Source organism: Amblyomma mixtum, chromosome 2 (genome assembly GCF_055824585.1).
Source record: "Amblyomma mixtum isolate Tamu chromosome 2, ASM5582458v1, whole genome shotgun sequence".
In the NCBI taxonomy this organism is placed as follows: domain Eukaryota; kingdom Metazoa; phylum Arthropoda; class Arachnida; order Ixodida; family Ixodidae; genus Amblyomma; species Amblyomma mixtum.
In genome coordinates, this window is record NC_143013.1 from 266,725,416 (window position 1) to 266,869,594 (window position 144,179).

The 144,179-nt window shown below is 48.5% G+C and overlaps 1 protein-coding gene across 3 annotated transcripts; it reads right to left on the bottom strand.

The window, feature by feature from the left end:
• Positions 1-1,699: 1,699 nt before the first annotated feature.
• Positions 1,700-111,324, bottom strand: LOC149363894 (uncharacterized). 3 transcript variants are annotated; one of them, XR_016289129.1, is made up of 7 exons: positions 110,674-111,324; positions 70,768-71,035; positions 25,648-25,794; positions 16,990-17,066; positions 8,503-8,717; positions 4,399-7,659; positions 1,700-4,352 (listed from the first exon to the last, which is right to left on the bottom strand). XR_016289129.1 is itself a non-coding variant. In XM_089573872.1 (6 exons), exons 1-6 carry the CDS (start codon positions 111,057-111,059, stop codon positions 6,749-6,751), a joined length of 2,001 nt encoding a protein of 666 aa, XP_089429998.1. In that variant the 5' UTR covers positions 111,060-111,324; the 3' UTR covers positions 1,700-6,748. The 3 variants fall into 3 exon arrangements, 2 of the variants coding, with proteins under 2 accessions (XP_089429998.1, XP_089429997.1); XM_089573872.1 differs by having other exon boundaries at positions 1,700-7,659; positions 8,503-8,714; XM_089573871.1 differs by having other exon boundaries at positions 1,700-7,659.
• Positions 111,325-144,179: the final 32,855 nt, after the last annotated feature.

The following is a 144,179-nucleotide window of genomic DNA, read 5'->3' on the forward strand; positions in this document are numbered from 1 at the left end:
AGCACTACAAAAAAGGGGTAGGATTTTAACGTACTTCAACAAAGTAGACATGCGAAAACATGTGTGTAGCGTGGTTGGCTCATGGTTTTGCTTTGCTTGGTAGGCGGCACACCTAGCAGCGATATTAGTTCGATAGTAATATTAGTTCATGAACACGACGATGTGCAACGCACAGCGCGAGAGAGTGTTGTTTAACGCGATACGTAATCGGCTGCGACAGTAGCGAAAAAGTCAAATTCTTTGTAAATGCTCGTTTCCTGCAGCAAAATTAATCTAAAATGAATTCTGGGCGAAACAACAGGTTCAACGTTGCGGTCTTGCATGCGCGTTTTCCAAAGGCTATGAAGTCCAATCAGAAGAATCATAGTCAGATTGGGAAACATGTAGGAATTTAGGAGAAAATATTCCTATAGCGTCCTCTGCAACACATCCCAAAACAAAATCGCGCCTTTGCCGGATTGGTTTCCTCTCCTGATGCGTTGTATATCCTTGCGGATCTTTTAGTTTTGTTGTGTTTTCTATCATGTTTGTGCCACGTAGTGCATACCTAGGTGCTCTGTGAATAGTTCTTTTTTGTGTATATACACACTCATATATATATGTATATATATCCTTTCTGTACATAACCATGTAGAATAAATACCATGAAAGAAAAAAAAATGCAGCAGTAGCATAGTGCTTTCGTGCATTGGCCAGCAAAGCTAATCTGTTTGCGCCGCCACGGGTTCGAATCCCAGTCGCAGCAATATTTTGGCAATGGTTTGGCCAAGGTTGCCCCCAAAGTCAAGCTTCACCCAAACTCGGTGAGCCGGTTAGACACCGTGATGTAGTGATTTCGCAATGGTATTATTTGTGAAATAATGACGCAATTAAAGCTGAATCTAACTCGGGTAGCCAGCTCTGTCCCTATTTTACGTGCTTTAACATCAACGCATGCGAGCAGTGTAAAAAGGGTGTTCCAGCTACCCGGTGCTCTTGGACATACACCCCACAGCAATGACCCTTCCGCCACCAACCATGCAAGAAATTACCTCGCGTCCTCGCGGAAAAAATAAAAATCCAGGTTATGTTCCTGCTTTTGAGCCCCTTAGTCTTCCTCGGCCACTTCGTGTTCTTCCCAGCTTCTTTGGGCATCAAGGGTGGCCGCTTCCCCTGCCTACTTAACCGTGCATTGTATTGATAAGCCGTACGCAGCTAAAAGGAGCTGCTCGCTATCTCAACCTCGGCAAGCAAGCTCTGCCTGGAGCACGGTTCCACGGGTTAGTCTTCAAAATACAGCCGGAACAACGTTCCGGACACATGTATGCGGCACGCTGTCCTATTTAACAATTTTTAAAGCCAAGTGAAACATTGTTCCACATATTTTCAGATTCATGTATGCGGAACAGGGTTCCACTTATTTCCATGAAATTTTTAAAAGGTTCCACTTAATTTTCAGTTACCACCTGGGACCAATATGGAACCAGATTTAGTGTAGTGTACATCAAGTCATGACGATCTTTATAGTAACCCAGGTGAGCTCTCCATCCAGGATATACGCAGGTGAGCGGAATAAACAAGGTACAGATGCCACGGCCGTAACCTCGGTAGATGCGTATTGCGCACTATACGAAACATGCACTGCAAGATACAAAGAAGTCCCGGCTCCCAGAGGGAACACACAGGAAAATAGAAAGTAAAACACAGGTCCAAGCTTCGTTTTTTTCATGACAGTTGTAGTTCGCTTTATTGTTCTCACACACTCTGCAACCGTTCAGAAGATTCGTCCATCTTTCGTCTCTCTCTTTTGAGAACAATAGTGTGTGCGTATATGCAGGTGGATTTATGTACAGCGATGCCATCCTGTGGAGGCGCGCGTGTGGAAACAATGGTTTCACTTTGCAGCACGGACTCACACTCGCAGAAGACTCACGCTCATCACGCAGCCACATAAAACGCACATGTTACATGCGTGTAAACATGCGTACACAAAAGAAAACCGACCACACGAACAAGGTTAAGTCAGGAAACCTTCTTTGGTAAGACACATAGATGCGTTGAACGCTACACCCGGTATATTGTACACCACGCCCTATACCATGTACGTAGAGTGTACTGCACACAACTGTCCATCCATCGGGCAACTCATTAGCGAACATCGTACTCGTTTTTATTTTTTTGTTCGATGCTTATTTGCCGTTAAAAATCGACTCATGCCGCGAGATCGCTTAAGACGATTCCCGCGGCCCTGTCGCGGCATAGCTTGCGTTGAGAGTAACGTATATATAGCACAAGAAAAATATTATCCAGCAAGTCTATGAACGAGTTCAATGCGAGCATAGTTGGCACTACAGCATACCATTTCTGTGACGCAGGTTGCATGAACACTGAAAATTCGCCCTGCTTTGTTTATTAATTTCCCGTGCGTCTTTCTCGCAATGCTTTTTCGTTGCAAGTTGATGTCGTAAAAGAAAAAAAAAGTTTGCGTCGCTAGTTCGAATTTAAAGCTTCCCGATGACCAGGCCTACACGGATCCGAAAGCGAGACAACGCGAGAACATAAAAACCCTTAAAACTAAAAGGCAATTCAGTAACTGAGATTTCAAGAGCCCGAATAAAATTAAACCACTGCTACTGTCACCGGACGACTGACAGAACGAAATCGAGATAGTGCAATACCTCGCTAGTTCGCTGTCTAATACCAGTATCACACGGGCAGTTTAAATAAGCAGTCGAATCGAGGGCTGTCAGAAATATGAGTCGAACTTGAAGGAGTTCTGCCGCCGCTACACTGCAAACTCAGTTGCCATTCACAGGTTCCACAATATTACACCAAGCACTTTACACACTACCGTCGCTATCTGCTTCGTTGCATTATGCGATATCGAATATCCGCCAGATAAATTATGCGGCTCTTCTCAGAACTGAAAGCAGTCGTCATACCGACTATTTTGGCAGATATTGATAGGTCTCCGCAAAAGCAATATGTGAGCAACGCGAATTTAGTCTTCGTGCCCCTACCAGCGTGCATCTGGTGAAATAAAACGATTTGATTTCATCTGAAACTCTACTACACAAGGGCAGAAACCATAAGTATCCGCAAGTTAAAGGAGTATAGAGACCAAATTATTGCTGGTGTGTTTTGCTCTTTAAAATGATGCTTTAGACATTGGTATACATGAATTTCCCCGTGGTGTTCTTCTACGGCCGCTAAATAATGATAATTGTATTTCTCATAGTTATGTTTTCGGTTTCGGTTCCAACAATCAAGTGATGGTTGCGACGTGTAAGTTGTGTTTAGGTGACGTGAGGCATGAAAATAACTAATATAATCGCTCGCACATAGTTTTCATCCCCTGTAATACTTAAGCCAGCCGTCTCCAATAGTTGGAATGACAACCAACCACGTATATCATCTATTATATCCCAGTTATAAGCCACCTTACACGTGACAACCATTGGTCGGTTGATGAAACCGAAACCGAGACAGCTGGAGGGAAGAAATTCAACTTTAAATTATTTAGTGGTTGCATGCGAATACCACCTGGTGATTCATCTATTCTAATATTTTAGGCGTCATTATAGAGACGAAAACATGCAACTAAAATGAGATGTTGCAGTCCTTTAACTCTGAGAACACTTAACCAGGTCTGGCCGCATTTTGTTCGGAGAAATAAATATTCAGTAGCATCGCCTTGCGCTAAGTTTCTAGCGCACTCAACAGCAATTCCTGGGACTGTGTTGAAGAGCTTAACGAAAATAAAAAAAAAGTAGAAGAGGTCAAGCGGCGAATATTAAGCGCATTAGGCACGGGTCACTTGCTTACTTTGCTGCGCAGGCTTCTGTTACGGATTCAAATGAGATTCTCAGAAGCTCCGCACAGTCAGTGCGTCCGCAACGTGATTGGCCCCGCCCATGCCGCGCGAAACGTCAGCATTCATATTGCAATGTTTCAAGTTCTCTGTATACATATTTATATATTTATATACTATACATATATATTTATGTACATCCAGAATGTGCTACACAGCGTCCTTTCAACGTTCCTTCTTCAATTCTCTGAGGACACTGCCTACCGGAGAGGAGGAGCCGCAGCAAAAGAGAAGAGGCAGTTATTTAAAAAAAAAAAACTATTTTCAAGCCCGAGCTTGCTTCTTCTAACCAACAGAGTGCCTCAACAGCCCACACCACTGACCTATGCCATTTTGGGTCAGACGCCATGCGACGCCCAGAAATAATTATTCAAGTAGGCAACATTTTTGACTATCTTGGCCCAGAGGCAGTCTTACATACTACTATGAAGTCTTATATTTAAAAAAGAAATTTAGAAGGTTCAACTCCATATATGCAATCCTTATGAGCCAATATGGCGTCCTCCAACGAAACCCTGCTTGTCGTCACCCTCACCGACAGCGTGTACCTCCAACGAAACCCTGCTTGTCGTCACCCTCACCGACAGCGTGTACAGAAGGTAAAAACATTCCTTTCGGCGTGCGCACATAGATGGACAAGACGTAAGCAGTTTTCTCTACCAGGCTTACCAAAGAGCGCATGTACGGTTTAAATTTACTTTCCCGAATGCCCTTTCACTGTACTTTAACGTGCGGGATTCTGCGTGCAAATTTAGACAAAGTAAGGCAATTTTAAGGCGACATCTTGACTGGGTGAGTAAATAGAGCCAGAAATCAATGAAATTGAGAGCAGCTAATGAAAGTGTCGGTTTCACGAATTCAAAATGTGTTTGGTTTCAACCAAACCAAAATTTGTTTATGCAGAATGTGTTTACTCGTCTGCAGCAGCGACAATGAAGGCGTCGCGACGAATAATGATTATTTCACGCCAGATGCACATGTAGAACTACATCCACGCAATGCTATATCATCTAAAAATCTAATTATTTCAATTGTGAGATTTTGCTGCAGGCACAGTCGTACTACACCATAAGGGATACGTTAAGGACCTCCACACGATTGCCTTTGCTGGACTTCATACGCACGTACATCCATGAACGCTCCCATGAATGCACATATATGATCACGGCTGCATCCCCAGCGGCACAGCTGATGGGACCGATATTGGAAATGTGTTGGCAAAGGCCGGTGCTACAAAAGACCAGAGTGATACCATGGATTTCCAATATTGGGCCAATTACATGCGCTGATTGGGCTGCCACCGTTTCCACGCGCTTGTGCTTCAAGCCGAAAGATGGCGCTACATAGGCGGAAAGTTGCTGCGTATACGAGTGTGATCGCACACAAACGCGCATGCGCAATTTGTATAGAGGTCATGGTTCTCGGCCGAAACTTGAATTTAGGTCATTTCTGCGTCCAGAGCAGATTTAATCGACATCTGGTTAAACCTGATTTTTACCGTAAAAATGCATCAAGGAAATGTAGAGCTCACCAGCGCAGACAACTTTCTTCTGCTGCTACATGCACGCTTAAAATAAAGATTGGACGTAGCAGCCAATGCTGGCCGCATACAAAGTGAGAGGTTTTTCAATATTCACGACATCAGGCGAAGTCGCTGTCTTCTCGAATCTGCGATGACATGAAGGGTGATGCATGGTAGTGGTGCGGCCTATAATCGGGTTACACAGCTAAATCATTCAACAATTTTCTTATGCGCCGCCAGACGAATTAACCAGAAGGACATGCCAGACTTGTAGCCTGTCCGCTCTTTGTCCAGGTTTTATCTAAAATTATCTGTGCTCTCTCGGTAACGTGGTGTTGGTAACTTGCCATCTGAAGCCCAACACGCAAAAAGAAACGAATACAGCCTCTACGCAGGCCGAACATGTAAACCTGTATTTGCACAAAAATACGCGGACTTGTGAATAGGACCCGTTGAGGCAGGTCACTAAACGCTGCCATGTCCCTCCAGCGTTATTTCAAGGGTTACATGTACATACGTTCCCGTCGCTGCGCAGCTGAGAAGCGTTGGGCGAATCCCAGAGCGACCTGAGACGGCGCTATACAGGCGGCGCACAAGCACTGCGCCAGATCAACTGAATTAGCACACACATCACGCTACATCGTCCACACGGCATCAGCAGTGCACATGTCGTCGGCACGGGCGGTAAAGTTTGACCAGCAAAGCTTTGTGGTCCGTCGACGCAGAGGGAGTGAGCTGTCACACACAAACGCAGGCACGCACACACACACGCACACGGACGCACTGAGAGACCCGTAGCCGGGCACATATATAAGCAACTCTGCATCACTGGTGTTCCATGGCACTGCAGAAGCTTGGGTGCAGCTCTGGTTTAACCTTATAAAATGCTTTTCATATTCGAGCAGCCGTACAACCACGTCTCCTGGTGTTCATATGGGAGCCATATTACAAGTAATGCCGAAGAAGAACAGTTTTCGCGCCAAAGGTAGAGGCGGAGAAAGCACAGGTATCTTACAGGAGTGACGACTACGGTTGAGTATGGCTGGAACTAGCCCTAACTAAAGTATAATTGCAGGAAAAAAGTCGTTAAAGCTGCGCTCGATTCTAATAAAATTGACAGAACGACCTTCAGAAAGGCGAAAACAGTTGCAACGAAAGCCACACGCAAAAAGAAAACGGGGGCGAAGTGCCCCATGCCTAAGAAGAGCGGGAACATGTACCAGGACGCAGTCTACAGCGAGTGGCAAATGGCGCCTATGCGCCACCACCTCATCCAGAGGATCGTCTCAGAGCTGCAGCCAACACAGTGCCTCACGATGCCAGTGACACGGAGCGATGAAGTACATAGCACACCTAAACACATTGCACGTCCACTACTAGCAGCCAGCTTTGCTGTCCTGAGCCGCCGCCATGGCAGCCGCTGCAGCAGCGGCCATCGAGTCTCTGCGTCGCTGCTCGAGTCCGTTCACAATGTTCTCGATGCTCCTCAGGTCACTTGACGTCGACCGCGACTGGAGCGGCGACGAACCCCGTTTTCTCGCCGAGGCCAACGTAGACGTCGTCGAGGACGCCGCCAACGAGACACCTACACCAACACCACTACCGGCGAAGCCGGCGCTCCTGGAACTCTCCGCGGACGAATTGCAGCCGCCGTCGTCCGAGTTGACGGGAGTGCTGGGCTTGCTGGAGCTGCCGCTGCCGCCCGGGACGGCGGACGTCGCCCCGTAGTCCGGAATGAGCGGCGGCGGCGTCGTGGAGGGAGTCTGTCGCGGGAAGGCCGTCTCCAGCGGAGACCTGGGCGCCGCGGGCGGCGAGCCGTCTTCTTCGAGGAAGCCCGCACCGGGACGGAACCGGAAGGAGGACTGCGGCGTCCCCGACGGGCTCCCGGCTCCACTGGGTATGGGGTACGGAGAGAAGCGGTGCTGCTTCAACCTGGACGCCATCTCGGAGTAGCCGGCCGGGTTGAGCAGAGGGTGGTTGGCCGCCATGAGGAACGAGAGCGCCGCCGGCGTGGTGGCCGCCGAGGGGTGGAGGCCTCCGGAGGCGGCTGCTGCTGCAGCCGCCGCTGCCGCTGCGGCCGCTCCGGGGAAGAACAGCTGCGGTAACGCCAGCCCCGGTGGGTACAGCGAGGGCGGGTAGAAGTACGGCAGCAGCGGCGAAGGCTGCGGCAGTGGCCCAGAGGTCATGCCGGGGGACAGTTTGCTCCCGCCGATTCGGTCCTGCAGGTCGGCCGCCGAGCCGGTGCTGAGCGGGGAGCGACGGTCCGAGCGGTCGTCGCGCCGGTCATCTGCGCCAGAAGGTGACGGTGGTGTCGGTGAAAGCCCGCTCAACCACCTGTCTGTGTGTGTCCACAAGTAACCCGAAACATAAGCTAAAATAAATATAAAATCAGTACAATTTGTTTTGTCCCATATGGCTATTACTGAAAGTCTGCGCAGAAACGTGTGTCCTGATAAGGCCTCCTATTCTCAATTCATGTCCGCCGCAGGACTATTATGTGCAAGCAAGGGATCAACTTTCATGGATCATGTCTTATTTTCAGGCAGAGATCCACAAATCCCTTGTTCCCCATCGGCCGCCACGGTGGCTCAGTGGCTATGGTGCTCGGCTGCTGTCCCGAAAGACGCGGGTTCGATCCCGGCCGCGGCGGCTGAATTTCTTTGGAGGAGAAATTCGAGGCCCATGTACTGTGCGATGTCAGTGCACGTTAAAGAACCCCAGGTGGTCGAAATTTCCGGAGCCCTCCACTACGGCGTCTCTCAGAGCCTTAGTCGCTTTGGGACGTTAAACCCCCTAAACCAACCAACCTTGTTCCCCATGTGTGACTGCTTTCCTAATTATATGTTTTTCACCTCTTCTCAGTGCCCTTTGTTTTTCTTTCCCCTTTCCTTTTCCTCATTCCGCTGTCTTGTCTTTGTAGCAGCAAAAAAAAAAAAAAAAAGCAGGTACAACTCTTCTCCCACTTGCAAACCTCCTCTGTGCTGGGCTTAGTAAAAGTTTACTTTTTTTTTCATCAAAAGGGACAGTCTAACGAAATGGGGGAAAAAAAAAGACTAAGCCCAGATGTGAGGAGACTAATACAAGAACTGTGTGCTACTTTGCACGTATGCATGAGGCGGCAGCTTCTTACCGGCGTCGCGTCCGGGACTTCCCCCAAGCACACCGTCCGGCCTGAGGTCCGACGCCTCGCCCACGTCTAGCTTGTCGTCCTCGTCGCTAGAGTCCTCCTGTCCGGAGACCAGCGCCGTATGGTGGAGGTTGGTGGCCGACAGGCGGCTGAGGGAGGAACCCTGGGATCCCCCGTGCAGTGACGAAGGCGCCTGCTGAAGCAGCATCGCCTGTCTCCTGTGACGAAGACGCACCGGGAACACACCCTCCTGAGAATACGCACTTCTCACAGCAAATCGCGCAACAGTCCGGAGTACAAACGAGAGGTAACAGCTGGAGGGAACTCATTAGATAGGACTAGCTTTGTTTCCGGCATCGGTGGTACGGATGTGGCGGAAAATGTGGACACTGCACAATACCCTAACTTCCAACTGTACGTCGCATACGGCGGCCACGATTCACCCCGATGTACAGGGTCAATCCCACTGCTCCGCATGGCCACGCACCTGCGGAATGCCATTGCTTCTAACCCGTTCATGAATCAATACAGAGCGGCGCATGAGAAGAAGGACCTCGACGTGGTGCTTAGTGTCATCGGCCCCTTTGCACGGGTTTGCCAACGGCTTGGTCGCAATAGTGCTCCGCGTGTGGCCAGTCCCGCGGAGCCGTGTTCCCTCTAAGTGTGATTGACCCTGTACATGACACCACACCCGACGGCATACACCGGCAGTGGTTCCAGGTGGAACTAAATATAAACGACCAGCGAAGATAATACAGGTAACACTGTCCCTTTTAGTACGCTGAGGGCGAGAGGGCGTGCATTTTTCATATAAATGTGCCCTACAGAAAGATAAACTTAAAAAAGCAACAGCAGTCGCTAACACTGGCCCACGGTCCGCAGCGTCCTGTATTACTCCGCTAGCCAATCGGAATAGCACACGAAATCAGCTTTTTAATGTTTGATCGTATTAGACATGCCAGGTATCAAAATTCTAGAGCTTATGCTTTTTTTCTTGTGATAATCTTCTCGCTTAGGTAATAAGAAAAGCTTCAACAACAGACTACTTTTTCGTCGTGGAGGAATTCTGAGTGGTTGTTCTGAATGCGGGCTGAGCTTCACTGCAGACTTCCAGGCGTATCCGACTACAGAGGAAATGTTGACATCTTTAGAGGTATTCGGCAGCAGATACAGTCATTACAGCTAGAAACACGGCACAAATAAGCGTCAGAATGGGGAACAAAGCTAACGCTTTGGTAAGGCTCATGCATACATGGAAACAAGACAACAACGAAGACAACAACGATATGGAGAAAAAAAGTACGTTTATGTATAGTTGGCCAGCACTGTCGAAAGAGCGGGAGCTTCAGCAGTGACGCCGAACACTAATAACAACCATCAGATGTGTACAAGTAAATGCGGACGCAGATATGCCCCACACGTAACAAACATACAGCGCTCCAAAAACCTAGTTTGCAGTCAAGAGTCGCAGTTATCACTGCACTTGCGTCCAAGTTGAACGAGTGTGCGGTGTATACTTTCATGCGGGCCCTTCGCAGCTGTCGGCAAAACGGCGGTCGAAGCGACACTTAGGGACGCATCGTTGCGTGAATACTAATTAGGCCTCTTCCGCCATGCGGATCATGCTGTGCACGTGGGAAGACATGCATTTCGTCGCGACTGGACTGCGGTAACGTGTACGCTCACAAATGCAAATAGAGAAGTTAGACTACAAGACCAGGAGGTCAGCGGGGACCGTTGCGAAAGGGGGGCTGGAAGGGGGAGGGAGGAGATGTGTTCATTGTAAGATCGGACCAAAAAGCATCATAATCATCACCAGCCTGACTACGCCCACTGCAGGGTAAAGGCCTCTCACATGTCTCCCCGATTAACCCGGTCCTTTGCCAGCTGCGGCTACCGTGTCCTCACAAACTTCTTAATCTCACCCGCCCACCTAACTTTCTGCCGTCCCCTGCTATGTACGCTTGCCTTCTCTTGGAATCAACTCCGTTACCCTTGAGGACCAGAGCTTATCCTGCCATCGCATTGCATGCCCTGCCGAAGCCTATTTCTTCCTCTTAATTTCGACAGTGGAAGATGGTTTGGTTTGGTTTATGGAGTTTAACGTCCCAAAGCGACACAGGCTATGAGGGGCGCCGTAGTGGAGGGCTCCGGAAATTTCGACCACCTGGGGTTCTTTAACGTGGACAGTGGAAGAAAGAATAGAGAGTGGAAGAAATAATAGAGTGGATCCAGAGGTGGATAGCTGTTTGAACTTGCTGGCATAAAGCATATATTGATGAAAGCACCAGCAAAGCCAAAGGGCAGGAAGGCAGAAAGCCCTGCGTTTTTCTCTTGCTGTCTGTGTTTTACCCCTCGTACAGCGTTGTCACTACTATAATATGTAAAGAAAGTAAGAGAAACAGAAAAGTTCAATATAGCGGTAGCTTTAGATGTCGCCAGACAGGCCGTTCGCCATGCAATAGGTATAGGCTCTGTAACCACGTTATGATGGGTCGATAAGGACAAAGATACGTCGACCGCTGAAGTGCAAACGCATTCAAAATCAAAAGAAATAATTAAAGTGGAGAATGGTGGTGGCTTGAAGGCAGTGACAGTGGTATCGATTGAAGCGTCCGGAGAGACACAGTACAGCCTTATTTAGAGCTTGCTTTTCGCGCATGGACGCTGGTTCACAAAATTGCCACCACTGCGAAATGGGGCTCTTCAGCTGACCCATGTAGAGACACCAGAAAAAGGCCCTTGTACAGGACAGTGGGAAAAAGTGAGGTATAGTTTAGAAAGTGTACGATTACAAGTTCGACAAAACGAGACTTGACCAGTCTTCAACACCAGCGCAATCTGTTTGCTTAGAAAACCTTTGTTTACAGTATGCGAGAAGCACGCAAGCTGTGCAAAATATTCCCCTACACGTCTGCCCCGTGCACACTACATATATACGAGTGACCGTAAATTGAAAGACCCATCCATACTCATGCTGCTGCCCTCACACTCAGATAGTTTCTGGGTTGCGAGTTTTATCGTCGTAATTGTTTTTATCCAAGGCTTTGCATAGGAGAAGGCAGTGACTGCATCCTCGAAAGTTGGCTCTCGACCACTTCAAAGCAGAAAACGAGAACAGAGGAGCGGCAGAAGGACGAAAGAATCAAAGCGACAGACAACAAATTCAGCACAACGTGTCATGAACGCGTCGCACTAAATGGATCTTCAATGCATGTTGAATCGCGCAACTCGAGGTTCTCTAAAGAGCTGGTTGATTTGCGTGCGGTTCTTTCGGAAGATGCGATGCGTCCTGGGCTTGTTACACGCCGACAAAAGAGCCACACTCAACCCTCCGCGTAGCGCAGGATATATAATACTCATTTCCACGGGAACGCCCTCGTTAATGGTTATATGCCCCTTTGAGTCATGAACCACGTACGTAGACACAAGGCAGCTCAGCGACGACAAGCTATAAGCGAGCGAGAGAGCGAGCGTCCGTTTTATAGCTGCGCGGGCCGGCGCCCGAAAGGGGCCACCGGCGTAGCTGCCGCTTGCTCTGGACGTGACACACACGGGCCCGCCGCTCCGAAACCAGACCGCTTATTAATAGAACCACGCATTACCGCGGCGAGAAACCGGCACGGGCTTCGAGGGAGACGAAAAGGAAGAAGTTAGGGGGCGTATGCGAGCGCGCAACGCATGCCGGCGGCCGACAACACGCGTGTGTATGCGCGCCGCCTACGCGCTGATGGCTTGAACGACGTGATGACGGCTCGAAGCACGAGGCGAGGAGGAGAAGGGCGAAGAAGAAGAATGAAGAAAAAAAAAGAAGACAGGAAGCGAGAAATAGCGAAGAGGAAAGGGGATGGACAAAAAGAGCTAGGCGCCACGCTTAACTCGGGCTCACGCAGGGCCCATCAATTCTGGCACTGCTTGATGTATGGTCCGGCCGAGCGAGCGCGCCTAATCGTCGTATAAAAGGGTTAGGGGAAGCCGCGCGCTTCCGCGTCTGACCGAGCGGTTATGAGGAGTTACAGGGAGTGCGTGTACGAAAGCAAAGCACTGTGTATAGAAATGCCCGTGTCTCGAATAGAAGCGCTGTGCCTGGTGGACTCTGGTCCGCTGAACTTCGTTCCGTTCTTATGCAGTACTTCATATCATCACAGAAAGAAAGAAAGAAGGAAAGAAAGGAAATAAAGAAAGGAAGAAGGAATGATAGGAAGCAAGAGAGAAAGAAAGAAAGGAAGAAGGGAGGAAGAAAGAGAGAGCGAGAGAAAGAAAGAAAGAAAGAAAGAAAGAAAGAAAGAAAGAAAGAAAGAAAGAAAGAAAGAAAGAAAGAAAGAAAGAAAGAAAGAAAGAAAGAAAGAAAGAAAGAAAGAAAGAAAGAAAGGAAGAAAGAAGCTCTATGAGGATCAACGTGAGTACTTGGATGAAGTCAACTCTCAGAGAAGGGCACGAGGGCTTTCAGCCAGGTGTCAATAGTCCTTCGTACTCGAAAATACAGCGAGTTCTAGACAGACTTCAGTAGCTTAGAACAGTTGGCAAAACAAGTACAGTAAATCGCACGTTTCAGGGGACCCCGCGCGTGCGGTGAAACGGAGATCCCCGCGCCGACGGCGCGACGATATAATGCGTGCTCGTGCATAATGTATACCACAGGCATGCAGAGCGTCGCGACGAATGAGGCAATCCGTGCACGTCGGCGTCGTTAGGGGGCGCCGCGCGCGCGGAGACGGACGGGCGAACGCGGGGGCGTGATTAACGGCGTGGTTTAAGCGCCCCGTGACCTTAGTTTGGTGCGCGCCAAAGCGACGCCGAACGACGGGCAAACACCGCGTATGGAAACGAAAAAAGAAACCGACGAATACCAAACGCGTACTCGGTGAAAGAAGAACGATGACCCAGAGCCGAACTTTAGGCGGAGCGAGGCGTGATTTCAATAATGTTCGCCGCTCACAGAACGCCCTAGAGATGTGCTCGGTATGCACTATACAGTGAGGCGCGGAGGAGTGCGCGGTGGGGGGCCATATGTACACCTACGCGTATACGTTAACAGCTCGTAATGAATACGTGAGAATCGTGGCAACGAAGTACGGCGGCGCTGCCGGCTAATTAACGACGCGCCGTCCTTTTCGCTAATGGGCGCGGTCGACACGTATACGTCAGCGCCCTCTCGCACTCCACTCTGGCACCGGCGACGGGAATTCTCGTCAGCCGATCGCATATTCACTAGCCCAGGGAACAGGAGCAAGCTCGCGGATTGTGCAGCTGTGCGCACATACACATATACACATATAGATGGCGCCATCGTGTATCTATGTGCAGTGTGACGCGATTTGAAAGTTATCGCATTCTTTTCGGTTGAAAGGTACCAAGAATTTTTTCTTAAATTGACCGTTGGTCTTTGTCCACAACAAACATGACAGTGAAAGACAGAGGAAACCTTCGGCTATCCAAGGCCATCTAGTCGTCACAGCGCTCTTGCAAAAAAATAAACCCTGTTAGAGCATATTAATCCGAGTGAGTTAAGCCTAAGTGATCACCTTCTAATCACCTTAGGCTATGTACAGATTCGGTCAAAAGTTCCCAGGCCACAGGGTTTGCTTTTGAGCAATATAGTTAGGTAGTTACGACACCCCTGAAGCTCAAGATATCTGCAGAGAGTTGCAAACATATCATTCTAGCCCCGCGGTGTACCCCGTGTCTGTGGACTGAACTGCACACGAACCCGCCACGGTGGCTTAGTGGTTGTGGTGCTCGGCTGCTGACCCGAAAGACGCGGGTTCGATCCCGGCCGCGGCGGTCGAATTTCGATGGAGGCGAAATTCTAGAGGCCCGTGTACTGTGCGATGTCAGCGCACGGTAAAGAACCCCAGGTGGTCGAAATTTCCGGAGCCCTTCACTACGGCGTCCCTCATAGCCTGAGTCGCTTTGGGTCGTTAAACCCCAATAAACCAAACCAAACATTCACTACGGCGTCTCTCATAGCCTGAGTCGCTTCGGGACGTTAAACCCCATAAACCAAACCAAACTGCACACGACGCAACTTTCACGCTCTTTCTCTATTTCTCTCTCTCTCTCTCTCTGTCCCCGCGTCGCGTTTAACACAAGATGGCGCTTGCGGTACTATCGCTTCAGGCGCCTCCATAATTACACTATGCATGGCTACCACGACAAAAAAAAAAAAAAGCCTTCAAATACTGAGGATATCACTTTCCGCAAGCCCGATAAATCCTTGGCTGCATCATTACCTTAGTTGGCAGCTGCAGGAGACGGAAAACTGCAGGGCGAGTGACGCGCGGGCGGGGTTAAAGCATCTCCCAGCGAGCACACGTCAAAAACGTCGCATACACAGCGCGGCCAGCGCGTTCCACAGTTCGGCACTGATCGAGTCGGGACAGCAAGCAGGAAGAGATAAGCGAGACACGCGGCCACGACAGCCGAAAAAACAGAGCGAAAGCGTCAACCTATGCCCGCTGGGCTTTCTATAAAATTGTGGAATCTAATGTGACGTGCGGGCACGTTGCTCGGCATGCTGTATATGTACACACACAAGCGCATCAAGGCAGTCCGTATCAGTCAGTCACGGGTCACGAACTTCGACAATACGATGCATTCGCTATTGCTTTGGCCACGACCGCGGCTTGCGGCAAAGCTGCAGCGGTGGATGTCGCGCAAATGGCAGCCGGAGAAGTCTGCGGGCCATTTCTTTACGTGACTTTTCGCTCCAATGATAAACTGCGAGCTTGGGCGTAGAGCGATAATTGCCGGTATATGAGCACTTGGGAAGCGTGGCTCCATTCGAACCGTCGTCGTCGTTAGGGCGGCTTTCATTTCACAGATGTTCCTGATGACGATGAGGCCCGGTGCCCTGGAGCACTTCGCGAAAGGGTGGGAAGGGTGGACAGGAGGTACAGCAAAGGAAGAGAATGAAGAAAAACGCTTACGCAAAAAAAAAAAAATAAACTGGCGTATAGCAACGGTAGTCGTCGTTTAGGCGAACGCAGCAAAGTGATGACATTATGTGGAACTGCGGCGTTGGGCCATCGTTTTACCGGGAGTCCATTTCTTCGCTTACTCTTGACACCATTCTTGATGCTATTGTAAATGCGATGCTACAAACACAGACGGTTTACTGAAGCTGTAAGGGAAATATATTATTTCGCACATGACGAAATATCCTCTTTTACGGAGCTTTCGGTACTATAAATAGAGGAGGTTATTTAAAGCATAATCTAACGCAAGACTTGACAGCACGAAAATTTTTTGAAGAGCAGTTTCTTATATCTATATCTGGCGATAAGGTGGAGTGTGTCATAAGTACTGTATTTTTTCTACTTAATTAAAGGACACAGTTCTAAATACGTGCAATGTATCCTGGCCAGCAGGTTATAGAAGAAAAGCTTCGCGCCAGCTTCGCTCAGATACAGCACACAGGAAGCGTAGAACAAGTAGTAATCTAGATCTGTGGAGAGGCAATATAAAATCGCGACGGCAGCACTGAAAGCTAACTAGTTTGCCGCCACATGTGCCAAAGTACCAGTCACGTTAGAGCACCACGAAATGCTCAAACTCAGTATCCTGGTAATACAACAGTGATCGCAGTAGGCAGACGCGCTGTACAGCAATTCAGAATCACGCTTAGCCGTTGTTACCCTTTGAACTCAAGTATCAATAGGTGCTTCATAGATGTATAAATCTTCAAAGTGGCCACCGTTAATGATTTACTCTGTGCTTCAAGGAGAAGCAGATTTTGATTTATTTGATTTGATTTATTGGGGTTTAACGTCCCAAAGCGACTCAGGCTATGAGGGACGCCGTAGTGAAGGGCTCCGGAAATTTCGACCACCTGGGGTTCTTTAACGTGCACTGACATCGCACAGTACACGGGCCTCTAGAATTTCGCCATCCAAATTCAGCCGCCGCGGCCGGGACCGAACCCGCGTCTTTCGGGACAGCAGCCGAGCGCCGTGACCACTGAGCCACCGCGGCTCAAGAAGAAGCAGAAGACAAAAACTTTTTCCATAGTTGAGGTACAATGAAGACCCTGTCCCGAAGTTTTCGCTCTAGATGTAGTTGATATCGTTGTTTTATCTGCTCGCATAACATTAGCTAAGTTCTTTTAAAATTGTGGAGCAAGCCGCATAGGATAAATTAGGTTACTGTTGTGGTCAGCAGGCAGGCTCCGAGGCATTATTTTATATTTGTTTCAAATACTTACTACTTCTACCTAGACAAGTTATACAAGTCAGTGTGTCTGGCGGAATCAACTTTTCCATTGAATCTAGTACAAAAGTCGTATTCTCAAAGCAACACCCGTCGAAGCAAGTAACGCTTAGAAATGCGTGCTTTTGATGTAGAACTGCCCAAAGCCTAATGACGTCACACATCATACACTGAGTACGTGCCCGGAAAGGCAGATCCCGGGCACTGAAACCGCATGGCATCCCGAAAGTTTCCAGCACAAATTCCCAACACATGATCGGAAGGCCGCAAGGCCCCACTCACTTCTTTTCACGCTTGCCAGCTCCCGTGTCTCGGAATCCTTTGGCGAACGGGTTGTTGTCGATCTTCAGCTGGGTTATCTGCGCACAGGAAAGAAGGCCCGCAAGGTGACGCAATGTTCGTAGGTGAGGTAATGCGTTCGGGCTGAACGGTTTATCAATGTGCATGCGTTACCGAGTGTGATTCCGATCTCAAATGCAAGAGTAAACAATGCATGCTGTCCATCAGCTCCCTCTCAACTTCGTTTAGTTGGTTGAGAGTTCGTAACCTGTTGATGCCTGCAGACAAGTGTCGCGGCCGTATCAGATGATGCAAGCACTTGATCAGCTATTGAAAGGAGGCGGCAATCAATCCATCTTTCCATTGAAGGCTGACTGGGAAGTCTTAATTACCACCTATAACACAGACCTCTCCTCGCAAGCTGCAGCTGTTACAATAAATGATCAAGACCCGAACGGAGTGGAAGAGGCGACCACACGTACGTTATCAGCGGGGCAAAAAGAAGCAGTGCACGTTGACAGGGACGCGTCCATTTAACACATTCGCCGTACCGAAGTGCGTAAGAGTGGCATTTTGACACGTATTCTGAAACAGCACCCAAACACGGCGCTTCCACGGTCACTTAGATGAACTCACAATCATCCAAAATAAATTCTTACTTCTCCTCATTACACGTCAAAATTCACAGATTTATTTTGATTAACGTTAATATCAGGAACTCCAGATTATTCCATGTTGCACGCTGATTTCGTCCTGCCTCTTAACTACTGACGACGCCAAGGGGAGGTGAGGGTTGCCGCCCCAAAAGTTTTGCAGGGCAAGAAACAACTGTCACGAGAGCTTCGTTCAGACATTAATGGGAAGGATGTTTCATGATACTGCTGCCCACACAGGACCCCTTCAATGGGGGCCGCATCTAGTTCATTCACTTAATTTTTTTATGCAGAGTAGCGCTACAGAGGCATCATGCTTACCCAATACTTAACCCCCCCCCCCCCCCCCCCCATCCCGACCCTTCTATTCCACCGCGCCGTCTCACCGCGAATGTCCTGGCGCTGACCCTGCTCTTAACATCGCTGTCGTTCCCTACACATCCCCTGCACCCTATATTGTGTACGCTCTCAATGCACGTGCACTTTGCCGGTAATTCCCCCGCTTTGTTGTCGCATCATGCAGCTTGCCCACTGTGCCAGCCCAAATCTGCATTCCTTCCTTAATGCGCTTTTCGATCTTGGAAAGCGCTAGCTTTTCAAAGTTCTCCTCGGGAATACAGTTCACACCACACGGCTGCATTCTAACTCTCACACCCTCAAGGGTACCACAAATGTGGCGCACCAGCGACGGTGCTCAGTCTGGGAGCCACATATCACGATCGCACATCTCTGAGCACCCTTCAAGCAAGCAGCCAGCAGCTTCCACATAACAAAGGCCAAAAAGACGCGAGAGCGCGAACGATCGCGCGAGATACGTGGGCCAAAGACGGCACCGAAAAAGTGCGCGTCGCCGGGTGCGTTTCTCGCGACAGTTTCCTCCTGGAAGGCGAACGCTCCCGCTCCTGCTTGAGGTGTCGTGTCGGGCGCCATATCGCGTGACGCAGCCGGGTCATTTGGCGCGGCGCCTGAACCCGAGGCTAATGACGGAACAAGAGCGCGCGGCTAGGCCCTTCTTTTTCTCCGCACGACGCAGTTGTATATTTGTGCCTCTCCACTGAGAGGCACTTCGGGAGCATGTTGCACAAGGACGTCGCCCTTGCCAGAGCATGATGGAACTTGAGGCATACATCACCCCCCCCCCCCCCCCCCCCCCCCATCCACTTCCCGTAGCTTCCTGTCCGTTGCTGACAATGAAGACAGCGTGGACGTGTGCGGACAGCTTGCTTTCTTCCGTACTAAGGCGTTGTTTACGAACAAGGAGCGGAAGCACTGCGATATTGGTCGGTCCGCGTGTCATGCAAACGCACAATTTTGAGACGCCAATTTTAAATTTTCCGCACGGATGCTCCACAGGAGCACTGCGCATGACTACGTGAGAGACGTCACCGCTACGGCCCGTATTTAACTTCGCTACTGCCGCGATCCTCCACTACAGAAAGTAGTTCCTAAGGGACTTTGCCGTACTCTGCTCGTTCACAGCCATCTGGTTATAAAACATTGTACTCGTGAAATGCTGTCAGCGAGATCGGTATACTGCACGCGGCAACCGTTGTACACACATTCATATATTAGCCCTTCCGCAGCAGGACCGCATTAAACTCTAAATATGACAGCAAGATCCATCATCCCAAACACGTACCCTGAAAACTATGCACTATGATGGCCGATGCGATCCATCACCCCGTCGCGGCACGGCGGCAGCTATTGGAGTGAGGTATAGTATACAATACGTTACGCTGACGATAATCGTACGCCACGGTGTGATCTATCAATCTAACTGTAGATCGTGGGTAACTGCAAAAATGCGCTTCAGAGTTGACTCGGAACTCGCGACCTATAGGGTGCAACAGCCCCCACGCAACAGTGTTCGTGCAACGTGCTCACTTCCACTCCCTGTTGTACTCTCCAGAACAACGCCCCGAAGCAGCCTCCTGTATACTCGTGCATATATCTCTCTGAAGCCCCTGTCCGCGGATGCCGTGCTTGCAGTTACAGGCATGGCGCTCCCCCCCTCCCCATACGCATGCAGCAGCTTCCGAGGGCCCTAATCGCAGGCCATGTTTGTTGGCCCTGCGCCGGTAATGAACGCGCTCGGCGGAAGCGCCCGCGCTGACGGAGGACGTCACGTCAACGTCTTCTCCTCCTGGAGGACGCAGATGCGCCCCCCCCCCCCCCTTCCCCCCTTCTCCCTTCCTGGGAATGGAGTTGTTTCCCCGCTCCGCCATCATCTTCCTCGACCTCCTAGTTTGGACACGCCCCTGTGGCCTTCTTCAGTCCTTCTGTCTTTTTTTGCTCTGTTTTAGCTCGACTTCTTCTATTCCATCCTCTGGCTTTCTCAGCACTTCCGTCATGCTCCCTCGTTGAGCGCGAAGCAGGTGTGAAGGCTAAGTCGGTGCTCGCACGCGATGCAACACGATGGCTTGGAGTTGCGGCAGCCGACGTCTTCAGAATCCTTGCACTATTAGAGGCTGGGAAGTATATACCAAACGCACTCGTCCGCTGTAAAAGCTTTGCACAAACGTGTTCAAGGATTTGAACTAGAGATTGGAGTAATGTTATAGAAACTTGATTTTTAACTCTTATTTCGCAATGGAGAGTCGCGAGAATTATATCTTCAGAGCTGAGCGAAACACCTGCGGTTTCGTGGCATTTTAGAAACTAATCGAACTGCAGCGGAAGTCCAAATCCCGAATGCGTCCGGCGACCCTGCGCGAGATGCATTACTTAGTCATTAGTCGAAACACTGCGTGAAAATAAATTAAACAATCTTAGGTCAGCTGCTATTCCGACTCATTACCGGTAGAAGGGGCACCAGACATGGTAGACGCCGTTACGTTTGGTGGGCGAAGTCGGTAGGAATTCTTGATGGGGGCTAGTTAACAAAATCAAGGCACAAAGATGACAATAGACAAAAGTGCACGAACATAATAAAAACTAAAGGCGTTAGGCGGCATATTTTTAAAATCTAAAGCACGTGTGAAAAAGTCTGCTTCAAGATCACGGGTGAAAACAGCGGACAGAACGTGCTAATAAAGCTGGGGAATTATAGAGACATTACACTCCACTGCGACCTTGTGCTACCCAAAGAGAAGTTACGCGATGGAACGGGCAGTTTCTTACTTTTCTTTTTTCATGTCAACCTGTCATCCCCAACAAGGTCTCTCGGCCGGGGTAAAAAACAAAATCATTCCGTGTGCCTTTCTATAAACGCCTTCAGCGGAGGCGAACTTTATTGGACGTCCGTGGCTGTGACATTCGACCCTCGTTCTATACCGACAGCGAATGAGCCTGCAAAAAATGTGCTGTTAATCTTCGAGCGAACATCCCCCTTCGGGGATGCCGGTTTCTGATGCGCAGTACACGCATTAAAGCGGGGACCACACACGAACTATACTTTTACGAGCGTCATGTTCGCTTTCGAAACAGAGCGGAGGAGGAAAAAAAGAAGCAGAAACTAAGAAAAACAAAAAGGCGAGAAACCACCAACGACGCCTTCCATCGCCAAGCACCCTCGCGGTAAGCCAAGTACAACGTTGCGGCGACCCTTCGACACTACGCGGAGAAAATTATTCATGCGAGGCCAGTAGGTCGATCGTCATCGCGTCATAAAACACGGCGTCGACGATGGCTGAGTGTTCAGTGGTCCGCATCGGTGCTGACGGCGCGAGCCGTATACGGGCGTGCGGTACAGTGTGCGTACAAGCGAGGGAAACTCGTCAACGGCCGGCGACATGGACACGTCCGTGTCACTCGAGGTCCAATATCCCCGCTGCCTATAGGCGGACGCTGCATATTGCATGCACACGCGGTGCACTCATTAGCCGAAGCGCATACAAGGCAACGGTGATATCAAGAGCAACACATACTCTGCATTCAACCAATGATTTGAATCCGTTGAGTGTGACCAAGCGGCATACTTTTCAGCCTTTAGTAAACAGTTTTTTTTTTCTCGACCAATGATCGCCATCTGATGCTTGTATGTTCGTTGCATACAAATAACAAAAAAAAAACAACTAGTTTTCGTGTTTCAGCTTCGTGCGTCCTTGCATATCGCTTCTGAATGCATACACACCTATTGTCCAAAGCGTTGAATCGCCTAGTGGACCACTTACGGCGAACTTGATTACGCAGGTTCTTGAGTGGTGAGCACTAGGATATTTGTCAGCCCTAGCGAAGTTGCACCTCATAAACCCGCGCTCATATCCGACTCCTCAGTGCCCGACGTGCCCTGCCAGAGGCACGGCCGAACATCTCCTGTGGAGCTGCGCTACCTTTGACGCAGTACGGGAAAGAGCACTCAAGTCCCTGGGCGGGCTTCGACCTGGAACCCTGCAGGAATGGGTCGATCCGCCATCGCACATCGGGCCATCAGACGCACTCCGGCTCTGGCGAACTTTTCTTTCCTACTTCAAGGAAGATGAAGGGCCAGGCCATCACTTCGCGGAGCCGACCTCGGGACGACACTACCTCGAGGAAGAAGTGGACACCGGTCCCCAACCCGCACTCCGACCTTCACCCCCACCCCATCCTCACCCCCACCCTTAACCACTCCCCCACCCCAACCTCCATGAAGCACCTTAGTTCTGCCGCAAGGTATCGGCCTACTAAATGCAGAAATAAAGACGTTAAAAAAAAAAAACAAGGATTTAGAGCTTTATGAATGCTGCAAGTGCTGCACGCTACAGGATCTAATAGCAAAATATGGAGCCTGCATGAATACATTTGATCAAAGGTGTACGTCCAGCAGTTAAGAAAAAAAAAATTGTAGGAGCTAAGCTTCCCGGCTCTTAGCGCAATAATAAGCGAAAGCTGTTATATGGCTTTGGTTTAACCTTTTATCCCTGCATTTGACCATGAAATCTACGTCGTCAGCCGGAAGAGAAGGCCGCGCGCAGCGCTAAGTCGAACCATCGAAATCTGATCTGGCCACCCGTCGTCTCACATCTTCTATTTCTCTTCTCTCTCGCACTTTACCTCTTCCTCCAGTTTTCTAGACGCGGAGAGAGGGACTTGTCTTTGACCACTTCGCCACCTGATACGGTTCGCAAGTGGCGGCCACTGAACGAATTCAAATGAATTAAATTTTTTCACCGAAACTAATTGAATTCACTAATTATTCAAAGATCTTACGGCTAACACTGCAGATTGCACGGTACATTGCACGGCTATATAGCTGAACGAAAGTTATAACAACCTTTTCTGTAAAAAAAAAAAAAAAAAAAAATCTCTGAACAATTACTGTAGAGGCATGCGGGAGAAAAGACAGACAGATCGTGAACAGAAAGAAAGTCTGGGTTAAAAATTTTGCGGAGATGTTTCGTCGTGGGCCTTATTCTCTAAATGTTACTAAGAATATATAGCCGCTAGACCCACTAAGCCAAAGCGATGCGTCTTCCGACCAGCGAGCAGGTGGAAATTCGACTATTGATCGACTGATCGATTACTCGGTTGGTTGAATAACTGATTGATTAATTGATTGATTCGCGGCGAAGACAAGTGGCAAAGGATCCCCCCCCCCCCCCCCCTCCCTGGGCGTGATTGCGGAACGCCTTTTCGGGTCAACGGAGCAGTATTCCAGAGTACAAATAGCCCTGTCGCACTTAAATCGTAAAGTGGAAATGCATCGCAACAAATGCACGCGACTTCCTTGTCGGAGACAGTCAACCCCGGCACGCGCCGCAGATACAGAGACCGAAAAGCAATCCCCCGCTTTTATGTGCGGAACGAGTAAGAACACAGAAAAGAAAAACAACACAACATCAACACGAAAAGCGAGCACAAACGCACAACTCGGGCAGGCTTCTCGACCGAAAACGTCATTTTCGTCATTTTTCACCTTTTCGCGGCGCTGTGCTGTGGGCGCAATACCGACGATCTGTGCCGGCGTATAGAAAAAAACGAAATCAAGTTTACTGACTTTTCTTTGTACCCATTTCCAAGCTTTACCTCAACTTTCTTTTATATTGCCTTTTTATGACACGACGGCTGCGCTTTCGAGTTTAGGGATCAATTCGTTATCCGGTAAATGTGCTTGGACGGCAACTAATTTCACGAAGCTGTGCAACATACGCCAAAAGAAGAGGATTTACAGCGGACGAAACTGGGCCTCACAGTTGGCGAACTAACCGAAGGCATAATATGCACTCGGTAACTAAAACCCCATTACGCTTTTCAGTTTTTTTTTTTTAATGAACCGCAAAAGAAACAAAAATCCAGAACTCATTACCGCTCATAGGTCTCGTCAAAGCAGACGGCAACGAAATGAAGGAGCGTGTTATGCTTTCACGCTTTAAATTTTCTGCCCCCCCCCCCCCCCCCCCCCCACACACACACATTAATTTTGCGTCACTATATGTACTTGCGCAGTGGCTTCTTATTACACCGCAACGAGCCTGCATTTTTTCCTTTCATTTTTGTTCTTTCCATTTGAACAGCGTCAGCTTTCTCGCCGACGTTCACGCACGCACGCCCGTCAAACGAACTGCAATGATTTACGCTGCTTGAAGCAACTATGCACATCTAGCCGAGAAAAGTGATTTACCTCCCATATTCGACTGACGTGTGGAACTGACTGCTGTAATTGCAGCTACGGTGCGACGTTGAGGACACTGCAGCTTTTTGACGTCTCTGCTCTTCTGTTTTATTACGCAAGTGGGATGCTGCGACCTGGATTTTGCTTTGTAGGAGGTGTCTATTCTGGCAGTACAATTTTCGCCCCTAATGGAATAGAGCTCATTAAAACGCGAGAGAAAGTTATGATTAAGGAAACTGCGCTGCTTGGGTGGTGGGATACCCGGTGACACGGCCAGTGTGGATCTGTACCTTAATAAAGGGCAACATCGGCAGGAATTTGAGCAGAGCGTTGCTCGGACGTTTTATAGCCAACGGTAGTGCAATCCAATTTGAGTGGCAGTGCCTGACAAGCCCCCATATTTCTCTTCAACTGAATATACTTGGAATATTTATTGGACACTTGTTCTAAGGATTGTTTTCTAAGCCCTACGCAGTAAATTTTATGCCGGATAGCCGACGCGTCCTCTCACATTGCCAGGGTGCTTAATTAAAAATGGAGCAAGGGAATCCAAGTGAAAGAGGTTCGAATGATATCTGGATCATTGTCATGCACGAGGGCATTACAACATTCTGGTGCCAAGATTTGCTCCAGAACCTGTGTACGTCTAGCCAAACATGCCTGCAATCACAACAGGACGCTGATAAAAACGAGACGGTTCGTGGCATCATGAGAGACGTGACCTATATCGCGATACAATCTACGCAATTGTTTGTTGGGCAGAAGATGAACGTCGATGTTTTTAGTCACGGCGTACTACGCCAGCTCCCATGAAGAAAGTTCTTCACGCAGCTGGTGCATTGAAATAATAATATTAATAACAAATTACCTTCGCTTGGAGAGGGATACCAAGCACTACAGGTAATTGACCCAATATTGAAAATGGATGGCTTCATTCCGGTCCTTTGTAGGACCGGTTTTTTGCCAATACGCTTCCAATACTGGGTCAATTACCTCTGCTGCTTGGAACAAGGCATGCGAATATAAGGGGGCATGAGTGCAACCCCTACAAAAAAAAAGCTTGACAGTCTATAGAGTGTCTATAGACTTTTATCTATAAAGTCTATAGACTATCTATAGATAATTCCTAGAGAACAGTCTATAGGCAATACAAATGCTATAGACAGTCTAAAGACAATCGACAGATTTGTGGCCGTACACTTTTAGTAGACTTTTGTCTATAGACAGCCTATAGACTATGAATAGACAAAAAGCAATATCTATAGGAAGTCCACTGAGTAAACAAGAAATCTATAGACTGTCTATAGACCATTTTTATAAGGGAATCACCCTCCTCCGCCCAATTACTAAAGCTAATATGCAAAGCAACTTCACACAGAGCATAATCTTGAACGCTATCTCGCCAAGAAGCTTTCAGTTGCGCTTTCAGGGCCCCTTTAACGTTTTCGACATAGGTGCACGTCAAGGAGCACGTACCTTCTCGTTCTGATAGGCGGTGACGGCGATGAACTCAGTCTCCTTGAAGACGTACGTCCTGAACGTGCTGTAGGGCAGCTTGAGGATGTCGTTGGCCCTCACCAGGTGGAACCGAGGCTGGTACTTGTGCATCGAGTTCAGGATGGTCTGCAGCAAAAACGGTGCAAAATTAGCCACCCGCACTCTCAGCGTATGAAGTCAAGCGCTTATGAAGTAATTAAGCACTCTGCTCTATCAGGCGTGAAGCACGTTTGTTTGCAACGTTATCGTGAATTTCAGTCCTGAGTGATTCTTGTGCGTTATCTGGCCACAAATCAACGGCGAATGCCCCTCCCTTATGAAAATGATCTATAGACGGTCTATAGACTTTTTATAGACTCTATTGCCTTCCTATAAATCTTTACTTTTGTCTAATCATAGTGTATACAATGCCTGTGGAAAAAAGTCTACTAAAAGTGTATGGCCATAAATATACAGATTGTCTATAGAATGTCTATAGAGTTTGTATTGCCTATAGACCAGTCCGTACGATTGTTTTATAAAATGTCTATAGGCTTTATAGATTCACCCGCCGCGACCGGGATCGAACCCGCGTCTTTCGGGCCAGCAGCCGAGTGGTTATGGCGCTCGGCTGCTGGCCCGAAAGACGCGGGTTCGATCCCGGCCGCGGCGGCTGAATTTCCATGGAGGCGAAATTCTAGAGGCCCGTGTACTGTGCGATGTCAGTGCGCATTAAAGAACCTCAGGTGGTCGAAATTTCCGGAGCCCTTCACTACGGCGTTCCTCACAGCCTGAGTCGCTTTGGGATGTTAAACCCTAATAAACCAAACCAAACCAGAAAAAGTCTATGGACAGTCTACAGACTGTCTAAAGAAATTTTTGTAAGGCCTGTATCTTTTTGACAAAGTCCTAGAGGTGATGTGGTAATAGAACTTCAGTTGCTGCTGTCGTATGCAGCTGTTTCAACATCCAATATCACCTGGAAAAATTGACATCTATAAGCCGGCAGGCAGTCCCCAAAGCCGAACGGGAAACCTGGAGGCCGTCCAGCGGGATAGAGGTGCATCATTTCCTGTTGTCTGCGAGTGCATCGAACAGTTCGACGCCTATTATACGTCCCGGCAAGTTTCGACATAACCTGCGCTCGCGTATGCAGGCGCTTTCGTAGACGTTGTCAGTCCCCGTGACGCCGCGAGTGACAGCCTAGCTGATTTGCAGCGGTGCCGCCGTATAGACCTCTTCACTGTTTGCAGCTTGACTGACAGCGCTTGCGTGTTGGACTGTGCTGCGCATGCGCAGTAGATGCCTGTATGAAATCCGCCAATCAGAACACTGCTGGCACAGCTCAGTGGAAATATGGCTGCGCCCGAAAAAGGCGAACGTGAAAAGGTCTGTAGCATCGCTCGCAAAGGGCGCACATACAGACTGCTTCTGCATGTTCGCATCCCAATGTGAGCCAGAACAGCGCTGTGAATGGCGTCTGTTTAATATAGGTGCCTGATGCTGAAACGAACAGACTGTTCTTGCGCCTTCTGAAATAAGAAGTGTTTCCATCCCGGAGATAGGATGACAGTGGTAATGCTGATACGGCGATTATGTTTCAACATCCAATGTCACAAACGATTAGATCTCCCAGTCAAAACCACAACAGAAAATTTTCTGTTACAAGTTTTCTGTAATGAACTTGTCGTAACAACAGAAATTTGTACAAGCAACGGCGTACGGGTACGGAGATGTTGAGTTTTACAGGATGAAGAGTACGAGACAATGATGGTAATAAAAGAAAACTACAAAACTTCACCAACCAGAGAGAGAGAGAGAGATTATTCAGGAAAGACAAGAGCAAATACTACTTCGTATAGGCTTTTCTCCTTATGTCTTGCTCTATAGGCGGACATGTCATCACGTTGACGAAGCAGCTAAGAGATCTCCCGCACTACAGGCGTACCCGTTAGGGCTGGAGCTTGCCAGAGGCAAAATGAGCGCTTCAACTTGAAGAACGTAAAAAAATAAATTTCTATAAAACTTGTTCACGTATCACATTACCAACGAATCAAGAGAAAGGGGAACAGTCTGAACAAACAATGAGACACTTCCATGCTGTGCAGGGTCTTAGGTGCAGGGCACATAACACAATTGATCACAGTCTAGAGAGGAAGACACTGTCAGCTTAGACTGATCCGAAACTTTATATTTTCGTCTTAACATTCCTTCACATCTTCAAGTTCAAGCTTCTTCAGCTGCCTGGACAACAAGACACAACGTCCATGGCAAAATTTGGAGAAAATAGTAATCTATTCAAGTACTACAAAACTCAAAAGCTTAATGACAAATGCCCTTCAAGGGAGACCCTCCAGTCAGTGGTATCGACCCATTTTCATGACGCCGTGGTTAATCCATTAGCCCCTTGTCGCACTAGTGTGAGAGTAGATTAACTACGGATTGACTAGAGCAATAGCGATTAACTACGGAGTAACTAGCATGACAGAGAATCAATCACTGAATAAGCGTGACGTCATGAAAATGTGTCGAAGCCATTGTCTGGAGAACCTCCTTTGAATGTCATTTGCCGCTTCGTTCTTGAGTTGTATCAGACTATAATTAACATTTATCGGCGCACTCGACAGGATCACCACGTGCAGCGCACGAAAAAACACGACACACGCAGTAGAGAGGGCTCATCGCAACAGTTCGCAAAGCCACAGAAGGAAAGAAAGACAGAGGTGTCAGCACGCCTCGGAGAAGTTCAGAGTAAATTTGCCACAAGAAAAGTAAATGTGTTAATCGGATACAGGAACACGATACAATCAGACGCCAGATCTGTATAAAAAAGTAATCACGTGTCTGCTGCATACGTGTGTTTTCGTTACCGTTGTCGCTGCGGCATGAAATACACCAGAGGGATTTAACATAGTGGAGAGATATTAGCGTACACGTATACCGGATTAAGGTATGCTGGCTACGCACGCGCCCCACATCCCGTGCCCACGCGCCCCGCTTCGTCCCGTGTCAAAATGCGTACGAAGCAGGCGTACTTTAATCGGGGATCGTCTTAGATGTGCTAAACCTCTCCAATAAGATGCACCCCACCATGGAAGAGTTAAGACTTGGGAGGAAAACCTACTCTTCATATTTACTAACACTCACATTGAGCACGAAAAGAGGACGTTGCGAACTCGCCAGCCTCCTTTCTCTTGTCTCTTGATTTGATACACACTGCCCTGAATTCGTTTCGAAAGTGAAACACAGAACAAACGTCGAGAATTCCTAGCTATTCTCACGTGTGGCAGTTCCTCGAAGGGACGATATGCATACAGTTCAAAGAATGCTGACACGTGTATAATACGTGCTTAACGAGCAAACGAAGGCGGCTGCAGCCAAACGCCGAGTTACAGGTGCACTTCCAATCTCCGCGTCTCTAAGCGGGAATAAACGAAAGTTTCAAGCCATGCCTGACGAGCGCACCCTCTCGAAACACCTGAACGTGTCTGTTTCAACCGCAGCACGGACGAGAGGAACAGCCATCATATAGTGCTCGGAGGCTGTTTCGTATCCTCACGACAAGCGAAGCGCCGCTGCTGAAAGCCAAAGGGCAGTGAAGAATTGGGGCGGGGGAGCAGGAGGGGTTAGGGTGGGGGGGGGTCGGAAAGGAGAGCGAGCCGCGCAGAGCCCCGCAGCCTCGTTGGAGCCGCGTGGCACATCCGCGCACGGCCGGAGGAGCCCTGGCCGGCAGCGCCGGACGTGACTATAACGACACCGCAGAGGTCCCCGGACCCGAACCTCGGCTCGCACGCTTAACCGCACGGACACGGAGGGCGCCTGTATCGCTGACTCCCTGCAGCGTCCGAGTATACTACATCTTGTACGCACTGCGCCGCGCCGCCGGCGTATAATGGCTGCGCGCCGTTTTTCGAGCCCGACTTCTAGCGTTCCGCGTGTTAGTACTGCGACGCGAGAGCGCTATAATAGGACCAATTTAGGACCGGGCACACATCCAGCGGTTCCGGACCGCCCGGGGAGTTCTCGGACACCGAGCCTTGGATCTCTCTGTCTCTTTGGGAGTGCGTGAGCAGTTCGAGGAGTTCCTGTTAGGACTCACCCTGTTAGACCAGTGTTTCTCGCTTGCTGACCAGCTGAAGCTTGAAGCAGGTGCATGCACAGGAGTCACTTAAGCTTGCGTTAGCTGCAGTTGGATTGCACCTTAGACGGCGAGCATAGTCGGCCAGCAGCGATCCCTTCGCCATACAACACATCGCTACGATGGCGAGACATATATGGTATTCGGAAGGGTGACGGATCGGGCTAGTTGGTGCATATGCGTCATTTTCGGAAGCGCTGCTATCCACAGGAACGCAGAGGGAGATAAGACAAGGACAAGCGCTCGTCCTAGTCTTGCTGTCTCTTGTTCGTGTTGCTTGCAGCGCTTCCGAAAATGACGTGACATTCGGTTGCGCTCAAGTTACTGCTTTGGTCGACATAGCATTATAGCCGAACACTTACAGCATCCCTAAGGCTCGAAAAGTCGGGAGGAGTGAGACTGGAACTTCGGTGGTGCCGTAACTGCCCATCTGCAAGGCTCAAACCGAGGACTGTCACGAAGACTGTATACATTAATAAAAATATTGGTAACGAGTGATGCCGGTGGGCGGTTCAGTGCCCCTTTTTTGACGTATAGCTGGCTCCCTCTGGTTACATACACGATTTTAGTTTCGATAGATGGGCGCCGCCATGTTCGTATTTGATGGCAGACCCTAGCGCCGCCTACTGTTAGCGCCATGTTTGTGGTCGTTAATTTGCAGTCCTTGAAGTGCCGACGGAGTAGCGTGTAAACTATGGCGGTGTCATGAGCTCGCTATATTCTTGTGTACCAGGCCAAGAATTTGAATTTTTGTGTGGGAGATTACGCCGCGTCCATCCGCGTGAGTTCCATGGCGTTAGCGGCCGCAGCACTACCAGCCGGGAACAGGCGATCGGCATCGACGGAACGGGCGACCAGCAGTGGTGAGTGCCATGCTCGCAGTTCGCGAGCGCCGTTTTTTCACAAGTTGTCTATGGGTTAAACCTGACGCTGTGCTGAATGTGCCGAAAAAAAAAAAACTGAACATTCGCGCGACAACAGAGAGCTATGTGACCGAAACAATCCATAAGTGATCGCTGCAATCTTTCGAGTTTGCGGCCATACGCCAGTGAAATTCGTTCCCCGATAAATCTGAAGCAGTTTATTGAGAACAATATGTTTTCTACCCTATCTGTTTTAGCCTGCACTGATAGTTCCACGAATACCTCAGTTTTTGCAATCACACGGACTGAGAAGTTGGCATGCCAAGGGATTGTTATTATCGCTTAAGGAGGCCAAATTTCCGCGTTGGTGTTGCGATTACTAATTCTGGTTGGGGAGGGGGCAATCCTCAAGTCACGTTTGCTGTATATGTCCGCCAAGGTTGCGTGTATTTTTCCTGAGTGAAGTTAATAACAGCGCAACGGATGTGGTTTCACTTGAGATAAATATATTCCAACGTATGGATAGAATTTTTCGTCCCGTGCATGTCGTGTGTTATTTCTTTCGCTGCGTCGCATGATTCTTTTTTTCCCGTTCAGCAGCAGGGTAAAAAAAAAATTCATGTCGCCGCTTCCATTCATGCCGTGCTATAAAAATTTGCTAACATTTCTTTCACGATGGGCACGATGAGACAAGTGGGCTGACGACAAAAAATTGTGGCTACCCGGCCCGCTGGCGTAGTGGCTACGGCTGTCAGCTGCTGAACCCAGGGACGTGGGATCGGATCTCGGCCGCGGCGGCCGCATCTAAGATGGAGCGGAATCAGAAAGCGCCCGTGTGCTTTGCGATAACAGTGCACGTTAATAAACCCAGGATATCCGAAATTAATTTTGAACGCTCGATCCCTCAGGGCCCCTCATATTTCATCCGGAGATTTGGAATGTCAGCCCTATACATCTCGAGGTTGTGGTCAAATTTTAAACTGCTCCTCGCATTCTTTTCGATTAAATAAAACCACTTTGGTCGAAGTATTCAGAAGCCTGTGGACTTCTAAAATTTTCCACATAGCCAATGGATAGACCACCTACAATTCTTCGCTCGTTCCCGAGATTAATCATAGGCAGTAGCTTTCCTTCTCCTTGCATTCCATCCACGAAGTGACCCGCCGTGGTGGCTCACTGGATAGCGCGGTCGACGACCGAGCCCGAGCACGCGGGTTCAACCCCAGCGGCGGCTGCCGCGTTTCGATGGAGTCGAAATAATACGTTCCCGTGTACTGTGCGATTTCAGTGCACGCTAAAGAACGCCCGGTGGTATAAACTAATACGTAGGCCTCCACAACGGCGCCCTTCATATCACAAGAGTCGGACGCTAAACCCCATCCGCGAGATGTGATTGATCACACGCGTGAATTTGTTGCTGTCACTGTTATTATGTTCACCCACAACGTCCACAGCCGATGTAAGTCGAGGTCGACGGGAAAGCCGCGCTCGAGAATATATCGTAGTCACACTCAGACCTTGCCACGGCATGCTGCAATCATATTGGTGGCAGACTTTTTTTTTTTCCTTTACGTTCACAATTGCGTAAAACACGCTGCGAGGCAAGTTGGCGCATAGATTTTAAGAAGGAACAGAAAATAAGTTTAACAAGGCTTCAAGCAACTGGTATTCTGAACAGAAGCAAAGACAGAATTGCGCTTGAATCGATAGAGGCGCACCATATTACAAAAAGTGGAAGTGGCTGTATTAACCCCATCGCTGATAATAAATGAAAATGAAAGTGTCTGCTTAGATCTGTTTTATAAATTGCTGACTCACATGTATACATTCCTCTGCGTTTTTCGCGCTTTACTCGCGCGTGCTCATATACTTGTTTCTTCCTTTCCCCTCGCCCCACCCTCACTTCATGGCTACATAATCAGCTGCTTCTGGAATCAATAGAGTTGGAAGTAGCGCATGTCCCGTCGCACCTTCTTCTCTGTGCTTTTGTTTTGTTGCGCTTCACCTTCTACAATTTGACCATTGCCGCACATCCTGATAACGCAGTGCTGTTCAGTTGACGAAATTTTTCTTACGCGATAGCGTTAGGGGGAGCTCGTGTCGTATAGAAAATCCGGCGTCGTCGTCGGCGTCGTTGACCGCGAGCGAAACATCCCCAGAGAAGCAGCCTAGGTGGCAGGAGGGCCACATAGGTCACGTGACCTTGTGACGTCATCGCAGCCTGCGTACCGGATTGTGAGCAGAATGCCCACCGTGGCAGGTGGCTGTTAATGCTCGCGAGAGGTTGAAGAGCAACCTGGTTCGTGCAAGTCTCACCGGTGGCAGCACCTGCCATCGCAAGGCAGTGACGTATCGCTTAATAACCACTGCACTACTGCGCCAGGAGCGATATGACGACTACCAGGGATCTATGTAGTTGACCTTTAGGTCACGTGAGAAACTAAAAACTGCAATGTAAACGCTGATATGTATACCGTTAACTCACTACAGCCCTTAAACAAGCCTGCTCCATGAGCTAGAATTAGAAGAAACGCCTTATCAGCAGTCATATTGCTGTTTTTTTTTTTCGTGTCTAACCTGACCCACAGCTATCGGTCGGTTGATGAAACCGAATACGAAACAATGTCAGGAACAAATTCAGTTATAAGTTATTTAGCGGTCGTAGGTGAACACCACGGGGTGCTCCGTGTATACCAATGTCTAACGCATCGTTTGAAAGCAGAAAACACGCAAGCAAAAATTTGGTGTCGATAGTAATTTAATAATTAATAACCGGCATACCGCCTCGTTTCGATTTTTAAATGCGATCCGAAACTTATAACACGAGCGTAAGAGGTTATATCTCTAACCAGATGGTACGGCGTTGTTAACAAACAAATAATCACCGAGACACTCAAGAAAGCACACACCGGAGATAGCAGTGTGGTACTATCTGAAATATCTATTACTGCAAGCGCTTTCTTTTTTTCTGCTATGCCACTGCAACCAATTACCATAAATGACACGCCATGGGGTCTGGTGATTAACTACAACACCGCTGTGCGGATAGTCGCCGAACCACTTTTCAGCGATATAAGCCCGCATCAGCCGTTGTGGAGTTAGCTCAAGCCGTATGGAATAAAATGGGCATAAATTTATCCAGGCGGCGTAGTAATTAAAGCCGTGCGCTCACAGACACCTGTATAAGTTGAATCGATTTTTATCGATTCAACTTCCTGCCCATCCAACATCGCTTCGCATGCATGATATAGGCCAACTGAACTGCGAACTGGGAAATCCAAACGCTGACGCGAAAATAAAGAAAAACTGATAACTGAAATGGAAACTGGGCTCATTATTACTTTCGAAGAACGGTCAACGCACTTTTGAAGCGCTAATCACTCCCAATTAATGACCCTGATCTAAGATAACCTCATTCTGCTTTTCGCGTTTCAACTCTGTCGTTTTGAAGCGTTTCATTGAAACCCGATAGTATAAGTACGGGTTTGCTTCACGGTGCCCCGCTGGGACGGTTCGCATGAGCGCGAGACCGCGCGTGTTGGTTATTTTCACGCCCTAGAGGGGGCGCCTCAATTCGTCCAATGCGGCGGTGTTACAGAGGACTGCTCCCGGTGGCAGGCTCTGGCAGTATATCTGCAACTTGTAATACTTCCACTACTACATAGAGACTTCCCGTTCCCATGCTCTGTCGCCAGAAGACTCACGCAGTAATACTGACAGGCTCTTTTATATCGCTACAGTGCATACATCCTGGCAAAAGCCTTCCAGACATACACTTTTAGAGCGCAACACTGACAACAGAGTCTCAATGTGCCGGCCAACCACTCAGGAAACGACGTGGCTCCGTGCGCACTAATCCTTCGTTGACTAGTTCGCGGCGGCGCCGCAGCGTGGCGTCGATTTCGTAAAATCGCTACTACGACAAACCAAGCCTGCATCGACTGTATTTCAACAGAGGTAAAATGAAAAAGCGCTACAGTGCGGGACTTCGATTCGTTTAGCACCGGGTGTGATGGATACATGAATATGGGTCCTAGCGCTCACCCAGTGACCCATGAACGCAGGAATCAATTCTCAATTAAGCTTCGGAATCAACCCTTTCAAGCCTACCGCCTCGAATTACTCTCAAGACTTTTATGTAGGACAGCAAAGGGAAAAAAGAGCACTTCACAGGACGTCTACAAGTGAGTAAGGCGAATGTATTTTAACGTTAGTTGGCGCGGGAAAATAGAATAATTATTATCCTTTCGTGTTGCAACGGCGCGTTGCAGTGATGTCATGCGTGACGCCATTTGGCGTTGACCATTCAGCGTGGCTGCCTGCGGTGCTGTCGCCAACGCCGACAGCAACGCCTCAAAACGAATAGCTATAGTAGCTATAGTAACAGATGTCTGTGAATCTGCTAACGCGCTGCAAATAACGGTGACGGAAACGCAATTCCTTAACATGGAACTGTCGAGAAGTTAACTTTCGGCTCCACGTATGATAACAGCGGCAATCAAATTAGTCTCTAGTGGAAACGTGGCGATACCAGACAGAAGGAGAAAAAAAAATGACAAAGAAAATATAAAGAAGGAAGGAGAAAATAAAGAGAAAAATAAATTCACCCCCCAACCCACTCCTCCCTTTCCTGAAAAAAAAGAAGAGAAATGCCCCGAAGTATCCCAACAAAACTTTTGAAATTTAAATCCCGAATTTCTATACCTGTAGTAAACCAAGGTACTCTGCTAATGCAAATGCTTCCGTACAGCCTATTTGCACCTGCAGTCGGCGTCAAACTTATGTGAAGCACTGTAGTTGCGCGCTTCTCTGCGACCAAAGCGGCACCTTGCCGTCGCTGAGAGGTCTAAGAGGAAAGTCTTGGGAGAAAACAGACCCACGACAGAGCTACAAGTCCTGTAGGCCTGATTATGTACACCTGCAATCCATCGGCTGCTGTTCCAACTTCACTTTCTATTGTTTTCTGAGCCCTGCTCGTGTTTTCTATATACAAGCATGAAACGACTGTACTAGCCAACTCACTTAAAATCGACTCCCCCCACCACGCTCTTTGGAACGCTTCAACAAAAAGGGACACTCAAGCTCAAAGCATGACGCACACAGCGTTAACGAGTTAATGCCCATATACGCAGAAGTGGTCATTCTCAACTTTACATTCGTATGTCCTGCAGCGGTTAAGAGATGCGCCATGCACTGCCCTGCGATGGCAGATGCTGCCACCGGTGGGTCTTCTGCGACCCAAGTTTCTCTTCCCGAGCAACAACTCGCGCGATCAAACGTTAAATTAACTGCCACCTGTCAGGACGATTAGTTTGCTGACAGTCCGGTGGGTGGGTTGTGAAGACCCCACAAGGTCACGCGACCTAGGTAGCCCGCCTAGGTTGCTTCTCCGGGGGTGTCTGCCTGGGCCACCCTATACGCCACCCTATTTATCACTCACAATGTCGACAACAACACCGACAACAACATCGACAACAAAATCGACAACAACATCGACAACAACATCGACAACAACATCGACAACAACATCGACAACAACATCGACAACAACGTCGACAACAACGTGGACAACAACGCCGACGACAACGCCGACGACAACGCCGACAACAGCGCAGACAACAACGCAGACAACAACGCAGACAACAACGCAGACAACAACGCAGACAACAACGCCGACAACAACGCCGACAACAACGCAGACGACAACGCAGACGACAACGCAGACGACAACGCCGAAGACGTCAGCGACGACGCCGGATTTTCTGCAAAACGGGAACCTTAACGCTCTCGCGTTAAAACGAGCTTCGGCTTATACCCGCGTAAATACGGTACAGTCCAGCTGGGATTGGCTTCTTCCGCACTAAAACAGCGGTGGTCGGCCGCAGTAGCTCCAGCAGCACAGGCCACCAGCCAGCGGCGGCGGCAAGATATGCGCAACGCAGCCAGTGTGACCGCCAACATCAGCTCCGCGCATCCGCCGCCCGGAAACGTTAAGAAAGAGCCCCCCGGCACCCATGGGAGCGAGCGACCGCCAGAGTGTTAATGCGGCGTCGCTTGGCCACGAGGGCTGCACACTGTGGTCGTCCGGCAGGCTGATATGAATACCGGAAGACGCTTCCCGCTGCGAACGGCTTTGGGAAGTGTCGCCGCATCGCTGCCGAGACAAGTTTGTGTATGCACGCGGGGATTAAGGTCGGAGTCGTCTGACGTCTTTTTTATCGCGCAAATAAAGTCTAAGAGAGACTGCATTGTCACCTAACGATGAGCTCCGATTCTCTTCGACTATCTGGAAGGCTTTTAGTTAATCTCCTCTAATGTGTGCGAATTTGTCGCTGTTTTTTATCGCTGCCGAATAAGAGCTCGGCGGGCCGCCGTAAGCGCTGCAGGGTCCGTGGGAAACCATATGTAGTGACTACCGGTGTTCAGTAATCTACACTGGCTGCTTGAAGTGTTCGGCAGCAGATGCAAATGGAAGGTTCGGACACGTCGGCGCCTTGCATGACCTAGGTTCGAAATGACCAGTGCTTGTGTACACGATGGCAAAACGACATTTCCCGTTTTGCACGAAGGTATCGTTTCAGTGGTATCGCGCCACGAGGGAGAAAACAGATGGCGCTGTGACCCATGTACAGGTGCCCGCAGGTGTTTTCGTGACACGGAAGAGACGGAAAAACTTTAACCCCTCGCGGCCTGAAGTGCTCGGCGTGGTACTAATTGGTGGCGTGTGGTGAAGAATACGTAGTGAAAAACACGTAGTTCAGAAGACGTAGCTCAAATTCTGGCTGCATGTTCCGACCGCCGAGCAGTTTTATGCATGTACGGAGTTTCCGCCTTCCGAAATAATTTTAGGCGCTACCATACGTTGTCTTTGGCATCTGAAAGCGGTGTTCGAATTTCAGACGGGTAACTCAGTGTTATGCTCGTGCGGTCTGAGTTCTCACTGAATCGATCATAAATGAGCACTCATCTGCTTGAGGACCTAACTTGGCATGAGAGCGAAGTCTCTAGCCTTAAATTAAAAAAAAAAAGAGCTCCTCGACTTTTCTAACTTTTAAGTATAAATAATAGGGCACCATAGTTAGGATTGGTTGGGATCCAACGGCACCGCAAACTTCTGAAACCTTTTCTCTCCGGATCGTGTGTGCATTTCTGAAGTCACGTGTGGAACGGTTGTATGCGAAAGGGAATTGACAGCGGAGGCGTCAGTAGCCCCACGAATACGAATCTTGTGTTTTTATTCCCTCTTCTTGAGTGTGAAAGACGGATTGGAGGATTTAACAGCTCGCATTTAGGAACATCTTGCGTACATCATAAACATTTGCGCCAAGGGACCACCAGTTTACTCGCTTACACTTCAAAAGGGAGCACAAACAGCATTAGCAATAGCACCACTATCGAAACGCGATTCGACGCAATGAATTAAGCGCTGTGAGGTCATTATTAACCACTGTAAGACGTCTTAATAATTTAAAGAAGCAACTGTAATCGCTTTATTGCCACTAATTTTCATTTTCTCAGTCCTAGCGCCGCTTAAGAAATATATGCTTGTGTGTGGCACTGACAGACATAAGTGGTCCCTCACGCCAAACAATGTAGGCGCAAGTTTAGAACGTCCCATCCATGTCCCAATTTCCGTCCCATAGAAGTATCATCTGACCCTCACACAAACTCATTATATTCGAAGAGCATGCCCTAGACCCGAACGGACACGTGCCCGCCTTTGTACGCGCTCTTCTTCCTATGACCGAGGCACCATTATTTTCCGCACCGCGCATACTGATCGCCTTAGGCGCGAAAGGCTGCACCGTGCTACAGCGCAACCGTACGCCATCGGACTCGGGGGCTCCTTAACCTTCCACTTGGAAGCATCGCTTAGCGACCCGCCGTGAGAGATACGACAGGCGATGAGCAGGAGCCAAACACCGCGCGACCGACGAACGACGTCGCGAGCAAGGTGAAGAAGAAGAGAAAACAGGAAGGAACGACGGAAAGCAGAGGAAAAAACCGCGCGACGAAAAAAAAAAAAGGACAGATATATCACTCTCCTCCCCACGCCGACCGACCGACGGTGCTAACGTGTTCATACATAAATATGCTCGCCGAGAAGTCGGCCGCACTCTCTCTCTCTCTCTCACTTTCTTCGCTACGTGTGTGCGTATAACAGGCACGAGCTTGGCATGACGCCCCAACTCGCAGCAGCAGTCATTACACACAGGTCGAGCAGCAGCAGCAGCAGCAGCATCTAGCGGGCGACGAGCTGCTTGCTGCTCGCTCCTCGAGTTAAGTGGAAAGGAGAGGTAAAGGGAATAAACTAAGGAAACGGAGGGTGGAGAAGAACGAGCAAAAAGTGGTCGCCGGAAGAAAGGAGAGAAAAAGAGACCCTGCCGCCGCGGTCGCTCCTTATGTTGCGCGGCTCGTCGGGCAAGTGCGGAGTTCGTCGATTGGCCGCCGATATTGGGCCGCGGCGGATATATATGGATAGTACGGATGGGAGGGGGGGGGGGGGGGGGGGGGGGGTTCTTCGAGAGTTGAACGAGGAGCGAGTGAACGCGACTGCCGCCGAAGGTTAGACCGTTTGCAGCCGCCGGCCGAGATAAAAACGACCGCCACCACCACCTTTCTAAGCCTCTTCCACATCCTTTTCTTCCTTTTGCTTCGGCCAGTTTGCGGCGGCATAGCCGGGACTGGTGTGTTTTCTGCGTGTTTGTGCATGTGTGTCGTTAGCACTGCGGTCCTCGGCGTTTGTGTGTTTACCTGGCTTCCTTCCTTTCGGCTTTCGGGCGGCGAGTAGGCATGCCTCGCTTCTCGCTCTCTCTCCCTCACTCTTTCCTTCTGGTCGCAAGTGCTCAGCACATATATGCATGCGGTGCACGTAGGCAACGCTCTCTCGCGGAGAACGGGGGGATCGGGGGGGGGGGGGGGGGGGGGGGTGAAGAGCTGCCTTTCGGCGCGGAGAGGGGCCACACCGCCATCGGCATCATCCGTGAATCGGCGGCGCGTAGCCAGTCTTATGAGTGCGCTAGGCGCGGGCACTTTAAGGCCTCCGAACGTATAGAGCCAGGGGCAGCGGAAAATGCGACCAAACCAGCTGCTTGCCGCTAAACGCCGCGCTCAGAGCTTTCCAAAGGACCTATATGCTCCGCGGTCCTGGCGCATTTCGTAATGCTTGGTTGGCTGTCCAATGGCCTCTGGATTGGTTACCGGCTTGGATTGCGTTGGCTACTACAGCAGTGTGCAGACAGAGAGCGAGTATGCAGACCGGCGCGCGGATATATATATGCGTATACGTGAGCGTGGTCGGAAATCAATGGACGCGGCAGGATCCTGACGGAGGCGCCGCGAGATGACGTTATCGTGTGGGGATCGCGCATGGAGTTTGTGCTGCTGTCGCGAGCGTTCGGAGAGGAAGGGATGTAGTACACGGCCCAGTGTCCCTCAGCTGTGGCGGCGACGGTGGCGCGCGGGCGTGGTTTTCTACGCAAACAAACCGCGAACGGGTCTCTTCTTGGGCGCGTTTAAGATAAAGAAGGAATAGAAAAACGGCGCGAGTACTAGTTAAGCATAGGCGAAGGATTCTGGTCGGGTGCGCCCTTCCCTGCTCTCTTCCGTTGTTTGCTTTTTTAATCATCAGCGCGAGAGAGAAGTCAGTAGTTCTGTTGAACGAAAGGTAGGCACATAAGACGGCAACCAATATACACGGTAATCGAGTCGTGATTAACTCATATCTATGCGAGACCAAAGTGGTAAAGTGAGACTTTTTATTTCTATTTAAGATCTTCTTCTGCTATTTAAGATTTAAGAAGATCCAGGGAATAGCAGTGGTCGGAGTCACAAGGCCTATTCGTATCGATTGCTGCTAAGCCGTATTCACGCGATTGTTAAATACAACTTGTTAGCTTTTCATGTATATGGTCTTTTTATCACGCCTATAGGCAAAGCTAAGCAGAGAGAGAGAAAAAAAAGAGCTCCACTAACACTTAACATTATTATTCTTGGTGGCTGTGTAGCAGCACTTCTGTGAGAGCAAAGCCGAGCGCGGAATGGGAAATAATGCAAAGCTGTAAGATTTCTCTGAAGGAAGGAGAGGTTGGGGGAGGATGTTGGAGACAGGGGGGGGGGGGGGGGGGGAATGGCTGCTACCGGCATGCGTCAGACGCGAGCGCAGATTTGCAGCACTTTCCCCCAAGAAACTGTTCGGCGACAACGGATCGGCGCGCGTGCCCTCGACTAGCCTATTCTTTCTGGCGACGCCGGAGCGGCATTTCGCCGGTGCTGGCGGCGGTCGCGCTCCGCGGAGCAGGACGGCGAGATACCGGGCGCCGTCGGCGCCTGGTTCCCTTTCACTGGATGACTGGATGGCGTCCCGAAAGCGCACGCACGCTCATCTCTAGGTCGGGGCACCTTCGACAGAGCAGAGGGCGTACCTGCGTACACTCTCAACATTAATACGCCCATAAGGGAGTAAGAAAAGGAGTAAACTGTCCTCTAGTGCACTCCGATAGCGCGCAGATTACTCTCTTTTTCCTCCTTTCACTTTAGAGTGTATATAGGGAGACAGGAGGCGCTGCTTGACTTAAGCTCCCCGTTGCTATCGTTGCTATTCACGCGACGACCAATAGTAGCGCGTGTTGAGGTACGCGCAGAGTTGGGTGGTCTACACTGTCTCCGGAACGTGAATTTCAGGCTTCCACCTGCCAGTATAGGTGTAAGCGGCGAACCGCGTCGTCCACTCGCTCATCGCCAGATGTGAACAGTCTGCTTTGTACATGGCCCTATTATAAAAATTTAAACCATCCGAAATGGCACTGGTTACGAACCCTTTCGCACTCCAAGATGCGCTTACTTCGCACGAACGTAGATAGCTGTATTAAATGTGTTTAATCCTCCATCAAATACGAAACAAAGTAAATGCGCCGACAATATCGGCTTCGAGGTCTGGTGATTGAACGTATGCAAAACCCCCTATTGGTCTCCGTGGTGAGCGGTGATGGCGAAAGACCCTCTGGCTACAAGCGTCGATTACGGCTCTATAAGTACGATGAAGTGCGGGAATCTGCAGTCTTTGGCTACCTGCACAGCCACAATACGTGGCTGCCACCCGAGGTTCTTCGTTAATGTAACAGCTATAGATATAGGCTCTGGGTTCCCGCATACACAACGCGAGCTGCGGAGCAGCGCCTATGAGGGACCCAGGCTTACTTTATATGAGCAGAGAGTTCGCGTTCCCCCTGCTTCTCGACTGCATTTGTCCTTAATTAAACGGATGCAAAAAGGAATAAGTGGCGTGTCGCTTAGTGATGAAGCATGAAATTATATGTTCTGCCAGTGAAAGGACCCTCAGTTTCTAAGCCGGCTGTGCGTAGAAAAAAATGTCAGGTTTAGCTTGTTTAGGCCAAATGCGGCATAGGAACGCTAGCCCTAGTTGTGCTTAGTTGAACTTAATTAATAAGGGTATGATGCGATAGCCTTTATGGAACTATATATGGAACTATATATGGATATTTCCACACATATGGAACTAATCATTCTCTACTTTCATTCATAGATCGCTGGGACTCTTCAGACAACTCCTGGCGCAATAATGCAACGGTTAAGCGATGCTCCACTGGCCTGGAATGGCACGTGTTGCCACTGGTGGCACTTGTGAGACCCAGGTTACTCTACCGTCGCGACATTTCGCGGCTAACCATTAACTAAACAGCCATCTGCCACGGTGGGCAGTTTGCTCAAATCCGATTGGCACATTGTGATGACGTCACAAGGTCACGTGACATAGGTGGGCCACCTGCCACGCAGCTCTTCAAGGTCTCATAGAGACAGGACAGGACAAATCGGCGAGTGGGGCTCTATCGGCTTCTGGGCTCGCTGATAAGTGCGGATTCGGTTGGAACCTGGCATCGCGCTAATGTAATGGTTACGCTCATTTCCGCTGTGGTTATCCTGTTCGTATTTTGCTCCGTAGCCACTCAAGTCTTTAGGCCAGCCCAGTACAGCTCTTACTTGTACGGTCGAGTACTAATGAAAACTTTTTTCCCGTTAGCTTGCGGCAGCATTCACCGCTTGATTCAGCCGGCCTTAGACACACATTCCCATTTGCCCTCAATCCAGTGAAGAGGGAACTGCCGAACGCCATCCGCCGTTTACCGTGGCCCACTAAAATGATTTTACGAAACGGCTGCGACGTCATACGATATTCTAGGCATTCAGCACTAGAATAAATAAGCTTCTAAGCATGATATTCGCCGCGACCCCAAATGAACAGTCCAGTCGAATCGGTGAACGCAAAAAAAAAGAATAATAACAGAAGACAACAGATTGAGAATGGGCGGGGGGGGGGGGGGGGGGGGGGGGCAGAGCGACGACGACCGAGCGAGAGACAGCAGGACCGCTGAAAGGTCCAGACGCAAGCCCGTCGGCGCCCAAGTACGGCCATCCTCCAGTTCGCTATGCCGGGAAAAGGCTTCTGGCAAACTACGTCTAGACGACCGGCAAAAAATAAGAAGTTGGGTCAAAATTTTATGCGCATGCGCGCATCTGATGCGGCCGCAGCGGCGACAACAAAGCAGCGGCTCAAAGGGGCCGCCGCCGACGACGTTACCACTGTGGCCTTTTAAAGCGTCCGACGAAACCCGGTGCTCGGCAGACCTTGCGATGCATACAAGATGTCGCGACGGTGCAGGTGAGGAGCGGGGAGCTTGGGCGTCGCGTCGCGTGTGCGGTGAGTCAGAGGGCCACGATGTTCAGGCGCCCTCCAGGCATTATGCAGCGCGACATAACAAGCAGCTGGCCATTTGTTTTTTTGCTTCGTCACGCTGCCCTGGATTATAAAGTTCGAGCCGAACGCAGTCTCTTTCAGGAACAAGTACACAGCTGTCATTGAGAGCCCTAGGGAGACTCTCAGAAGGACCTTTAGAGCGAAGAAGCGATAACAATAGCTGCGACCCAGTGGTTATGGTATTCGGCTGCTGACCCGAAAGACGCGGGTTCGATCCCGGCCGCTTCGGCCGAATTTCCATGGAGGTGAAATTCAAGAGGCCTATGTACTGTGCGATGTCAGTGCAGGTTAAAGAACCCCAGGTAGTAGAAATTTCCGGAGCCCTTCACTACGGCGTCCCTAATAGCCTGAGTCGCTTTTGGAAGTTAAACCTTCATAAACCATAAACCAACCTTACAAAAATGGTCTATAGACAGTCTATAGTGTTTTATATGCTCTATTGCCTTCCTATAGAAATTTCTTTTTGTCTCTATATTTATAGTCTGTAGACTGTCTATAGAAGTCTACTAAAAGTGTATAGCCATAAATCCATAGATTGTCTATAGATTGTCTAGAGCATTTGTATTGGTTATAGACTTATCTAGGATTTGTCTATAGAGAGTCTATAGACTTTATGCACAAAAGTCTAAGGACAGTCCATAGACTGTCCAAAAACTTTTTCCCAGGGAACGACAGTATAGCGATAGCCGATCATTATATGTACTCTCTCACCTGAAATGCTCGCCTCTCGTGACCGTTTCGTATTAGCCAGGTTATGCGAACTGGCTACAGCAATTGTATTCGCATGTACTACAGCAGATGCGAAGCCACTCGATATATTCTTAGTACTAAGTCCATGCGAATGGCCCGAGGTGCCCGATGAAATATGTTCGTTAGACGGTTGCAGATATTTGACAGTCGCAGCTTATTTTTTCAATATTAATAGCTATTTCCTTTAGTGTGTACTGCGCAGCGTGATGTGGTAATTTTTCATGCGTTTCCTTGTGCCATTTTAAATAGGTTACGTACCTTTGTCTCTGTTTCACTTTTCTTAATACGATGCATCACATGATGTGTAGCTAGCCACCTGTCGGGCATCGCCACTCGAACCTTTATGAGCTACGGCAGCCTCACATACGTATTTGCACATACGAAATAAAGAATTCAATCATTCCCTTGATTGTTTTTTTGTACCTGAGGGGTCCAGAACAGGGCATTAGATAGAAGGAAAGTTTGTTAAGAAAACAGTAAAACCATTATGTGGAGTGGAAATGAAGGAATCTTCCAAAGTTGAAGTTGGGCGTTACAAAAAGTAACCTTTGGTATATAACTCGAAGCATAACATAAAGTAAGCAACAAAATAACATCTAATGAAGCAGATCTGCCACAACAAATATAACGCAGCACTCATCCATCGCAACCACAGTTTCAAGCGCAATGGCGAGTTATGTGTTCAGACATGTTAGTCAGGATTGCATGAAGTCGAACTTCATTATAACGAAATAATGGATATAACGAAGAAATGACAATCCTCACTGGAATCTCGGTCAACACGCACTATAACGAAGTAATCGCTGGGCCCCTTCAACTTCGCTATAACGAGTTTTAACTATTATTATTCCTCGGTTCTCGCCTCGGAAAAAGAAAAGACCAGAGTTGGTTTGAAGTGAACATATATGTCCGTGCTCCTGTATACGGGCGAAGAGACCGAAACAATCGAAGGTGACAAAGAAGCGCGAAAGCTATGTGTATAACGCGCGCGGCGCCAACGCACCCCATATAGAAAGCGCGAATATAATCCCCGTCCGCGAGTGTGTCGCACGGTAGGCGAGGCGTCACTTCCGCGTATAGGCCCTGGAGTTGAAGCCGATCGGCAGAGAGCAGAAAAAAAAAGGCACGGGCGCTCGCATGGGGGCGGAGTACGTTGTTATCGGTTCACGGCGGAGCGAGCAAATGGCGCCTTAATGGGATTTGGCCCGGATTACGGCACCGATCCGAGCGTCGCCGCTGACGACGACAGCTCCGGGCCAGCGGGGTGACGAGGCACGCTATATACAGTTCAAGCAGAGCCAGTCAAGTCTGGCCACCCTCACTCTCGCTCCTCCCTCCTCACACGGCTCCCGCGTCGAGTCGATCCTGGACCGAGAGGATCGCGCCCCATACCTTCTCTCCCCTCGCCCTGTGCCCAGAAGGAATGCAGGCTGCCTGAACGGGATGCCCCAACTACGCCGTTCTTGTATGTGAGGAAGTCGCTCTTCCAATCAGAGGTTGCAGGCCGTAGGAATCGTGGGAGACAAATCGGTACTTTAAGGACTTCTAGAAGGTGAAAAAGACAGCACGTCCCTGGTAGAATAAGTGATCGCTAAAGCTGTACAACATGACATGCTCTTCCAGGGTCATATGGACCAGATAACCAGAGCTGGAATGGTCAACGTGACACCTCACTACGCCAATGCACAGTGATCGAATCCTTCTAAAAGTCCGCTTGATAACTCAGAAACATCAATTCTCTGTAAGCTGTTGCTACTTTATGGGCACAACACAGTCAATCGAAGTAATGTGTTTCGATGGCTTCAGATTTTTCGCGTGGTGGTGGTGATTGCAGTATCTATGTCTTGCCACCTTCAGGTAAACTGTCATACGGCACAACGGATGAAAATGCATGTCATTCATGAACTCAAAGTGGCAGATCCATCGCTACGAGACAGATGATGGAACACGCATGCCAACGCTTAACGCTAATTGAACGACTGTAATAGAGAAAAATTTCCTTTCGCTGGGCTCCACGGCTCTTAACCCTTGTAAAACTGGTCTATAGGCAGTCTATAGACTTCTTATAGACTCCATTGCCTTCCTATAGGTATTTCGATTTGTCTATTCACAGTCTATAGAATCTACAAAAGTCTACTAAAAGTCTATGGCCATAAATCTATAGCTTTTCTATAGACTGTCTTTTGGATTTGTATTCCCTATAGACTATTCTCTAGGATTTGCCCATATACTGTCTGTGGACATTATAGACAAAAGTCTATGGACACTCTATAGACTGTCCAAGGATGTTTTTGTCCGGGTTGCCAGGCAGATTATGCTATAATACGGAGCAAAAAGCGCTATCAGATTTTTCTTATCCATTCGGATCATTGCAGACTCATCTGCATGACAGACAGGTTGGAAGTGACGACGAGCTCAATATGCGTGTGAAAAAGTGCTGTAATGGCTAATGAGCAGCCTCAAAGGTTTTACGAAGCGCATTCACGTCACAGAAACAAAGATGGCTGCAGTAGAGTAATTCAATTTGATCAAATATTCGTTTTGTATTCCCAAAGCACAAAAAGCTCCAATCCTTCTACTCACAAAATTTCAATTACCTAGTGCTTAACATTACCAAGCTGAAGTCGATTGTGCGTTACTCTTTGGCCGACCTTTGTACAAGACTCGAAGCAGCGCGAGGTCCAGTTGAAAAGGGGGCGTTGAGAGCGAAAGATAAATTCTTGTTTTCAGTAAGGACAAGTAGTATTTTATGCTTGTAAGAACGCAGGGTGAGGAAAGTGAATTGCACTTCACTCAAGGAAATAAGTAATTGCATTCTTCGACGACCTGCGGAGGCGGCCATGCGCTATACACTCTAAACACAAATACGCCTATATAGAAGTAAAAAGGGAGTAAACTGACCTCTTGTACGCTCCTTTTTATGAAAAGGAGTGCGTTAGAGGACAGCTTACTATCTATTTACACCTTTCTGCTGAGAGCGTCGGACCCGATACCGAGATGGCCCTGCATGGACCCGGTCATCGCTTTGTCCCTCGCTGCTGCATTCGTGGCTAACTATTAGCCAGCGAATAGTTTTGTCACTTTGACAGCGCCCGCAAACAGCTCGCGCAGCTGCCTACGAAGACTAGCAAGAACCACACTCGCTCTGAAGCAACATAGCGCGCAAGGACTCCGGCGCTGCCAAATAAGCCTATTCCCCTTCACTATAACGGAAACAGCGCTAGACAAAAGACGCGTTGTGATTTAAACGCTGACCTCTGCTATGACGGCCAGACGAACCAACCAGTAAGAGGCTTAGCAAGCTTGACAAACTGAACGTGTGTCAAGCCCTTAAGTCGATGCAAGCGGCGTTAATGTACGGAGTCAACGAGCTCGTTCCTCACTGTCCCCAGCCGGTTCAAGAACTCCGTGTATTTTCGTGCTGCGACATGACGGGACGTTCATGACAGCAGATGCTGCAGTTACAGACCAGCCGGCAGGTGCTTGCTGCGCAGTAGCCATGTGGGGGCGCTCAGATGCCACTGCGCATGCGCGGGACGGTACTTGGCTGGCCCGACTAACGTTTACGCTATAGTAGAGAGATTCAGCATAGCGAATACGTACTAGTGGCACGTATAGATTGCTGGTTGCTTCCTGCACACTCCAAGGGGCAGGGGCAGGGGCAGGGGTAGGGGTAGGGGTGGGGTAGGGGTAGGGGTAAGGGCAGGGGTAGAAGTAGGGGTAAGGGTATGGGTAGGGGCAGGGGTAGGGACGGGCCCAGCTGGGCACTGCGCTTGCGCTTCCGGTCTACGGTATACTTCAGTATACATGTCTGCTAGTACGTCTCAGCTATGCTAAATCTCTCTAATAAGTCTCCGCTACGCTACACCCTGATATTTCGATCTATGGCTTCTCAAACGCCGCTAAATAGCTAACTGCGTTCAATTCCTTCTTCTCGGCTACTAATATACTACGGCAGTATTTGTAAGAGTGAACTTATTTTGAGCTTTATGGCAGAGGTGTCCGTTGTCGTGACATGACGTTTAACCGAAAACCCCGCGTCCGCATGCTGGCTAATCAAGTGGGAAGCACTTGAAGCTGGACCAAGTGATCCGTGGGGTCGGGCTATTGGTTATGCGCCATTCGTTTGGCCACACATTCGAGGTAAGCCATATACGCGTATGTGGCCCATGTAGATGTAGACATTAGAATTTGCATTCCATATGTGCTGGGCTGAGCAGCTGGACTATGTTCTCTACGAGAGCTAGTGGGAGACAAAATTTTGCGTTCTTAAGATTTCTTTAAAATAGCACATGAAGGCTGCGAAAAGAGAAAAACACCCTTCCAGATGAATAAAAATACAATTTTTTTTTTTTTTTTTGGGGGGGGGGGGGGGGGTCCTTATGAATCCAAACCGATTATTCTTTCGGTTAACCTCCTTGCCTTTCCTCTTATTCCTCCTCCTCCTACTACTAACAGTGTTTTCAGGGTCCCAATTATGCCTGCTTTTACCCATTCATGCCCTAAAAATTCGTTATGTAAATAGATCTGCGCATTTTAGGCCTCTTACATGTGTTGATGCTCGCAAAACGAGAGAATGGAAACACGCCTTCATCAGATCCAAGCATACGAAAGATACGGGAAAGCGCAGAGGTGATCTTCTGTGATCTTCTGCGTTAACTCTGCATGCCCGTCTTGAGACGGTTCTAAAGAAAACGTATTTCGTATTTCAGCTCTTTTTAGGTGAGTCCACATGCGATGATTTATGGCATTCAGGTCGCGCCCGCACAGATGCAGATGCAACACCTGAAGGTTATATGAAACCCGCACTGCCACTTTTTCAGAGCGGAAGGCGGCGAAAAGCGAGTAAGGTTTTTTTTTTTTCAAAACATAGCCAAATTATCTGCACACATTCACGTTGTTGTAGCGTTACACACTGTCGACAATAATAAAGGAAGACTGAACCGAGTGCCGAGAAAAATGTAGGAAATCGGTGAGTTTATAGGGCAACAGAATTGTTCTCCTATTCCTATTGTTGTAGCGAACAAAGAGATAAGAAACACGAACAGAAAAGAAAGTGGGCACGAAGCGCTGCTCTCTCTTATTCTCTCATTCCTCTTCTGCACACAGAAGTTCATAACCTGGCCTTGGTCCTGGTCCCGTCTTTTTTCTCTGCCCTCGCAGTCAGTGTGACACTGGAAGATTGTCAGGGCTTATATAAACTCCCGAGATTTCCACTATCTTCTATTATTATCTGCACCTAACAGATTAAAACGCGGCAAGAAGGGATGATTTGCGGGCTTTGTTTTACAAAAGCGTCCTTTGAAATCCTTCCCCGTTTTCCGTCAGACACTCCGAACGAACACCTTTCGCTTTTCTTTTGTAGGTGTTTTAATTCTTCCACAGTCAGAGCCCTCCAGACAAAAGAGTCGCTTCGCCAAAACGATACCGAAACAAGACTCAATCATGCGCAAGGATACAGATCGAGAGAAGCCTTTCTGTACCGCCTTCTTTGGCATCAATCTGCGGATGCCGCGCATGTAGCGTGCGAGGAAAAAGGCATGCCTCCACCTTTCGCGCATACACAATTCTGACCCATCGCATTTCGCCTGCCCGGGGCTCTCAAGCCATCGCCCGAAAAGAACTGACCTTCACAGCCCCAGCATCAAACACCAAAGCTATAGACCTTTGTCATCTGCCTTGACAACGGTCGGATCCAATCAAGTGAAGGTCAGCCACGCAGTGGATCTCAAAAAGTTCAAGCCACGGAAAAAAGCGACACTTTGTCATTATTTGTTCCTCTTCGCTTCGCTTGTTCAGTGAGCTTGCTCGTGTCAGCCGTCACCTTTCTACTGGAGGCACGCCCCTGTAGAATTTATAGAATTCTGTTCAATCACGCGAGAGAAGCGAGGCAGCTTGTTCGCGCACGGGTGTACGCGACAAAAGGTGAACACCGTGTACGACAGTGAGGCTAAGCAAGGCAGGCTGTGCCTGTGGGAGGAGCTTAACGCCACCGCTGCACGCCCGTGAAACACGCATCAGTGGACAGGCAGTGGTGGCCAATCTATGGAGCGCTGCGACAGGCTAGGATTTCCGAGTCTCACTCGACATTGGGGTGGTTACAGATTAAGAGAGAGAGAGACAGATCTTCACAGGCAGCCTTTCTGACGCTACGCCGCGCTCGGCCCAACGTGCTGACGTCAGGTGCCGCGGATCAGGGCACTGGAGCGTTTGATCGGTTTAGCGACGGCGTTGCTCGGTGAAAATGTCGCCGCTGAGCCGGCTGGGAGGCTAGGCGCGAGGAGAGCGGGCGTGACGCACCGGTGGCGACTCTCGGACGTCACGACGACGTCCCGACGACGTCCCGCGTAGCGGAGGTGCGCAGGAGGCAGCCGGTGGAGAAAGGGGTTGGGGCAGAGCTTTTCCTCATCACATGTCGACAGCGACCAGCACTGAAGTACACACACCTGATAACCCAATCGCTTGTGATAATGACACGTAGTAGAGTTGAGTGGTGACGGAAAATCCGGCCAGAGAAAACAAAAAAGGTTACAATCCTTAGAACTCAATTCTTTCGTAGCACATGACAGCGTGGAGTGAAGTGGTACACTGGGTTGGCTGCAGGGTTAAAATTCAAAGCTATGATAGCAGCTCCTCTTGGCGGAAAAGGACTGGGGTTTGTTCTTTCTGCCTTTTTTGTATTGGGCGAGACTTTCAGTGTCAGCATGGATAGCAAACGAGTCTTCCTTAAGAGTTTGTGCTTTGATTGATCAGCACGGTGTGAGCATGCAGCAATGGGAGGCGAGGGTACTTTGACAAGCAAAGTGACGAGCTTTTAACGTTCACAGAGAAACCGTCTCAGATTGAGGTGGAGAATAAAAAAAAAGGGGGGGGGGGGAGTTCTTCGCGGTAACTTAGGACAATCCGCTTTTCTCTCTCTTTTCTCTCGACGGTGGAAGAAGCGGGCACATCCCTTATAATAAATGTTTTAGACAGACTATAGAGTGTCTATAGACTTCTGTCTATAAAGTCTATAGACTGTCTATAGACAAAACCTAGAGAACAGTTTATAGGCGACACAAATGCTATAGACAGTCTATAGACAATCAGTAGATTTATGACCATACAGTTTTAGTAGACTTTTGTTACAATCTGTAGATTTATGACCATACACTTTTAGCAGACTTTTGTTGATAGACAGTCTGTAGACTATGAATAGACAAAAAGCAGTATCTATAGGAAGTCAATAGAGTCAATAAGAAGACTATAGATTGTCTATAGACTATTTTTATAAGAGATGGACCTGTCAAAGTTCAGGAAAGCGAATGCTGGTGTTAATGTGCAACTCATCCCATGTTATCCTACTCGTGACCAGCTGGTCTTCGCACTTCACGCACAAGCGCAAACACAAATACATAAGCGCGCACACACACCCACGCTTGCATAATTCACGCCAAGCATGCACAGGTAATCGGCCCAATATGGATGGCTGCACTCTGGTCCTATCTAGGACAAGTTTTTCTAATACATTTACAATATAGGGTCTGCAACCTGTGCTTCTTGGCACCGGATGCCTGCGTTTGTTGCGTTGCGGTAGCGCCGCTCTTAGAGAAAGAGGGAAATACCGTTTGCATTGATGGCAGGCATGTTGGTGACGGTCGAAAAGCAAGTAAAAATAAACTAGCTTGTTCTGTTTACATCATTTTTTAGCTTGCGTGAGAAACGGCCTATGTCCGAAGATAACAAAGCTCCGAGCTTGTTTCTGCGTATCGGTACAACATCATTAGCTATCGACAATAGCCAAAGCAGCCGCAGGCGTCGGCGTGAACGATACACGTCTGAAACTATACACGCAAGGACTGCAAGCAACAAAACTAGAACCTGACCTCGGAACACGCTGAAAATCAAATCTGAAAAGAACCCTTGCGGAAATTGCTGTAGCCAGTCTATAGACTACCATAGACTTCTGTCTATAGTCTATAGATTTTGTATGGACATAACCAACAGACTAATCTCTAGGCCATACAAATCCTGTAGACGGTCTATAGACAATCGATAGATTCATGGCCATAAACTTTTAGTAGGCTTTTTATATCGAAAGGCTATTAACTATGAACAGACAAAAGGAAAGATTTAATATAAGAAGTCTATAGACCGTCTACAGACCGGTTTTATAAGACAAGAATTCCTTGGTGTGTAGAGCAGGCTAGGTAAAAAAAAAGATCAATCAGTCGTCTCACTTGACTTCCGAATAAGCTAAAAAGTGGAAAGTGCTAGCTAATCCTCGCTAACCCAACACTCAATGCAATGCGTTTACGGATTTTGTCCGCGCGCTATACAAAGCCCCTTATCTTTTTCTCTAACCAGAAATCTATCTAGTAACAGCAATGATCGAAAGTTTCAGCTGACCGATCAGCCACACAAGCTGTCTACACGCGGGCCATTAAAGGCTTGCGACTGTGTCAGCGATAGCGCTGCAAAATCGATCCGCTGCCGGCAGACTCGAGAAAATGAACTAGCCAGATGAAAATATATACTAAGAAAAGACTCCCGAAGTGGAGGAGAGGGGGGAGGGGGTGGAGAGGAGGAGGAGCTATAGAGAACGGACACGGCTCAAATCACACGCGCCGTGCGCGAACTGTTGGAGCGGAGGTTCCAACAAGTCGCGCGCGGGAGCGCGACGGTACAAAGCCGCTTAGGCGAGACGCGTCGAACGGCGCGGAGCTTCCTACGCGGAAGGTATATATACTACACTCCCAACACCGCCGCACGGATCGGATCGACCAGTTCGTTGGTGGCCTGCTCGCGCTGTATAGACCCGGTAAATATATAAAGGTGTTTGTTAGCCCCGAGTGTATACTCTCTCTGCGTCGCCGAGGGTGGAAAGACATTCTGCGGAGCTAATCTCCGAGAAGCGAGGCGCAACTAGTTTTCCGCGTGCTTTATATTTTGGCCGTTTTTCGCCTACTCGTTGCTTCCTGCCTCCCGATACAGTCGGCGCCATACGGGAAGTACACACACACACAACACAGTTTACACTGCACAGGAAAGGTTGTTTTATTCTGGAAAAGCAGGGCGCGCGTGTATGTGTGTGTGCTCATACCCTGTTCGTGCCGCACGAGGACACGTGTGCGCCTGTATACGTGTAGATTCTCTGCGACTAATCTGCACCTAATCGAAGCACTCGGCGTGAACGCCCGTGTTTTTAGATTACGGAGGGGTTTACTCACTTAGCGCGGCCTGAAAGCTAACGTTCCGAGGTAAAGGCCTGCTCTACAGGAACACGGAAAGCGAGGCCGCGGATAACAATGAGGCGAAATATAGCGCCTGCTGTATATATACGGTGGGAGAGGGAATCTGAGCTTCGGTTTTCCCCCTTCAAACCACGAGAACTATCGGCGTGGATGCACGCTAATTAGCATCGAGTATACGCTTCTCTAATGTCGCTCCTAATAAAAACAACAACAACAACAAAAATCTGGCGAAGTTTCCAGGTTCGATAAGTTCCATACGGCGTCACTTACAGCGTTACAGGTGACTGACGTTGATAAAATTGCAGTGTGTACCGGTGCTAACGCAAGAAGAGTGGAGTATTGCAGGAAGAAATTGGCACGTTTTTCATCATTAATTTGGGGCCATCATCAAATCAGTTGTGTTGCCTCGTTCAGGAACTGGCCTCGAGGCCGCAGTCTTGGTTGATATACGCAGCACGAAAAGAGAAGACATCGCTACTCAATGGCTGCAAATCTAAATGCGACCGGACAAAGGAAAGATCACCGCGTAGTACTCATTGCGACCGCTTGGCACATCGCCGTCAAAGAGAGGAAAGACAGCGCTGATACCACCGGTATTATTCATCCGCCGCGGTGGCTGAGTGCATGGTTACGGCGCTCGGCTGCTGGCCCGAAAGACGCGGGTTCGACCCCGGCCGCGGCGGCTGAATTTCTTTGGAGGAGAAATTCTAGAGGCCCGTGTACTGTGCGATGTCAGTGCACGTTAAAGAACCCCAGGTGGTCGAAATTCCCGGAGCCCTCCACTACGGCGTCTCTCATAGCCTTAGTCGCTCTGGGACGTTAAACACCATAAACCAAACCAAACCAAACCAAACCGGTATTATTCATCGCTCGCTGACAGGTAGAAAGACTTAGCCAGGAGCCACTATGCCAATAACAGATATGGCTATTCCGGCTCGGTACGTACACGGAACGCGTCGTGTAGTAAGGCCAAAGTGCGGGTGAACAGCAATACATTTTTGCGCTTGGTTAACTGCACAAACACGCATCCGTATGATCCCCGCGTCTTATTTCGAAGTAGTTATTTCGCGATGAATTAGTTAATCTACTAAACGCCTAGCACCATGAAAGCACTTTCTGACATTGCACACTAGAGAGGGAAGAAGTGAACGACACTAGGCTGAGTCCATAGAACACTTTTTCCTTTCCTGCCGGCGGTTCGCTGCTCTCCGTAGAATTTACTTGGAGATCAGCCTCGCTCGACTCGGGCTTCCTCTATCTATTCCGATTCTCCTATCCTTCGGGCCAAGCGCCAAGGGATATGCCCTGAAACCAGTGTGTGATTTTATTCACGAAAATATAATTTCATCTGGTAGATTCCTCTGCTAGAATGTGAATTCACTAGTTTTTCTTTTCCGTATTTTTTATTTTGTACATATCCTAGCTCTTAGTCGCAAAATTATCAAGATACTCCACTCCTTGTACATGAGTGCGTTTGTATCCGCAATGCACCCTGGCCAATCCCCTGACGCGGGTATGTGCCGTTAAACCTGAGGACATCATCATCATCATCATCAGGCAATCCCCGGCTGTCTGTACCCTACTGGTGCCCAAGGTAAAAATGGTACGAAAGAAATTATACGGAGATTTTTCCTTTGTAATGCCCTTGTCTCTGACCGGTAATATAAATAAATAAATAACATCATCGAGACCACTTCATCGCGACGTGAACAGCGCGCAAGAAACTCGAAGTGCAAAGGGAATTCTTCCCATCCCTTTCTGGGCCTGCCGTCGTGGTGGCTCAGTGGTTATGGTGCTCGGCTGCTGACCCGAAAGACGCGGGTTCGATCCCGGCCGTGGCGGCTGAATTTCGATGAAGGCGAAATTCTAGAGGCCCGTGTGCTGTGCGATGTCAGTGCACGTTAAAGAACCCCAGGTGGTCGAAATTTCCGGAGCCCTTCAATACGGCGTCCCTCATAGCCTAAGTTGCTTCGGGACGCTAAACCGCAATAAACGAAACCAAACCTTTCTGGGCCGTTCACGTCGATCATGAATCACCAACATGCCCGCACGCGCATTTCAGCAAACTGACTGTCTATACATCGACGCAAATGCACACGGCGAGTCAGAAAGCCCCCCTGCCAGCGTATTTCGGTAGCGGGCTCCGTTCCAGCCCACCACATGCGCACAAGGTGCAGCCGAGTGCTCTCCTCAAGCAGACCCGTACGCACGCACGCACGCACGCACGCACGCACGCACGCACGCACGCACGCACACAACGCCTAAGCACGCAAGTGGGGGCTGTCGCCAAACACGGCAGCCCCTGGCGCGCTGCGCGACGCTGGCAAGAAGCGAGTGGGGAGCCCGTTTTCAGGGAATCGATAGGAGAGAAAAAGCAGGAGAGGAGAGGGGTGTCCCCTCTCAGCCGCCACCGCTTCTGCCGCCGTCGAGCGCGGCTGTAAATTGCCCTTGTCTCGCGCTTATCGTTCGCACGAATCTGGTGGATAAGGCGGGTAGTCCTGGCGCCGCCGGCCAAGCGTCTCGGCGAGACTGGCAGTCGCCACCGCGGAGGCCTGGTCTGCGTCCTGCCGGACGGACGGAAGGTAAATGAAAGAAGAACAGATCAAATGAAGGAGGGGGGGGGGGGGAGCTACTGTTGTCGAGAGAGGCAGGTGTACTACAATGTCAAAGGGCACAAAAAACGAATTATGTTATTTCTGCATTCAAGTCGAAAAATGTCTTATGGCTATTGTTCGTCCAGAAGGAAACTGTTCACGAAGGAAGAAAAAGCGTCGTTGTCGCTCACGTCGCTCACACTCACACTCGTAGATACTGTAGCAGAACTAACGGAAAATAGACTACTGTCGTTCCCCGTAATTACGACTGCCGTTAATACGACTTCCGCTAATATGGACATCTCGAATGGAAAATTTCTGTCGTAGAACTAATGGAAAATAGACTACTGTCGTTCCACGTAATTACGACTGCCATTAACACGACTACCGTTAATATGGACATCTCGAATAATGGAAAATTTCTGTCGTAGAACTAACGGAAAATAGACTACTGTCGTTCCCCGTAATTACGACTGCCGTTAATACGACTTCCGCTAATATGGACATCTCGAATGGAAAATTTCTGTCGTAGAACTAATGGAAAATAGACTACTGTCGTTCCACGTAATTACGACTGCCATTAATACGACTACCGTCAATATGGACATCTCGAATAATGGAAAATTTCTGTCGTAGAACTAACGGAAAATAGACTACTGTCGTTCCCCGTAATTACGACTGCCGTTAATACGACTTCCGCTAATATGGACATCTCGAATGGAAAATTTCTGTCATAGAACTAATGGAAAATAGACTACTGTCGTTCCACGTAATTACGACTGCCATTAATACGACTACCGTTAATATGGACATCTCGAATAATGGAAAATTTCTGTCGTAGAACTAACGGAAAATAGACTACTGTCGTTCCCCGTAATTACGACTGCCGTTAATACGACTTCCGCTAATATGGACATCTCGAATGGAAAATTTATGTCGTAGAACTAATGGAAAATAGACTACTGTCGTTCGACGTAATTACGACTGCCGTTAATACGACTTTCGTTAATATGGACATCTCGAATAATGGAAAATTTCTCCGGAGGCCAAATTTTTTTCAATGTATTTACGCCCCGTTAATACGGAAACTCCTTGTCCGGTCAGTGGAGAGGGTGAAAATTTACGGAGCAGATTGGGACCCATGTATTTTTGTCCTGTTAATATGGACAGCGATGAGACAGAATCCCGAGTGTCTCTGCAAAGTGTTCCGCCTCTTGCATTCTGAGTGCAGGAAATCAACGAAAGACAGTGCAGATGTGCAAATGCCTTAGTAATGGCCTTTTGTGTGTACAGTACGTGTGGTTTCATGCTTCACAGTGGTAAGGTGCCCGGTCGATGCACCTTCTACCATCTGCCACATTGCATGAATGGCTGAGAGAGAGAGAGAGAAAAAAAAAAAAACTTTCTGTGCGCTACGTTGAAAGCCGCATTTAGCTGCTGCTAACCGAGTGAGCACAGAGTTTTTGGGATGTAAACAGCCGAATAGTATAGGAAATACTTCATCACACCAAGATGAGCCATCATGCATCTTACGGACCATTAGGCGTGCGAATACCTCCACCGCACGATTTTAAAGATAATGGCGACCCGAATAATGCACCTGGAGCTTCCAAGATGGATGGATGGAAAACTTTATTTCGCAAGCGAGTTTGGACCATCCAAGATCTCAGGGCCACCGCACAGTCCTCACATTACGCGCATGTGTCCAGGCCATGTAGGGCCATGGAACTGGCACCCCGGTTCACACAGCGAAGTTGCGTGTCCGGGTCCTGCGACGCAAGGAGGTCCTCGATCCCATTCTCTGGAGCTTCCAAGATTGCACGGTCTCGACTTCACTGCCCGCCACTATGCAAAAAAGCGGCCCTAAACCATAAAAGTTTCTTTAAATGAATATTTCCTTCAGTTTTTCTCCATGATTCGCTATTACGGACGACTGGCTTAATGGATACTTTCTCTCGGGAACCAAAGTGTCTATATTAACGAGGAACGACTCTTTGTCACTTCTCTGCCGCGGTGGTTAAAATTCCTTCGAGTTGAGCGGAGAAGCTCCTCAGAAATTTTGGAGCTGACTGTCGCAGCGCATGCCCAGTACACGCGGCTGCTTGTTCGTGCTATGCGCGCACGTATACACATGAGCGGTCGTCGCCGTACAGAACAGTGCTACACGTACCCTATGCATGCCCAGCTTGCCGCGTGCTGGCGCCCTCGTCAGTGGCGGTCTCTCGGCGTCGTGTATACCTGTCCTGTCGACATGCAGCCACCGTGCGTGCCGTGGCTGGCGGTCACGAAGACCCAGACGTCGGAGCGCTGACATCTCAATCTGAGCGGCGGAAGCCTCCGACCGCGTGGCATCAACCGAGTCTACCGGCGTGCACTGAGAGGCAGGAGGTACAGTTGAACCTCGTTATAGCGAAGTTTACGGGGCCCGGCGATTACTTCGTTATAGCCGTAGCTTCGTTATAGCGAGTGTTGACCGAGCTTCCAAGGGGAATCGTCATTCATTCGTTATATCCATTATTTGTACAAATACAAATAATACTCTGAACTTCTAAAGCCCATTTAGAGGTACAAAATCACGGCTACGTGCCTGACCTGGCTTGTTTCAAACTGACACGTTCGAGCACACACGGAACTGATACCGTCCGCCACCGCTGCTAGAACCGGGTGGGTTCATATCAATTACGCGTCTACAACATTCGCGCAAAGGTTGTTGATGTTGGTGTGAGGTGTAATTTTTTTTTAATTACTGAAGCCGCCATTACAAACAGGTGTCACGGCGCCTCCTGTAGGGGCGAACATCTGCTGTAACGCATTTATTAAAAAATAAATCACAGCATTCTGTCTTTTAAAAACACTGTTAAGCCGCCGCGGTGGCTCAGTGTTTATGGAGCTCGACTGCTGACTCGAAAGGCGCAAGTTCAGTCCCGTCCGCGGCAGTCGAATTTCGATGGAGGCGAAACGCTAGAGGTCCGTGTACTGTGCGATGTCAGTGCACCAGGTGATCGAAATTTCTAAAGTTCTTCACTCGGCGTCCCTCATAGCCTGAGTCGCTTATGGGACGTTACAACTCCATAAACCATAAAAAAAAACACTGTCTTGCGCCTGTGCAAGCCAAATTATTCGCTGGAAATTAACATACATCGGTATCTGCATACTATGTACTATCACGCTCAATATTAGTTGCAACGCGCGGTCATCGACCGGGGCTCGTTCCGTGGTGTGCCTCCTCCGAACAGTGGCTCGGAATTCTGGGAGAAACTGCTGTTCCAGGAAACAACAGCACCCCCGCTCAGGAAAAAGTTTCTCCCAGAATTCCGAGCGACTGTTTGGAGGAGGCACACCACGGAACGAGCCCCGGTCGATGACCGCGCGTTGCAACTCATATTGAGCGCAATAGTACATGTAACATATATGACCGCACACTATACATTATATAGCATGCAGCATATATTCGTTCTATGCTGCAGAGTCTACGAAAGCACGCACCCTATAAGTTGCGTGCCTGCAAGACGTGCAAGGCTGCTGATCGTTTCGCTGACAGAACAGAATATACGGCAGCGTCTGCGTTATAGAAATTTTTTCATGATCGCGTTCCAGGCGCTCGAGCGCCTGCTTGCACTAACACAACAGCTGTACACAACCCCTTTCCCCCTGAAATCGAGGTTTCCTCACTTCTGGAGCAGGCGAAGGTCGCTCCGTGCATGTGCGTCATTCGGGTGCGAAAGGACGCCGTAACATGTGGAAATACGACTTGTTCCTTGCCAAAGAACACGTATGCATGGTGCTTATCATGACCGTGACTCTCGGTTGCAGCGACGACGGATGGCAAAAGTGGTAATGGCGTCATACGACCCAACGCACATGAAATGCTTGTACGCTCTGCAAGTGCGCTCGTATGTACACCGTGCGGCACTGCGCAACAAATCTGAACGCAATGAAATAAAACACAGATGGAGCGATGTCTTCGGAAGCGGCGCAACGCATGTATTGCAAAAGCCGGCTCCAGCAACACCAAATGTGTCGGCAAAGGCTGGGCCTACAAAGGACTGGAGTGAAACCGTCCATTTCCAATACTGGGCCGTTATCTGTACTGTTTGGGTCGCTATACAGTCACGCGGTTGTCTCAACGAGCTACCTTCGCTAAGCTTACGAAAATCGAAAAAAAAAGAGGGGTGGGGGGAACGTCACGTGCAAGGGACCAAGAGTGCGCGGGTGGCATGCTCAGTGTGTTTGTATAGGATGTCCAGCATGGATGTTCACGGATGTATAGGATGTTCTTTCCCTCCCTCTCTCTTCAAGGCACCGCTTCCGCCTGAGTGCTCTGCCTACTGGCTGGATTAAAGAGATGACGTTTCGGCTACCAGTAGGGCCGACTTTTTCAAAACAAAGTGGTCATCAAAGGGGCTCGTTTATATGGAGGCTAAAGGTCTCCATATCTATGTCGAGACTCGTACCGACGAAGGAAGCCAAAAAGTCGGCTCGCATTATGCGGCAATTCCTCTGACCATTCTTTCCTTCACCTTCTACCATTCAAATAGATGCTGTCGGTGACGTCACGCGAGGTTGTTAGCAAGACTTTGTATGCAAACATCGGCTACCAAACACGGTATTCAAGCCTGGCCTTGCCAGTGGCGAAGAGAGGCAAAAGTAGGGACAAGGTATAGGATGGATACTAACCCCAGGTCTACTCTGCTCAAACAGAGCCCCGTCTCATTGTTGAGTCCTTTTAGTAAAGCAACTTAATTTTCGTATTTACGAGTAACACGACGTTGGGGCGGCGGTTGCGTCATGTTAGAAGAAATGATAGCCCCAGAAAAGTTCATCTCAGAATGCCTGCCCGTCCACTATACCTGCGCGAAAAGAAACCTTCCAGCTCCTGAGCCACTACATGTCCAGTGGTGAGTCTGCATAGATCGAAGACCCTCCGTGGTGGCTTAGTGGTCAGGGCGCTCGGCTACTTAGCCGGAGTACCCGGGTTCGAACCCAACCGCGGCGGCCGCGTTTGTAGGCGAAACGCAAAAGGCGACCGTGTGCTGTGCGATGCCAGTGCACGCTAAAGATCCTCAGGTGGTCGAAATTATTCCGGAGCCCTCCACTACGGCAGCTCTTTCTTCCTTTCTTCTTTAACTCTCTCAACTTTGTCCCTTCCATTACGGCGCGGTTCGGGTGTGCGTCGATATCTGTGAGACAGATACTGCGCCATTTCCTTTCCTTAAAACCAATTTTCAGTTTTCATTTCATAGATCGAAGCCGGTAAGATTGGCCAGAGTTAGCATCGCCCTTCTCAACATCTACCTTCCGTATCTGTCCCTTTTTTCTCTCTTTCCAACTCAGTAAGTAAATGTCCTCGTTTGCCAAGAATGATCCGCTGATAAAGTATTACAACAAGGAGCACGCAAATCAACGGCCCGGCCGGCACATGCGCGACCTACTAAGCGCAACCATGCACTTAGGTGTCATTACGGCAACCTTCGATTACGGCGTGTCCGTGGATTGTCTTCGCCGGCTCACGCGCCCGGATATAAGGAGAGAAGGAGAAAGGAAGAGAGAAAATGGCACACGACGCACCGGACAAAAGAGAGAGAGAGAGAGACTCCGCGTAACTGCTTGGCGGCAACGCAGCAATTACGGGCGCGTCACTGCCACACAAGGCGCAGTGATCCTATCCTCTCCTCCTCTCTTGCTTAGCCTCGGTGCACGCGCATGCGTATACGAATCCTGCAGCCGCGATCCGGGCTGACCGAATCCAACGCTTATATATAGGTGTATACCGCACACACTATCACACCGTGTCCGTAGCAAACGAGGAGCGAAGCGTGTCCAAAACAGGCGATATACATGTATAGAGCTGCGACGCTAAATGCACACGCTCTGTCCATTATGGACTGCTTAAGCAGTGGCTCTTCAGTGGCCACCAGCGCATCAGGAAGTGAGCGGAAAATTAAGAGCACTGCTTCCCCTCTACCCCCCCCCCCCCCCCTCCCCCGGGCCCTCCTCAACCTACTGGCTCTAACTGCTGCCTAGAGAGGTAGCTGGCAGGAAAGAGATGAGAGGGAAGAGACGCCAAGTAGAAAAGCACTGCTGGGAGGGGAGGGGGAGTAGGAGAGGAGGGTAATCACTAAGTGCCGAGGCGTTCCGTAACGCCCGTTTTATGGGGCTGGAATGGTGAGCGCGCGGTTGATCGCATGTGGTGTGGCCTGAGGGAGGATTCCAAGTAACGACCGAGTGCTGTTCGGGAGGCAAGCTGTCTTGCTAACGTTAAGTGCCGAATAAGGCCTGCCTCTGCAGTCTTTCTTTTTGTCTTCCTCGCGCGCTTCGCGCACATTCGCGTGGATTTACAAGCTGGAGTTTGCGTTCAGCAGGAGCCGTCGTCATCGCTGGTATGAGGCGAAAGGAACGGGTATGCGCGCGTGAAGCCTACGTGTACGTCTTCAATACAACGGGGGAGGAGGAGCTAAGGGCCTCTATTCATTGCTGAACTACAGCAGATTATGTATTCAAACACGTAGTCTGTATCGTTCGGCATTTTATATGAAACTCCAGCTTACGATATGTGGTTAACATTAAACGCGCGTACGTTCATAGCGCATCATGCCTGCTGACATTTCGACCAGTCATGAAAATGCATAACCCAGCAATTCTGGACAAAAGCATTTTCCAATGACAAGGAGTTTATGAACGCAATTTTTTTATATATTGGAAGATTTCACAATAACAATATATAACAATATAACAATAACAATATAACAATAACAATATAACAATAACAATAACAATATATCCGCAGATATGCCGACTGCAGGCTTGCATTCTTTTGCTATTCACGTTTTTTCTGTCGTCAAAAACGTTTCCCATTGGTTTTCTGTGGCAGACTTAACTGCTCGATGAGAGCAATGAGAAAAACTTTAAAAAGAAATATTTTCCTACTCATCGGGTGAATAGACCATTACCAACAATATTTCCATAACAGTAAATTACAATATTCCGATATTCAAAACTTTTGTCCAAGAATGCTGGACATGGATGCGTCCAGAGCACTGTTAAAGCTGTGCTTGATATTGAGCCAGTTCTATCTAAATTTCTTTGAACAGTCACCAGACGATAATTCAACCGAAAGTGTTTGAAAACAGCTCTCTTGTGAGATAATAAGTGTTATAAGACAATCTACACAAGTAAGGTTAGTGGCCAAATCGGCATTTAAAAGCCATATGGGCTTGTCAAATACTAGCTATAACTGCAACCGACTGTACGATCTCTTCGTCTATCACTTCTTCCTTCTCTAAGAATGATTACATGTGAGAAAAGACACCACGGGACCTGAATTACATGTGTTCAGTGAATCGAGCTGTTCTCTCATCATTTTCTCAACTACAAACGGTCATCCATGCCCGCTGTGGCGCCACTAAGAACATACGAAGCACATGTTTCTTGTATACCGCCTCAGGGCCGCAATACAAGCGCAGCTTTACGATCGACAGCTACATCGCAACCGCTCAGCGCAACAAAAACTCTACTGCAACACCTAGTCTTACTGCTTGCAAATATATTTAATCTTTCCCGCCAAACAAAGAATCTGCTTGGGAAATCTTCCGAAAGAAAAAAAAATATCTCGGAGATATTTCGCTTTCTCAAATGGCGCGGCGTCTCCCGTAATATGTGCAGTAGACTGACAGTCCAATGAAGAGACGTCCGCTCCGTTATAGCCGGTGCTCGCTAGCGTGTTCTTCTATAACAGCGCCGACTACTCGGCCCGTTTCCACCGCGGGGCCAACGACGCCTTGCTATGCGACCCTACGGAATGGCTTCTCAGGTATTTAAAGCAGGCACTTCGGCGAGGTCGTCGTCACTTGGATCGATTGAGCTGTAAACCTGTCCACGCCGGTGGGCTTGTTTGCACGCCACAGCGGGTGCTTCACTCTGTTTATTACACCGTAAGGGCCGACGCAGCTTCGTATACGTGAAGACGCTCCGACGGCTTCTTGGTATAGCTCGGCCTCTATGCTGCTTCTTTTGACACTGTTTACTTCATTTTTCCACAGCCTTCGCCATTTCGTGATTTCCTTTTAAAGCTTCAGCTGGAAAAGGAGAACAAATTTAAACTTCTTGCCGTGTTCCTCCGCAAAGGAGTCAGAAGGGTGGCTGCACCGTCTGCACCCATGGGCTGAGTCCACCTGAACAACATCCTAAACGGCAAATTTTAGAGAGCCTGTTTTCCGGCCGCGTACAGTCGTGGTCAAAAGTCTTAAGGCCAAAGCGTTCACCTGCAACCAAATGAATAATCCTAGAACGCTCCGTGTAGCATCATTCAAGACACAGGTCAAGCAGGAAGCTTCTCTACATCCAGTAGAAACCTTCTGCTAGCATTGCAAGGTCCTTCTGTCTTTAATAGCGCCGTAATGGCTCTGTTATGCGGCTGAAGCGAAAAGCCTTTGGCCTTACGACTTTTGACCGAGACTGTACATCGCATTGTTCTAGCTCGGTGCTGAACGGCTGCGTTCTCTAATACGACGGATGACAACGACACCGTTTAATCCTTGGTCTGTTTTGTATACAGCTCTCGCCGTAAACAAAAAAGAAAATCCGCCCCGGCGAACGTAACTGTGCTCAAGTCGGCGCCATCTTGGCTCAAGTCAGCGCCACTACCTGAGTCATCGCGCATCGAAGACTGCCTTCTCCAAGACCGCCACCGTGTGCCACGTATACACATACATGGCAGAGAACAGCTAAGCAGGTGCGCAGTTGCTGAACACCGAGGCCGAAAAGCAGGGACAACTCTCGAAAGCCTAAATCTGCTCCTGTAGCTTAAAGGTGCACTGAAGAGGAATCTGAACTTGTCTTTTTAACGCGGGAACTCGATCTACACGTTCCTAGCATTCTTAGAAACTGCGACTTATTGCCCTGTGTGGCCAATTTCCCTAATTAAATCGAATTAACGTCCGGCTCCCGCCCTTTTTTTTTTAATTCTGCCTCGTACGGTGGGCGGAGTCGACCAACGCGTGGAGTGCCTTTCACCCAGTCCCGTGGCGGCTTGCCGCTCTGCCATCGGCGGAGTAATACGTAGTAGTCCGTAGTAGCAAATAGTCCGCGCGTATGTTTATTTCTGCGGGCTTATTTTGCGGCTATATTATCTGCGAATGAAGCTATTTATTCATGGAAACCTAAAAAACAAAATAAAGCGAAAGCAAAGCCTCCACGGAGCTGGCTGAAAGGAACTTCACGCGTTGGTCGACTCCGCCCATCGTACGAGGGAGAATTAAAAAAAAGGGTGGGAGCCGGACGTTAATTCGATTTAATTAGGGAAATCGGCCATACAGGGCAATAATTTGCAGTTTCTAAGAATGCTAGGAACGTGTAGATCGAGTTCCCGCGGCAAAAAGAGATGTTCAGAATCCTCTTCAGTGCACCTTTAAAGGAGTATAGGTACCTAACTTTTGGGTGCATGTTTACTTCTTTGTAATGATGCGTAAGGCATTATTATACATGGATTATCACGCGGTATTCTCCTATGATCGCTAAATAATTTATGATCAAATTTCTTTCGCGTGCCGCTTCGGTTACAGTTTCAACAGCCGAATGGTGACTGTGACGTCAAATATTGGTTGTAGGCCACCTGAGGCATGAAAAACTGCAATACAAGCAGTGCTTTTACATTCGTTGTCATTCCGGCTGTTGACGAAGGCTGGTTCCAGCACTGCAGTGAATTAAAATGATGAAGCAGGGATTATATCGCAGTTTCTTCATGCCTCACGTGACCTATAACCTCTCTCTTACGTCACAGCTATCATTCGCCAGTTGAAAGCGAAACCGAATGTAGACAGGAGGACGAAGCGCTTCGTCCTATTGTGCACCTTCGTGTTTTGTCGCGTTCTCGCGCATTGAGAATTAAAAATTGTCATGAACAGTTTGGTTTGGTTTATTGGGGTTTAACGTCCCGAAGCAACTTAGGCTATGAGGGACGCCGTAATGAAGGGCTCCGGAAATTTCGACCACCTGGGGTTCTGCATTGACATCGCACAGCACACTCATGAATAGCCGTTCCGGGAGTACTATACCTACATACACGGGCGCACGGAAACCAGAACTGCGGCGCGGGACGCGGCGCGTTTGTAAAGTGTTTCGCCTCCGAAGCAGCTCGCGCAAACAAGCCATCCTCGTCCGAGAACGCCGCCGCGTATCTGCGTGTATGTATGTGTACATGCGCCGGGCGGGCGCATAATGCACCGCGAGGACTTCATCTTCGTAGGGGGTCTTTCCCCCCCGTCTTCGCAGCGTGAGCGCAAGCAGTCACCCTCCTTCAAACAGACTCCTTTGTACGAGACAACAACTGCCGGCTTTGAAGCAGCGGGGAGCGAAAGGGCTGGTCCTTGTGCGTGCCACGTGGCCTCTCAGGTATAAACGGCATGTTGGCGCTTCATGGCGCTCCTCGAGGTAAAGAGGCCACCTGATTCCATAAGGCTGTTAAAGAGGCGCACCGCGAACGACCCGAGGAAAGAAAGGCTCGCGCACGCGTTCCACCTTCTTCGCGTCGTAAAACGGTACCCCTGCACGCTTTCCTGCGTATTTAGTATGCGTGGAAACTGCCGGCCAGAGCCAGTCCCTGTCTGGCCAGTCCATCGCTCACGCGCATGCATATGCGTTAACCAGTTTAATTACCGTATAATTATCGAGAGATAAGTAACGAGACGCAGCTCGGCGCCGGCCGAGTCGTTAACTCGACACTCTGCGGCAGAACGTACACGCGCGTACTGCATCACGTGACCAACATCGAGACGCTCGGTGAATTGCGAACGGCGTTTCCGGGGGGACTTTCTTCGAGGCATGCGTGAGACGATTCCAAAGAGGCTGGCCTGACCTGTTCTCGCCTACTGAGTCACGTTTTGAAAATTGCGAGTTAAAGAGGCTTTGCACGTGTCTCTTGTTTCTGAGCCGGCGAGAAAGATGTCTGAAGAGGGTATGTCTTTTAGCACTCTATTTCGTTCTTGCCGTCTTGAAATCACCGGTTTTAGGTGCAAAACGAGCGCATTTACACACCTACATAGGTGAAACAGGAGCGTGCTTAAGCTGATAAAAAATGCGAGGCACGTAATAGACGCGGAGAAAGAACCGTTCGTATCTGCGAGAGAACTGCCCCGTAGATACGCACACATGCATGTAAATTACTAGACTTGAAACGTGCATGCATTTCCATAACTTCTTTGCAGGCGCCCAGCTTGATATTGAGGCGTTTGTCGGAAGAAATTTATGGAGCGGAGCAAGTTCACCGTTCTATAGAGCTTCACTTAGATCGTTTAAAATGCACGCCAGAAGCACAGTCATGATCGATTATCACTTCGCGAATCGAAAATCCGCATCGCTTCTTCTGAAAGAAACGTATGGACTGAACTTATTTTTTAACAGCTGAAATCCCGATCAATTGTTTCGCAACAACATATGGCGACGGTCTAGAACAGTGAATCTCGATTAAGGAGCTGCTACGATATCAGCCGCCGCATATATACGCGCAATATGAAAGAAAACACGTTATAAACTACAATGAAGGACGGTACAAGTATAAGTAAAATCCCTACATTTTTTTTTTTTGCAGTTTGACCGTTTATCTCTGACTCATCATATTTACCACAAGAGTAAAAATTAATTTAATCTTTGGGTAAGAACTCCCTTTCATACCTCATTGCATACCTTTTCATGCCGCATACGAATAAAGTAATCAACGAACCAACAAATCAATTAATCAGTACATCCATACGCACATTAATTAAATAATAAATCAACAAATTAATTGTTTATGCAGCGTCCCTGAAGGGTGAAACTAAGACTTGCGAGTTCGCGGAGTCAAGACACGCCTGGTGGTAAATTTTTTCTTGAACGGCAATGAATGACTGGCTGACTACAGTTGAATCTCGTTATTACGAAATTAAAGGGGCCCGGAAATTACTTCGTTATAGCCGTATCTTCGTTATAGCCCGTGCTGACTGAGCTTCCAAGGGGAATCGTCATTCCTTCGCTATATCCATTATTTCGTTATAACGAGGTTCGACTGTATATGCTTGTTCTGTTCGAGGTAAACGGGAAGTCGTGGCTTTTAGGCGCAGCTGCACATTATGGAGCGATTCCCGCGTGATAGCAGCCGGCAGGGCTTGTGAAGGCGACGGGGACGCAGGTGACCTCTGACCTACCGCGCCGTTCACAGGCACCGCCGCGCGCGCGTGCAAACAGCCACGAGCCTATATACGTGCGCACACGCGCTGAGGAGTTGTGCACCGGCCTGCAGAAGCCTGGAACGCACACAAACAGGCCTGAACGAGAGTGTGGACACTCAAAAGAGGAGTCCGCGGCGCAAAGGCTCGCCGCCTGCAGGTCGACGGAGGAGCCAACAGGGGACCTCCGTGGCTGACGGCAAACATGCTCCTCTCCGAGGAGCATCTGGCGGACAAACACGCTGAACGTTCAGCGCCGTGGGAACAAAAGGGAACGAAAGACGGGCAAAAATTCGTATATTTTTTTGTTGTTTCGCAGCCCCCCCCCCCCCCTCCCCCTTTTTTTCTAGTGTACAAACGGGGATAAGAAATGGTAAATCTCAGGGACGGCGGAAAGCGTGCCGACTTTCGGAAGATTGAACCCGATCCGAAAGAGCTCACGGTTGACTTCGAGAGCATAAGACTGAAGGCACCGGGGTTTTTCTGAGTGCCGTATTCCTTGCTATACCTGCCTCGGATCTGCTCCCGAGGCTTCTAGCGGGCAGCAAGCACAGTGCCAGCTGTAGTGAGTGAGGGAGCTCGAAACACAGAAAGCAAGCAAGCAAGCAAGCGGGAGGCGGAGGATGTCTGTCGTGAGAACGAAGCGAAAACACGCGCGGCAGCCCTTTGCCCGCGGTACCAGAGCTGGAGCTCTCCGTCTCATATTTGTGCGTGAGCTCGTGTGAGTGAGGGTTAGGGGTGGGGGGAGGCGCAGGAGGTGGGCAGAGAGAGGTGGTCGCGGAGGAACCGTCGGAAGGAGGGGGAGATCTCGAGGCGGGCATCGGCGAGATGAAGACGCAAACACGGCTGTTCGCAAGCAGGGTTCCCGCTGGATGAAGAGGCGGGTCTTGCTCGTCTCGGGGCGGGCTCCAGCGGCGTCGCTTTATGCTCTGTTTCGGGCAAACAAAGTGCAGCCTCAATCGACTGTGTGTGTGCGCTTGTGTGTGAGTGTCCGGGGCGGATATGGATGGGGAGGGAGCCATAGAGTATGTGCCGAGCCAGATGAGCATCGGACGCTGCGTCCGGCCGATTCTCAGCCGATCGGCACGGACGCTTTTGAGAAGCAGACCAGTCACCACGGTGGCTCGGAGGTATGGGGCTCGGCTCCCGACCCGAAAGACGCGGGTTCGATCCCGCCCGCCGCGGTCGTATTTCGATAGATGTGCAATGCTAGAGGCCCGTGTACTGCGAGATGTCAGTAAACGTTAAAGAATCCTAGGTGGTCGAAATTATCCGGAGCCCTCCACTGCGGCGTCCCTAATAGCCTGAGTCGCTTTGGGATGTTAAACTCCATTAACCAACTAACTTTAGAGGAGACCACGGGCATATGCTATCAAGCCGAGTTTCGCCACCCAGTGTATAACGCTAGTGCCCTTCCCCCTATTTTTACATACTCCACACTGATTCAGCAGGCAAATGGGTATTTGTGGCCTGAACCATGACGGCACGCATCGAGTGTGCCAGCCAGTACACTGCCGCGCGTGTGTGTTGGATGGTGAGGTGGAGACCATTGCGGAGGCACAGGCAGCTGCGTTGATTAAATTTCTCGCGTTTCGTTACGGTCTCGTCATGTTTCGTCAAGCAATGCAGAAAGTTGGGCGAGTTGGTAATACATGTTGAACTTAGAAAAGCGCAATAAAAAGACAGGGACAAGAAGAAGAAGAAGCACGCAGGACAAGCGTTTGTCCTGCGTGCTTCTTCTTCTTCTTGTCCCTGTCTTTTTATTGCGCTTTTCTAAGTTCAACATGTTTCGTCAAGGTTCTCGAAAACTTTGCGAAATACTTTCAGTGTCGAAAGGTTTCGGTGTGGGGCAATCCGTATGCGGCAGCGAGACAGGGTAACCTTTTTTTTTCCTGCTGCTAAATTTTTTTCACATTCGTTCTTCTTTTGCAGATACTCGTATGCCGGCGCGCAAATCGCGTTCGTGAGGTGCTTGGTGGGGCTGAACTTCGCAGATAAATGCCAGTTAAGATCAGTACAAGAGCGACGTATTTAGTTTAACTGCATGACCTTTGTAGATTTATTGAATGCGACAAAGTTAAAACATCAAGCGTGGACATATCCGTACCCTAATTGGGTTGTTTTTGGTATCACTGTCTTCATTGAAATGCTGTCATATGCCTGTAAGGTATATGACGATTGCTACAGGCTCCTTCAATAGCCATATAGTGGCACTGCCGCTATGGGAAACCAATAAAGAACTGTTTTCAGGCTATGGATGAAAAGGGCTGTTTACTTGACTGAGCACGTGCCTGTACGCAGTATAGAGCTCTCCGAACCAGTGAGGTTTTATTACCTGTACGAGAACATGGCTAGTGATCCTGCATTACTTGGTCGCGTATGCGCTCCGTGAACAATACTATCAGATCGAAACGCAAGCGGCCAACACCACTGCTGGTGCTCATATGAACAACGCAGCTCCGTGCATTCTTTGCTCTTTCATCCAGAGTAACCGATTTCCCACGCCTCCTATCACGAACAGAATGTAAGCCAGCGAGGAGGGAAACAAAAGGGAAACACGAAGTACTCACAAAGCCGTGCTTGTCGGAGATGTTGTTGGTGAGCTTTAGCTTGTGGAAGGAGACCACCTTCTGCATCCACTGCTCCCCAGTGGAGGGAGAATCGGGATGGATGTACATCCGCTTGGGCATCTCCGGGTCCGCCTTCCCGGCGATCATCCACCGACTGTTGTGGAACTTGTAGCGGCAGTCGTCGGCGGCAACGATGTCCATGAGGAGGATGTACTTGGACTTCTTGTCCAAACCAGACACGCGCACCTTGTAGGCGGGGAACATGCGCCTGCGGAAGGGTAAACAGAGGAGGAACTGCAGTTCGAACACTGGACCGTATCAGCGTTGTACAGCGTGTGACAGGACGGCGTCATACGGAACAGATCTCACGAACGACTATATCTGCACCGAGGATATGCGTAGGATGCATCGACATATACTGCAGGCAATCGTAATCATCGTCATTTACTCGCATGGTTCAAAAATAGCTGCATGAAGCTACACTCTATAAAGGAAGTAGTACAAAGGGAGTAAAGTGTATTTTAGCACACTCCCTTTTATAGAAAGGGAGTGTGCTAAAATACAATTATATAAAGAAAGGGAGTGCGTATCAGAGTTCAGCGTATACTTGCAACGATGCATGCAGTTAATACGGCCCGCCCCACATGGACTATAGAGGTCGCCAAAGGGTGATGTAGGTTGATTTTACACGTTTTTCTTGCGCATCGTCTTGATCGTGTCTGATCGCACACGTGATTAGGCGCTCATAAGCAGACTCTCGAGAAGAATCTCCGCACATTACCTTACCCAATGCGAAGACTCTGTCTAATGGCCTAGCAGCCTAAAAGAACGTACGATGCATGGACGACATAGAGGACTTTACCGTCAATTCTGCGTGATATGCAAAACTAGTATTGGCTGCATTCTTCTTTCCAACTGACAGTAGAGATCCCTGCGAGTATGAACATTCACATTGCGACCACGCGGTGTAGATGGGATGAGCAACTTATTTATTTCTTTGCTTGTTCTTAATCTTCCTTCTTTTTTGATAAGAAACTGAATAGTAGTGTATATAGTACTGTAAGCGACGATCGCAAAAATAGTGACTGATACAACTTGAGAAAGTGGTATGGAGGTTCTGGCTAAGCTTGACAAAGATAATAATTTATTTTTTCGCCACTACTGACGAGATTGAGCAATCCAGGAAATGATTCGAGCTCTACTTACAACAAAATCGCGCATATCGACAGCCCTCCAGCGCCTGCCGCGCTGACGACGACATATCACAAATTTAAAACAAAGCATAGCTAACAGAGCACGCGGGGAAGCAAAGCAAATACTCTGCGTGTAAGAAAGCAGTGAGTCAGTGTTTAAAGCTCGATATGTGATCGATGAGTGACTACCGCTCATACGCCGACGTCATTAAATGCTATCTGCAGCATGCATGAGTATACTGAGCGGAGTATGAAGCCAAGTTTTCATCGAAACTTTCTACGCGAAGCTTTTCAAAGAGCATTAAGGGAAGCTAAACATCTTTGACGGCTCGAGTCTGTGTTTCCCACGCCAGATTATTCGATGAGATACATATGCAGCGTGGAGAAAGCTATCGTATATATATATATATATATATATACATGTATATATACGCTGGCCCTCACAGCACGAAAGACGTGACGGAGCAAACGCGTGCCCGTGAAAGCGAACTCGAGAGGCCACCCCGTCGTTCAAGCGCACATATTAACGAGACAGACGGTTCATCAAGCGGCTTGAAGGCCGAATTCAAGCACGCTGCGCGTATACGTGAAGCGCGCGTAGTGAAAACCGGCGACTCATGGCGCCGGCGACCGTGGATCTAACAAGGCCGGATGTGCTCCCGTCAACGGTGGCGGGCCGCCGGTGGAGAAGACAGCAGCCAGTGTTGGCAGATGCTGTCTGCGAGACGGGTCATACGTTTATAGACAAGTGAATCAACGCACGCGTGTGGTACTGCAAATACAGCGAGGAGGAAGGGGGAAGAGCGACTCATTAAAGAGTCGCGCCGAATTAGCCAAAGCAGCACGCAGCCATCATCACGAGCCAATGGAGATCGAGCCACCCACGTAATTGCACGCCGACGCCGCAGCGCACATCAGGCTGAGAACGGGAGCTGTCAGGCGCGTCTTCGAAGAAGATCGGGCTCAGTGACCCCCGTACGGTGCATGCACGTGGAAATTTCGCGAGAGTGCTGTCCAGGGGTTATTGCACGGAGGCAGTCCGAAGACGTGTGCTGAACAGCCACACGACGGACAAAAGCCCTCTGGGGTATCTGTATAAGCTTGTAGAGAAAGAGTGAGATAATTTTGTATTAGAGCCTGTCCTGGTCATTCAGTCTGACAGCCAAATTAACGCTCGTTGTAACCGCAACTATTACTGCAACGACTATATAACTATAACAACAACTACAGCTGCTACTTGTGTTACAAGAGCTTGCATTATTGCCTGCTACAGTTGCTGAGAGCATACGCTGTTCATATTAACTACACAGTGGCGCCTTGCGGCCGTTACGTATGGAAGATTTCTTCGAGTGTGGTGATTTGTATGTCAAAACAACATTGCGAGCGACTTATGGGCACACGGTGTGCTGACTGAGATTACGGGGTATACGGTGGCGGCCTGACAGTCAGCCGCAGACAAGCGGAGAATATACACATATATTCCTGTCCCAATTTACAAAACTCTCAAATTACTATCTCTGACAGCCATCAAACGTTTCTCCCGTCCATAGTATAGTACATAGTCGGATACAATTCAAGACCGCAGCGGCTTTTCCCCGTCAAAGGACCCCATTCCAACCAATGGCGTCGGCCGAGACGGGTCTATCCCGGGACACAGAAGGAGGTGATTATCCCCCTTCATCTGCCACTGCCTGTTTTGTCACACTAGCGGTCCTTTGACGGGGAAAGCCGGGAAAGCATAGCATAGCATAGCATAGCATAGCCTAGCCTAGCCTAGCCTAGCCTAGCCTAGCCTAGCACAGCACAGCACAGCACAGCACAGCACAGCACAGTACAGTACAGTACAGTACTATACTATACTTTACTATACTATAGTATAGTATAGTATAGTATAGTATAGTATAGTATAGTATAGTATAGTATAGTATAGTATAGTATAGTATAGTATAGTATAGTATAGTATACTATAGTATAGTATACTATAGTATAGTATAGTATAGTATAGTATAGTATAGTATAGTATAGTATAGTATAGTATAGTATAGTATAATTCTTCTAGAATCGCATTTGGCAGACGCCTTCTCCAAATCGTATGGTTCAACGAGTACACAATCGGTTTTCCGTACTGTATAAAATGGAAATATAGACAGCCAAGCCATGAACACTGATTCCACGTCGCAACGCATTTCGCGAGCACTTTAATGCCAGTACGTTCAAAACCGGACCGTATGCCTCAGTTGGAGCCACAAGCAATGGTTTGGATCCATCTGATCTCAGAAGCTGTCGTCAACCTCTCTACGACAAAAAGCTATAAGCCAATTCTGTCAGTGCCAAGACATCGATCGCCCGCGCTGCCGTCGTCGTCACCGACGCTCGGAGAGCAAGCCCATGATCTTGACCTCTACTGATTCCGAGGGAGGCCACCCACACGTTGGCGTGTGTGGCACGTTCTCTTCATCGGTCGTGAAAACGTCTGGCTGCAGGTAGTGGAAGCACGAAAAGCACACGTTGCGTGTATCTGTGACTGGGTGGCGTGCGCAGGCTGAACACGTGCAACCACTGCACGGACGCGAAGCCCAGAAAGAATGGATTTGACGTGGGACAGGATTACTTCTTCAGGGACCAACTGCTTTGGTGCAGCCGTTCTTCCCCACAAGAGCAACCATTACTCGATCATCCTCGAAATGAGAATGAAATTAAAAACGATCATCAGTCATAGCTATAGTCTCCCCAAGGACTAACCGTTTCTTGCAAGGAGAAGTGTGATAGTTTGTCCCATTTTACCCTATTTTGTCTCAGTGTAGCGGTATGCTGATCATGGAGCCGATGCCTAGACCATATTCTTTATATAATAGACTTGTGGCCGACAGGAGCGGCAACATTCAGCGTTGCATAATGCACTTATGATTGCCTCACTAATATTGGAAAGCTGCAACCTCAAGTTTCACATTATTTAAAATCTGCTGCCCGCTTGAGATATCCAAAGCTTTGTGAATGTTGCTGCGGCTGGCTGAAAAGTAGCTGGGGTAATCTGAAAAACATACAGTTCGCTTGTGGCACACTGCATGCGAGGCTACCCTGTAGGGTGTGATCATTGCGCAAAGTTGTCGGTGTATTTGATACGTTTTGTAGGTAAGCTTAATCCTTTATAAAAGGGCTCAGATGTCCATATAATATAATGCTTTTTAGCATTTCATGGATGAAATCAGATTGCAAATTGCCATAGCAACCTGCCGACTTTATATGTTCATCGCCCTGAGTTTAGTGCTCAGTTAGTGTCGCCTCTTCTTTTTCTTTTCTCTATTTTGAGCGCCGCCCGGAGTTTGCGCTGATGAGATGTATGAGATGTGCTAGAGTTGGCACTTCTCCCGGTTTTTCGGCCGAGCAGAGCAGGTTGACGTTAATCCCTTTCATGAGCACGAAATTTTCAATTAGTTTTGAACTTGCCTACGTACTTCACATATCACACTCTCAACACTAATACGCCTATACGGGAGTAAAAATGGAATAAGCTGTCCTCTAGCCTACAACCTTTTTAAAAGGGTGCGTGCTAGAGTACACTTTACTCGCTTTTCACACTTTTCTGTTTCGTGTGTATTTCTTGAAATTGATAAAGCTTCATTAAATCTTATTTCATTTCAGAACAGGGGCGAGCAGACGGTAAGTACAGTCAGCAGCCTTTTTAAAGCAGTTGCTATTGTGTACAAATTTATGGAACGTAGGCTTGACAGTGTTTATTTACCCTGACAAATGCCAACATCTGTCTATACGCAGGGTATGTATACAAGCGTGTTGCATAGAGTTTCTTACTATTATCTAGAGGGAAAGCTGGCGGCGCTGCCCTTCAGCCACCATGGACGCTCAAAGCATCATGGGGCGGTGAGCTACTTGTTGCGGAACAGTCGTAGTTTTTCGGGAACACGGAGTGGCACTACAGAGATGTTTCATTCCGAAAACGCTGTTGTGTGTGCGCAGACGACTTTCGCGCGAACTCAGTGTGCAAAAACCATAGTAGTAAAAACGCACAGACACACGACGCCAATAAAAGGTTTCACTTTTCCGAAATGCTATTAAAAAACTTCTTGAAGTATCTAAGCAACAACGTTTTTTTTTAAAACATATTTACTTTTAAAAATGCGCCTGTTAATTACGAAATATTAGTTTTTATAGTGTTCACTACTTGGCCAATAGGAGAGCGAGTCGTCTCTTATTTTGGGCAAACTTTGCACTTAAATGCTTTTCTGCTCGTTTGTTGCAATCATTAGACAAGATATTGAATGCTATGACGTTTGTAGTTATCAAACAGCTTAATCTTTCTATTATTTTTTGGCCAAAAGTTGCAGTTCCGCAACAAGTAGCTCACCGCCCCATGATGCTTTGAGCGCCCATGGTGGCTGAAGTGGTCTCGAGGGGTCGCCATGCAAACTCCCATAGACAGGCTGCCAGCTTTCCCTCTAGGTAATAGTAAGAAACTGTATGGCGTGTTGTGTGTTGTGTGCGGGACTGGATGAATCTGATTGCGGGGACTTTAAAAAAAAAAGAAGCAAAGCCGGGAAAACAAAACCAAAGCGAAAAAGAATACCAGATAAGTGCGGGGACGAGGTTTCGGAGGCGAGACACATCCAGCCAATCTGTCCATCTCCGTGCGTCATCGGCGACAGAAAGGCGATACAGGCGGCCACGTATCGGGATTGCGGCGCCAACACATCAGAGCCGAGACAAGCCGGGGCAAACGTCACGTCGCTAAAAAACACTTAGGTCCAAATGACACGCTGCCGCCTGGCAGCGCGGAGAACGTGAGATCACGGAGCTGTCGGAAATTGCACGGTGCACGAACAAGTGTGCGCGCCTATGGCCGGGGGCGGGTCGAACCGGCGCCGCCGCCGTGCACCGCGCCGCGGCGCTGCGCTCAACGTGACGGCTGTCGCGCGGCTTCGCGAACACGCGCACAGAGATAGCGCTCGCAGAAAAGAACGGCTGGCTGGAAGCGGTGTTGAAAAAGAAAATAAAGACATCAAAAAGGGCAGCAATAGAAACAAACTTCATAAAAGAGAGAGGAAGGAACGAAAGAGGACACACTGGGCAAAAGAGGCGGACAAAAACCAACACACACCCACGCACGCCTCCGTCACTTCCACCCTCGACACGACGTTGATGGCGAAATGCCATAACGAGAAGCAAGAGAGCGAAAGGCGTTCGCGGATCAACGCTTTCTGCAGTGAGGAGCGAGTTTTTTCTTTTCCCTTTACGTTATCGCTTTCAATTCTACTGGGGCAAAAAGCCTCCAACATTCTCTCTTTCCCAATTTATCGCATTTTGCTATCTTTCACTGCATTCCGCGCGCTGTTTGTACGCTGCGATGCTGTTACTTTTTTTTTTTTCTCTCTTCGTGTCGCCTAATTTTCGTCGTGCTCTTTATCGCTGGTCTTTTTGCGAATGACCTGTTTCGGCAAGAGAGCATCACGCGTCACTCTAGAGCGTGCTCTTTCTTTCTTTCTTTCTTTCTTTCTTTCTTTCTTTCTTTCTTTCTTTCTTTCTTTCTTTCTTTCTTTCTTTCTTTCTTTCTTTCTTTCTTTCTTTCTTTCTTTCTTTCTTTCTTTCTTTCTCTCTTTCTTTCTTTCTTTCTTTCTCGATTTGACCGCGCGAGAACCTCTTGTTTTAGCGTGATTGGCAACGCTCTTTCACCCTCCCCCACCCTTTCTCCCTCAGTATTTTATTCTTTTTTGAAAGCCTTATCCTTGGAGCCACCACGCCCTTGTCGAGCACGAGGCGCCGACAAGGTCTAATCTTCGTCAAGAGGTGTCACCACCATCGCCGCCGGCGCGCCCAGGACGAGGATGAACGATACGTTTTGTTTCGTCGAGGGTTTTTTTTTTCCCCTCTCTCCAAGGGTTTTGTCCTTGAAATGCACGTCTCCGTTGAGAGACGTGGCCGCTCGAACGACGCCGAGATTTCCCGCAGATCATAGGTCTCGACGACCGGCCGCCCTCTCTGTGACACTTTCCCCTCTCACGCCCATGACTCTACACCCTGAACGCGAATTAGCCTGTATGGGTGTAAAAAGGGAGTAAATTGTCCTCAAGCCCACTCCCTTTTAGGGGCAGGACATGCTGCCCAAGTCCGGGGGCAGATTTCGATCCCTAAATGTACGGAATGCTTTATCTTAGCAACGCAGTTGTATTCCCACTGCAAAGCATAGTAACTTGATGCGGTCAACGATGGGAATAGGCTTTTAAACGCGGCAGCGGAGGTCTTGAAGTTAGAAAATAGAGGATGCTGAAAAACCTCGGTCAAAATTTTTAACTGCTAGAACTTCACATGGTTTGAAGAGGGATATTGTTTTCTTTGCCAACATCAAGGAAATACGCAGAATACCCTGCCCATTAAAACGAGTCCGCTAGAGGACAACTTACTACAATTTGACTCCTTTCGTGCTTAGAGTGCAGCTGCTCTTCTCATATGTGGCGCGAGCCTTAGACACACATTTGCAGCACGTTAATAATCCTTTGAAAGAGTCCGCTTTCCAAAGGCTGAAAGTGTAAGAACAAGGAGATGACTGAATGATTAAAAAAAGAACAAACTCCGGCACACAACGCTGTGTTGTTTTAGCGGTCTTGTTTTTGTCGCCACTGATCAAAATGTCCGTCCGCGTGCGTGTCCAGAATTACAGCACACAAAGTGCAGAACATAACGGCTTGTTCAGAATTACAGCAATTCTGGACCCGCAATTAGGGTGATTTCTCTTGCTTCTTTTTTTACTGAATCTGGAAGTGACCTCGAGGATTTAGTTTAGCAAGAAAGAGAACAAGGCAGCTGTTAGCTTCTTTTCACGAAGTTACAAGTCAACGATAAACTGAAACAGGGATTCCTCAAATGCAGCTACTCAAAAAGCGCGTCTCAAGCTCGTACGAACCATGAAATGCTTTGCACATGCTCAGGCATTGGGGCCAGCAGTATAATCAAGAATGAGTATGAGTTGATTGGTAAAAACGAGGCCCATAAAGAGATTTCGTAAAGCCTCGTGAATGGCCTGCAGGACCCGCTCCAAAAGTCCAAAAGACAGGACGTCGGAGTGCCCTAACGCAGATTGCAATAGGACGGACGGACGGACGGACACACACACACACACACACACACACACACACACACACACACACACACACACACACACACACACACACACACACACACACACACACGCACGCACACGCACACACGCACGCACGCACGCACGAGAACAGGCGCGCACACACACGCACGAGAACAGGCGCGCACACACACGCACGAGAACAGGCGCGCACACACACACACGAGAACAGGCGCACACACACACGCACGAGAACAGGCGCACACACACACGCACGAGAACAGGCGCACACACACACGCACGAGAACAGGCGCACACACGCACGAGAACAGGCGCACACCCCACACACACACGCACACACTCTCGCACGCACGCACATACATACATGCATGCGTACATGCATGCGTACATGCATGCGTACATGCGTGCGTACATGCGTGCGTACATGCGTGCGTACATGCGTGCGTACATGCATGCGTGCATGCATACATACGTACACACACACATACGTACTACATACATACATACAGACATATGTACATGTACAACGGGAATCCACAAGCTTTCAGTGTTTTTTTCTAATTTTCCATCTCTTCCGCGTGGTTTCTTTGATAACCGGATCATGTTCAGTACGTCATACAGAGTATTTGTTTATTGCAACTTTTCAGAACGCGTCTTGCACATATCGTCGGTACAGACTCCTATATGACATGTGGTTTTTATATGCCAAAATGAAGATATTTTGAAAGGGGAACTGTAAAACGAAGCGCTTAAATCGGCACATCATTTCTTCGTCAAGCACACAGGTGCAATCATACACTCTAAACACGAATACGCCTGTATTGAAGTAACAAGGCAGTGAGCTGTCCTTATAGTGCTCTCCCTTTCATAAAAAGAAGTGCCCAAGAAGAAAACTTACTCCTTTTCTGGCGCGGTGGCTCAGTGGTTATGGTGCTCGGCTGCTGACCCGAAAGACGCGGGTTCGATCCCGGCCGCGGCGGCTGGAATTTCTTTGGAGGAGAAATTCTAGAGGCCCGTGTACTGTGCGGTGTCAGTGCACGTTAAAGAACCCCAGGTGGTCGAAATTTCCGGAGCCCTTCACTACGGCGTCTCTTATAGCCTCAGTCGCTTTGGGACGTTAAACCCCATAAACCAACCAACCATCTTCTCTTTTAACGTTAGGTTTTAATTTTTGAACCTCAGTAGCTAGCAACTCTGAAAGTTCTAAGTTGTGATATAACAAGCTGGCCGATCTTGAGGACGTGGTGCGCGTTCTGTAAATGAAGAAAAGAGCGAAACAAAGCAACCACGAATCAAACGCGGCGACGCTGCCGACGCCGTTAGAGAGCCGTGGGCGTGATCGCCACTGAAGCAGGCCACTCGGCGAAGGCAGCCTAATGAAGACGTGTCAAACACTGCGCCTTTCATGAGGGCTTTCAGCAAAGCCCCCCCCCCCCCCCCCCCCCCCCCCCCCCCCTCCCCGACTTTCTCTGCACGAAGCTCCGGGTGAACAGTACACTGCGTCTCGATAAAATGGTGCAGTGCTGGATGTGCTGTGAGATGGTCATAGTATGTACAGAGCCAAATTTCACAGGCCGCAAGCTGGTTCAGTTCGACAAACTTGAAACAAGATACAATTTTTATATGCGCTTAGCGCCTTTCTGTTCTGTTCCCGAGATATCGACGCAGGGTGGGATTCAGCTTATAGATCTCCTGACATGTCGACACAAAGCTGTGGCTTCCACAATGCTGCACAGAAGATTGCGAGACGCACTGTTCGAGAGTGGGCTCGCCGGAGGTGAGCCGCGTCCCACGCTGGCGCGAGACACGGCAGGCTTGGCCTAGCTCGGTGCAGGCTTGGGAGTGTGCTCGGCTCGCGGGAGGGTGACGAAGAGAAGTCGTGCGCGTCGCTGACAACCAGCTGTCATTACGGGATTGCGGCCATCAATGGGTCGGCAGCTGCGAGAGCGCGGAAAAAAAAAAAAAATCCCGCGCGCTCCCTACGCCGCGCACTCTTCTCAATCGGCTTTCAACGCTTCTGCTTTTGCGCGCACTTGCATGCACGGTTCGCTTTTCCTCTACCTCTTCTGTTTTTATCCGAATGCGTTGGTGTAGGTCGTTTCCACGTGCATCGCCCCCTCCCTCTTAACCCCTCTTTCACGCTCATTTCTTTCACTGCGCTATAATCTGGACTCGCGCATGTTCACTGCACTACTACGTGGCCGCTTTTTGTTTCGAAGAAGGCGTGCGTCAGTTTACGTGCACGTATTTGTGCGCGTGTGCGTGTGACGGATGTTTCACGTAACCTTAGCCAATGTCTCAAAAACGAGTAATACATATTTTACGAAGGGAAAACGGAAAGAGTATTTTTGGTGCGTGCAACCCAGCATACCCAATCAGCAGCCTTTTTTTTTTTGTTCCGTGATTAATTTGACAGGTATCAACCTATATCGTGAACAAATTTCAAACCGACGGAGATACGCGGAGTTTCAATCAGATGACTCGAATTGTTTGAAATGCCTCGAAGAAAAAAGAAAGATAAAGATAGAAAGAAAGAATGAAAAAGAGAAAGAAAGAAAGAAGGAAGGAAAGAAAGAAGCAAGCAAGCAAGAAGGAAAGAAAGAAAGAAGGAAAGAAAGAAATAAAGGACGAGAGAAAGAAGAAAGGAATAAAAGAAGGAAAGAAAGAAATAAAGGAAGAAAGAGAGAAAGAAGGAAAGAAATAAAGAAACACGGTGGTCGGCAACAAGGTAAAAAAAAAATTACCTAATGTACTTCAGGCAACTTTCACGACTGGCAAAGAGTTTTGATTTAAGCGTCAATGACATATCAAGAGGGAGACAATCGAATTCACCGGATGGGCGCTTTTAGCCCAGTGTACTTTTTGTTGAGCTAAAAAGGAGCACAAACTGCAGATCTCAAAACTTTGCTATTCTTTAGAGCTGCAGATAAGTGCATATATATTATAGATTCATATACAAACATCTGCTTTAGCCGCGCCGATAAGCCCTACGATCGCAAAAGTTTGGCTCATGACCAGCTAGCCCACAGCGACAGGTGATCATTCACTGCATGCATGGCTCCAGATAATTATTCTCTTGCAATTACCCCATGTACACCTGCGGCGTCGCCTGCATAACTTCTGCCCCTGCGTTCAGAGCATAATCAGCGTTAATTAGATGTGCAAAAATTAACGAATCGCTGCAGATAAGCGGCCTCCTGCAGTTTCAAAGTGATGACGTTCCGCTTTGCTCGTTTAGCTCGGAGTTCGACAGCTTTCGCACGACTCCATTTGCTCTGGGAAGGTATACGGTGATGTGATCGGGGTGGTCGGGACCAGGGTCTACACCGCATTAGGGCGAAGCAGCCAGACTACGGAGGGAAGCCTTCGGGAGGAATAGCAAGCTGGAACGTTTATTTTACATTTTGTACAGTAGCAAGTGGACCAAAGTCAGAAAATGAGGGAGGATCTGGCACCCCACAGATTGCTCCTTAAATGCAGTTCACATTCCCCAGGCACCCAGCTAGGGAATCTGATCTCTGGTTGAGCGTCCAATGGGCTGCTAGCGTCTTCTTAGGCTCCGCCCTCCCCACGTGATCGCGCACACCGCACAGACACACACACACGGGCAAGGAGGAACTTGGCGACTCTGAGTCGCGAACTGTTTTCCCAGGCCCAAAGGTCGTTGTTGCTGTGTGATGATCCTGATCGATGGGGACGCGTACGCTGACCGCTCATACCGGTGACCTCTTCAGTTCGGTGGAAGGGACAAATCAGCCGTGTCGCCCCTCTGCTTTGTCTGCTGCCCAGGGCGCACGCGGGCAATGAGTTAGCGGCGCCGCCGCCCCGCCGTCGTCGCCACTGGGTCTCGTCGGTCAGTCCACGGGCAGTCCTGGAGAAACACCGCGCTCAGCCTTCCCGGCGAAGGGGATTAGACGCCTTTGTGTACGCCGACGCCGTCGCCAGTAGCTGCCCCACGCAGTGTCTCTTTTGTCTCCCCCGAACAGCAGCGCTTTCCGTCGCAGTAGCCTGATGACGCCGGACTGGCTCGCCTGTTTCCGCTGCCAGTCCCCAGGAGCGCAGTTCGGCACCAGAGCCGCATTCAGCATCGCCGGCGAAGGGGATTAGAGCTTTTGTCCACGCCAACGCCGAGAAACAGCCGCGCTTTTGGCCGCATACCTGACGGCGCCTGACTGTCTCGCCGTTCTCCGCTGGCCGGGCCTCCGATCATTACAGTCCGTCCGCCGCCAAGAAGACGTCACGAAGTGGTTGCAGCTGATCGGTGCACCACGAATGTACGTCAGTGTCCGAGTCCTTCTGCTCGACAGGTCGGCCAGGAAGCCTTGCACATCTTGCAGGGGTCCTCGAAACGGAGCATTAGTGATCAGGCCTACGCTAAGCCCATACCTCCAGCAGGGCAGCACACGGCCAACCTCAGAGAACTGCCAGGTATTCGGATAAGGTTAAACAAAGGCTGTAAATTTTGATACACACCACAGCCCTCGCTCGAAAGCGCATGCCTGGAAAGCTGGCCTACCGGACCTAGTTGAGCCAATTTTGTTTTCTTTTGTAATGGAAGCCACTCGCTTCCGAATTTTGATCAAAGAAAACCGCTCCAACTAGACGACAAAGAGAACAAAACGGTGACGCTTCGGAGATGCAAATGCGGAGAAACAAATCCAAACTTTTTCTCTCGGGAACTTAAGTACTTCCAACAGGGCCACGGAGAAAACGCGTGCTGAGGCCCTCGCGTTTCAGTTTTCTCGCCCTCTTTGTAATGGAGTACCACTCGTAATTACCACTAGAATTACGAATGTGCCTACCTCTTCTCATTTGCATGACCGCATAGTGCCGTCACCTTTGATCAGCCTGGCAAAGCTTCCCTCAATATCGGAGCCCAACTCTCGTTAACATGTCTAATCCTTAGATAAAGAGACTCCGGGTGCTTATGCCAGTGTCCTACAATGGCCCGGCTTTCCAGCATTTCCGCGTGATAGCGGACGCTGCTATACATAAGCACTACGTGTGCATTGTCAAACAATTAGCATTAAAAGAAATGCCAGACCACTGCTGCAAAAGTTAAGAATGACCATCCCAAACTACACATACTCAAAACCTTTCGCGGCAGCAGCAAAAAGAGAAAAAGCAAACAGCAGAGACTTTTTCTCAGAATCTGCTAACCACCCCCGTCGCGACACGAGGGGTCCTATTCTTCAGCCGCGCTCGGCGCGGTCGCAGACTAACAGTAGCTGGGGCCGCCGAGACCCGACAAAAGCCGAAGGGCTTAAATGCGCGTTCACCTCTTCGGGCTCCAGACGCCACGCGACATTGATTTGTTCCGCACCCCGGCCGCGCGTCTCCTACACCTGAGCAGGATTTGAAAAGAATGCGGGAGGGGGACGATCTAAGAAAGCAATGCCTATGAGCATACCCCCCTCGATTCAAGAATGGCCTCAGACTGAAACGCGTTCTGCTGCGCTCTTTCGGGTGGTAGCTATGCTTGCTTCTCTGTGGCCTGCTACAAGCTTCGCTCGTCCCGCAAGAACTACCGCAGCGTCGCCACGATGGGTCGAGTGGCCTTCGTTTCATCTGAACCCTTCCTGTCAGTCTTGCCTTTGTGCGGTGTCTATTGCATCTGGCGTGCCGCGGTGACCGTCTCGGCCGACTGCACTGTTGGCTGGCCTTTAGCTTTCCAGTGTCTTTGGCCCGTACTGTGTCTGTTCTCAGGAGAGCACGCTCTCGCTTGGTTCTCCCTGCGCGCGGCCGCCCTCTGAAAACTGCCTTAGCAGATCGGCCCTGCGCGCCTCCCTTTCTCGCGGTGTCCTCGCTCTCCGCATCTTCTCTCTGACGCAGCACCGAGCCGCATTTCCCACTTGATTTTAAACAATGGGCTCGTGCTTTCGGCGAGTCACTGCATGCCGCAGTATCTGACTGTCTCATCGGCACTTTACTCTCTCCTGGGCATAGCTTGCTCTCCCGAGGTTTGCTGTTCGAGTCGACACTAACGCTCTGGCCTGCAACTTGACCTGAACCACGCTGTTCGCCTAACGTAGCGTTTTTGTCCTGTGTGCTACCCTCTCGATCGCAGCAATCAACCTCACTTCTTAACAGAGCATCTGCCTCAGGGTTAGAGACGGCCGCCTTCTTCCCGGAAAGTGCACGCTCCTCCAGGCTCAAAACCGCCGCGCTGCACCTTTCCTTACTGCTAGCAGTGCCTACATTATCCCCCGAGCCCTCTCGGCTTGCGGATATGCACTTTTCGCTAGCCTTAGTGTCCTGATTATCCCCCAGCCCTCACGGCTTGCGGATCGGCACTTTTTCTCACTCCTAGCCTTAGTGCTTACTCTATCCCCCGAGCCCTCGCGGCTTGCGGATCTGCACTGTTTGCTAGTTTCATGACCGAAATCATCGGTCCCTGCTGCTGAAGTAGCCTTTCTTTCTGGGACCAAATCTGCCCCTTCCCGGCACTTCTGAGCAGCTGCCGTGTCTTCCGGCGACTGAGCGGAGCTCCTAAGTCGCTCGCTGACACTGTCGTGGTGTACCTGACCACATTCACTTTGGCTTTCGAGATCGACCTCTGCGGTAATTCCAAAGTGCATGAAAAGCGCACTTTTAGCTTTTCCATAATTTTCCGCGTCCTCGTCCGACAGGCGCGCAAGTACATTAGCGACTTCACACGGGAGGAAAGCTAGCAGCATAACTGACCAATAACCCTGGTCCAGCTGCTCCTCCGTACAAATTCCCTCAAAATTTTGAAGAAAAGTCCTGATTTCATCGCCTGTTCGGAAAACACTTAACCTAGATCGAATTGTTTTCATTCTTACGAGGTTAAGTTGACGTGTGATCTCCCGCAGCTCTCTTTCCCGCTTTTGAACGAGCCGTGTTTTCTCGATCTCCATTTGCTCTTCGCACTTCCTCTTTTCTTCATCCTCTCGCTTCTTTTGTTCCCGTGCCTTCTCTAATTCCTCCCGAATGTACTCCCAACATCCGACTATCTCCTCCGCGTCTGCACCGCTTGCCTCAATTGCCTCAATTAAGAGCGGTTTCCTACGGATAGACCCACAATCGATGCCCAATTTCCCGCAAATCAAAACCAGGTCCGGTTTGCGCAGCTTTTTCCAGTCCATGTCTGCTCCCAGGCGACGGCTAGTCTCTACTAGTGGTCAGAGAAGATTCCCAGGCAATCTCTGGAGCCACATTCCATTACCTAGGTTTACAAATTCCAAAGATGTACAACCTGGCAAAACTCAAAAGAGACAAGACCGTGCACTTACCCATACTGGAGCCAGGACGCCGCGCAGACCATCCCACAGCTGCCAACCAGTTGATGTGCCCGGGGTGGTCGGGACCAGGGTCTACACCGCATTAGGGCGAAGCAGCCAGACTACGGAGGGAAGCCTTCGGGAGGAATAGCAAGCTGGAACGTTTATTTTACATTTTGTACAGTAGCAAGTGGAGCAAAGTCAGAAAATGAGGGAGGATCTGGCACCCCACAGATTGCTCCTTAAATGCAGTTCACATTCCCCAGGCACCCAGCTAGGGAATCTGATCTCTGGTTGAGCGTCCAATGGGCTGCTAGCGTCTTCTTAGGCTCCGCCCTCCCCACGTGATCGCGCACACCGCACAGACACACACACACGGGCAAGGAGGAACTTGGCGACTCTGAGTCGCGAACTGTTTTCCCAGGCCCAAAGGTCGTTGTTGCTGTGTGATGATCCTGATCGATGGGGACGCGTACGCTGACCGCTCATACCGGTGACCTCTTCAGTTCGGTGGAAGGGACAAATCAGCCGTGTCGCCCCTCTGCTTTGTCTGCTGCCCAGGGCGCACGCGGGCAATGAGTTAGCGGCGCCGCCGCCCCGCCGTCGTCGCCACTGGGTCTCGTCGGTCAGTCCACGGGCAGTCCTGGAGAAACACCGCGCTCAGCCTTCCCGGCGAAGGGGATTAGACGCCTTTGTGTACGCCGACGCCGTCGCCAGTAGCTGCCCCACGCAGTGTCTCTTTTGTCTCCCCCGAACAGCAGCGCTTTCCGTCGCAGTAGCCTGATGACGCCGGACTGGCTCGCCTGTTTCCGCTGCCAGTCCCCAGGAGCGCAGTTCGGCACCAGAGCCGCATTCAGCATCGCCGGCGAAGGGGATTAGAGCTTTTGTCCACGCCAACGCCGAGAAACAGCCGCGCTTTTGGCCGCATACCTGACGGCGCCTGACTGTCTCGCCGTTCTCCGCTGGCCGGGCCTCCGATCATTACAACGGCCAGGACAGCTGTATATATTTACTTTTGTGTATAACCCTTGTATAACAACGGAGGATTGACAGTAAGAATGTCAGCGAAGTGTTAAAAACACTTTGATTTATTTAATTCGTGTCCCCTATGGAGAAATATTGTGTTCGCTTGCTCATGTGACGTTCCGTGCGTGAGCTACCAGGGCCCATATCTTCGGCGGAATCTCCTCTGTGCTCAACCGTCCTACTCCCTTGTCTCCCCTTAAACGGTCCGCGTTCGGCGGCGCCGCCTAGACGGAGCCCCCAGCGGCGGCAAGCCACTGAAGGGGTACAATGGTACGAAAGCTGCCGGCGGGAGACAAACGACATTCCAACGAGGGAGGTCGGGGGTGCCGCGGCGCCGCCGTGGAAAGGAGGAAGAAATAAACAATCCAGACGGGGAGACAGGAGATCGGGCGTGGCCGGCGGAGCAGATATAGCTGGCGAGTGCGGACGAAAGGCACGCAGAGGACATCGTTCACGAAAAAAGGGTCCTTGAGCGCCGAAGCCGGACGGCGCGCGGTTTCTACCAGCCACCGACGGATCGCAACTCCGGAGCCCCTCCATCGCCCCCATGACGGCGTCGCCACGTAAGCTCGGACACCCCAGCCTCTGATGTACAATGTATAATTATTGATTACATCATTTTGTTTAAACTGAGCCATACGGTGTCTTCTTGCCTCTCCGTCCCGTGTGGACCTGCGCATTATGTGGGGTCGTCACACTCACTTGAAAATTTTGTAATCAGCCATGTTTATAATTCTCTCCAATATTTTGTTTATCTCAATATGGCAATTCCTTTTGCTCATGCGTGGAAAAGAGAAGAGGCATATCTTAAGAGAGAAAAAAAAAACACAAAAGTACAGTTCGATATGAAGAAAGGTGCTTCCAATAACATTAGCCGACAAACCCACCAACGTAACGGTGTTGCGTGACAGTCCATACCATACGTTCTAATCAGAAGGGAGTAGAGAGGAAGTAGGCCATGCGCTCTAGCGCACTGCCTTTCATGAAATTGAGTGCACTGTTTTTTTTTTTTTAATGAATCTCTGTGAAAAGTCGCACTTAGTGTACCGGACGTCTATTCACAAATCCTAGCTATATAGAGCGTCAATGGAGCGTCTTCATACACAGCACACAGAAAGTGTGGCTTTATGTCCCTGGTCTTTCCAATTTACGAGTCCTTCTCTCTGATGAGCTAATTCTCATAAGTGACTGATTTTGTTGCCACAGATTCATTATTCATTCGAACAGCAACCATTAGTCTCTCAGAAAACATTACCTGCATAGTGACAGCAGCCAAATCCGTAGTCTTTCGATATGGTACAACCATTACGTGACGCGAATACCTAGTTTTCCCGTTTGTCCCGTTTTGACCATCTTTGGCTTTGAATGTATAATCGTGCTTCGTATGTCGCTTTTACCATGAGTCCAAGCACGGCAAGGCCTGCTCCAAAGCTTCGGTGTAGCTCCTTGTATTGGCCATCGTCTTCAATGTCTTTACCCCTCGGCGCATTTGTAATGCTACAATGAGAATAAAATATGATGACGACGATGATGATGTGCAGCAGGCAAGGCGCTAAAGATTGCACGGAGTACGCGGTGAAAAGAAAATCTCCCGAAACGAGTAAAAAGCAGCAGCACTGACCCCTCTTAGTGCGACAGCTGCGGCAGGAAAGTTTTCCTGGGTGCAGTCGTCGTCTTTGCAGCACCGTCTTTCGAAACCAGAAACTAAATGACGTCACCGCTTTTGAGATCACGTCATTGCCTCCGGATCAATGGGTGCGGAACGTTGCATGACGCGTGCCCCTACCGGTCGACAGTGTACCATCTGTGGCCACTCGAACAACGCGTGTAAAGCCCACAGACGCGACATTGCATGACACAGCTGAGTCACATGACCTGTCGTGCGATGTCGCATGACACGATATGTGTGGTCATGTAGTCATGTAACCTCAATTACATTACTACAGGTCGCATAATTGCGGACCACAGATGTGCAGGATGCTCAGTTGGTATTCGAACCCCGTGGTAATTACCGTATAAGCGGCACGTGCTATTTATATTGCTGCTAGCAGGAATGATGGCGGTGGCGGATGGTGCGAATGTATAGGCGTAATTAGCCATTCAGTGGCTTGCTATTCTGACTGACTCATCGCCTTAAAATGACAGAGACTGGGAGTGCTACATCATCCACTGGGACTTCATCAGTTCAAGGAAGGCAGGGAGAAAGGACTTATTTTTCTTTTTTTCGAAAATTGGGTCCCCGAATTGGAAAGGAAAGTTGAACATGCGTTCGTGGTATTAAAGATATTTCTGATTAAACTTATCGTCGCAGCCATTCCATCGATGCTCCGGCAAATCACCTTGCGTACATCTCTGTGATTACACGCGATGCTTCGACAAAATATGCAATACCAAGTCTGCTTCAGCCTGCACCACAATGGACCTCGACATTTGAGCTTGACGTCTGGCAATTGCTTTCAATGGTCGGAATAGAGACAGCCGCCTAGTCCTGTTATTATGCACCATGCTCTTGCGTGGGCTCAACATAGTTACAAGAATAAAAACGGACGCAGAGACCAAAGGAAATAAAGCAGTGACGCTGGGCAAGCGCTGAATACCAAATGAGTTAATTTTTTCCCCGCCTTTTTTCCATTTTCTATTTCTTTCGCTAGAGGACAAATACGACGAGCTCTCTGAAACTAACGTTTTGCTGAACAGATGAGACTCCGCAGCCCGTCCGGTATGTGCTGGGGTGGACATTGTTGACGCTCTTGCTCACTCATATCTACACGCATCAGCTGGCCGCGTATGAAAGCCCGCTCTGAATTCCTCTCTGCCGAGTGCAAAGTGAACACAGAGTGAAAGCGACAGATTTATATAAATAAATCATAGCTGTCACAATGCGAGCCTTAGGAAAGAAAGAAAAAGAAACTAAACAATGAAAATACAATCGCATGTGACACACGCCAGGCCCGAGTGCTTTCATAAAAGTGGAAGAGTGAGAGGCGCAGTGACGGCCACCTCTTAACGGCGGCGAGGCCCCCACACCGCTCTTCGCAAGCGCGGCGTTTCGCGGCGTCGGGGTGAAAATAACGCGCCGAGGGGAGAGGAAATAGGCGCGATAACAGAAAAGCGAGGCAAGCGGGCGACTGTGAGCTTCGCTCGACGCGGCTGCTGCAGACCTGCATTTGCGAAGAGCCTCTGGCTGCAGGTATACAAACGCATGTATCCATTTCACTTCGCTGTACACGAATGCACATGCGTTCGTTGTGTGTATGCGCGAGTCGTCGCGTTACCCTCTGTGGTTGCTTCTAAGACGCGCAGTATACTGAGGATCTTGAAATATTCGCGGAAGTGCCAAGTTTCGGAATGATGAGGAGGAGAGTGCCTCTTGCTTGCAAGAGACTTGGGACGCTGTCGACGCATTATACGACCCACCCTTCTAAAAATAGCCTATAGACAGTCTATAGACTTCTTATTGACTCTATTGACTTTCTTTAGATATTCCTTTTGTCTATTCATAGTCTATAGAGTGTCTATAGACAAAAGTCTACTAAAAGTGTATGACCATATATCTATAGATTGTCTATAGACTGTCTATGGCATTTGTATCGCCTACAGACTGTTCTATAGGATCTGTCCATAGACAGTATATAGACTTTATAGACAGAAGCCTGTAGACGCTCTATAGATTGTCTAAAACAGTGTGCACACTGCACAGCCCAGATGGAAGCTCCTCCTTAATTACCCCTGTACACTTTTGACAAGGCTGCACATTCCACTAACACACTCTCAGTCGGGGAGGCCAGGAAGTGGGACTAACTGCGCCACTTAGTCACCGCGATGAACAGTTAGTCGATGGGAAGAACTGTGCGCGATTGTGTTTGCAGTTAGTCTCCGACAGTTTAATAGCTACTCTGTGAGGGACTAACGATTGCGGTAACACAGTTAGTCCCCAAATTACTAACCGTAATCACGATTTAATATTTTTTGACTAAGAGTGTAAGTGCGTTTCGAATGTCGTTCGCGAAGAGACAGAAAGGCATGAGCTGCGCGCGAAAAGAAAAAAAAAAGAAACCACTTTTAGCGCGCTATAGCGCACAACGCTCCACATGATCAATCAAAGCTGTGTCGAGGTCTGCGTCCCGGTCAACGAGTCCACGCAGCTGCAGCACGAAAATGGGTGCCGCTTCAGGAAACAAACTTCAGTCCGGGCTTCTAGCTCCTTCCATGTTGCAGGTATGTGCGGAGCGCGATGGCAATACGCTCATTTATACTGCACAGCTGAACTGTTCACAAGACGGAATGTAGAACTATATGACGAAAGGTGGTTTGTGCATAGGGCTCATTGGGTCAGATGCAGCTTAAGGGCAACTGCAGCACTTTTTTGAGAATTTCGCGATATTCAAGGATTCAAATCTATATAGCTTGTAGGTAAAGGATGCCAAGTGTTTTCGCACTAGTATTTAAAATAGTGACGTAATCTACGATTGAATTTTGCACTTTTCCTCAATGCACTGGGATAGTGCAGGAAAACTCAACGTGACGTCATGGAAGGTATGATTTTAAATTACCGCTGTCGTCAGCCACACCCTGCACTGACTCGTTAGACGCTGCCAAACAACTCTCGGCAGGGTTCGCCTTCGGTGGCGTTGGTTTTTTTCCTTCAAAGCAGGCGTTTGTGCGTTGGAAATGTACCGATACCTTCGATGACGTCATCATGCGCCCCCCACTTGGCGTTGTGCGCTGCAGAAAAGCTTGAAGGGCGTCCGGATTTTATTCGGCGATTACTTCACTATTTCAACCGCTAGCCCAAAAAGACTTCGCATGCTTTACCTGCAGGTTTCACTCGTTCGACCCTCTTAAGCTCGTTGATTTCTAAAACCTATGCAGTTTCCCTTTAAGTATGCCGTGAAGCTCTCCCGATAATCATAACGCCAGACACTATTCCTTCGCGACAAGAAAACAGCCCGTTGTTGAGGCTTTCCTCGTTGACTAAACGAAAAGCTAATCAAAAGACGCAATTATAAGCGCTAGCATTTTGATCCATCTCACAGGCTCAAAAATTGGAGGGGACATTTAAGTTCCCCCCCAAGGGTATGACGCGATAGCGCAATGAGTGAATTCCCATATATGCAGAAGGTCATTCTCTACTTTACATTCAAAGATACCTGGGAGTCCTCATACTCCTCCTGGCGCAGTGGTCCAGCGGTTAAGCGATGTGACACTGCCCTGCGATGACAGGTGCTCCCAGCGGTGGGCCCTGCGCACCCAGATTGCTCTTCCCGAGCTACCACTCATTAATTTGACTGCCCATGCCAAGATGGGCAGTTTGCTTCCTTTCCGGTGGGCAGGTTCTTATCACGCCGCAAAGTCACTTGATCTAAGTGGCCCACCTTCCTCCCAGGTTGTTCCCTGGGTACCGCCTGCCAGAGCAGATCCGTGATTTTTCGCTCACAACACCGACAACGCCGACGCCGGATCTTCTGGTGAACGGGGCCTGTAACGCTATCGCGTCAATACAGTGGCACTAAAATGTTCACTGACGACGATGGTTAGCCAAAGGCCATTGCTGCGAACTGCTCTCTTCAAGTCCAATCCTGCTCTCCGTTATAAAAATAGACCATAGACAGTCTATAGATTTCTTATTGACTCTATTGACTTCCTATAGATATTGATTTTTGTCTATTCATAGTCTATAGACTGTCTATTGACAAAAGTCTACTAAAAGTGTATGGCCATAGATCTATAGATTGTATATAGGCTGTCTATGGCATTTGTATTGCCTATAGACTGTCCTCAAGAATTTGTCTATAGAAAGTATATAGACTTTATAGACAGAAGTCTATAGACACTCTATAGACTGTCTATAATTTTTTGTAGGGGCTGACAGTGTGCGGAGAGCACGTCTGTGCGTGCAGCATCCCGCCATGACAGTAGCAAAGTGAACCTGCAACATGGTGCATATTTGGGTGCATGTGCATCTGCGTTTATGTATGTGTTTACGAAACCCGAGAGCGTGTCGAGTGTCGCGCCGGCGTCTGTACGCAGCTGTGGCGATCGACGCGCAAGCTGTCTGTCGCACCGATGCAGGCGCTGGCGCGGAGCGTCGGATGCCCAGCGCGAGAGAGAGGCGCTAAGGCCGCGGAGCGCACACGTGTGCGCAACATCGCACTCCTACTTTGTCGCCTGAGCTTGGCCATCTGCACACTTTCCCCGCGTTCTGTTTTTTTTTTTTTCCTCCTTCCCTCATTTCAAGCGCCCCCCCCCCCCCCCCCCCCCCCTGCACGCACACACTTGGCGCTGCCTGCGACGTGGGTGGCGACGGCTATGCACGGATGACTTCAACACACGGTGCTAGTTACTACAGCCCACACTGCATACCAAACTGGAAAAAAATGTGGTGCCATTGCGGCGCCAGCAAGAAATCGCAATGTGCTGATACAGTTCAGCCGCCGCGGTGGCTCAGTGGCAATGGTGCTCGGCTGCCGTCCCAAAAGACGCGGGTTCGATCCCGGCCGCGGCGGCTGGAATTTCTTTGGAGGAGAAATTCTAGAGGCCCGTGTACTGTGCGATGTCAGTGCACGTTAAAGAACCCCAGGTGGTCGAAATTTCCGGAGCCCTTCACTACGGCGTCTCTCATAGCCTCAGTCGCTTTGGGACGTTAAACCCCATAAACCAAACCTGATACAGTTCAGTCACTGCAGCGCTTCCTAATTGCCCCGCCAACCCGACTAAATTCAGTTAGCTCGCACTCCAAGCTAAATGTGGACAAAATGGAGCTGCTCAGCATGAGTCCTCGCGCCGAACGGTTAGTTAATAAACGTAGGCAGAACAGCTGTGGACCCAGTGCCCTCGGGTATCCACCGGTGATGTAATGGATAGAAGCTCTCCCCTGGCGTGGCGCTCGCCCGGTTTAGGACTAAATGCTTGAAAAATGGGTCTTTGACCTCATATTGTATAAACATAAAAACACCTCGTGCTATGGTAGCTCTTTGACCACAGCTGCCATCGTGCCATTAAAATTCAACGCCATCAAAACAGCTGTGGATGGTTTCTTCTTCATGAAATGTCGTAACCCAATTGACCCTAAAGGAGAATCCTCTGCCGGCATTCTTTTTCTTTTCTGGCTTAAAGCGTCCCTTATAAAAATAGACTATAGACAGTCTGTCGACTTCTACACCCTATTGCCTTCCTATATATATTTTTCTCTTCATAATCTATAGACATTCTATAGACGAAAGTCTCATAAAAGTGCATGGCCATAGATCCATAGATTGCGTATAGACTGTCTATAGGATTTGTGTTGCCTATAGCCTATTCTCTAGAATTTGTCTATAAAGTGTCTATAGATTTTATAGACAGAAGTCTATGGACAGTCTCTGGACTGGCTAAAGAAAATTTTGGAAGGGGTGGCTGTAACCTTGCTCTGAACAAGGCGATGATGCCTACGCAAGGAGTACAGATTGCTCGAACATTTATGCCTGCATTTATCGTGTTTTCAAAAGCTGTGAGCTCCGGTTTAGCAAGTGTTTACTTCTATATCCTGCGCATGTGTATGCCTGCAGCATCACTGTCCTGCCAGTTAAAGTTAACCGTACGTCACTCTCACTCTCTGCAGAGGAAAACATGAAGACTCGGAACGAGTTCTAATTAGCTATAGAACCAGGCTATATAGTTCACCGACTTACACATACGAGTAAGTGATATACATAGCTCCTTACCTGCACCTAACTCCAGAATCAGTGTAGCGCTAAAGCCCCTTCTGAGATTTGATCTTACCGCCACATTAAACACCGCTGCCTTCGTGAACACCACTGGTGGAACTGTATACTTTACGAAAAGATTATGTGCAGAAACTATGCACGTGTTATTATACTATAAGCCTTGACTTCTGTTTGAAAAGATTGCCTTTCGCAAAGAGGACATAGGCGTTAACGGATCAGGTCTAGCTGCTGCCCGCTTCGCACCTCGTAATGCGCGTTTTATACATACAGGTCGAATCTCATACACGTCTGTTACTAAGTAAGCGTTCATTTCCCATATAAGCCATTTTCGCTAGCAAGGACTTAAGAATGTGCACTCAAACTTCAATAAATTTCACACGGAAAACATGCTGATGTGCAGCATGGCATCAGCAATATGCTTAAAAAGATCTTTTAACGAGTCGTATACCACTTTGTCGACTCTTCTCGCAGGGGGCAAAATTAACTAAACGACTTCACTCTTCATGCGCTTGAAAAATTAAAGACGTCAAATACTCAAGTGGAAGGAAACTCCCAAACTTGGAATCAAGGCATCATAAGCTTAGTTTCCAGCCGTAGTGAGTTGACCAGGAGACGAAGAATTCAAGGAGCGCCATCAAGGACGCTGGGTCAACTTAAAACCACATTCCCTCTTCTTAAAGTTTAAAACTTACGCGTTCAACGAAGTTCTTGTTATAGTTAACCAGCGTGTTAGGCGCTCTCCAAGTTCCTTGTGCCTTGTTTGTCTCCTTGTTAACTGGAACTAACGGCACCACTTAATTCCTGCGGTGAATGGTAAGTTACTCTTAAAAAAAAAAGAGTAATGGAAAGGAATAATAATTGCGTGAATGGAGTTAGTCCCTAGAGGGACTCACTATTCCCTTTTGTCCTTTCTGGCTTAGTGTACACCGTTGCCCGCCTACCCAGTTCGCTCAGCTCCATCAGCGCGCCACACCTTAGAGCGATCTGAGGCCCCCGGTATATCAAAACTTTCCTTAAACACAGAGTTATCCCTCATGACAATGGTCTATAGACAGTCTATAGACTTTTTATAGACTATTGTTTTCCTATAGGTATTTATTTTTGTCAATTCATAGTCTATAGACCGTGTATAGACAAATGTCTACTAAAAGTGTATGGCCATAAATGTACAGATTACCTATAGACAGTCTATAACATTTGTATTGCCTATAGACTTCTCTCTATGATTTGTCTATATACTTTATAGACAGAAGTCTATGGACAGTGTATAGACTATCTTAAAAAAATTTTTGTCAGGGATATACGGTTTTTATCAGTGTATTTCTACTCATGCGTTTACGCTTCTCAGTTTCGTGAATGTTCGCTTCTAAGAGGCCTTTCAACAATGAACCAACTTTAAAAATCTTTCCTCGAGCGAATACACTTCACACTGCCCTGGAAGGCAAGGACGTCTGTGCCTCCGATAAGAAAACTCCAAAGAACTGCTCAACCGTGACTTCAACATGCTGATCTGAAACCGAAACTCCTAGACGGTTTATATTTAGTCGGTTTTGGGGCGCGCGCTTACTATTAATTATACTTCCCGTCAGTGTGCGTATATACACACTCGTTGAGATTCCTGCCCTGACATGGTTTCAGAAATGAAAAGCAAAAGGAAAGGATAAAAATCAAGAATAACAGAAACGACCCGCCGTGCAGCGTAACGTCAGGGAGTAATTGAGTGCGATAACGTGAGACAGACGCCTCGTTAATTACAGCCCGGCGTGCGCGACGTCCGCGTATGTATGGAATACGCGAAGCACCGCAGCATATACGTGGACGACGCAGGAAAGAGGCCCGGCGCCGCTTCGCGCTCCGACTGCCAGCGGGAGCTCGTATACAGGGTGTTTCACCTAAGACTTAACACAGTTTTTAAAAATAGGCTTTTTGAATTAGAAGAGAGCTTTTTTTTAGGCATAGCTTTGTCAGCGGTTAAGTACGTCGGAATACAGCTAAGACGTGCTAACTAGCAGGCTGGTTAACGAATACTGAATAGTTAACTATTTAACTTTTACTGTTCGGCCCCTTAATTACAGAGAGGCGTGTGGCCCATCGTAAATAATATCGATATCAGCTTTTAGAATTTCGAAAACGCGTTTACCCTTGGTGCTGTGGCCCAACAAATTTTGGCTTTTTCGACGAGTTACGTGCACTGGAGAGATTGCTTTGCCTGCAAGCTTCTGAAGAAAGCCGATGTATTTTGGCGCGATGTAGCCTAAATTTGTTGGGCCACAGTGCTATAGGGTAACCGCGTTTTCGATATTCTAAAAAAATGAACATGGGTATTAATAACGGTGGCCTTCACGCTTTTCAGTAATCATATAGCCTAACAGTAATAGCTAAAACTGAACTATTCAGTACTCGTTAACCAACCTGCTAGTTAGCACATCTTAGCTGTATTCTGACGTACCACGCCGCTGACAATGCTATGCCGAAAAAAGCGTCGCAGTAACTCAAAAAGCTTATTTTCAAAAATTGTGTAAAGTCTTAGGTGAAACACCCTGTATACCCGGGCGTGCAGCATCGATACGGCGCGACCGGCTCGGCCTGCTGTATAACACACTGGCAGCGTTCGGTCAGAGCGTCGTCACAGGCAGTCTGACGACTGTATCATATATGCATGCCACTCTACGCCTATTCATCACCTATACACATTGCATATATATATATATAGAATCCGCAGATGGTGCTCGAGCAGTATCTGTTATATGATATCTATATATGTGCGTGCTGGCAGACATTTGTCCCTTGCTGGTGAAACAGATCCCCCTTTTTGTTTCGTTTACTTATTGATACGTCTTGGTAGAACAAGCAAGAATTATTGCTCTTTTTACCGTGCTGACCCGAAGGCAGGAAGTAATGTAGAAAGGAGCGCCGACATGCCGACGCCGCTGATAATAAAGAGGGGCTCAATTTTGCTACGCTACATTGGAGGAAGCTTGGTGGGGAATCTGATAGGCGGCGCTAGAACTTAGCATTGGCGCCGGTGCGCCACACGCTTTTATTAGGCTTTTGTCTATAGACAGTCTATAGACTATGAATAGGAAAAAGGAGAGAGCCATAGGAAGATAATAAAGTCTAGAAGTCTATAGAAAGTACCCAAATCATTTTTATAAAGATTGCGCTGTCCTCAACTTGGTTTCCAGCATTTCCGACAGCCTTTAAGCTTCGGTCCCATAGGTGAGTATACTAGGAGAATAAACAGCTGGGTTACTTTCCTTTTGAGGAACTAAATTAAGTTGCTATTCGTAGCTTGAAAGCATATCTGCCAAACTCACTTCGCCCCATTCTTTTTCACCTGACCGTTTGTTTGTCATGGTCCAGACAGAAGCTCACTGCTTGTCCCCTAAACAAATATACTTCCTTTAACTCACTAAACTAAACGCTCGTTCCCCTAGCTCTCAGGACGTATGTAACACGTGTATAATATTGTACGCCGTGCAAACTTCGCGCCCGCAGGTGTGCACGAAATTGTGGTAGACAGCGAAAAGTTCCCCGTCAAGTGTATACATGTACACATCCTTCGCTAATGAACGAGGCAGCCGCGCGGAGAGATAAGGGAGAATTTATGAAACGCTTCGCGCGACGCGCAATACAGACACAAATATACGGTGACTGCATCAGGAGTTTTGAGGCCCGCTTTCCAGGTTAAAGTCTCACTGCATATTGCCTGACGCAGACGAGGCGCCTGCGAGGATATTACTATTAGATAACGTCCCTGGGTTGAATGACACCACGCTTCATTTGCTCAGAGCCATTTTACATGCCCCGACGGCGAGAAGAAGAATTTCCTGAATCAGGAAACCTATGGATAAAACAGCCCATCGACAGCAACAAGAAAGGAAGTGTGCATTATGAACTGTCAATACGCGACCTGATAAGACGAAGTCAGCTATTAGTACACGTCAGTAGCTCATGCATACGTTCAAAATAGGTGATTTTGCCACTGCGACCTGCTACTGCATGCCCTTCAAGCACAACACATGTGGTACAGTACATGCTTACATCAACATGCAAGAACTTTCAGTTTCGACGTTCACTTTTTGAACAGCAATCGTGGAATGTTCTGATCTGAACATTAACCTACAGTCATGCATGATTTGCAAGCGCGTTCGGCCTTTGCGCGGTTAGAGACATATCCAGCGGAAAACGTCATACGAGCTTTTGTTGAGTGTACGTTGAATTTTGTTCGAGCTACATTGAAACAGTACTGCGAGAAGAAATTTCTGAGGGCACGTATACACAAATCATTAATAATAGTAGTATGAAGCGACTATGTGCCATAAGCGCTCTTTCGACGCCAGCAGGACTACGAGTACCAGGTCCTCACTCAAAAATATGTAATTTCGTTCATTGTGCCTGCGTGCATAGTCTAACCATACAACATGCACGTGGCAATGGTGGCGCTGTTTTATACGCTCATTCATCAAACTGGGGATGATGATCGTGGTACTGGTATGATTTCATTAGTTATAAGGAGCATATATTAGTTATATACTTAATATATAGTTATTGTATAGTTATTATATAGTTATAGTTACTTATTATATAGTTATTGTATTAGTTATAAGGAGTAATTCTAAGGAAGGCAAACGTGCAGGGGGCGGCAGAAAGTTAGTTGGGCGGAGGAGATTAAGAAGTTTACGGGAATACAGTGACCGCAACTGGCAAAGGACAGAGTTCATTGGAGAGATATGGGAGAGGCCTTTGCCTTGCAGTGGGCGTAGTCAGGCTGATGATGATGATGGAGTATTAGTGGTATGCATGGAAGAAGGAATGCATTCACGAGCTCGCAAAGAATAACCGGGATTTTTCGGCACAATAACGACGTAGTCGTGGCAAAGGGGACAGTAGCAAACGAGGTAGAAAAGGCTTTCCGCTGTAGGTGCCGCTCCAGACTACTGGGTCTATGCCCGTTCATTGCTTCAGCAGCTGAGACGCTAGTCCCTCTCTGATTACTCGCCGACTCGCATGACGGCGCCCTCAATTTCGGCTTTGTTACAGCCACTTGAGAACATTGCCTCGTTGGTTCTTGTCATGCGCAGTTGTTTTTACGTATACCTGAAATGCTGTTCTTTGCTTTTGTATAATAATTTGTGAGTTTCCCCAATTTTTGTTCAATGCATTATTGTCTCGTACTTCATATTACTTCTTGCGAACTTCGATATCTTATAACCTATGCTCACTTGTTGTGGGTCTGTTTTGCTCTACTGTTTCTTATGCTTTTGATTTATATCCCGGCCGCGGCGGCTGAGTTTCGATGAAGGCGAAATTCTAGAGGCCCGTGTGCTGTGCGATGTCAGTGCACGTTAAAGAACCCCAGGTGGTCAAGATTTCCGGAGCCCTTCACTACGGCGTCCCCATAGCCTCAGTTGCTTTGGGACGTTAAACCCAAATAAACCAAAAACCAAAGCTTTTGATTTCTAACCTACTTCACACAAACTTTTCGATCTGAGCAACCTTACACAATGCCTCGCTTGAGGCATGTAAATACACGTAAATAAATAAACAATTACATAAATAAATAAGCAAATAAACAAATAAAAATATAAGGAGTGGCGGTGGCAGCGTTGGTATATTGATTACGATGGGCATGGAGCTATAATAGTGTAATGCCACAGGCATCTCTCCATTTTTTCATATTATGGGACCCTGCGATGAAGCTGCTCTGAACACAGATCCCATTTATTTTTCCCCCCGCGTTAAATTTCCCATCAAATTCATTACACTTCTTTCTTCCGGATTTATATTCAATTTTTATTTTGTCGCGTCGCTCTTATAACGAGGCCACGTGCCCGAGCGAGTTGACAAGCGCACGGATAATGGATTGAATGCGCTCTCCCTTTTCACTCGAACAGGCACGGGTCGGCGGCGGACTTCCGATAACGACGCGACTCAGGCGGCATTTTATGTGGACTGACAAAAAAAATTCTTGCGGAACTGAACCAAGAAAGATAATAATAAAGCGCCTAAGGTAATAATCAAAAACGCCAACCGTAAAAGAAAGTAATCAGGAGGCAAAAATGGAAAGCGAAATGTGCCGAAAAAGGAAAAGGATAGATGCAGGAGCTGCCATACACTCTAAACAGAAAGGAATAAAAAGGGAGTGAACTGTCTTCTACTGCACTCCCTTTTACAAAGCGGAGTGCGCTACAAGAGAGTTTACTTCCTTTTTACTCCCATATAGGTGTTTTCGTGTTTAGAGTGTACACTCTAAACAGAAAGGAGTGAAAAGGGAGTGAACTGTTTTCTACCGCATTCTCTTTTATAAAGCGAGGTGCGCTAGAAGAGTTTACTCCCTTTTTACTCCCGTGTAGGTGTTTTCGTGTTTAGAGTGTACACTCTAAATATAAATGAGTAAAAAGGGAGCGAACTGTCTTATATCACACTGCCTTTTATAAAACGGGGTGCAATAGAAGAGAGTTTATTCCCTTTTTACTCCCATATAGGTGTTTTCGTGTTTAGAGTGTACACTCTAAATAGAAAGGAGTAAAAAGGGAGCGAACTGTCTTATATCACACTGCCTTTTATAAAACGGGGTGCAATAGAAGAGAGTTTATTCCCTTTTTACTCCCATATAGGTGTTTTCGTGTTTAGAGTGTACACTCTAAACAGAAAGGAGTGAAAAGGGAGTGAACTGTTTTCTACCGCATTCTCTTTTATAAAGCGAGGTGCGCTAGAAGAGTTTACTCCCTTTTTACTCCCGTGTAGGTGTTTTCGTGTTTAGAGTGTACACTCTAAATATAAATGAGTAAAAAGGGAGCGAACTGTCTTATATCACACTGCCTTTTATAAAACGGGGTGCAATAGAAGAGAGTTTACTCCCTTTTTACTCCCATATAGGTGTTTTCGTGTTTAGAGTGTACACTCTAAATAGAAAGGAGTAAAAAGGGAGCGAACTGTCTTATATCACACTGCCTTTTATAAAACGGGGTGCAATAGAAGAGAGTTTATTCCCTTTTTACTCCCATATCGGTGTTTTCGTGTTTAGAGTGTACACTCTAAATAGAAAGGAGTAAAAAGGGAGCGAACTGTCTTATATCACACTCCCTTTTATAAAACGGGGTGCAATAGAAGAGAGTTTACTCCCTTTTTACTCCCATATAGGTGTTTTCGTGTTTAGTGTACAATCTAAATAGAAAGGAGTAAAAAGGGAGCGAACTGTCTTATATCACACTCCCTTTTATAAAACGGGGTGCAATAGAAGAGAGTTTACTCCCTTTTTACTCCCGTGTAGGTGTTTTCGTGTTTAGAGTGTACACTCTAAATAGAAATGAGTAAAAAGGGAGCGAACTGTCTTATATCACACTGCCTTTTATAAAACGGGGTGCAATAGAAGAGAGTTTACTCCCTTTTTACTCCCATATCGGTGTTTTCGTGTTTAGAGTGTACACTCTAAATAGAAAGGAGTAAAAAGGGAGCGAACTGTCTTATATCACACTCCCTTTTATAAAACGGGGTGCGCTATAGGACAGCTTACTCCCTTTTTACTCCCGTATAGGCGTATTCGTGTTTAGAGTGTACGTTCTGAAGAGCGAGCGAATGCAATTGCGCCCGACTCGACTGCCGAAAGTTTAGGTGCTTCCTTTTAATGTAACACCGGCAATGCTTTGAACAAAAAAGACCCTGCCACGTGTTGCGACATTTTAATAAGCACTGTTGGCGGTCGTCTGCAGGAGAAGCAGCCTGAGTATTCTTTAATTTATGGAAAAATTAAATATTACATCGCTATCAACACCATAGGTAACGACGGTGAATGTCCAGAGTAAGGAAGTTAGAATTCAAGTAGTTTTCAGGATGGGGCACCTTCTCGCGAAAGTGCTTACGGCGCCGTGGACACGAAATCTAGAATGACCGAGGGAAAAGCGCTTTTCCTTGAAAAGAGTCAACGAGATAAGTGAACAGTTCGACAAAGCCTGTATACTTACGCAAATTTCACCATTTGTGATCTCTTCAAATTCTCTACAGCTCTGTAAGATTGAAATAACCTGCATGTGCACGGATTTAGAATAAAAAAACAGGTTATATTAATTTATTAATGCTGACCCAGTAACTGCCCAGGACTAAATAAGTTATTACCTTTTTTTTTGTTGCGGCCCTGTGGCGTTGGAAACAGTAAAATGTTTTGTATTCATTCGCGTAACTGTACCGAATTTCCTTTTCTTTTCACCTCTTCGCCCACGCTACCTCCCCTTCCGGCACAGGCCACGTACAAATGATTTCGCAAGGGACCGTCGCTGTTCTTTCGCTCATTGCACAGCTGGCGCCGAAACGGAGCCTCATTAATAAAATTCAATTGCGGGCTGTACTGAGAGCGCAGAGGGTGACACGTTCGTAACAGTTATACACGGGGGCTGCCTGTGGATGACGCAGTGTATGCGATTGCTTGAGCTCCATGGGAAGAGGCATCCAACATGTGCTGGCGCTGGACTAGGCGAGCAGCAAAAGCTATTCATTCATAAGTCTACGTGATTTGAATTAATTGCAAACGCGCAGTATTCATTGCGAAAGAAATCGTTGAGGTGAAGAGCTGGAGGAGGTTTGGGCTAACAAAGGTAAATAACGCTCCTGTCACCCCTTCCCTCGTTCGATCCCCTATCGAAACAGCAAAGCCTGCTACTGCACTCGTGCCCCTTAATTGTCCTAAGGTTAAAGTGAATTAGCACGGTATCATCAAGGACCCCAGCATATATATGCTGATGATGATGATGAATATGGCGCAAGGCCAGCTTCGGCCAAAGAATGCCATGGCACAAGATGTTTTTGTCTCCGAAACATGTGGTCGACGACCCCTTTCCCAGGCCTTTTACCCCAGAGCCTTATAAAAATGGTCTACAGACAGTCTACAGACTTCTTATAGACTATTGCCTTCCTATAGATATTTCTTTTTGTCTGTTCGTAGTCTATAGACTGTCTATAGACAAAAGTCTACTCAAAGTGTATGGCCATAAATCTATAGATTGTCTGTAGACTGTCTATAGCATTTGTATTGTCTATTATATAGACTGTTCTCTAGGATTTGTCTATAGTGGGTCTATAGACTTTATAGACAGAAGTCTATAGTGCGTAAAAATTTTTTGTAAGGGATATATAGCTATAGCTACAGGCCATGTGCCATGCCAGGTTAAGCTTATACCCAACGGAAACGGATGGGTACACGGCGGTCGGCTTGGCTCTTTACTGAGCTCAGTTCTCGCATTTCGCTCAGTCAATGCACAGGCGCTCTGCAGCCCCCGAAAGCTTTCTTTTAAGAACACCTCACAGTATGTCCTCTGGACATCTAGTTTCAAACCAGAAGCAGGCCAAGGTCATCTTGATAGCTGATTGCGCCGCCAATTTTGAGGGGCAAGACATCCGACCGAGAAGCGGTCGAGCTTTTTTGCGAATTTCCGGTGCCCTCACAGAGATAGGAACACTGGTTATAATGACAAGACAGCTTTGAAACCATATCGTTTTCAATATCGGTCGAATGCAATCCCCCTCCGTGCATGATCAAACCCTCAAGCATGGTGATAACTCTAGAGAAAACATACAAGGAGCAGCAAGCGGTGAAGCACGACGTAATACAGGGACGACTGCATATCAAGACAATACTACGAAGAAGACGCCGAGGACGAACGCATGAGCTTGAATAAAAAAAAAAAAGTTGTCAGTATCTTGTATACACAGCGGCATCGGTACCAGTGCTCACCTATGGGTCAGAAACGCGAAGGGTAACGAAAAGGGGTCAGCTTAAGTTAAGGACAACACAGCAAGCTATGGAAGAAAAAATAGCGTTGAGAGACCGGAAGCGGACCGAGCGGGTGAGGGAACAAACGCGGGTTAATGACATCCTTGTCGAAATCACGGGGAAGAAATGCACTTGGGCAGGGCATGCAATGCGAAGACAAGATAACCGGTGGTGCTCAAGGGTAACGGAGTGGACTCCAAGAGAAGGCAAGCGTAGCAGGGGGCGGCAGAAAGATAGGTGGGCGGATGAGATTAAGAGGTGTGCGGGGATACGGTGGCCGCAAGTGGCAAAGGACAGCGTTTATGGAGAGACATTGGAGAGGTCTTTGCCTGCAGTGGGCGTAGTCAGGCTGATGATGATGATACTATACACAGCGGCATCGACCGAGGCTTTTGCACCTCTTCCCTTTGGAAACTTCGTCATGACAAGTATGTATCGTGACAACATGTGCGTACTCTAGCAGGTCTCAGCAGATAAATGATATTAAGGGGAAGCCCCGCGCTCGTTTATGATGATGGATCAGGAGGACAGAGTTTCGAAGCACTGCATAAAATAGCGGTATCGCACTGTGTAGTTTATGATGATGGACTACGGGAAATAACTTCAAAGTGCTATATACATATATATGGCAGCTTACTGCAGTGATCGTTCACCGGAAGTTCGTCGTAGCGAGGCGTGAAATATGTCGAAACAAGGCGAGGCTTTATGTGCGGACATTGAAATTCGTGAAACGGTAAAGCTGCCGTCCTTCTGAGGTTGATACAATGCAATGTGCTCAGTGCATGTTGTGGCGATTCGGTGCAAAGTGTTTTTGTAACGCTGCGAAGACTTCAGGCGTTTGCAGCGTTATATCTTCGTTATACCTTCGCAGCGTTATACCTTCGCCTAATTAACCAAAATGTAGCTGCCCAAGGAATGGAAGCGTTTCTTTAAAAGCTGAGCGTGATTATCTGCTTGCAACTTTTATTTCGAAAACAAAAAAAAAAGCGCCGATGTGTAGACGATAATGTCTTCTTGTGAAATTCTTTTGTATGGGTTATGCATTCGCTCATCACAGAATTAGGTTCATCTGTTGCCTAACATTCTAGTAGCAGGTATAGCGTAGTAATACCTAAGCATAATATGTGTGCCTTAGTATATAACACCTCTGAAAATTTTGTTATCTTCTTGCTTTCAGCTGCGCGGTCTCCCGATTTGTATTAATATTCTTAACAGAAACCTGTCCTGATACTTCTCAATTCCTGACGTGGCACCTCTGGTTCTGACAGGGTACCTCTTACAAAAATTCCCTTGGACAGTCTATAGAATGTCCATAAACTTTTCTCTATGAGGTCTATAGACAGTTTATAGGCACATCCTAGCGAATAGTCTATACCCAATACAAATCCAATAGACAGTCTATAGAGAACCAATGGCAATACATTCTTAGTTTACTTTCGTCTATAGAGAGTCTATAGACTGTGAATAGACATATAGGAAGGCAATAAAGTCTATAAGAAGTCTATAGACTTTGTATAGACCAGTTTTACGAGGAAATAACCCTTCGAGACTGCAGTTTATGTTACATCGATCTGCAGATCAAACGGGAACCGGATCATGACGCAACATCTTCTACAACGTTGAAAGACTACATTGCGGAAAAAAAAAACAACGAAAGTGATCGCTCGCAACGTATGACTTGCAGAACTGACGGAGGAATTGGGGCGAGCCCTGAGTAGTGGTTTAAGTGCCAAGCAAAATTTTAATGGCCCTCTATTAAAATTATAATGGAGGCAAAACACAAGAAAAAATATACGTCAGCGTCTTTAGATTTCTGTCACGTCACAGAATTCCATGAGGCGAAGGGAATTCGGATTCCGCTGCCTCTCATGCTGTCCGTAAAAATTGGAGCGCACACTTAGGCTCAGCCATAAGGATGCACTGAGCAGGTTGTGATGACGCCACAGGTTGTGATGACGCCACAAGGTTACGTGGCCTATCTGCCTCTTAGGTGGCCTCTCTGGGGATTTTGCGTGGATTTTTCGCTAACAGTCAACGAAGCTGACGACGACGCCGGATGTTCTGCGGCACAGGCTCCTAACGCTACCGCGTTACGCGTTAATATTTCGTCGATTGAATTCTGTTGTTCAGATATTAAGATTCGGGTTTCGGTGGGTCGAGGCAGGGACGCGGCGGCGGCGGCATCAGAAGCTGAATCAGCTACAACATGGTGGGTGCTGGATGGCAAGCTATTTATTCCATCGCTGGCAGTTGTTTCAATGTAACTATAACTATGCATGCTCACAACGCTATAAAACCTGCACTTTCCGTGAATCCAGGGCCAGCGTTTCTTTCTCGCATTCTTCATTTCAAAACTTTGCAGAAACACACAAATCGTTAGCGCGCCGCTCAAGTGTCATCCCGAAATATAGAAAGATAAGGCAATGTAGGAATTCGTAAATATGTTTGTTTTTCCACTCATGCATCCACCTCTTTTCATGATTCATAGCAAGCGCTGGCTTCGTGTGTGCATGTTGCAGCTGCGTAGGTTCTGCGCTTGAAGCAAACGTCTGACAATGATTTCCCTGTCCGGGCACAATTAATGAGGAGCGAAGTGATTTCAAAAACAGGAAGTCGTGCATCACGGCAAGCAAAACATGACGCCCAGTATGAAACGTATCCATGCGGGTGTGTATACGATGTGCACAATGTAATTTCAGGTTTCTAAAAAGTGTGTTATTCACGGCTTCATATTAGTGAAGGAGGCCTGCTTCGTGCAGTAGATACGACACATCAGATTTGGCTCTTTTCATTGCGGGTAAGCCATGCAGCAACGTGAGTCAAAATTTCACGAACTGCAACTTCAACCGCTTTATATGGATTTTGAAACATGTTTATTTGTAAGGTGGTTGGTACGATGCAATGTGGGTCTTATTGTCGGTGCAATAATGCACGAGGCGAATGTACAGATGTAAACAATATTAAAGGGAACGGCGCAGCGCATACGGAAGCGAGCCAGCAGCGTGCTTAGGCAGTTGTAAACAAATGACGCTTGCGACGAAGCTTGCGCCTTCAGCACGGAGAACAGTAACAACTTCTAAGGCCAGTTCCTCGATTAATAGAAACTACGCATAATACGCACTCGAATGTGCGGTTCGGCACACATCATCTCGCTTGCTAGTTAAAGTACACGATTCACAGAAGCGAAGGGGCGTGCCTGCAGTTTTTTCAACAGCCATGATCGACCCGCAACAACACGCGTTTCGAGGTTCTCTTTCGTGTTGTACACATCTGTATAATGTGTTCACCCAACATGTGTTCACTCAATGGAATGGCTTGAAGGAACGCTTTCCATATTTATATGGAACAATTAGCTCATAATAAGCGTTTCTGTATGCTTCCAGTGCTCGCTGATGTTGAGGAAAGACCAATCAAATAAGTTGTAAGTACACTAAGATGCTGATGGAAATAGCATTCAGCTACTTAGCACCTACAGCTATGTTTAGTACACACAGTCTTGGGCAGCTGCTCCTCACAGCTCATCTCTCAAATACCCGGATAGAAAAGATATCGGTTAAAACGTCGTCGTAACCATCCATCCCCGTGTACTTCAGTTGCGTGCAAGCACTTCTACTCCATGCCAAACCCATTGACATAAGCTGGTGGCTCAGTGGTCACAGCGTTCGGCTGACGTTCCGCATCCCTTCAACATAACAGCAATAATGCATTCACACGTAGCACTGATTTGTGGCAAATTCCCCGTTTCCGCACCAATTACAAACTACAGTCCCTTAAGCACAACCTCCCGTTAATTTTAAATAAACACTCGCAACTTACCAAACCCAGCCTTAACCAGTTGCGACAGTACTTTTTATCCGCATATATATATCCGTATAGATGTTCTGGTGAATAACTGTTTTCCATTGTCCCAAATATTTTTCTTTATATTTTCGTTTCATATCATACAATCATTGTAACCACATTATATAACTGTTTGTTAATTTCTTGTGCTGTTTTTCTTTCTCCTGTGTTGGACTGATGTTATTTATTTTTTGAATGTGTTTAAATCATCCATATGTATGTTTTTTCCAGTTTTTACATTACTTCAAAACTGTACACACGTTTCTACTTGTTACCGCATTTTACACGTCTTTCTGTGCTGTGTGTTTAAGTATTGATATTTTTATGTTCCTTTATTTTGCTGTTTTTCAATGTCTGTATGACTTGCCCTGCCATGTATGCTGGGCCCTGGGCCTCGTCAAGCTAACAAAAGCAGCTTTTAGCCCAGGTGTCCCACCAGAATGTTTTTTCTGGAAATAAACTGAAACTGAAATACACGGGTTCGATCCCCACCGCGGCGGCCGAATTTCGATGGAAACGAAATTCTACTGGCCCGTGTACTGTGCGTTGTCAGTGCACGTTAAATAACCCCAGGTGGTCAAAATTTCCTGAGCCCTTCAGTACGACGTCCCTCATAGCCTGAGTACCTTTAGGACGTTAAACCCCCATAAACCCAACCACCATAACACATTCTGGAGGAAGACCACCTCGCCATACTGGGAACGACATATAGCTGAAGTCTTATAGGTTGCAAAATTTGATGGGTTCTCGTGCATCTAAGATATGCTTTCACACAGCTATATAGAAGTTATAGTTTTCGAAATTATATACACTGCAAGTTGTGTTTTTTATTAGCATTTTGTTGATTGCTTTTTCCGACCTTCTGCAATATTGTTAATTACCCTGGTGCTAGTTTAATTGCTGTTGAGTAGTTTTTCTCACCTTTTTTTTCGCCAGCAACATTATGTATGCTCTTATTTGTGCAAATAAAAATTGTTTCCACTTACTTCGAACGTTACTTGTTTGAATGACCACGCCCATGACGCTAAATAGGGACAGTCATCGCGTGATGACATTTAGTTCAATACTAAATTAGAAGTGAGAAATTCAGGTAAGTTAATCCTCCCACAAGCAATAAACGACACGCTTATTTCCAGGATGTCTGCTTTCGCCATCACGCTTGTATATGTCGAAGCAACATTAAAAGGAACACTTAACGAAATGGAGTTAAAGATTACTAGCCAAGTAGGACTTAGGAGCATGCTGTTTCTTTTTGCAAGTAATTTTTTTCTATATCTAAAGTTGATTCGGATGCAAGAAAAATTTGGTTCTAGTTTGGAACTAATCATCACGTTTCATACTGGTCTTTCTATACCATCCTAATTACTGTAATCGATTTCACTTAGTCACATACTGCTAATTAAATGCATCTCTTACCAGCGCTTGATACTGATAGAGTATAGGCTGTCAGAATGGCGCAGTGATAGATTGTATCCGTTCACGTCCTTCAAAGCACGCGCGGATCATACCGAGCAGCACGACTGTGTCAAATCCGAACAATACCATCGACATCTGTGTATCCTGGTGAGAGTTTTGGAGTCGATAAGCAAAGTTCCAACTGGCAGACATAACGTCCTGGGGAGGCTTCCATGCAACTCACGACACTTTTCCATGATCAAGGAAGCGCGTCGCGTTGGCGCGTCGCAATGGGGTTGCACAAGTGGCCGCACGCTTTCATGAACCACGCGCTGGCGCCATTGCCATGTATGTTGCGACAGCTACAAGCCACTTTGCATATCGTTAATCTCAGCCTAAGTAGCTGTACGTTGGACGCCATTTCAGTTCTGGCACTGCTCGACAGCACCGTGTGGCACGATGCGCCTTGTACTGCCGCACAGCTATACTATGACACACTGTCCTCCAGCCAACAGGGTGCTAATACTGGCCGGTACGTCAAACGAGTGAGATACACTTACTGTACAAGGCATCAAAGAGCCAAAAACTCAGGAGGACAGTGAGAGAACAACGGATGTTTGACTCTCACCGGCCAGACTTGGTGATGACCATCTCGGTGCCGAACGCGTGAAACCTTTCCCACAGGTCCATAGATTCTAACGTCACTTTGGGGTCGTCCTGCACACCGTCGTCTTCGGGCTCGAGCCCCGGCGGCGGTCGCAGCAGGGGTCCACGGTGGGCGGCCGCCGCAGCGAGAATCTCCTCGGCCGACAGCGGGGGTCCCGGGCCCAGCTTGGGGAAGAGCGCGGGGAATCCGGCGGCCGCGGCGAGCGGCAAGTACGGGGCCTGCGCGCCGGCCGCGGCGCCGCTCAACAAGGAGTGCACCGAGAAGTCCGGCGGCGCCGGTCGCAGGAAGGGCTGGAAAGCCATGGCGGCGGCGGCGGCAGCAGCGGCTTCGGCCGGCGAGGAGCGCATCTCCAGCGCCGGAGGCAGCGGCGGCGGCGGCGCAGGCAGCGAGGGGCAACCCGCCGCTCGGCTGTCACCGTGCTCAGCCGCCACGGCTCTGGGGCGCTCGCCAGGCGCGCGACGCGACACCGACACACGCCACACACGCACACACCACACACGCGCGCAGAGAGACTCCGGCACACAAGAGAGGCGCGGCGCGCGTGCGGAGAGAGCGACGCGCCGCTGTGGCCCGGAGGCGTGCCTACACCGCGCGAAAATGACGGGCCCCCCGACACACCGCGGGCCCTCACACGCGGTGGACTGGCATGGGGGGTGACAGCAAAGGAGGGGGGTGGCGGTGGTGATTAGCTATTCTCGCGTCGGGGGCGCCGCCGCCGCCGCCAAAGCGGCGCCGGGGCCGTGACGTGGCCCCCGAGACGCCGCCATTCGCCGGCCCCAGGGAGCGACCGGCCCGGATAATGAGAGGGGCGTCGAATCCGCCACCTCCGACGCCGCCGCCGCCGCCACCCCCTCACCTCACCTCCCTCGCGGCAGCCGCCGTTCCGAGGCGGCGACGCCAGCTGAGCGAGCCTCTCTCTCCTTTCGCTCTTTTTTTTTTTCTTTTCTTGGTCATCGCTGATGCCCTCGAACCTACGACGACGCCGCCGTTTAGCGAGGGTGCGCGATAGCGACCGACATTGTCCGTTGCCGGAGGTATGTAAATATATACCTCGATTTGAGCCAACTCGGATCAAAGAAGAGAGTAGACTTCTACTCCCGCGAGGGCGATCGAAACCGATGCGTTCGAATTTTTCTGCAGCGTCTAAAACGGAGGGCTTTTTCCTTTTTTTCGAAGGGAAGCTGGCGCGGTCGACACGAAAGCTGCCGCCGCCGTCACCCTCCCCCGCTGACTGTAAAGGCGGGCCCGTAGGAGGAGCATCTAAGTGACGTCGACGATGACGTGTTGGGGCGTCGGCAGCGCCGTCGTTTCTCCACCGCCTTCAGTCGGTAGTCGCGGCATCGTTCCCTCGCCGGAAGCGTTGAGTCGTTTCGATGCAAGAGGAAGGCGATTATTTGTCCAGTGACCGCTACGCTTCGCAGGGGGGGGGTGTTTGGTTATTCTTCTCTGTGTCGGTGATGTTCTTCACGTGTTCGACGTCTCTCGCGAACTCGCTTCGGTTGCTCGCCGCTCCATCGTCTTCGTTCCTGATGTGCGCCGTTTCGTGAGTGGTGCTTTGCATGACCTAGTTGCCGGCGCCGCGCCGAATCTGACGTCGGTGGCGCTCCGTTAGATTAGGCCCAACGGCGGGAGAACGGCGCGCACCGTGCATTCGCGGTGGGGGCACCTGATTTGTAACGGTCCGCCTCCTCGTATCTCCTGCGTCTCACGTTCTAGCCCTTTCGATCTCTCTGTCATTGTTTCATCCAGTCAGGGCAAGCGGCTCTCCATCGCTGCTTCCCTGAGCAGCTATAGCCGTCCATTGTTTCTTAGTGGGAGGGAGCTACCCCGTCTTCCATGCTTCGTTTTTTACGTACATCACTTCGGCCCGCCTTCGAATGCTTAACTTCCTCTGCCTTCCTCCGACCAGTCTACGTTCTCGATGCATACGGTAGGGCAGTATTCTTGCGTGCGCCCTGCTGTTTGAATGTTACATACGGATTTCCTTTTTACAGATCAATTAAGCCCAAGGTGGTTTCGAGCTCTGTGCTTGATTTGACCTCCTCCATGCGTACGGTTTGTGTATAGCTCATGCACGCATTTATTTTCGCTACCACCAGTATTCTATTTCACATGATGTTCCTGGGTACAACTTCTTATTTCGATGCGAGGTTTAAATAAAGGCGAACGGCTTCCTTCCCCAGTTTTGTCCGCCTGAATATTTTTCTCTAGCATTGCGGCTCAGCTGGTACATGTCTCGTACTCAGCTACTTGCCTACTTTTGGGAGACGTCATGTTGATAACTGCGGACGCGGAGGCGAACTATGGCAATATTAAGTTCAGCAACAGCTGATATTGGGACGTGTGCTTTTCTCTCATAACGAGTGCTAACGCCAAGGAAGCGTCGGGCTCTCTCGTGACGTCATTCCGTCTTTCCTTATTTCTATATTAAAGTTCAAAAGCAGTGCGGGTCAGACCTACATACGCAATCGTCTTATCCATAATGCACCGTATGTAGTTCGTTGCAGTCGATGCAAATCGCCTTCGTGGACGTTTTCACGCTGCTGAAGGAAACTCAAGAATAGCAGAAATAAAAAATAGAAGTCCGTGCCGTCTTGTTGCTAAACCGGATGATACGTGTCGGGCTCAGTGAGACTCGCGGAGCTATCGATACCCTTCACAGAAAACAGTATTTCTAGCGAAGCGCTTTCGTTAAATTAACGAGGGAGTGCCCTCTCGTAGAAATCCTAAACCACTCCATAGAGTAATCTGGCGGCAAGGGGAAGGCGTTAGTCTTTTCAGGTACTGCTTGCTTGTTTGGAATTAGCTTGCAGCGGACTAGTACAACATGCTAGACATCCACGAACCAGCTTTGGCATTAAAATGAACCAAATAGTTGAGGTGAACTACGAATGCTCGTAACGCTAGACGCGCTGTGGCTTTTCTGCAAACGAACTCGAACAGTTTAGAGGCACACGAATCTTTATGTTGCGCAGTGTCATGAACGATGGCTGCGCGTTTAAATGATATTCGCTCACCGTTTCCATTTCTTTGTTTTTTCGATCGCGCAATAATATTTTAGCGCACGATGTCATTACACTCACTGGTCCCTCTAAATATGGATGGAAGATGGGAGTTTAGGAATAGGGTCGCCTCGGGACAAGTTGAATTAATGGGTGGCTTTTGGTACGGCGGCTTTTGGTACGAGCGCTTGAGTGGGCCTTATTTCCTCAATGCAATTCTTGTTGGCCTTGCTTTGTCAAAAAGAAAAAGATACTTTTCAGCACGAGAAGTGGAGGCCTTCCTCAACCACATTTAATTTCGCCCCTGTCGCGGGAGCAGAGATTGCGCGACGAGTGGAGCCATCTATGTGAGGGGAGTCGAACCATGCGCGCAATCCTATTTTTTTTCTTTCTCCGTCATCGATTTTTCGCTCTACGAAAGCGGGCTACAATGTTCGTCGCTCGGTAGCTGCTCACTGTTCGAGAGGGCGCTCAAGTGTCAGCTGGTTGTCTAAATGCGAACTACCGCAGATACTTTCTTTGAATCACGCATATCGGCCGACTGATTATTATTTTTTGTTAGCCTGAAACAAGCATTTCAGCTCGCACAAACAGCCGAATGTTGCATTTGCCCCTCTGACAGTAGTCACAATTTCTAGAACGTCTGCTTCGGGTGTCCTCTGTGGGCGCTATGCAACAGTTCGGTATTTTTTCGATGACATAACTATCTAGGCAATACCTTAGGCAACCATCTCTGTTTACATCAATCATGTATTTATTGTTCGTTTTTAGTTGACATCATATGCATCTGCAGCTGATGCTCTGCTTTTTTATAGGGGATAGCAGCCGAGTCAAGCTGCATAATAGCAGATTTTTCTCCCATATACTTATGATACGTGATACATGAAAATAAATCAAACCAAATAAAATCTGAGCGCCTTGGTTTATACTTCGACATAGCCACCCATGCAACGTGCTTTGATGGCACCCAAGACACCGCCTGCTACCCTCAGTAAAATCGCTATTAACAGGCTTTCATATCGGTGCCAAATTTTGTAAAACCGGTCACTATACCCGGTTAGGGTGCTACACCTCTGGTTGAATCCTATAATGAAATTTTATAAAACTGTTCACTATACCCGGTCAGGGTGTTACACTTCTGGTTGAATCCTAATGACACCTTCTACTTTGGTGCAATGCTCCCAATTTCTTAATAAGGAGTCGAGTTGTGCAGGCAACCCTCTCATATTCTCATGTTTGCAACTCGAGCATGGTTGCAACACGAGTGCCAGACAGCCTGCATGTGGCGTAAGCAGTGGGATGTACAGATTCAAGTTACCGTTCCTAAAAGTTATAATAACTTACCTAACGAGGGAATTCAGTGAACGCTTTGTGCAATAAAGTCGCGAAACCGCAGTTTTCAGATATTTAGCACACAATAGGGAGTTTTAGAAAAGGGTGACCCTGCGCATGCACAGAACAACAACGCCTCTCGGGCTGGCGCAGTGCTATTCCTCTATCACCCTAATCAATCGGACTCCCTAGTCTAAAACTGCAGGCAACCTAAGGTGTCCGACACGTCACCGATACTCGCATAGCCTACGCTACTTTAAAACAGAATTGCTGCTTCAACCCGATGCTCCTAAATATGTGCAGTGCTTGGAAGCTTGAGATATCAGTGTATGTCGCTCACTTTCGGCTCTCCTCGCCACAATGGTATGACGTCACAGTCTGCAATAATATAACGTCGCTATGTAAAGGGTGTCTCAAATAAAATGATCCAAACCTCGCATAGAGAAGCGAAACGGTTGTTTAGGCTTCTGCTCGTAGCCTTTCTGGCCTTCGTAGACACTGGAAATGGTAGGTACAATACAGTATATATTGTTTATTTATTTAAATCGCTATTTTAAGCTTTTCATTTAATTGTCATGCGCGATAAATAATGCATTCGCAGAATGAAAATGCGATCTCCGTGCGGTCAATTCGCACTGAGAAATTCGATGAAGCCCTTTACCGCGAACTATTCGCGATCCTTTGAGATTACATATTGAATAGATCAATACAATTCGGCCGCGGCGGTTGAATTTCTTTGGAGGAGAAATTCTAGAGGCCCGTGTACTGTGCGATGTCAGTGCACGTTAAAGGGCAACTGCAGCACTTTTTTGAGAATTTCGCGATATACAAGGATTCAAATGTATATAGGCTGTAGGTAAAGCATGCCAAGTGTTTTTGCACTAGCGTTTAAAATAATGACGTAATCGACTATTGAAACTTGTGCTTCTCCTCAATGCACCAAAAGAGTGCAGGAAAACTCAGCGTGACGTCACGGAAGGTATGATTTCAAATTACCGCTGTCGTCAGCCACACCCTGCCCTGACGCGTTAGACGCTGCCAAACAACTCTCGACAGGGTTCGCCTGCGGTGGCGTTGATTATTTTCTTTCAAAGCAGGCGTTTGTGCGTTGGAAATTTACCGATACCTTCGATGACGTCATTATACGCCCCCCACTTGGCATTGTGTGCTGCGGAGAAGCTTGAAGGGCGTCCGGATTTTAATCGGCGATTACTTCACTATTTCAAGTGCTAGCCCAAAAAGACTTCGCATGCTTTACCTGCAAGTTTCACACATTCGACCTTCTTAAGCTCACTGATTTCTAAAACCTATGCCGTTTCCCTTTAAAGAACCCCAGGTGGTCGAAATTTCCGGAGCCCTCCACTACGGCGTCTCTCATAGCCTGAGTCGCTTTGGGACGTTAAACCCCATAAACCAAACCAAACCATACTAAAAAAGACGATGGCTTGCTTCTCAATTGTAAGTCGAAGCGATGAAAAATTATTTGTGCAAATATACTGTTGATCTCCCAATCAAGAAGCGTTTATTGTATTCATGAGTGCGCTCTGCCGCAATGCCTTCTTGCTCAGTGGCGTAGCGGTTTTGCGGAAGAAATCTGAATCGTGAGTGCCACAGTGACGTTCAAAGTCACCGGGGTGATAGTAGGAATCAAGAAAGAACCGCAAGAGTTGCACTTCTTCACGGTTTTCTTTCCCTTCATTCTTTCATTTCCCATGCGTGGTTTAAGCAGCCAGGAGAACGGCAGAAGGAACGGAACAGTGCGACGACTCGGATAGGCAATGCTAACAAGCTTACGGTCACTGCTACACTCGCCGCATCTGAAAAGGCTTACTGCCACTGTAAGTCACACTGACTACGAAGCCTGCGTGTGAATATATCAAACACAGCGTTAAGAGTTCTGCATGATGTCAGCTGACTGCAGGAAAACTTGGCAAGGCGTGTGATAATGCCTGATTTTGCATGCAATCCAAGACACGAGAACATCTGCTTTAATCTTTTTTTTTAATCATTTGCATCCAATATTGGAAGACACTTCGCTGACCTAGAGATTAGTAAATGGTTTCCTTTCGCTCTTAAACTTTTTCCTCTTATAAATTAATTTTTTTTTTTACTAGTGGCTGCACAATTTCAGTTTTGATTGCTGGAAGTCAAACGTTCAACATGACGTCACAGTGCCAGCTGCGGCCTGAAACTCGTGGACGCAGTAAACAGCGGCTTCCAATAAGTGATGTCTTCTGCTGTCACAGATTTTTCATTCGCCTGAAAAGTGGGAGGGCTACGCTAGTTTCATCGCCACACACCAACACTTATAGTCCGGAGACTTTAAAGGGCGCTTGAAGTGGTTTGGGAGGTGGCTGCAAAATATGTGCGTTAATTTGAGTAGAGAATATATCGCGCGTTCATGCTGCGTGCAAGCGCTCAAAAGGGAGCGGATAATTTAGAAAAAAAATATTAAATTTTCATTCCCGCGCCTCTCCGACCTCTGATGTAGGTTTCTTACGTCAATCCTGTTATGGCAAGCGTGACGTCAGATGTGATGGGCTGTCATTAACTTGCCGTAAAGCATCACCCCCACTGTTTCAGAGAATCACCAATATTTCTGTTGCTACATAAGCTAGATAAAAATGTTTGTGCGAGAATGTTGGCTGACTCCGAATCTGTCAGCCTCTCGCTCTTCAGTGTAAAACGCTTCGGGGGTCCTTTACAAGTTCGCATAAATTGCTTATGCATGCATAAAGCTTAAACAAGCAAAGCAGTGACCACGGTCATCTCAGGGAGTTTCAGTCTACCCCGACGTCATAAAACCTCGTAATCGTAATCTCTCGCATTGTGAAGCTTGCGCACCAATGAGCCTGCTGACATGGAGTGACAAGAAAGTTGCAGTAGTTTGTCCATTGAAATGAGAAAGGACGACGAATACATTGCAAGGAAGATGACGGAGCTTGTGGTTGGTGCTATTATTCCCAGAGGGCCACCCATACGAAAAGGTTGCAAGACAATGTGGAGGTGGATCTAAAGGCGGAGAAGCTTAAGCGGAAATTGGTTAATGATAGTGTGAAATGGAGGTAAAAACTGTGAGCTAATATGAAGTTGATACAAAGCGACGAGGAAGGGGATGAAAAGAAAATCACAGCATGGCTAAAAATGTAACAAGCACTGTATTGTTCGCGGTGTACGATTTATGCATCGTTATTCAGGCTGACCCTGACAAAAGTTTTTAGACAGTCTATATAAACTTTCCATATATGTTTGTCTGCATAAAATCTACTGTCTTTATATAGAAAAATACTATACAGAAATCTTGGAGACAATACAAATGCCTTAGACAGTCAGTAGACAATGTATAGTTTTACGCCCATGCATTTTTAGTAGACTTTTGCGTATAGAATATTTATAGACAATGAACAGACAAAAGTAAATATTAATAGGAAGGCAATATGGTCTATAAGAAGTCTATAGAAAGTCTTTAGACCGTTTTTATAAGGGTAGTATTTTATAAGTATTCCTAGAACAACACTAGCCCGCAAAAGTATTGACCCTCTTCTCGTGCAAATGAGCCATTGCGGAGGATCAATTCTTTCTTCTAATCCCCTCCTGTAACGCATTTACACGAGATTCTGCACACACCCTCCTGAGTCCGAACTTACGTCGTTGCAAACATGTATGCCTAATTTTTCCTGCGGTACGTGCTTAGAATATTTTTCCGCAGCAAATTTTTCCTGCAGAAGGCGCGGTCCGCAACAGAAAGGCCGCCTAGAGAGCCGTTGTACATACTTCCACGCAGATGTAGCATTATGCCAGGCACGTGGTCGACGTGTCATTTAAACACACTCATTTTTTACTTGACAACCTACGCTGTATGCAGCACGCAACTCTTTAATGGCGTGTTACGGTGCGTGACAGTGGTGAAACTGTCGCATAGAGGACGCTGTAGAATTCATGTCTGTACTTGAAGTGCATATATCTTTAATCACCCGACTAGAAAATCCCAAGTGCCGCCGCGGTGGCTCAGTGGCTATGGTGCTCGGCTGCTGTCCCGAAAGACGCGGGTTCGATCCCGGCCGCGGCGGTTGAATTTCTTTGGAGGAGAAATTCGAGGCCCGTGTGCTGTGCGATGTCAGTGCACGTTAAAGAACCCCAGGTGGTCGAAATTTCCGGAGCCCTCCACTACGGCGTCTCTCATAGCCTTAGTTGCTTTGGGACGTTAAACCCCATAAACCAAACCAAACCAGAAAATCCCATGTAATCTCACAGTTCTTGTCTTCGGCGATCTATTGCGTTTCGCCTGGTCTAGAAAGCTCTGGGGAGTCACCTGTGGAATTTTTGGAGGGGGAGGGTGTGGTCAGAGGCCTATTTTTGCTGCTTATGTATAATTTATTTTCGTTGTGTAGAATTTTCCGCTTAGATCTCACAATATTTACAAATAAATGTCTGTTGATTTGCTGAGGCTAATGCTTCGGGCAAATATTGGGATTTATTTAGCTGCTCATACGCACCCGCTTGCACCATTCATTCTCAATGCGAATCGCTGGGCACAGTCATTAAGGCGAAAGCCTTTAATGCCTCATACTGTCGTTAGCAGCCGTGTCGGCAGATTTGTCCGCGTTTCGGCGTGACTACTTAGAAAAAACTGTGACGGGGCTGGGAATCGAACCAGGGCCTTTGGCATTTGAAGTGGAGACGCAATCACTTCGCCACGAAGGTTCATGGTTTGAGCATGAATAAAGGAGCATCTAGTGAATGCATGGGTTTAATAAATAAAATAAAATAAATAAAAATAAAAAGAAAATAAACAAAAATGAAATAAATAAAAATAAGAAAAGAAGGAAAATTAGAAAATAAAATATGAAAAACCAGCAATAAAAATAAGAAAAGAAACAAAAATGAAACAAATAAGAAAAGGAACAAAATTTAAAAAATGTAATAAAAAATTTGAAACATAGAAACAGTGCGCCAGGAAGCGCTTTCGTCTTGCAGCACTTTAGAGAGCCGAAGTGCCCCCTGAAATTTAACTTATTTGCTTTCAAAATATTCGAAACGAACATCCATGGCTCTCTTCCATCAGTTCATTCCGTTTGGCTGCCGCGACATCACTGTTTTAAAGCCGAATTGAGCTCTACTGCTGGCTGCTCAAACATGGCGTCTATAGTAGGCCGATCACTACAACAAAATTACAGCATACGTATCCGCTGTTGTAATCAACCTACTCAGTCCGTTTTTCATCGCTAGTGAGTTAACAATAGCAGTTTTGCAGCGCACATCACGTTTTTTATAATTGCAATGTGTTCAATGATAAGAAATTGACTGGCAAAAAGCGAACGTTTAAGCCACTTTCTTTATATCTTTCAGACGTTGGTCTTCATTTCTCCTCAAACACAATTTCTGTTCATCTAACTGGCCTGCGCCGACATCAAGAAAGCCACTTAGTTATGGCTTGCACAGCGAAGCAACAAGTGTCACTGTTCTTTTTTTTTTTAGCATTCATATATAAGATTTCATACAAAGCTTCACAATTGTTGGAAACTGAGATCTAAACAGCATGATTGGTCACACAAGTGCTCGAGGGTTTGGCTGGCCCAATATTTTTGTTGAGAGATGCAGATGACGCTATAGAAGTTTGGTCAAAAGTGATATAGATCGCTACGGGTGAAAAAATCTGACAGAAGACAGAGTCTCAAAAGCTCATTGTTATGCCGAGTACTAACCCCTGTCTTCGTCAGCTAGCATAAAAAAAATCTTCCGAACTGCGAAAAGAATAGCGCGAAATTCACCTGGAACAAAGAGACAACTGCTATGGCTGTAGCATGCTATCGGTAAAACCTGCTGCCGCCGCGGTGGCTCAGTGGCTATGGTGCTCGGCTGCTGGCCCAAAAGACGCGGGTTCGATCCCGGCCGCGGCAGCTAGAATTTCTTTGGAGGAGAAATTCTAGAGGCCTGTGTGCTGTGCGATGTCAGTGCACGTTAAAGAACCCCAGGTGGTCGAAATTTCCGGAGCCCTTCACTACGGCGTCTCTCATAGCTTTAGTCGCTTTGGGACGTTAAACCCCACAAAACCAACCAACCAAAACCTGCCAGTTACTAAATACAGTCGGGGTCAAAAGTCTCAGCACGCCGGTCTCGACAGCAGGCGTACATGTCGTTAGGTGGCACTCGCTTGCAGTGCGGCACGGTTCGGTGCACAGACTTTTGAACCCGACTGTATGTACACGTTTTTAGACATCATATGGTAGACATGTATGAAAATGATTACACCAGCAGGGCAAATGGCTGTTAAAGGTGATCTATTTCAGTGCTGAAATTTCTTTAAACCAGCTGCGTCATAAACACTTGTGGTAGCAATTTGAAAATGACCTTGTTTTTCGCTTTTTTCGTACCTTAGCGGACGGCTTTCGCGGATGCGGTTTCACCGGCCGCACCCGCAAAAGCCGTCCGCTAAGATACGAAAATCACGAGAGCAAGATCATTTTTAAATTGTTATCAAAGGCGTATTATACCAGTATTATACCAGCAGCACAGAAGAATTTCATCCCGTATGGCTGCTAAAGGTGATCTATTTCAATGCAAAAGTTCTTTAAACCAGCTATGTTATAAACACCTTCGGTAGCAATTGTAAGATGACCTTTATTTCGAGATTTTCTTATCTTGGCGGACAGCCACGGGTGAGGCGCCACCGACCGCACCTTTCGCAAGTGCTTTCACAGGTGCAGGAGCTTTCGCAGGTGCGGCCGGTGGTGCCGCACCCGCGACTGCCCGTCCTCGTTTTACGGCTCCGGTCGCATTCACTCCAGTGCTGTTTGCATTGTACCTGCGCGGAAGAGTGCTGAGTCCGATCTTCAGTGATGCGTCACCTCCAACTGTCCGAGGAGAAGTTTCAAGCATGGAGAAAGCGACTGGACTAGCAACAGATACAATTTGCATGCCTGCATGCTTTACATCACTTGAATGACCTTCGAAGAGGCCTCTTCTGACTTTTTCTCGTGCCTGTACTGGCTATCGTGCTGCTGTGATCTCGCCGTTGACGCCGCCATTACCATTAATAACGTAATCAGACGCGCAAACTAGCGCCAAATCCATGGTTATAGCACCTCTGGTTTTGGTCTGCAATCTTAACAGCCAACCAGAAGCTACCCACATTTCCTTGTTATAAGTGTGGCCAACGGAACCAGGCGACTTACAAACGAGGAAGGAATTACCTGCCCCGTGACAAGTTTCCTCATTCCGTTGCCAACACATCTGTTTTCCTTCGCGCTTGACCAGCGTGACGTCAATGCCACGACGCATGTGTCTCTCATGTAAATCCGCAACCATGCAGTATCCACATATAAGCGCCTCTGCCGCAGGGCACACTCGATATGCTATGTTTAGACGGGTACAAAAGTCTCTCGACTACGTGCGCCGTAAACGAAGCCAGTTTAAGCCACAAGCTATAGAGGCCACAATGGTGGAGCCGAGAGAAAAAATCCTGTTCTTGCGCCTCCAATAGTGTTGTCTCCAGCTGGCGGCTTCATTTACGGAGGACGCGGTCCAAAGACTTTTCTCCCCGACTGTAGCCGCGGCTGTTGCACGCTGTTTAACTACAGGCATGGACCTGCCCTAAAACGCAGCCTAAACCACAGGCGTGTCAAGTGCAATGGCATAAGGCCGCACTGTTCTCCATCGACGAACCCAAGGCCCCTTGGGTCGCCCCTTGGTATTAGACCTTTCACTTATGAGCTGCCATTTAAGTACTGGCGGTCTGCATACCCCTATCGGAGTATTCCTTTGCTCGTGTCGCCTATGTTGAGGTCCCGGTGACGACCGTCTATTCAGTAAAAGTGTGGACTATATACAACAAGTGATCGCAGTGCACCTGATACTTTCTGGCAGCATCACGTTCGATCCTGGAGAGGCTGCTCCTACCATGGAATCCGCTTTCGACACGGTCGTTGTGCGCTGCATTTTTTTCGGAGCAGAGCCGCACATAAGACATTACCGCTCTTAGACGTACATACATACCACACAGGGAACCTGCTTGTCTTCGTAGGGGCAATCACAATGAAGTATATAGCTCAGCCTCGCGGAGAGTTCTTTACCAAATGAGATATCTGAGCGAGATATCGATACCGAACGGCCAGATGCGTTGTTCCAGGAAACTAGTTAGTGGATCTCCAATAAACACGCCATACCCTGAACATTACTTCGCATACCATGCCATCTGCTAAATCCACGCTTCGCCATCTGCGAAGACATGACAAAGAAGAATAGCGAGAGAAATAATGCAAGAGCGTGTTCTTCATCAAGGTGTACACGGCGAAGAAGCCTCCCCATGTGGCACGCATGCATATACGTGCGCCGCTGCGTACTCGTGCACCGGTAACGCAGCGCGTACCCTCCGTAATGTGCATGCATTCGGCTGCGCTGGCGCGCTCCATCAGATAACGAGACGTCGTCAGCATCACGCCTGACTTGGCACGCATACAACGGCGGCGGCGCTGCGAGCCTGACTGTTGCTGGCGACGCGTGACGACGACCATTGCATGCCCGCGCATATACAGGCTGGCTATGCATTGTGTTTCTGCCGTTTAATTCCCGGCGGCGGATGCGAGTGCTTCGCCTTTCGGCGATTAGCTCGAGCATGCGCGCGGTTATCGCGGCCTCGCACGTCCTCCCGCCGCCGCTGGCGGTGGGGAGAGGAGGTTGTACAGCGACGCTCGACCGGGCGTGCAGGGGCTCATCGCGTGTAGAGGCGCGGCGGTACGCGTTCCCAGCTTTTGTGCGTTTTGCCGTGCATGCGAACGGCGTGTAAAGAATTTACGGCTTAGACAGCAGATGCTGCTCTTGGAAGTAAGGTGGCGACCTACCGCACTCGCATGGCGCCTAAAAGACATGCCGGCGAGAAAAGTGACTCGAACGTAGTTTCCATTCTTGACGAGTTGTTCCTCCCCAAATTGCTCAAGAGTCTGATTAATGAAAATGCCCTTCCAGGCTCCGAGCGAATAGGGTGGTGATTTGCACTGTTTGTGCAGCGTCGCTTGCCTACATTATTCTGTACTCAAGTATTATATATTAGTGACACTATTTCAAAGAACATGCGGATATAGCTGGCTGGCTAGTCTGCTTTTAGTAACCTATGCACTCAGAAGTTTCGAAACACGGAAGCCACTAAAAAGCTTAAAGCAACTGAAGCGGTTTCAGAACTGGACGCCCCGCCGCGGTGGCTGAGTGGTTACGGCGCTCGGCTGCTGACCCGAAAGACGCGGGTTCGATCCCGGCCGCGGCGGCCGAATTTCGATGGAGGCGAAATTCCAGAGGCCCGTGTGCTGTGCGATGTCAGTGCACGTTAAAGAACCCCAGGTGGTCGAAATTTCCGGAGCCCTTCACTACGGCGTCCCTCATAGCCTGAGTTGCTTCGGGGCGTTAAACCCAAATAAAATAAGCCAATAAACCAAATCAGAATTCGACGAGCTTAAAAGGGTAGATGGTATGATATTTACTGGTAAAGCACGCAAAGTGTTTTTGGGCTATCATTATAAATGGTGGTGGAATCACCAATTGAAATCGCGGTGGCTTTCAGGTTTTTCCACAGCGCACAGCGTGGGGTGAGGGCTGCATGGTGAAGTCATCTACAGTGCAGGTACATTTACAACGCAGAAACAGTTGCTTTAAAGGAAGAAAACCAACGCCATCGAAGCCAAAGCCCACAGGGCGTTGTGAGGCGGCATTCGACGACGGACACGACGGCACGGGCTCTCATTGAGGAGGGCACTGTCACACGAAGTGCGCCTCCATTGAGCGGCCGTGACACTTTGTATACAGGTCACGAAGAGTATTAAGCGTACTGAGTACTCTTTAGCTTGAGAAAGCGCGCTCAAACTAGCGAGAAATTAAACGAGTACGAACTGAAAATATTTGGATGCCCCTTTCTTTGCCTTGAAACAGGCCTATGGGCCGGTAATCATAAAAATGAGCTCTAAACTGCAGTGCGAAGCGTGATTAGTTAATTACAAACAATCTAGAACAGCCAGCTTCGGGTCCCGATCAGCGACTGCTCTGAAGGGCACCTTGACGTCACGGTCGACCTGCCAGTCTGAGCTGCCACATTCTGGCGACGTCGTCGCCGCCGGCAAGCACTGGTTGTTGCTGTGAACAAGCACTGGGTCCGATGACGTCACAATAATTGATTCACGTGTAACTCGAAGTCACTCAATTCGGGTGGAAATGCAGAACGGAACACTGTCATATTAAATTATGTTCCACTCAACGCCTGTGATTGACTCATTAAAGGCATCTCGTTACGCCCATCGGACAAATCATATCTATTGCTTACGTAAGAAATTTTGTGTCTGTACCCCGTCAACTTTTTTCGTGGATTTGGTGTTCTGAAAACGTCTGTGGGCATCTGTTTATGTATATAGGATCTCCCCAGTTCTGTAACCATATATTTTTAATTTTCCACATGTACACCTTAGACTGACTATTTCTCGACATGCCCGCACTAATGTGGCTTCAATGGCAGCTCGGCTCTTTTCTTTTTACGGTCGTTTTTGTTTAAACAACTAAGCACTACATCGACTTGTGGAAGTCGGCCCATAGTGACCAACATTTCTGCGGTTTTACGATTCCCAGGGCCGCAAACAGAAACGAAATTACCTCGCAATTCAAATGTATGTTACCATGACCCAGCGGTGTATTCACACATAATTTTAGGCCAGCGTACGTCTCGGCTGTATGGTGCAGTTGGGGAACTAAGGTGCATACCTGGCTAAGGGGTTGCCCGGAAAGCGTGCTGTCCCGTCATGTCTGCTTCAGAAAACAAACTATGGCAGCACACGAAATGTTCTTTAGCGAGGCGATGCAGCTTCAGGTTAACCTTATAACTATTCATGCAAACAGTTCCGAGGCACAAATTGAGTGGGAGGCGCCACACAAAATTATGCCTAACCAGGCGCAGTCATGAAGAATGACCGTATAAGACATCTGCGAACTGTGCGAACTCACACACGGTGAGCTTCCGCGCAGTTGAATTAGACAAGACAACCAGAGTTGGGTGAAGGAACGGGGGGGGGGGGGGGGGGGGGGTCACACGAAGCTCTAGATTGAATTGAAGTGTGACACGCAACAGGCCGCCAGACAACGGCAAAAGACCCTCACAACCTCTTATACGAGGCGAGGAGCCTGCACGGAGCAAGCAAATCACTCAGCCGAGCTTTCTTTTCTTTGTAAATTTGTCTTCCTGCGCATTCACGAAAGCTGACGGAAGCAGTAGAGAGGCGACTCCTCATTACGAACAAAAAAGCCGAGGTACCCCGCGATGGTCGGCAATCTCGCTGCTGCTTTGTTTCCTGCGCACACATACATGCGCAAGTCGGCGTGAGCGCGAGAAAGCGCACGCGAGCCATGTTTTTTCCTGCCCGCATGAAGCAGGACAAACAAAACAGGCCGCGAGAGAGGCAGAGGCACGCACGTAATCCGCGGACCTATGCACGTAATGAATGCGCGCTGTCGCGTCATTAACGCGAATACTCACGCTCGGAGACAGACATCTCACGTCGCTATATATATATATATATATATATATATATATATATGTGTGTGTGTGTGTTGCGAAAGCATGGAGTACTTGACTGCTTACAAGAGTATATAGCGAAGTATACGCTTCGTTAAAGGAAACATTTATTCTACTCGACGTTTCGATCGGAAGACCGATCTTCTTCAGGAGCGTATACTTCGCTATATGTATATATATATATATATATATATATATATATATATATATATATATATATATATATATATATATATATATATATACTCCCGCAGTACCAGAGCTTACGTGTACTCGAAGTTAAAGGTTCAAGAAACCTTTTCCTCACTGTGCACGTCGTAGACCTAGACCCGAGGGGCAGGAGAAGATGGTTGGTTGGTTTATGGGGTTTAACGTCCCAAAGCGACTCAGGCTATGAGAGACGCGGTAGTGAAGGGCTCCGGAAATTTCGACCACCTGGGGTTCTTTAACGAGCACTGACATCGCACAGTACACGGGCTTCTAGAATTTAGCCTCCATCGAAATTCAACCGCCGCGGCCGGGATCAAACCCGCGTCTTTCGGGTTAGCAGCCGAGCACCATAACCACTAAGCCACTGCAGCGGCGAAAAAGAAAGAGGAGGAATAGAAGGGGGGGGGGGGGGGGGGAGAGGTGGCAGACAAATAGACGTAGTGCGTGCATCGTGAGCTGCAACGAACAGGTTGGAGAAGATGGTTGGTTGGTTTATGGGGTTTAACGTCCCAAAGCGACTCAGGCTATGAGAGACGCGGTAGTGAAGGGCTCCGGAAATTTCGACCACCTGGGGTTCTTTAACGAGCACTGACATCGCACAGCACACGGGCTTCGAGAATTTAGCCTCCATCGAAATTCAACCGCCGCGGCCGGGATCGAACCCGCGTCTTACGGGTTAGCAGCCGAGCACCATAACCACTAAGCCACTGCAGCGGCGAAAAAGAAAGAGGAATAGAAGGGGGGGGGGGGGAGAGGTGGCAGACAAATAGACGTAGTGCGTGCATCGTGAGCTGCAACGAACAGGTTGGAGAAGATGGTTGGTTGGTTTATGGGGTTTAACGTCCCAAAGCGACTCAGGCTATGAGAGACGCGGTAGTGAAGGGCTCCGGAAATTTCGACCACCTGGGGTTCTTTAACGAGCACTGACATCGCACAGCACACGGGCTTCGAGAATTTAGCCTCCATCGAAATTCAACCGCCGCGGCCGGGATCGAACCCGCGTCTTACGGGTTAGCAGCCGAGCACCATAACCACTAAGCCACTGCAGCGGCGAAAAAGAAAGAGGAATAGAAGGGGGGAAGGGGGGGGGGGAGAGGTGTCAGACAAATAGACGTAGTGCGTGCATCGTGAGCTGCAACGAACAGGTTGGAGAAGATGGTTGGTTGGTTTATGGGGTTTAACGTCCCAAAGCGACTCAGGCTATGAGGGACGCGGTAGTGAAGGGCTCCGGAAATTTCGACCACCTGGGGTTCTTTAACGAGCACTGACATCGCACAGCACATGGGCTTCGAGAATTTAGCCTCCATCGAAATTCAACCGCCGCGGCCGGGATCGAACCCGCGTCTTTCGGGTTAGCAGCCGAGCACCATAACCACTAAGCCACTGCAGCGGCGAAAAAGAAAGAGGAGGAATAGAAGGGGGGGGGGGGGGAGAGGTGGCAGACAAATAGACGTAGTGCGTGCATCGTGAGCTGCAACGAACAGGTTGGATGGAGCACAAGAATAAAAAAAAAGAAATGAAGCGTTCGGGGCGAGCGTGCTCTGGCGACTGCCGATGACAAATAGCCCAGTCGCTCCGACGCGCGCGGCTGCTCCCAAGGGCCAGCCACCGTCGACGGCGGTGGCTGCGGAAAAGAAAATCGAGCGAGAACGACGCTGGGACGTCGCGCGTTGCGGTCACTGCGTCGTCGTTGTTGTTGCCGTTGTTGAAGCAGGGCGTTACTGCACTATAAACAGAAATGAGTAAAAAGGGAGGAAACTGTTTTCTATAGCGCGCACCCTTTTAAAAGGGAGTGCGCTAGAGGTCACTTTACTCCCTTTTTACTCTCATGTAGGTGTATGGATGATTAGGGTGTGGAACACTGGCGTTGGTGGAGGAGCATAAAAATGACGCTGGCCAGGCAACGTCGAATCTCTCACCTGCTGAATAGTCTACATCTTCCCGCCACTTCCACTCCCACCTGGGAATCTATCCACCTACCCCGCTGCCCTTCTTGCACTTCGAGTGTTTGCAATTACAGCCATAAAGTTCGGCATGAATGCATGCATGAAAAGGGAGGGGGAATCGCGACTGCCATCGTCGCCGAGCATGGCTTGGGCAGACAGTGCTGAGGTGCATCATGGCAAGGTGGTATTACTTCCCTTTCCCGCGCACCTCCCCCCCACCACTGAATAAAGGCAACTGATGTTGCTCTCCGTGCGATGGTGGCCGAGAAGCCATCCCGAATGCATGCTTCGCTTCCTGTTCGCCCGATAGCCATCTTAATGTAGGTCCTCCCCGCAACGTCCGTCTCCTTCGGCAACGTGGGTCGCCCGTCATGCGTGGTGCGCAGTGGCATCTCTGACGCAGGTGCTTCCCGCTTCTGGCCAGGCTGGCCGCAGTTCCATCACCGCTGTAGCGAAAGGCGCCAAGGTCCTTCCCGGTGCATGCAAGGGAAACAGTTGCACGCCAACGTTGTATGCCCGATGCGTAGAAAAGTGGTTCTGTTGCGCCATTAATCGCGACATTCTTGCGCGGGTCATTAAGAGCTTAGCGCGCCATCTTTCGTTAGCGGAGGGCATCGCTTTTATGGGGGGGTAATGTCGAGACGAAGCCAACGAAAAGAGACCAGCATGCTTGAATATCTAACTGCGCCACAGGTGTGTTTCGGGGTGCGGGTGCAATCCTTACGGAGACTTTCATCTTGAAGGAAGTAAGCGACCAACGGAAGAGTTCCTCGAAGTGGATTAGTAAATGCGTTGCTCTTACGCTATACGCGTCTGGGCGACACGCGTGTAGGAAAATATTAATGCAGTTGACGCATCGTGACGATAGTAGTGTAAGTTGGTGCCATTGTTTTCTTGCGAGAATGAATAGAGTGCAGGAAATTGTTTTGTCTTTTGCGTTAAGCCTTGTTAATAGCCTGCAGCTTAGCGGGCTTCACACGAACATTTTTACCGTGAAATTTTAATGAACAGAATTCTTCAAATTTCTTAGACGTGTGCTTCACGAGATTTCCTTCGTTAAGCTTCGCTGGTTCGCCTTAGCTGCCATCATGCTGCCCTGCTTGGTAAGTTTTTGTCAAAGATCTAGGGCTGCAGTTGCAACTAGTCGGACACGTGCATACCCAAAAAAAAGTAAGAAAAAAAAATGAAGCCCGCGCTACCAGACGTGGCGACCTTGCCGCATTCTTGTGTTAAGACGAACCAGAGCTAGTGTTCTACAGCCCAATGAGAGAGCTGTCTCTCCAGCAGCGAGCTCGAGGTCCAGAGGGCCTTGGTACAGCACGCTGTTGAAGCGGCACGACTCAGTGGAGCCCTGGACTGAGGGCCCACCCTTGCTCGAAGACTCAAGTCGCCAGCGCCCAAGCAGGACGACCAAGAAGTCATCATCTCCGCGAATCTCTTGAAAGAGCAATAAAAGTTTTCTCTCTCTCTCTCTCTCTACAGCCCACGACACTAACCCACATTTTACATTTTTTTCTTCACTTTAATTGATGCTGTAAACGATGCACAAGCCGTAGGTCGCCCTCTGAGGTTGAAATGAGTACAGCCCCGGAGTCTATGCGCCATGTCTGTCCATATTTCAGTTCCCGAATGCAGTCGACGCCGTGATTGTTTAAAAGATATCTACATCCCTCATGTAAATAATCCACGCCTGAGGATACCGAGAAGAAAAAGAAGTGAAGAAATTTGCGCGTTTCCTTTGTCATGATCACATAGAATGTTGTTCCTGCGCTTACAGGCATGCTGACCCTGTTAGCATGATGGGCTTTAATCTTTCTTTGGGAACGTTCTGCGCGTTTTCTTTTTTATTTTTGTTTTATATGTTCACGCGTTTCTTGTTCATCGATTTCATCACCATCAATATGCCAAGGTGATATTGAATAAATAAATATAGGCTTACCCTTTGGATCCATAGTTATGGTTCAACAATGTACTTAAATGGTTTCCAGTACATTCCGAATGACGTTGTAGTATGTTGCTTCAAAGCTCACTATGTGGTCTTAAGATGTTCCACAGTTTTGATAACTGCGGCAGGGATCAGCCAATCGCAGGGACCAAATTCTCAGACCGGCTCAGTCAACACGAAAGATAGGTTCATGAGTCAAGCTAGATCAGGAGTTTTGTGGAGTTCGTCAGCGATGTGATGGAAATAACAAAGTTCTAGCCTGAGCCTGAGCTTAAGACTGAGCAGGTTCCTTTTATCGAAGGAACCTTGCACGACCAGGCGTCTTGTTCTGTATTAAGAGGATTCTGGTGTGGGCTAGTTGGTTCATGTTTAATAAACAGATTCACAACAGCGCTACGGAACGGGGACAGAAGGAACACGAAAAACACAGGACGGGCGCTGATTTAACTTGTCGCCAGTACTCAGACTTCAGCACCTTGCCGACGCGTCCTGCGTGGCCCCAGGATGGCGCCAGTCCACCAAACAAGGTCTGAACCTCTAGAGGGATTATTCTCCTCTTGAGGCAGTACGAGAGCACTCTCGACTGGCAGGTGGTGACAGCGACCAGGTTGACCAGGGCTATAGCAGAATCGTGCTTAGGTCGCTGACAGAAAAAAGAGCCGTATGTAGGAGAAATACGTTCTAAGAGGATTCTGGTGTGGGCTAGTTGGTTCATGCTTAATAAACAGATTCACAACAGCGCTACGGAACGAGGACAGAAGGAACAGGGAAAACACAGGACGGGCGCTGACCTAACTTGTCGCCAGTACTCAGACTTCAGCACCTTGCCGACGCGTCCTGCGTGGCCCCAGGATGGCGCCAGTCCACCAAACAAGGTCTGAATCTCTAGAGGGATTATTCTTCTCTTGAGGCAGTACGAGAGCACTCTCGACTGGCAGGTGGTGACAGCGACCAGGTTGACCAGGGCTATAGCAGAATCGTGCTTAGGTCGCTGACAGAAAAAAGAGCCCAATGTAGGAGAAATACGTTCTAAGAGGATTCTGGTGCGGGCTAGTTGGTTCATGCTTAATAAACAGATTCACAACAGCGCTACGGAACGAGGACAGAAGGAACACGAAAAACACAGGACGGGCGCTGACCTAACTTGTCGCCAGTACTCAGACTTCAGCACCTTGCCGACGCGTCCTGCGTGGCCCCAGGATGGCGCCAGTCCACCAAACAAGGTCTGAATCTCTAGAGGGATTATTCTTCTCTTGAGGCAGTACGAGAGCACTCTCGACTGGCAGGTGGTGACAGCGACCAGGTTGACCAGGGCTATAGCAGAATCGTGCTTAGGTCGCTGACAGAAAAAAGAGCCCAATGTAGGAGAAATACGTTCTAAGAGGATTCTGGTGCGGGCTAGTTGGTTCATGCTTAATAAACAGATTCACAACAGCGCTACGGAACGAGGACAGAAGGAACACGAAAAACACAGGACGGGCGCTGACCTAACTTGTCGCCAGTACTCAGACTTCAGCACCTTGCCGACGCGTCCTGCGTGGCCCCAGGATGGCGCCAGTCCACCAAACAAGGTCTGAACCTCTAGAGGGATTATTCTTCTCTTGAGGCAGTACGAGAGCACTCTCGACTGGCAGGTGGTGACAGCGACCAGGTTGACCAGGGCTATAGCAGAATCGTGCTTAGGTCGCTGACAGAAAAAAGAGCCCAATGTAGGAGAAATACGTTCTAAGAGGATTCTGGTGCGGGCTAGTTGGTTCATGCTTAATAAACAGATTCACAACAGCGCTACGGAACGAGGACAGAAGGAACACGAAAAACACAGGACGGGCGCTGACCTAACTTGTCGCCAGTACTCAGACTTCAGCACCTTGCCGACGCGTCCTGCGTGGCCCCAGGATGGCGCCAGTCCACCAAACAAGGTCTGAATCTCTAGAGGGATTATTCTTCTCTTGAGGCAGTACGAGAGCACTCTCGACTGGCAGGTGGTGACAGCGACCAGGTTGACCAGGGCTATAGCAGAATCGTGCTTAGGTCGCTGACAGAAAAAAGAGCCCAATGTAGGAGAAATACGTTCTAAGAGGATTCTGGTGTGGGCTAGTTGGTTCATGCTTAATAAACAGATTCACAACAGCGCTACGGAACGAGGACAGAAGGAACACGAAAAACACAGGACGGGCGCTGACCTAACTTGTCGCCAGTACTCAGACTTCAGCACCTTGCCGACGCGTCGTGCGTGGCCCCAAGATGGTGGCCACGCAGTTGGTGGTGGCCACGCAGTTGGTGGTGGCCACGCAGTTGGCCACGCAGGTTGGTGGACTGGTGGACGCAGGTTGGTGCGCTGTTGTGAATCTGTTTATTAAGCATGAACCAACTAGCCCACACCAGAATCCTCTTAGAACGTATTTCTCCTACATTGGGCTCTTTTTTCTGTCAACGACCTAAGCACGATTCTGCTATAGCCCTGGTCAACCTGGTCGCTGTCACCACCTGCCAGTCGAGAGTGCTCTCGTACTGCCTCAAGAGAAGAATAATCCCTCTAGAGATTCAGACCTTGTTTGGTGGACTGGCGCCATCCTGGGGCCACGCAGGACACGTCGGCAAGGTGGTGAAGTCTGAGTACTGGTGACAAGTTAGGTCAGCGCCCGTCCTGTGTTTTTCGTGTTCCTTCTGTCCTCGTTCCGTAGCGCTGTTGTGAATCGGTTTATTGTTGTGTATAAGCGCCACGCACGTGTTTCAAGGCGCTTGTCCTTTATCTTCCTTCTTTCTTTCTTTTTTTTTGTTCATCCTCTCAGTGCGTTTCGGTCGGATGCTTTGCCGGTCGTAAAAATCTTTCCACATCCGCGCTCACAACCCGGTGCCCGCAGCTGAGCGCCGACCACTTGATCGTATATTCAGCAGGGTCGCCGTCCTGTCAGCACCTGCACCGTGGAGCTATGATGTATCGTCTTTTCGAGCTTTTCCGTCAGTTAAAGGCGAACAAGACGCACTTTTATAGCATTTTTATACTAGTTGGAGAATGTGGTGGGAGTTTATCGCATGTTGGGGCTGCATGTTCGGTATATACAGGCTCGATGTGCGCATGCTCGGCGCATGCCGCATCTGGGCCCTCCTTGCCTCTCTTTTGTCTCCCACCCTTCACGGCTGGCTGTCCTCTGTACACCGCAAAATTTCAAACTTCCCAGCTGGCGATACTGTCTTTTAACAGTTTTCATTGCATGCGAACATTTTCGCATTGTATTCAACATCGAGCCCGTTGTAGCTTTGGCAGTGCGGGCGGGGCATTTGGATTTTGTTTTATTTTATTTTTTCGCTGGAATAGGGGGAAGGGGGGGTGAGGCGCTAAGCCTAAAGGTGCCTTCAAGAGAATCCTGAGCTCGCTTTTTTACCGCGGGAACTATACCAACACGCTCCGATCATTATAGAAACTTCGAATCATTGTCCTGCGCGGCATATTTCCCTATTAAATCGAAGTAAACGTTCCGGCTCCCGCCTTTTTTTTTTTAACTAACCTCCGAAAATGGGAGGAGTCAACCAACGCCTGGAGTGCCTTTCAGGAAGTCGCGTGGAGGTCGGAGACCTCCAAAATGGTACCTATTTTTCTTTGTCTTCGTTCACTCCCACCTTCCTCTCTTCTCTCACGGCGCGGTTGAGGGGTCCAACGAGTAGTGAAACGGTTATTCCGCCATTTCATTTCTTCAGAAACCAATTGAATTTTTTGTTTCACCTTCATCGAAACACCGTGTTTCACGGCCAGGATTCTACTCCGCGTCCTTGGGCGCAGCAACCGGACGCATAACCATTGAGCCACCGCGGCGGCTTGTGTCGCCTATGGTGTAAAAATGTTTCCTTATAAGAACAGAAATTTTCAGGAAGATAGTTACTATAGCCGGATACAAGTCGAGAATGAAGCGGCAAATGCCCCTTAAAGGAACCCATCCAGCCACTGGGGTCAACCGATTCTCCTGCTTGACCGATGCCCTTGTACTCGCTAGCGTGAAACCGCAAGGGGTGGCAGATGAAAAGGGAATAACTACGGCTTCATGGGATTAAACGCGACGTCATGAAAATTTGTCGATGCCGTTCCCTTCCAAAAATTTTTTTAGACTGAAGACTGTCCACAGACTTCTGTCTATAAAGTCTATAGACTCTTTACAGGCAAATCCTAGAGAACTGTTTATAGGCAATACAAATGCTACAGACAGTCTATAAACAATCTATAGATTTATGGACATACACTTTTGATAGACTTTTGTCTAGAGACAGGCTATAGAGTATGAATAGACAAAAAGAAATATCTATAGGCAGGCAACAGACTCTATAAGAAATCGATAGAATGTCTATCGACCATTTTTATAATGGTTGGCTATAGGACTTTCTTTGAGATGCCTCCGACTATAGAAATTTTCTGCTTTTTGTTTTGCCACTTCAGTGTTTTTGACATATGTCTTTCACTAACTAAAAATTTTGATGAAACTGTTTTCGCTTTGTGTTTTTTTTACTTGCGTTTCTAAAAATTATGCACACTTCTTTAAATATCCAAATGCTTTACAGGCTGTTTCTGTCAAAATATAGCTATTTAAATGAAACAGTCAACAAAATATTTGAAAGGTGAAGCTTTGAGATGGAATTTTTAGTGCAAGAACTTTTAGCTTTATAGGCCGCGCTGGTCTTTGCGGCCTCCTCTTTTACGCAGCTCTGAAATCCACAGCTGCTGTATGGTTCTTCGGAAGAAAAGGAAATGTTTATTGTTAGCGTACTAAAATATCTAAATAATTTGAGCGAGGTAATGAACTCACAACAAATATATTAGCACAATGCTTATTGTGTACAGTGTTCCTCAGTTTTCGTCATGGCATCAAACACAGATAGTTATGCCACTTCTTTTTTCGATGTGCAAGTTTCTGATTTTCTTCAAAGGAAAATATCTTCTAGCTGAATGAACTTGTTTATCACTCTCACACTGCGTCCCAGAATGCAATACAGGCCGCAAGGCCACCGTTTAATCTTGCACGGGCGGCTCTTTGAGTAAGGCATGAATGAACACTGTATTGATATAATACGCAGAAATCATTTTTAGGTGTTTCTTAAGCATCAAAACTAAGTACTAACTGCTGTTGTGCTTTGTCAAGCAGGTAACATCCACCATCGACAGTGCTTGCTTGTAGCTCTTAGAACAGCCACAAGCGCACAGATAGCTTGCAGCGCCCCGCGCTCTCATGTCCCCTTTCAGATTGCATGCATCTAACTACAGCAGGAATGCGCACGGACTTTACTCGGTCGTTAATGGGCCCTCACACCTCATGGAGGCTTTCTAAATTAGCCACGTTATCGAGTGCATTCGTGTACACGGAGCAAAATTATGAGTAAGTGCTGTATCTGAACGCGTCACTAATTCACTTAACATTACCCAATGTCTGGCGACGACAAATTCACTCGGGAAGAATAATCTGTTCTGTACACAATAAGACTAACAGGGGACCACAAACCTTTGCAAAACAAGATGTATCCCATTTCTATATTCCAAACGTTAAGAATTTGCAATAATGACTTTATTCCACAACTATTTTGATCGGTAAAACCAGCAGAGGATGCCAGTTTTGTGCGATGGCAGCTATACTGGAGAATTCATAACCGCCGCTTAATTGCACCGCAGAACGCACAATGTACTGTAATGGGAAATTGCAAATATTCATTGCTTTCCTCTTTAAATATGGGAACAGATATATAATGAATAGCATCCACTTGAAAAACTTTTTTTTGTCTAAATTGGTCAGATTCCCTCATTACCGATTCTTTGGGAGAAACTGCTCGAAGTAAAGAAAATGACAGCTTTTTTTTTCCTTTTTCGTCAGGAAGCTTTTGTTAAGAGCCTTTAAAGAACTGTAGACATCTAACTTTAGGTGCGTGTTTTCTTCTTTCAAATGATGTGTTACACATCATAATACATGGGTCACCGCGTGGTATCAGCCTACGAGCGATAAATAACTTATATTTAAATGTCTTCTCTCATCCTGTTTTGGTTTCTGTGTCATCAACCGAACAATGGCTGTGGCGTGTGGCAGACCTTCAGGTCAGGGGAAGCATGCGCACTCGAAGAGCATGCAGGCAAAGCAACCCCTCCAGTGCACGTAACTAGTCGAAATCGCCAAATTTTGTCGAGCCACAGCGCCTAAGGTAATCGCGTTCTCGAAATTCTAAAAGCTGCTATGGCGGTTACTAACGACCACCTACAAATCTGTAATTGCAACCAGGTGCTGAACTCTAACAGTTAAAAAGTTAATTATTGTAAATTAATTAACCAGCTCTTGAATTAAGATGATTCTCCGGTTTTCTGGTGTCCGAAAACCTCGGCAATATACCATGCCGTCAAAGCCATATTTTTTCCTCAAAAATCGTATTTTTGGAAAATTACTTCGTCTTCTTTGAAACACCCCGTAGAGTGCGCCTCATATCGCATCTCAACTACGATGCTACGGCCATCGAAGGAAAGTTCCTAATCGGCACGGGGTCCACATGGGGAGTCGAATTTGACACTTCCTGATCGGCACTTTAATGCGGATACGTCCCAAGCAACACAGGCAATCTCCCCAATATTGAAAACGTATTGGCAAAGTCGAGTTCTACAAAGGGCCAGAGTGAAACCATCCATCTGCAATACTGGGTCGATTACCTGTGCTTTGGCGGTCGGCACACGAAAATAGAAAATCGCATGGGCAAGAGGAAAGCGAATAAAACACACAATAAAACGGGGAATATGCACGAAACGAAACAAGACCAAAACCATAAAGCGTGCGTGACACAACGCAGCAGCGCGGATGACGCAAAAAGTGGATCCCCTTGTCGACGAGGTGTTGTGCGTGTCGCGTGGCGCGGCCCTAATCTGCCCAGTTTTCCTCCCGACGACAGACAGTCCAATTGATCTCGTCGCCTCCGCACATCCCACGTCGTCCTCACACGCTACCACCTCGGCGACCACGCGCCAGCCACAGGAACCTTCCTCGCAGTGCACGAGGCTTGCGTGTGTCGTCTCTCTCGTATATTGCGTCGTGGGCGGCAACACCACACTTGCTTTCACGCTATACACGCCCTGCCTGCCTGCGGCCAGAGTGTTGGCGCGCTCACGCCTCAGGCGCGTGCGAGGAGGCTGCCGCGGCGTTGCTCCAAATTGCTTCGTGCCCGAGAAGGCGGCCACCACGCCATCCGTGCAGCAGCGTAGCCGTGTGATGTGTATAGGCAGGCGCCTTGCCTGACGCTGCAGCAGACCGGATCACGCGATCAACACATCGGTGTGCGCGCTAAGTGTGTTTGTTCAGAGCGATGAGTGCGGAGACCGGAGGAACGAGCGTATACCGCATTTACGCACGCACTGACTTCTTACCTTGAACATCAATCGCAACCAGGAGCCGTATATTGGAAAGGTTCTCGAACATAAACTCAGCGAAAAAAGGAGACCATCAGGGGGAAGGGCCAATTTTGGACGGACGGACGCTGCTAGGCTTTGATATTGCTATACGTATAGAAGAAAGCGGCGAGGCGGGCAGTGGCTCTGCACGGAGCGCTCGCTCTACGCCCGCAGACGTTAAATCATATTTGATCATGGCATCATGTCGTCTTGTCCTTCCGCTTGCCGCCCCGTAACATTCGTCGCCACCCCTGCCCTGGAGCTTCGACATCTTCCGTCTTCCCTCGTCTTAGGCCGAGGGATCCTGGATCCCGCTGCCCGGCTCTGCCCCAGTCCGACCTGACCGGAACAGACCCAGTCGCTCTCCCCGTGCCTCGTCCCCAGCCCCGATTACTCGACACGACAACGACTTAACGGCCAGATCGCTATGAGGCGCCCCGATGACCTCTCGACGCCAGGACAGCGAACAAGACGGCACCCCCGCCCATATATACTGCACGGCGCATCCATTGACCTTGGCCTTCGTCTCGTGGCGAATGTGACATGTTAACTAGCCCAACATTCTTGTTTAGCGGCGACTGCTGGTGATCAAGCTCCGGGGAGATTCATTCTATCCTTTCCTGACCATTCTCGCTATCAGTTCATACTTCCAATAACAAGAAATCGATCGGGATGATCGCCCGGTGGCCGCGGGTCATGCTACCCAAGTACGTATAGAAGAAGATGATGGAGCGGGCAGTGGCATGAGACGGAGCGCTCGCGCTAGGCCCGCAGCCATTAAATCATAGTAAGGCGAAAGCCTTTAATGCCTCATCGTTGTCGACAGAAGGTTGGCAGCAGAGGTGGCACGCTTTTCAGTTGGTCGAAATGGTTATGACGTCAGAGTGCGCGGATTCGAAGTAATCAGGTCACCCATGGACGCCTGACGCCCCCTTTTGGAGCAGACGACAACTATTAAAAATATTTGTAGTCCGCTCCGACAGGGGGCGTAAGGCGTCCGTGGGTGACCACATTACATACCTCATTACTGCGAACAGAGCCATGGATACAACGGAACCCATCGAAGCAGAGTCGTGCTAAAGAAGCAGACAAAGTCGGTAGTCAAAGTGTGTAGTTGTAGTGTGTAGTCTAAGTGTGTAGTCAAATGAAGCACTAGTACAGCACAAACAGTCTCGCAGTGAATGCCAAACAGTGCGCCAGGAAAGGCTTTCGCCTTGCAGCACTTTAGAGAGCCAAAGTACCCCCTGAATTTTTTTCATCATGGCGTCATGTCTTATTTCGCCTGCCGCGCCTTAATTATATTCTTATTCTTATTCGTCGTTATCCTTAAAGGGATACTGAGGAGAAATAAAAGTTGGCTTGTATGGACAGAATACCAGCTTCTGATTACAAAAACGCCACTCATACTGACAACAAAGCCTTGTAACGTAGAAAAGAGCAAGAATCAAAATACAGGTATCGCCGCCACAGACCAAACTCGCAAGTACAAGCGTGATGACGTCATAGGACAAAATAGTGTTGCTAGAATCAATGGTTCTAGCAACACTAGGACACGAGGAGCCACGAATCACTAAGGCACAGCCAATGCATGCGCAAATCTCCTTGACGTCGCCAGATGGCGCCACGTACCTGGCAGCTACGCGCGCGCCTGCAGCATCGGGACCAATCAGCGCCTGCTCATCGGCGGTAGGCGGGCTCCCGGTATTCCGCTAACGGTAACAAGGTGCACGGTATGCTAAAGGTGTCTGTTTGCGAGAACTTCGTTGACGACTTCGAGAGCGGGATCCATTGTAACGCTGGCAAAACGCCGGTGCAAACGTATACGAAGCGACGGTAGCGACGGCCGCAATAGCCGATAGATGCCTTCAACGTGCGGCCGGCGGTAGCTTTCTTTTCGGCTGCTGCTAGGCCGCACTGCTGGCCGCCAGAAATCACGGAGTCTGCGTTACGTCATGTTCACGTCATGTGTCACGTCACTTAGTCCGGTGTCGTCATAAGAGAATCCAAAGTTTGGTTCAGAACGGCGGGGAAAACTTTTTCAACTGCCAATCCAAATTTCTTAGAAATAAATGCATCTTTCGCTGCCGGCCAACTGGCAACAAAGCCATGAAATGCCGAACTATCGGATTTTGCTTTAAAAAAAAATATTAATAGAGCTCTCCTCACTGTCCCTTTAAGTCCCTTCAGTCTTGTCGGTTTCCAGGTATATATGATGGTATTAGTAAGCAATATCATTCACAGGATTCGGTGCCAAAGAAGCCTTGTCCAAACAGTGGCATGAGGGCACCGCGCTATCTATGAATTTAAAGCAGAGAATGGCCTTGTTTGCGGACTATTATGCAAAGAGGACCCCAGGGCGCTGAAGGGACCCATTTGACGCTGTTGCATCATACTATTAAAGCGGAGTTTAAGTATCCCTTCAGGTTTTTCCCCTCAGCGAATAGGAATAGCTAGTTCCACTGTCCGTTTTCCTTACGCCTTATACTTTAATAGAAAAAAAAATCAAGAAACCAGTAAAACAGACTAAAAAGTAGGGGTGTGCGAATATTCGAAATTTTCGAATATATTTCGAATATTATATTTTTAGTATTCGAATTCGATTCGAAATCCAAGTATTCGTGTTGTTTCGAATATTCGACCTGACGCGAATATTCGTATCTAGCCGAATATTCATTGTAAGCACCGGCGTGCATTTCGGTCCGCAAGCCCTATCGACAGATATATAACAACATGGCGGCGCCTACACGGAAGGAAAATTCTTTCTTCCTCCAAGGGCCATGCCGTAGCTGACTGCGCTGGTGAGCTTTTTTGTGGCTATACCTGCGAAGCTGCTATGATCAGAGCTGTGCACGAAGTACCTCGCAATACGTGCCAGGTCAGTGCCAAGTGAGAGGGCATTTTCTGTGGCTGGAGGAGTCGTTTCAGTCAGAAGGGAACTACTTCTGTCTGACCTTGTGGTGCAGCTGGTTTTCCTTCACGACAACCTTTTACGTCATCCCAGCAACGCGCTTTTGTGCTGATGGCAAGCTATAGCCTTAATCAATGCTGTGACTAGCCATCTTCTCTGATATTTCCACTCTTCTAAGAATAATGTTCGAGACTTTGATACTTTTTGTGCAGCCACACACACCTTTTGTGTTCATTTAATCATCGATAGTTGAACTGTGATGCTCTTGGGTGCCCAAATAAATGTTTTGTAGTGATTAAATGCGTCCGTCCTTGATTATTCGATATTCGATTCGATACTCGGAACTAAGTATTCGTATTCGATTCGTATTCGAAAAATTTGATATTCGCACACCCCTACTAAAAAGACAACCCCTCAACCTCAAGAAAAGCCCAGCTATCAGCGCTATAGCTTTAACTGTGTAGCGAAATGACCCAAATAGTCGCACTAGCCAATGAATGATTGGGCGAATTCACGGCTGTGTGTATTATAAATCGCGGTCGGGGTGGGGCCGCGGATTCCATCTCGGGTGCCCAAGTTGACCTTCGCCGCACAAGGGGAAACCACGATAGAGCGTCTATCTAGAGGGAAGCCTTTGTGCTCCGCTGAGGTGGACGCTGTAAAATTTTGCAGCCACGGTGCCGTTCTCGCCGGGTTTTTGTAGTTTTGGAGACTCACAAAGCACCGCCACGGTTAGTCACGGGATGAAGCAATGAGAAGCATACAAAGTTGGTGAAGCCATGAAATGAACCTTAGGCCTTCGATTTCAGAACGGATGTCCTCTTCGCTCAGATTTAAAGATTGTATTTCAATTCTATACTTTTTCACTTTTGGTCAGTTGTTTAAGACATATGACAGTGAGCAGTTATCACTGGGAACCTGTCGGCTCAGGTATGAAACACAGAATAAGATAAAATCAAATAGCTATCGCTTTTAATAGACACAATACCGACTGAGCGGTGACGCCATCAACGCCAGCGTTCAGTGGGAGCAACTACTGCTGCCCTCGATGCAGGCGGTGCGCGTCGAAAGGCAAATACATTGCGGTTATAGCTGCGGTGTCCCTATAAACGCGTGGATACGGTACCTCAGCTCTGAGGCGAGCGTGGTCACAAGGCGTAGGCACTTGAAGTGCGGTCGCACGCGTGGCGTCATACGCAGCACAATTTTTCCGAGGGAAAGGACAGTGTTCTTTGTCTTTCTGGGCAAGCTTCTGTTGTTCGGGCGAATTACGCCACCCAAAACCGCTGTCAGTCGACAGCGACGGTGTGCCTTTGTGTATGCAGAAAAACTGCATATGCAGGCAGACTGATTGGCAGTGAGGTTGCACGCCATGTTTCTCGTCTTCGGCGCTGTATCGCGCGTCTATTTGTTGTCGAATAGGAGTTACTTTCAGTGGCAATGAAATAACATCTTTTTAATTTCCATTATTTCGTTCAGTTCTTGCGTGGCCCGTCGTCGGAGAGTGGTGAAAAGAAACGTGAGGGAGGCATTCCTTCGCTTTTACTGCGATCGTTTAATCTGGTCTCTCGCTATTTTACGGCGTATGTAACAGCAGCGCGAACACAACACATGAAGAAGGAAGAGAAGAAGGTAAAGAGCGCTCTTTACCTTCTTCTCCGATCCCCCTCTGTGGGTATGCGCCATCCTATGAGGTGAACAACAACAACAACAACAACAACCTTCTTCTCCTCCTTCTTCCCGTGTTGTGTTCGCGCTGCTGGTACATATGGATCGCAACCAACTAGCCCGACAGATGGTGTTATTTTACGGCGTGAGCCATTATACGGAGCCTACCTTATAGCGGGGCCGTCACGTAACTGAGGTCCTCAGAATATGGCAGGTGCGCGAAGGTGTACCCCTCGTAGGGGCTCCAAAGGAGGCACCACCGAGGTACTGAGGGCGACGAATGCCGCGCACCAGCGAGAGCGGCCGCGGCTACAAAGCGGAGAGGGTGTACCTTGAACTGCCATCTTGGACGGGGTTCGTGCCAAGAAGGCTGTGTAACAACGAAAGCGGCCCCATGCAGCTGCAAAGTGAACAGGGCGGGCCTTGGACTGCCATCTTGAATGAGGTTCGTGCTTGCAGCAACGAAAGCGGCCCCAGCTACAAAGCGAAGAGGGCGGACCTTGAACTGCCATCTTGGACGAGGTTCGTGCTAGGAAGGCCGTGCAACAACGAAAGCGGCCCTATGCAGCTGCAAAGTGAAGAGGGCGGGCCTTGAACTGCCACTTTGGACGAGGTTCGTGCTCGCAACAAGGAAAGCAGCCCCAGCTACAAAGCGAAGAGGGCGGACGTTGAACTGTCGTCTTGGACGAGATGCTTGCTAGGAGGAGTAGGGAAAGCTTTTATTAAATATATTACTGTTGTCTTCCCGTGTGGAGCCCTCAGTCTAGTGCTCCATGTGCCGCCGCGATCCACCAGGCCCTTATCTCTGGCGGCGATTTATGCTGGTCAGAAAGACTCAAGATGAAATGCTGTCACTCCGTAGCACCGTTGGCTACCGCTGTCTTCTCGGCACGCTCGATGAGCCGGCGCTGGTCGGTCGGCTCCGTGCTTGGCGGGGCATCTTCCTAAGATGAAGGGGTGGGGAGGGTTATGGGTGGGACACCAACGGGTGGTGTTGTGCAGGCCCAAACTGAATGGTACAGTGTAGATCGGTCTTGTTGGCAGCTCGGGCGTTTGTCTAGGTGAAGGGTTTGGAAGAACAAGTGTTTGTCATATAAGTGATGATTAGGTGAGTCTGTAGTTGACGTCATGCGGCAGGTTCGGCTTTGGTCTGTGTTGAGTGTGGTGGTAGCATTGTTCTTCAGTGTGTAGGAAGCGTTAGCACTAAGCAGCCGCAGACATCGTGTGAGATTTGCGACCAATGACGGCTCTCATTGAATCTTTTAACTGAGCCGTTGCCTAGTTTCACGATAATTTTTTTCGCTCGTTATTCCTATCCTTGCTGGGCTGGTTCGTTCCCATGGGGGTCGATATATATGCCAAATTACAAAAAGAAAGGCCTTATCGCGTAGTGCGAAAAACGGCAAAAGTTTTTTGATGCGCATTTTGCGAATGGAGTAAAGTATTACATGCCGACTCAATATACAAGAGGTACGATGTTTGATCCCAGTACTTTCGGGCACCCATCAG

Coding starts and splice junctions, on each gene's coding strand:
- LOC149363894 (XM_089573871.1), bottom strand. CDS start 111,059: ATGCGCTCCTCGCCGGCCGAAGCCGCTGCTGCCGCCGCCGCCGCCATG. Junction 8,718..16,989: donor GCTGGCAAGCGTGAAAAGAA/GTGAGTGGGGCC, acceptor TCTTCGTCACAG/GAGACAGGCGATGCTGCTTC. Junction 7,660..8,502: donor AAGTCCCGGACGCGACGCCG/GTAAGAAGCTGC, acceptor CTTCTGGCGCAG/ATGACCGGCGCGACGACCGC.